This window comes from Carica papaya, chromosome 7 (genome assembly GCF_054855325.1).
Source record: "Carica papaya isolate Zhongbai chromosome 7, ASM5485532v1, whole genome shotgun sequence".
In the NCBI taxonomy this organism is placed as follows: Eukaryota; Viridiplantae; Streptophyta; class Magnoliopsida; order Brassicales; family Caricaceae; genus Carica; species Carica papaya.
Window position 1 is genome coordinate 27,665,695 of NC_142315.1, and position 128,903 is coordinate 27,794,597.

General features: G+C 34.1%; 13 protein-coding genes across 24 annotated transcripts; 4 read left to right on the plus strand and 9 right to left on the minus strand.

Moving 5' to 3' along the window:
• Positions 1–3,038: 3,038 nt before the first annotated feature.
• Positions 3,039–6,599, minus strand: LOC110812649 (MAP kinase kinase kinase, putative (DUF1644)). Of its 4 annotated transcripts, none has more exons than XR_015813419.1 (4): positions 6,431–6,599; positions 5,838–5,991; positions 3,422–4,566; positions 3,039–3,328 (listed from the first exon to the last, which is right to left on the minus strand). XR_015813419.1 is itself a non-coding variant. In XM_088207818.1 (2 exons), exon 2 carries the CDS (start codon positions 4,486–4,488, stop codon positions 3,475–3,477), a length of 1,014 nt encoding a protein of 337 aa, XP_088063944.1. In that variant the 5' UTR covers positions 4,489–4,566; positions 5,838–6,599; the 3' UTR covers positions 3,418–3,474. The 4 variants fall into 4 exon arrangements, 1 of the variants encoding a protein (XP_088063944.1); XR_015813417.1 differs by having other exon boundaries at positions 5,838–6,261; XR_015813418.1 differs by lacking the exon at positions 5,838–5,991.
• Positions 6,600–14,397: 7,798 nt separating this feature from the next.
• Positions 14,398–15,096, minus strand: LOC110812703 (plastid transcriptionally active protein). Its single transcript, XM_022039532.2, has 2 exons — positions 14,836–15,096; positions 14,398–14,746 (listed from the first exon to the last, which is right to left on the minus strand). Exons 1-2 carry the CDS (start codon positions 14,959–14,961, stop codon positions 14,555–14,557), a joined length of 318 nt encoding a protein of 105 aa, XP_021895224.1. The 5' UTR covers positions 14,962–15,096; the 3' UTR covers positions 14,398–14,554.
• Positions 15,097–45,751: 30,655 nt separating this feature from the next.
• LOC110825882 (potassium channel AKT1-like) lies at positions 45,752–51,986 on the plus strand. Its single transcript, XM_022056414.2, has 11 exons — positions 45,752–46,073; positions 47,269–47,634; positions 47,787–47,844; positions 47,937–48,254; positions 48,351–48,596; positions 48,710–48,808; positions 48,959–48,991; positions 49,091–49,276; positions 49,395–49,589; positions 49,694–49,769; positions 50,675–51,986. Exons 1-11 carry the CDS (start codon positions 45,886–45,888, stop codon positions 51,541–51,543), a joined length of 2,634 nt encoding a protein of 877 aa, XP_021912106.1. The 5' UTR covers positions 45,752–45,885; the 3' UTR covers positions 51,544–51,986.
• Positions 51,987–52,191: 205 nt separating this feature from the next.
• LOC110825881 (boron transporter 4-like) lies at positions 52,192–58,193 on the minus strand. Its single transcript, XM_088208372.1, has 14 exons — positions 57,604–58,193; positions 56,901–57,006; positions 56,689–56,771; positions 56,411–56,603; positions 56,175–56,313; positions 55,921–56,086; positions 55,677–55,843; positions 55,352–55,525; positions 55,150–55,245; positions 54,941–55,057; positions 54,072–54,391; positions 53,630–53,909; positions 53,276–53,408; positions 52,192–52,520 (listed from the first exon to the last, which is right to left on the minus strand). The coding sequence occupies exons 2-14, from the start codon at positions 57,002–57,004 to the stop codon at positions 52,477–52,479; spliced, it is 2,016 nt and encodes a 671-aa protein (XP_088064498.1). The 5' UTR covers positions 57,005–57,006; positions 57,604–58,193; the 3' UTR covers positions 52,192–52,476.
• A 372-nt stretch (positions 58,194–58,565) lies between these two features.
• Positions 58,566–63,895, minus strand: LOC110825880 (RING/FYVE/PHD zinc finger superfamily protein). 4 transcript variants are annotated; one of them, XM_022056411.2, is made up of 7 exons: positions 63,726–63,895; positions 63,235–63,540; positions 62,393–62,481; positions 62,118–62,264; positions 59,484–59,607; positions 58,995–59,281; positions 58,566–58,880 (listed from the first exon to the last, which is right to left on the minus strand). In XM_022056411.2, the coding sequence occupies exons 2-7, from the start codon at positions 63,431–63,433 to the stop codon at positions 58,788–58,790; spliced, it is 939 nt and encodes a 312-aa protein (XP_021912103.1). In that variant the 5' UTR covers positions 63,434–63,540; positions 63,726–63,895; the 3' UTR covers positions 58,566–58,787. The 4 variants fall into 4 exon arrangements, with proteins under 4 accessions (XP_021912103.1, XP_021912102.1, XP_021912104.1 ...); XM_022056410.2 differs by having other exon boundaries at positions 63,235–63,636; XM_022056412.2 differs by having other exon boundaries at positions 62,393–62,478; positions 63,235–63,636; positions 63,726–63,894.
• Positions 63,896–64,965: 1,070 nt separating this feature from the next.
• On the minus strand, positions 64,966–65,725 carry LOC110825883 (EG45-like domain containing protein). The gene is made up of 3 exons (XM_022056415.2): positions 65,565–65,725; positions 65,172–65,457; positions 64,966–65,089 (listed from the first exon to the last, which is right to left on the minus strand). The coding sequence occupies exons 1-3, from the start codon at positions 65,692–65,694 to the stop codon at positions 65,083–65,085; spliced, it is 423 nt and encodes a 140-aa protein (XP_021912107.1). The 5' UTR covers positions 65,695–65,725; the 3' UTR covers positions 64,966–65,082.
• Positions 65,726–74,803: 9,078 nt separating this feature from the next.
• LOC110825879 (26S proteasome regulatory subunit 8 homolog A) lies at positions 74,804–83,730 on the minus strand. The gene is made up of 9 exons (XM_022056409.2): positions 83,390–83,730; positions 81,234–81,331; positions 80,693–80,917; positions 80,379–80,441; positions 80,113–80,276; positions 79,453–79,609; positions 79,245–79,343; positions 77,148–77,258; positions 74,804–75,188 (listed from the first exon to the last, which is right to left on the minus strand). Exons 1-9 carry the CDS (start codon positions 83,589–83,591, stop codon positions 75,048–75,050), a joined length of 1,260 nt encoding a protein of 419 aa, XP_021912101.2. The 5' UTR covers positions 83,592–83,730; the 3' UTR covers positions 74,804–75,047.
• Positions 83,731–84,772: 1,042 nt separating this feature from the next.
• Positions 84,773–92,224, plus strand: LOC110812650 (putative histone H2A variant 3). Its single transcript, XM_088207941.1, has 2 exons — positions 84,773–85,020; positions 91,572–92,224. The coding sequence occupies exons 1-2, from the start codon at positions 84,913–84,915 to the stop codon at positions 91,866–91,868; spliced, it is 405 nt and encodes a 134-aa protein (XP_088064067.1). The 5' UTR covers positions 84,773–84,912; the 3' UTR covers positions 91,869–92,224.
• A 375-nt stretch (positions 92,225–92,599) lies between these two features.
• Positions 92,600–95,066, minus strand: KCS11 (3-ketoacyl-CoA synthase 11). The gene is made up of 2 exons (XM_022039490.2): positions 94,850–95,066; positions 92,600–94,473 (listed from the first exon to the last, which is right to left on the minus strand). The coding sequence occupies exons 1-2, from the start codon at positions 94,850–94,852 to the stop codon at positions 92,935–92,937; spliced, it is 1,542 nt and encodes a 513-aa protein (XP_021895182.1). The 5' UTR covers positions 94,853–95,066; the 3' UTR covers positions 92,600–92,934.
• A 3,902-nt stretch (positions 95,067–98,968) lies between these two features.
• On the minus strand, positions 98,969–104,541 carry HBP5 (SOUL heme-binding family protein). 4 transcript variants are annotated; one of them, XM_022039510.2, is made up of 9 exons: positions 104,042–104,541; positions 103,545–103,682; positions 103,370–103,438; positions 103,204–103,275; positions 102,633–102,715; positions 102,404–102,535; positions 102,014–102,227; positions 99,551–99,610; positions 98,969–98,987 (listed from the first exon to the last, which is right to left on the minus strand). In XM_022039510.2, the coding sequence occupies exons 1-8, from the start codon at positions 104,462–104,464 to the stop codon at positions 99,566–99,568; spliced, it is 1,176 nt and encodes a 391-aa protein (XP_021895202.2). In that variant the 5' UTR covers positions 104,465–104,541; the 3' UTR covers positions 98,969–98,987; positions 99,551–99,565. The 4 variants fall into 4 exon arrangements, with proteins under 4 accessions (XP_021895202.2, XP_021895201.2, XP_021895200.2 ...); XM_022039509.2 differs by lacking the exon at positions 98,969–98,987 and adding an exon at positions 99,142–99,222; XM_022039508.2 differs by lacking the exon at positions 98,969–98,987 and adding an exon at positions 99,305–99,455 and having other exon boundaries at positions 104,042–104,540.
• Positions 104,542–114,400: 9,859 nt separating this feature from the next.
• On the minus strand, positions 114,401–116,771 carry LOC110812728 (Pentatricopeptide repeat (PPR-like) superfamily protein). The gene has a single exon (XM_022039564.2). It carries the CDS (start codon positions 116,722–116,724, stop codon positions 114,721–114,723), a length of 2,004 nt encoding a protein of 667 aa, XP_021895256.2. The 5' UTR covers positions 116,725–116,771; the 3' UTR covers positions 114,401–114,720.
• Positions 116,772–117,249: 478 nt separating this feature from the next.
• On the plus strand, positions 117,250–118,935 carry GONST4 (golgi nucleotide sugar transporter 4). The gene has a single exon (XM_022039485.2). The coding sequence runs from the start codon at positions 117,756–117,758 to the stop codon at positions 118,806–118,808; it is 1,053 nt and encodes a 350-aa protein (XP_021895177.2). The 5' UTR covers positions 117,250–117,755; the 3' UTR covers positions 118,809–118,935.
• A 277-nt stretch (positions 118,936–119,212) lies between these two features.
• LOC110812664 (GRAS family transcription factor family protein) lies at positions 119,213–124,518 on the plus strand. Of its 3 annotated transcripts, none has more exons than XM_022039484.2 (2): positions 119,213–121,117; positions 121,223–124,518. In XM_022039484.2, the coding sequence occupies exon 2, from the start codon at positions 123,277–123,279 to the stop codon at positions 124,465–124,467; it is 1,191 nt and encodes a 396-aa protein (XP_021895176.1). In that variant the 5' UTR covers positions 119,213–121,117; positions 121,223–123,276; the 3' UTR covers positions 124,468–124,518. The 3 variants fall into 3 exon arrangements, with proteins under 3 accessions (XP_021895176.1, XP_088063497.1, XP_088063498.1); XM_088207371.1 differs by having other exon boundaries at positions 119,213–120,739; positions 120,844–124,518; XM_088207372.1 differs by having other exon boundaries at positions 119,213–120,087; positions 120,866–124,518.
• The last annotated feature ends 4,385 nt before the right edge of the window (positions 124,519–128,903 follow it).

The following is a 128,903-nucleotide window of genomic DNA, read 5'->3' on the forward strand; positions in this document are numbered from 1 at the left end:
GGTCATGTCGGATAAATATATTTAAATTTCTTAATTACTTTCTTTTTTTTTCCGTCATCTTTTTTCTATGAATTTTTGTATAATTTATTTTTATGTAAACTCTCGTACTAATTGATCTTTTTTTACCTAAGTCTTTATTTCATTAAATAAATTTAGTATCAAAAGATTGTTTTTTTTTAAGGTACGCATCGCTGTTTGATGTTCTTTTTAGTTATTCAATTAAAGCTTTTGAGAGATTTTTAATGCATGAGTATATATCTCAATGTGCTTTAAGCAAACATATTTTCTAAAATGATCAAAATACAAGCTTGGATTAACATGGTGTATCAGTGTATGTAGGTTATTGCTTGCATTCGTACTTGAATTATTCGAGTTATGATTGGCATGACATGCAGATTGCCAAGAGAAAAACCTTTTAAAAGCTTTGAGGAAAAAGAAGATGACCCAACATGATCAATTTATTTTTTTAAATTGCGTTTTGACATGTTAACTAATTCTTCAACATTAATTGTACTCTTTGAATATGCTACAGTTACCCTTAATAAACATTATATATTATTTGATAATAGGATCATGAGCTATCTTTCTTTAGAGGAACATGTTATTTATTATTGGAGTTCGTAAAATTAACTGATTCATGTTATTCATCTAAGACGGAAGTATGAGGTAATGAATTTTTTTTATATGTTTATACTGGAGTATTAGTGGGAGTTAAGTCATGTGAGACCATTATAGTGTCAACTAGTTTGACAACTACAATATAAAATAACTTCGAATATTTTTTTCTCATAGACATTAATTTATTAAATGAAATATTTTTTAGTATGATTAGCCGAATGGATGAGTGTCTTGATGTAACATAATTGTGTGAGATTCTACATTAATTACCTTTGCCAAGCTTTTGCAATCTAAGTGGGAATATCTTGTGCTCACCTTCTATCCATGAAACATTTTTATTTCGCTCATAACTCAACTAATAACTTGAAATAAGATCTCGCAAGTGTAATCGTCATCGTAATTTGAACCACCCCAGACAAGCTAGAGTTATTCGATCCATTTTCGTTAGGAGCACCAAAAGCCAACTTGGCATAATGATTGAGATTGCCCATATTGGTGTTTACAAATCAATTGGACTCGAAGAGCTCGACCCCAAGGTTGTGCTAATTATTGCTGCAATAAGAGCAATGACGCATCACTAGATCTTCCTTATTGACTTCCAAAAATTAAATAGAAAAAAATTAGGTCACATAAGTATGAAAAAATTAGAATTGAGAATTAGATATAATGGATCTAAATTACATGATTCAAGAGAGTATCACCCTAGGCTTTTAAAAATGATATAAGTATTAGTTTATTATTATTAGTAGTATTTAATCTTATAAAGAATAAATATTTTATATTAAAGTTTCTTTATTAGAATAAGAGGTTAGATAAAAAAAATAATAATAATAATATAAGGATTTAAATAAAAATATATATATTAAATAGTACAGGAGCTAAAAGAAAAAGATGACAAAAAAAAGGAACAAATTGGTGGGCTACATGGAATTCTGAATTTTTTTAATTTGACGTGATTATTACGTCATACATCACATCATCACTTATGTATCATGCTTTTGACATATTATTAGTTTTGTGTCGGTTTTTTAATAGTAATTAAGACTAAAGATTAATAGAGTAAAAATTTAAAAATATAAAATTAAAATAGATTAAAAAATAATATAAAAGTTTTTAAATGTAAAAATCAAATTTTACACGAACTTATAAAATATTTTGACCATTTTATAATAATTAATGAATTCTTTTTTCTTTTTATTACAATTTTTTTTTTTCCTTTTTGAGAGTCAATAATTACTAGTGAAGCTTGATTATCAAAAGAATCATATGCATGATTATAGGACTGTTTCATGATGTATAAAAATTTATAAAACTCAACATATTATATTAATTTTATATTTAATTAAAATTTATAAATTATAAAAATAATATATGAATATGATTAAAATTTTAACAAAAATAATATTTTTATTTATAATTCAAATGAGTTATTTTTATAATTTATTTATTGAACGTGTTAGTATATAAATTATAATTAATGTTACCTATTAAATTATTAAAAATTAAAAAACTACATATAAATAAAATATACCTGGACCAAACACACACACACACACATATATATATTTATATATGAAAGCTTATGTGTTAAAGAGCAAACTTTCTATATAATGTTATACACATTCACATGGACAGGGTGAGAATGAGATATTCACTAATTAATATCATATAATAATTAACTTAATGCAGTAATTACTGGGTCTGTAGAAAAAAAAAAAATTATTACACAATATTATTAAAATAACTTTATCGTGTCATTTCAAAAAATAATAATAAATTTATCATGTAGTTGAAGTATTGCACGAGATTGAAATTTATATTTTTACGATCCAAAATATAGAATAAAATAAAAATAAGATAATGTATTAATAACTCATACGTACGTAAATAATGTTTTGACAATTATTAATTACTCAAAGACAAATACTATATAGTAATTTAAAACTAGTAGTCATATTTTTATAATTATATTTTCGTTTTTATTTAGTTTAATGTTTAATTTTATAACTACTTTTTGAAACAATTCTATTTATTCAAACAAAAATGAAAAAAATTTCTTATTTTTTAGTTTAATGTGGATATTTTATTTTTATGTAAGTGTAAAAATTATAACTGTAAATAATTATTTAATAGATATAACAAAAATAATTAATTTATTTTAAATTAATAGCGATTATTTTTATTTTAAACCTAATTCACGTATAAAAAAAATCCTTTACTTTTCATAAAATATTTGCCAAGGAAAAAAAAAAAAAATCTCTATTGCTCCTGTATGCACGTACACACAATTTTGTACATTTAAAAAACTAAGATGTTATAAGAAAAGAATGTTGACATATATACATATATATAGTTATATAGATATATATGTATACACACATAATATACATACATGTATATATTGCTTGTGAGACTGGATCTTTTAAGTTCAAGAGAAGCCTGAACAGAACAGGGCTTTTTTCATCAATCATTAAAGAGGAACATTGAACAAATTTATTTCAAATTTGCACGTCGAGCGAGCAAATTGACACGAGGTATGACAACAAAAGCCAAGTATCATCATAAAGAGCTGCTGAAGTGAAAAATCGATATGAATTCGCTCAAAGAAACTCAGTAAATTACATTTCGCTCACCCTTGACTCTTTCCAGACCAATCAGCAACTCCAACCAAATCTGATTCATACACCAACCCACCTATCTTTTCTTTCATCTGAAAACACAAGGAAAAGCAGAAAGCAGTCAATCATATGTCTTCACCAATGATAACCCATAATCAACAAAAAGCTACAATGACACTACTCACATTTCAAAACCACCATATAAAGCAAATCAAACACGGCCAATGCAATCTACCAATCATGGTTGGTCATCAGGTGTTGTCCGTCGGCGAGTGCGCTCCCTGCGCCTCCAAGGACCTGATCCATCATCAGAAGATTCATTTTCCTCATCCCTTGAAGAGGATGCAGTATCTCCTTCATAGCTCTCGCCCCAAAGTCGTGTGGATCTTCTCCTGACACTCAGTTGGGCTCTGGCTCTGGAGGTTCCAGACCAGCTGCTGCTCCTTGGACTGGATCCTGGACGAAAAACTCGAATAAGGAAAAAGACAGTGAGCCACCCGCCATCGTCAATGGGCAAAATGCTATCTTCACCCCTTTCTTCCCCAAACGAAGATTGCAAAGTGCTGAGCAAGTCCCCAAGGTCCCTCTGGCGCTCCATCCTTCGCCAGTTACGTTGCCTTTCTGGGTCAGCCTCTGATGGTCTTGCAGTGGGGTGGTCAACCCTAGCATGCTTCCTCAGATCAGTATAAGTTCCACTGAAATTGCATGTCTCACAGGAACAGCTTCTTGATTTGGCATTCATAAAACGACGGGCAGCATCCACAACAACCCAATCTTTAATCTGCCCACGACACAGAGGGCACACTAACTTTTGCTTCAACAGGTTCTCACAAGAAACTGTATTGGGAATGGAGGGTCCTTCCTCATTTCTATCTTCTTGCAAATCATTGACTGTTGCTTCAGAAGCAACAGCAGGCGTGGCTGGAAGCCTAGTTTCTACCTGCTGGACCAGTGACGATGAAGTTTCAGTAAACGATTTGCAGAACTGGTCAAGACAATTGGAGTGACGATAGCTTGTGTCACACATGTATGGACGGCAGCCCTTTTCATGGGATGAACATATGAGGAGAACTGCATTATGAGGATGTTCCATGCAGACAGGGCAGCGAACTTCTTCCCATTCCTTCACATTTTCCTCAGTGTCTGAAGGGATCCTCGGAGAAGATCGCCGGGTATGGCTGGAGCTGCAAGGGAAAGGAGATGCCCTATACCTATCATAAGAGACAGAACGATCTCTCCTCTCCTTTGGCATCTTAAAATGTCAAAATATATCAACACAAACCCTAAAAAATGTGATGCCTCCACAAAGCAGCAACTAATTTGATTGAGACTGCAAGAGATTACAACATCGTGAGCAATGGTATACCCCTCACAAGCTAGAAATCATCCAAATCCAATTGGAAGAAAGAATATTTGAGATGTTAGTAAAGCCCAAAAAAGAAAAGATGGAAAGCACAGAAGTACTTCAGTTAAAGACATCAAATATATGTTGATAGAAATCAAGCATTCGGAGTTATGTACTGTTATCAAACAGATATTCAATCACCCCACAGAACATCAAGTATTTGTAAGTGCAAGAATGGATGAATTTGTTTTATACAACTCTTCTTTCTTCATGGTGTCAGGAGAACGCACCCTTAAGAATCCAAATTTAGAAACTCATAAAAATGATAAATGTAGCACAAACGGAAAGAAAGCACTAGACAATCAGGTTACTGGGATCTAAAAATATGGCACCACGGCCAAGTCAAAAATACAACAATCATCTGCATTTAATAAATAAAACATTAAAATTCTTAAAAGACAACCTGACTGCAACAGCATAAGGGACCACAATCTAATTTTGCCAAGGGACTATATGCAGCACCCTCTAACAAAGGATGTTAAGTAACTAATACTTTTTCAATTAAATGAGCACTTGAAGAAACTAATCAAAGCCTCATACGCCAGCTACTGGCATTTGATTGTCCACATGTTTTCCAGTTTTGTCTTTCTACGGAGCCATATGGTTAGCTAACATACAGGTCCTCATTTCTATCAAAAAACATTTATAGGTCCTCATGTATCATATCCAGGAGTTAGACCTCTTTTTATCTGACCTTTGCTTCAACCAAAACATAGCAATCTTGTGCTATTGTAATATCAAAAACCAGTTTCTCCCTAGTTGCATTCTTAGTTATACCCCATGAATAGAAAAACAACTCCAATACAAACCACTGCCAAAACAATATATTCACTCCCTTTGTTACTCGAATATCTTGCAATGACATTAAACAAGCTAGGGTGATTTATGTTCCAAAAAGTATCAAATTACAGACTCCGGCCAAACAAGATGTCTCCCAAGTCTCAGCACACTCCTAACTCCCAGGGTTGACACAAACAAACAGATAAACAAAACAACAAAGGTTATTGACAGGAAAAAACAATGTAAGACAGTTAAATATTTTCTCCGCAAGAAGCTGAGATGTACTAGGAGTGTTTTTTAAAATTCTCAAAACTAAAAGTCCTTAGATTTCTATCATAAATAACATCGAAAATCTACATCTTCCTTTTATAAACAACAGAACCTAAACTCTTTCAGTTGCCCAATTAGCTGATCACCTTGAGCCAAAGTAGAACAAGACAGCAGAAAGGAAACCAAGTCACCGTCCTCAGGCAGTACAGATATCAGTAGACCAAATCGTGAGTGGCCGTCGTATGAGATGAATCTTATCCAGGACTATGCTTAACATTCTCCAAACTGAGTGCCATTTCTCTGGGCCAAAATGAAATATTTCTTATCTCCAAACAACCAAGTACAGCAAGAACAGTACGCGCAAAATGAATTGAAATAAGAAATTGCTTCCATTTCCAACATCTAATCAATCGTCACCAAGCAAAACAATAATTCTCCCAGAAACAAACCAAACTCAGCTCCATCAGAAAACCCCTTTCGGACACATCCTAACCTAAAAAATCAAAAACTCAACTTCACACCTCGGAATCGGCGATCTCAACCAATTCAACCTCCCACGTAAAGAAATCCCTAGAGGAATAGACATCAACAAGACCAACAGAAAACAAATTAAATTCAGATCACACCAAGAACCCGATCGAAGCTATAAATGAACCCAATTAGATGAAACCGACAAGATCCAGCAAAACTCGGACTCAGAAACGGATCAAACAATTAGGATTTGAATTTCGATGATTACCAGAAACTTCGTGAAGACAAAAGAATAGTACTCTCCGATTCTGATTCGAGATTGTATCCGGAAGACCCCGAAGGGTTAAATCCGACAAACGAGAGAGAAAATGTGAAGAAGACAAGCAACTTCCTCTAGGGCTCCGTTTGAGAAAGAGAGCGTTTCGAGAGGAGAAAATAGGGCACCTTATATATAGCGCGGAGCTGAGCTGAGCTGAGCTGAGGTGGAGGAGTTGGGTTCGCTATTTTTTGTGATCCCATTTTTTTTTTTTTTTTTTTTTGTAATTTAAAATTTTTAATAATTGTTTCTCAAGTCGGCGCCGTTTTTGTAATTTTGCAGGTGGAAGGGGCGGTTAATTTTTGGTACATCCCGCGGTGGGCCCCACTGTTAATTTATTTTACTAAATAATAAATAAATACGTTTTTTTTTTAAATAAAAAAAATTACAATTTGAATACAGCTGTTGGGTGTTCGCTGATTATAGACACATACCAATTTGGACCAACTACTGTCACCCAACAAAAAGCAGAAATATTATTTAAAATATGGCGATTTATCTTTTCCTAATATTTACAACCTAATAAATATTTATATATTTAATTTGTATTTATTATATTAAAATTGGACAAATTTTTTTAATTTTACCATAAATTATCTAAATTAAAATTTGAACCTTTTAATTAGGAAACATCTATAAATATATATATATATTAATTATTTTTAATTATAATTCCTAAATTGATATCACCCAAATTCATTTACATCGATCCAAATTGCAATTAATTGTATCCACAAGAGAAAGATAAAATAAATAAATGGCCAATATGCGAAGCATTTAGGTCTTTTTATCTTTTAAATTTTATTTATAATTTTTAATTTTAAAAATATCGATTTTATTATTCATGAATAAAAAGTTATGTGAATTTATTTTTAACCAGTTGTAACTATCTTAATTAAGAAATTTTAATTATCGTAGAGCGTTTAGATTGTCAAAAGCATAATAGTTTTGTTGGGACTTTGACTAACTTAGTTACCATAATACTACTAACACACTAATAAATTTTTTCAATTTTACTGAATTAAGTATTATAAATGAATAACTACCAACACAAAATATACTTATAATGTAATGAGTTCTATATATTCAATAAAATTCGAATTTGTGAACTTTAAATAAAATATAATAATTTTAATTATTAAACAATTATACTGTAAATTTTGACCGTGCTACTTTTTTTTTTGTTACAAAGAGAGTCAAAATTTAAGAAAACTAAAAAATCGTCATGCACATCCTAAACCAAGAAACACTTATGATATCATTAGTGAGAAGTTGCTGGAAATCATCCGACACTTGAGCATATGGATGGAGACCTGTCTGAAGAGAGAAGTTAGCATCCACCAGTCAGCCAACACATTTGTTCCCTTCGCGATAGGTATGCTGAATGTAAACTTATCAATCATGTAGCAGCAAGTGCTTAATCGTACAAACGAGGGTAACATGTGCATTAACTCTGTAATCTGCCTTAGTGAGTAACTGCATTGCTAGAAAGCTAACAATTTCAAAGATGATGTCATGACACTCAGCATCACAAGTGATTTGGAGGCCATCGTAAGCTCACCAGAGTTCGGTCTGCAGAACAGAACAACTACCAATTTTTCTACTGAAGTTTCTCAGGCAAACACTATCCTCATCTCTGATAAATCTGCCACAGCAGGAGAAATTGGTTGTAACATGATAAGCACCATCAGTGTTCACCTTCAACCATCATCTGGGTGGTTTCTGCCAAGTAATAAGCTCTTCAAATCTATGCGTCATACTTAGAAGAAAAAAGAGATTCATATTAGTAGCCATAAAAGTATAATAAGTCATGAGAAAAACTTTATTAGCAAGCTCCTCGATACTGCTGTCACTCCCCTGGAAAATAAATTTATTCATATGAGTCCATAAAATCCAGCAAGTAAGGTCGAAAGTCCCTCTTCAATCTTAGAATGTCCTGCACAAGGGCCAACTATTTTTGAGGTTCAACATTAACCAATCCTGTACTGCAACACTAAAAAAGGTTGATTAGGCTTCGATGAGGATGATTTTTAACCACAGTAGCTTTGCAATGCTACATACACGGAGGACGTGATCCACATCTTCGACAGGTCGACCACACCTACTGCATTTTGCAGTAGGGGTCATGTGACATCGGTAACGCTCCCAATTCGCCAACAGCTTTCCTTTAGCAGACAGCCAAAGAAAAGTGCGTACTTGCTGAGCACCTGATCAACGCTAAATATCTCTCCAGTTCTTATCCACCAGATGCCAATGGTCGCTCTACAGAAGGGCGTAAGCCGAGCTAACTAAGAAACATCTAGAGCTTATCATACCCCAATAACATGAATTCGAGATATTATCCTCGTTAGTAATCGGCATCGCTGCCAGCTGGAGCAACATATCCATCGGCAACACCTAATGTAGGGCTTCCAATCACATTGTCTAAACGACGCCAGATAATCTCTAACACTTTTATGGATGTCCCGCTCCTTGATAGGTACAAAGGCTAGAAGCTTAAACGACACCAATAGTCTTCCCCGAATCTAACATTTTTTCCAAGAACCAATGGACTATTTGATGCCCACCCGAAGGTTAGTCCAAAGATGGTTGAGATTGCGCCAAAGATGGGAGGTCATCCTAGTGGGTTTATAGTGCTATGACAAGCCAGACTATTTGTACTTGTAGGTGAGAACTTGGACCTAAAGGAGGTTAGGTTTAGCCACCATAGCAAAACCTAATTTCATCAAGAAAGCTTGATTTTGCTTATTGATGGGTCGAAGGCAGCTCCCCCTAACGTCAAAAAGCATGCACATATCATCTCAACTGGCAATGTTAACCTTCTTGTTGCCATTAACTTGTCTCCGAACAAACTTCCTGACCACCGCTTCAATATGATCACATAAGATCTTTGGTAAGACTATTGTTTACATAACATAGACAGAGATAGTCATAAAGATGAGTTTGACCAAAGTTAAACACCCTGCAAAAGAAAGGAGGTTAGCATTTTAGCCAGACAACTTCTGGTTAATTTTATCAAGGATGTAATGGTAAGTATCTTTGTTGACCCTATCATGTAACAATGGAATCCCTAAGTATTTACTAAGGTTATTAGAGACTTAAAATCCAAAATTCTTGCTAATATAGTCGCCTCACATGTGTTAACGTTGTAATAAAAGAAGATAAGTTATTATTTGCACTCACTTTGTGACATGAACTAGCACAAAAATCATCCAAAACTATTTTAATAACTCGAACCTAGTCATTAGTGGCTTTCCTAAGGATTATAAGGTCATCAACAAAAAAAAGTGTGAAATGGCAGGACCTTTCTTGTCAAGGCAGATCGGCTTCCGCATTGCATTTCTAACCAAGCTATTGATGCAATAGGATAGTTTTTTCATGTATAGCATAAATATATAGGGTGAAAGTGGGTCCTCTTAGCGAATGCCTCTGGTAGGCTGAAATTCATGGGTGAGACAATTATTCCACAGCAATTGCATGAAATAAGAGGACATACAATGTATGATTACTCTGATAAGGTTATGAGGGAGACCAACATCAATCAAGGTATCCTCAACATACTCCTAACGAATCCAATCATATGTTTTTTCTAAGTCTACCTTAATGGTCATCCACTTGTCTTTTCTTCGCAAATTCCACATTGAGTGGACCACCTCTTGTGAAATAATAATATTATCAGTGATACTCCACCCAGTAATGAAGCTAACTTGGATAGGGCTAATCAAGAAAAGCATAAGGCTCTTAAGTCTATTCGTAATGAGTTTAGTGATAATTTTATATAGAATCTTCAATAAACTGCTCGAACGAAATTCTTTAATAGTTTTCAGTCTTGCAACTTTAGAAATGAAAGTGATAAGGGTTTTGTTGATCTCAGCAGGTAGCTGTTTGTCTTGAAAAATATCCTTAACCATCAAAAAAACCGAATCACCAAAAATCTCCCATTGGTTTTAGAAGAAGGCTGCATGGAAACCATCAACACTAGGAGCCTTCAGTGGGTACATGTTAAACAAAGCATCATGAATCTCTTAGTCCATTACCTCAGAGTCTAACTAGACAACCATAGCAGTCATTAACTTCGAAAATAAGCCCCTAACAGGTACTGAGATATAGATCCCTCATCTGCCATATACAGGTGCTCAAAAAAGGTGGCAACCATCTCTGAAGTTGTTCTTCATCGGTGCTCTAATTCTCATTCCCATCATTTAGCATACTAATTCTATTCTTTTTCCTCTTAGAGATTGTTTGAGCATGAAAGTATTTGGCAATCTTGTCCCCCAAGAATATCCAATTATAACAAGATTTTTATTTCCATAACATTTCTTTTTATAGTAACACCTCATCTAATTCCTCAGCCAGGGATCTCTCTAACTCTTGAAGCCTACCATAATGGTGTCTTTCCAAAGCTTGTTGGATCCATTAAGTCTTGCCAAGAGAATGTATTTTCTCTTGGTAATATGGCTAAATACATTTTTATTCTAATCCTGCAAAGACTCGTTGAAACTACTAATGTTATCCTGGATGGAGAAATGGTTGTGCCAATTTCTCCTAACCAAGTTAAAGAAATCAGGGTGGGACAACCACCCAGCTAAAAATTGAAAAGGCTTAGGGTCCTTATTGGGGGTATGAAAGGTGTAAGGGATGATTAAGAGAGACCTATGATCTGATTGCATTTTAGGAAGATGATGAGCAGTAGCCTCCGGGAACTGGTTACACCATCTTTGGTTGCAAATGGCTCTATCAAGGCGTTAAAATAAGGTCCTTCATCGCCAAGTGAAGTTCGACCAACATAATCAAGTTGTTATAAAGAGTTGACATCAATGAAGTGATCAAAGAGGGTGCAACCTTTAGATCGTTTAGTTACTCCTCCTTTTCAGTCAACCACCTCCAAAATGACATTAAAATCCCCAGTTAGGAGATATGGGCGATCATTATGTTGCCCAATTGCAGTGAGCTCCTCCCAAAGGTCTTTACTTCTAGGAATTCGGACTCCCATAGATGATGGAGATAGAGAAGTCCTCTCGTCCATCATTCCTGCTAACCCTGGAATGGATAAACTGATGATGATTATATTCAACATTGACCTTGATAGAATCTTTTCATATAATCCAAATGCCACCTGAAAAGTCGATCGTCTCAAATCTGTGAGAGTAATCGAACCCTAAGGTCTTAATTACTTTTTCTGTTTTTTCTCTCATAATCATAGGCTCCAAAAAGTCACCAAAGTGGGGTTGTGGATATTCACAAAGGATTTAAAGACACGCCGGAAGCCCACTTTTACTACACCCTAACAATTCCACACCACAAATGAGCAATCCATAAAATAATAAAAAGATGAAAATAAGTTAAAGCTCAAGAGGAAAACTATGTTTGCTCATTCTAAAGGGCATCAATCGTGCATGACATGAGATTTACATCCTTATTGGTAAGCTCTTGGAGCTTTGACATTAAGGGGTTGATCATAGCGGATGAAGTGGTTGTAGGTGTTTCGTCCACTTTTTTTACCTTGATTTATTTTTTAAAAGTCGTATTGACTTTTATGTCTTTGCTGATACCAAGTCTATCAGGCAGTTTATTTGCCCTCCTAGAGCAATTCCTTAAGGAGAGCGTTGGTGATACGGGGTAGGGGGAAAGACTCAATTATGTTCGTAGTTGTGGTCAGCCTTATCGTCAATTATTATTATTGTATTTCTAGAAGGTTTTAGTGTAGTAGTACCATGACTTGTCACAAGTTTCTCATTAATGGTTCTCTCTGCGACACGTGAGTCGATGCATCCCTTTGTCCCGTTATTTTCTCCAGTCATATTATTCATGGACATCACATGTCCAATGGTGGGAATTGTATTGACCGGCATGGCAAAGTCCATGGTTTCAGGGATGAAATTCATCGTACTTAGACCATTACCTCCCACCATTAGTGCCTTTTCTTTATTCCTCAGGGGATGCTTCCCTTCATTGTCTCCACCTGTTTAGGATCTCTCACCACTAGTTAATTTGGTCCTTCTAAAGCTCCCTCTATGTCAGAGAGCATACTAAACCTTGACTTGTTCTTTTTGTTACCTTTTGTAGTCTCTGTGCCATTGACAGGCAAGCTAGGGTCCTTTTTTTCTATTTTTCTTCCCCTGTATTGGACCTGCATCCAGGAACCGTAAGTCTCCTCCGATATTGCTACATTTTCCTGTTCGCTGGGAGTTGTGCTTCCACTCCTGGCTGAATTAGTCACAGTCTCAATGTTTTTTTTTGTACTAATCTTTGAGGTGCCCATAAACTCCACAGTCGAAGCAGATAGTTAGCAAATGCTCACACTCCACCCTTTGAAAGCGCCCATGAAGCATGAACTTTGAGATGAGCGGTTTTGTCAGGTTAATAACAGCCGCCAATCGAGCAAACTTATCTCGTTCAGTTGATTCTGTATTATAATCAATGCGAAACACCTTCCCTATCACCTTGGAGATAGCTCTAAGCACGCTCTTACGGTAATAGTGGATAGAGATACTAGGAAAACGCATCCAGGCCATAGCATTTATAACATATGGGTTTGCAGTAAAGAAGCTAGTGGACCAAGGTTGCACCGTGAGGTAGTGACCGTATATAACCCAAAGGCCATCAGTAAGAACATGTAGATAGTCCTCTGTTGATTGGAGTTTGACCATATAATAATCATTATCAAGGTCTATAAGGTGTAGCCAATCCGTAGGCTTTCACAGGTTGTGGAGTTTAGCTTAGAGTGCTTTGTACCCAATCGGTTTTCCAAGCAACCGAATAATTACTGTAAGTTTCATAATCTACATTATGAAATTGTGTACCTGATTAGAAAATTAATTATTGGTATTCCATTCTCCATGTCAAACTTAACATCTTCGTCCCTGATCTCGATTTCCTCCCTACTATTTGCGGCTTGAGGACTACTAATGAGTTTATCTCTAAAAAAAGTTTTCACCATCGGTGCCCCCTGTGGCAACGGAGATTTCTCTAGGTGTTGGATTCGTGGTTGCTCGGCGGCCATATAACTGGGGATCATAGTCTCCCCATTTCTTCCATAGATCCCTTCCCCTATCACAACATCAGCCGTGTGTTCATCTTCATAAGGTATTTTTTCAGCCGCCGGCCAGAATTCAGCTTGGGATTTTGATCGAGGCGCATTAGAACAAGGCAGAATTGCCTCAATTATCAACTCACCACCAACCGCCAATGCTTCCAACATCTGTTTGTCCTCAGCAACCTCAGCTTACGTCGAGTTCAGTCGGGTTGCGATTTGGGTCGCTGCTCGGATCGCACTAAAGCAGGGCACCATCGCCCCTGTTCCCGCATCTCTTTCCACCAGTGTTCCATCTCGAATGTGTTTGCTTGCTGCAGATGCATCACTTGTGGCACCAAGCTAGTCGCCTCATTATTCCTTGAGTAGCTCAGACGCTAGTCGCCATCACTTCCTCCATCATCAAATCATCACTAGGTATCATAAAGTGACTCTCCTCCAGCCGTATCTTGACTTTCTTAGTGGATCAGTGCTCTTCCGAGCAAGGCGATGCCTCCCCCTTCTCCATTAAAGCAAAGTCGAGATCCAGCATTAAGGTTTCTGTTATTTCTGTCGCGCGTGGACTTCATGCCCCAAAAAATTTCTCACTCAACATTAGGGTTTTTGTTTCTATTTTTTCCGTCGTGCTACTTTAATTGGTGGACTTTTGGTCCACGCGTAAATTAAACATACTTCCGTGACCATTGCCATTAAACCGAAATAAGATGAAAAAGAGAGAGAGAAACTCAAATTCCAAGGCCTACAATTCTCTACAAGCCATAGCCCAACCCAACCTGGCCAAATAACATCTCATGTCATTTTGATCTCTACGGTGTCAATCCAAAGCAAAATTTGGAACAAAATTTCACATCTTCGTGTGCTTCTCATCACAATAATGGAGAATTCGTTTGATTAAAGTAGTCCAATTCCCATATTAAATAATACCAATTTCAAACTAATATTTATATTCAATAAATACATAAAAATAATTTAAATTATTACAATATGACTTAAATAATTTTAATAATGATTTTTTATTATTACTGCATTCTGTCTCCTGCAGATCAATAGTATCCCCGCCCTAGACAGTTGAGGCAGCGTTGCACCCTGTTGCCATCGCAAGTAGGGCAAACACAGGGGTTGATACACACAGGATCATATAATGGCGACCACTTTATGCTCGCATTTCCTCCGCACAGCTTACATATATAAAACCCTTTTCCTCTACAAACCCCACAAGCCGACGCTGCCTTTTTCTACAAAATCCACAAAAAAAAAAAGATTTTAAAAAGAAAGTAGGCAGCTGAACAGACCAAGAGAATTACGGTGGTGATTTTCCATTTACCCGCTTTCCTTCCACCACAAACCTTAACCCACCAAGCGCCATTGAAGAAACCACGTTGAGAGTGAGTAATCCGCCGAAGATAACGGCAGCTGTCTTGCCCATCACGCGTATTGGCTTCGGTATCATCTCTTTCGACTATTAGTTTCGGAGAGGAATTTCGTCGAACAGTTAGTATGCACGTTCGTCACCTTATCAACATGCGCTGTCCTCGGTATTTCCTTTTCGCTTCTCGTTATCCTCGGACTCGTCTAGTTTTATGAAGGGAAGGTCCATTTTGATGAATGGCTGAAACATTATTGGGCCCAATATTTTATGGGCTCGTCCATTTTCACGAAAAGGCCAACAATTCATATGCTATTGATTCTAGTCCATTTTCATGACAAGCCCAATATTTTATGGGCTCCGGATCTAGTCCATTTTCATTAAAAGCCGAAAATTTTATGAGCTCTGGGTTCTATCCATTTTCATGAAAAGCTGCAAGATTGTTGGGCCCAAAGTTTTATTGGCTCTAAAAGCTGGGTTAGCTAGCCGCGCTCAGAATGACAAGTTAAAGTTTCTACCAATTGGAGAAGTGAAAAGTAAAGTTGAAAGATAAATAATTTGGTTGAGAAATTGATATGGGAATTGGATGAATTGAAGTTAATAGAAATGAAAAGATGGAAAGGAATCTGAATTGAATGAAGCCCAGTTGATGGGTATGCCACAAATGTTTAGGTAGTAATTGATGGACAGTGGAAGTTGAGGGATGGACCAATGACCAAATGGGCATGGTGGTCCAATTCTGTGTGCCCACAAAAGATCACATGGAGACCTCTCCTTTCTTATTACAATCTCTGTCAATCAATTATTTCGGCTACTTATTTTTCAACTCTGTATATCTTATTACGCCCATCCCAGCTCCTCAATTGGTGGATCATCATCTCCAATCATTTTGTTCATCTCACTTTCAGACGATCACAGCTTGGACTCACAATCAAGTGGTGGGATAGAGTTTATATCCAATGAATTTAATAATTGAGACTCTAATTTAGCATATTTAATTGAAACCTTTCCATAATTCAATGTTATTCATCAATATAAGTATATGTTTTTATATTTATATATATATATATATATAATGGAAAAATTATACAAGGGTATCATTAACATCTATTTCATTATCAAGAATTTTTGTTTCAATTTCAAAATTCTTAATTTATATAAACGTGACAAAGAAAATACACGACTACTATCTCGAATTTATTTGGAATGTAGGCGCCATTGGTCCCGAAGCATAGTTGGATGCAATTATTTTGTCCATTTGCAAGTTCTTTCCAATAACGTTTAGTTAGGTTCTATATTGAAATGTGATAAAAAAATATATATATATTTTTTAAAAAATTGTACATAACCATTATCTTAAATAAAAATAATTAATTAAATAAATAAATTGCATTCAAATTACTTTACAAATGATTTTATATAATTTTTTATGGGTGCAATATCACTTTTTATAAATTCTATAATCATACAGTAAAAAATATTATATATAAACTGTAGATACGCGTTTGATTATTATTATTTTACTTTGTTATAAATATATAATATAAATTATACATACGTCCAACTTTGTGGTTGACTTGTAAGGATATATTTGAATTAAAAAAAAAAAATGAATTGATTCAAAATTTATACATAAAAGTGGACCAACTGTCGGCTCAAGAAAATATCACATGATTTTCATGGTGGGATGTTCTTTCGAATCATTTCAATTTATTTTTTAATTTTAATTATTTCACGTGGTAAAGTTAAAACTATGAATTTGGTAAATAGGGCTAGGGTATATTTTTCTAACGGTCCAATAAAATGTTACTAATTTGGTGGTTGTAATAATCTTTAATCTACACTTAGAGAGGTATATTCTTTTTACTAGCATGTGAATTGCTTGCCATATATGTTTAGCCCTACCCGTGAATAAGTTTAGGCTAATCTAATCAAATTTATATAATAATTAAATTATTATGACCCTAATATATTAAGGCTATATACTTATAATACACCTAGATTTTTCAAACAAAAAATGATAATAATTTTGCATTAGGGTGGTAATAAAATTGGGTTTGCAAAAAAATTTAATTTAAGATAATATATTTTAAAATTTTATTGAAATTGATAATAATATGTTAATATTGTTAAGGTATAAATATAAATATAATAATTTTCCATCACGTTAAATTTTAGTAAATCAATTCCACTATATTATTAAAAAAAAAATCAATAATAATTATTTATATATGTATTATTATGCATGTGAATTATATGGGGGAGGCAGTTAAATTAGGTACTTGCAAAAACAAATTCTATACCTCAGAAGTCAAAATATATACAAATATTACATGTGTAAAATAATGTTAACTTACAAGAATGATTCTCGTGAATTAAAATATAAAATAATATTCTTCACCAAGAATTTTAGAAAAAAAGTTAGTTTAGGGAAAAATCAAGGTCAGGTGGTGGAAATTAGAAACTAAATTTGATTATTAAATAATTAATTATGTTAATCGTATTAATTAGCTTAAATTGAGAAGTTTAATTTGATTAGTCTGATACCCAATTCTGAAGACTTGAAACTCTTTTCAAACCCACTCCCTCCTCCCTCACCTGGTTGCTTCCTGAAGCCCAAAAAGTTTGACCAAAAATTAGGCAGAAGAAAAAAGGAGGAGCCAAAAAAAAAAAAAAAGGAAAAAAGAAAATATATTTTGACGTCATATTAGGACACGTGTCATGTCCCAAGAGCGTGTAAAACAAAATCCACCTTTTATTGCCAATCCTCTCGAATCTTCCCTTTTTTTAAAAAAAAACAAATCAAAAATTATATATTTATAATGAGAAGTGGATTTCCATTTATGCCCTTGGTGATGACGTGGCAAATAAAATCATATTTATGTCTGAATTTGTTCGGATAGTCCTATTATTATTATTTTTTTTTACGCACCAAGAGACAAAAAATCTGTTGCCTGCATTTTCAAAATGTTGGGCCCATGCAATCAGTTTGGGCCCCAAATAACCCCTTGAATTTACGGTTTTGCCCCTGCTTTCTTTTCCCAAAAAAATGAATTTTCACTTTGGAATCAAGTTAAATTATTAATTTAGCCTAAGAATTTTAATTTTAATTTTAATTTTAAATATATATATATTTTGTTAATTTTGAAAAAAAAAAATTCCACTAATAGTAGTTGAAGTAAATGTAAGTTTAGTAAAAAAAATTAAATTTATTCTAAACATTAACATAAAAATACTCGTAAAAAATAATAGAAGTAATTAGATTGTCAATAGAGTAATTATAATGTCTAATTAAAAATTAATTAATGATGAAATTAGGGTAAATGGGGGATTCCAACTTAAATGTACAACCTACCCCAGATAATAAAAAGTAGTGTTTAATCATGTTTAATTAAAATAAAGCATTTAATTAAGTTACTCCTTTCAACATAACGAGGCCATTCTATAAGGGGGGTCATAATGTCTTATTGTGCCTTTTTTAAATCACTCGGTGCTTAAGCTAATTTGTATACGTATTAAATATTTATATTTACTTTTTTATTTTTAAAATAAATCATTAAATTAGGGTAGCATTGTTGGAAACTTAGTTGATATAATTTGAAATTTTTAATATATACTATTTTTCATTTATTTTAAATATGTTGCTGATATTAGTTCACACTTTTAAGTTCTAATAAATATGCATTAGATCGTATTTTGGATTTATTTTTTTTTAACGGTTAATTTTTAAGTACTTTATCAGTACACTTACTTTCGATTCGTAAAAAATTTGAATAAAGATAATATTTTAATTTTTTATTAATTTATGTGTACTTTAAATTATATTATGTAATCTAATTAAGAATTAAAAATTTAAAAATACAAAATAATTAAATATGTAAACGTAAATTATCTAATTATGCATCATATATATGTATGTTATTTAATTTAATTTTTTTTCCTGAAATGATTTCTTTGTAGATTCAGATAAAACCAACAACCATCCTATAATAGCAAAAATAAAATGAAAGGGGACTGTTTCTAAAAGAGTCAAATTAGGGACCAATAGAGTCTTCCTAACTAAGACGTTGACCACCTGTATGCAAGATCTAAGAACCCAACTAATAATAAAACTATAAAATTGATGTGGAACCAAAGATCAACCAATGTGATCAAGAACTCACACAATTTCATTCAAGGCACCAAAAAAATTTGATCATATGAAAACCCTCCCTACTTAACTCTCTATCAAGAATGATAGAAATTAGCATTATTGAGAAAAGGAGAATTAAAATAAGAATGAAAAAATACCACAAGAAATTATCTTGATAAATAGATATATTCATTGCTCAACAAGAAGGATGAAGACACATCTCTTGAATAAGACTCGCAATATTATTACTTTTTAATCTTGGATGCTTGCAATGAAGACTTGATGACCTATTTATAGGGTAACCCATGTGAATAAAATAGTAATAAAAATCTCTTAATTAAAATTATAATTACATAGGAAATTAATTAAAAATAAAGTTTAAATTCCTAAATAGGTGTAATTACATAAGAAATTAATTAAAATTAAAGTCTAAATTCTTAATTATGATAGATATGATCTTTCCAATTTTCTTGACCAGTTGTTTTCTTTTCTTACCCATTTTCATCATGTGCTTAAAGGCAATTGATAAGATCATTATGCCCTTAGATTAATTGGTTGGGTAATTTATTTCGTTGGACTTCTTTAGTGGATCCAAACCCATCTTCCTCATTAATCCAAGCTTGGATAAAGAATTGGAAAGCTTGTCGTAATCCTTGGGTCTGCCTCCTTATTATGGGCCCACTTGGCATAATGATGTCTTTTCCATGTGACCCAAAATGATCCATGCTCGCATCATCTCCCTCCTTTTCAAGATGATTCGTCCTCGAATCTGGACCTACATCAAAAAAGGAAAGGTCAGCAATATTAGAGGTTGTGGAAATGCGATACATACCTGAGAGGTCTATCTTGTAAGTGTTGTCGTTGATAGGCTTCAAGATTTGGAACGGGCCGGCTCTTCTAGGGTCCAGTTTTGACTTCCTTTATTTAGAAAATCTTTCTTTCCTCATAAAGACCCATACCTAATCTCCAAGTTGAAATGTGACTTGTTTTCTCCCTTTATTGGCTCTACAGGCATATGATTCGTTCTTTTTCTCCAAGTGTTCCTCTGCCTTTTAGTGTATAGTTTTGACTAACTCTGCTCTTTGTTGTCCATCAAAATTAACAAGTTCCTATAAAGGTAAATGAGTTAAATCAAGTGGGGTTAGTGGGTTAAACCCATATACAATCTCAAAAGGAGATAAGTCGGTGAAAGAGTGAATAGTCCTGTTATAAGCAAACACCACTAAAGGTAAATACTCTTCCCATGTTTTTAAATTTTTTTCAGTTATCACCCTTAATAGGGCTCCTAGAATCCTATTAACTACTTTTATCTGTCCATCAATCTGGGGATGACATACAGTAGAAAATAACAGTTTAGTCCCCAATTTGTGCCACAAGACTCTCCAAAAGTGACTTAGGAACTTGACATCTCTACCACTAACTATGTTCCTGGGGATACCATGTAGCCGTATGACATCATTAAAAAATAGATTGGTTATATTCGTTGCATCATCTGTTCTATGACACACTATAAAGTGTGCCATTTTACTGAACCTATATATTACAATGAATGTACTATTACTTCATCGCTTAGTCCTTGGTAACCTTAACATAAAATCCATAGACACATCTATCCATGATGCTGAGGGAATGGGTAGCGGAGTGTAAAGTCCATCCGGTAAGGACTAGACTTTGCCTACCTACATGCAATACACCTCCCACACACTTGCTCTACATCCATGTGCATGTTAGGCCAGTAAAAGTGTTCCTGTAGGATACTTAGAGTCTTAGCTACCCTAAAATGTCCTATGAGTTCCCCGCTATGTGACTCACGTACTTACAGTTCCCGTTCGGAGCATACAAGTGCACACAATTTTCCATCTTTAAACAAAAACTCATTGTGCCTGTAGAACTTCTGAAAGACACATATTTTACATGTTGCATAAACATTGGCAAAGTCATTATCATTGGGAAAGAATTCCTTAATATACTCGAAGCCAAGCAATTTAGAACTAAGAGTTGTAAGTAATACATACCTACGTGACAATGCATCTGCTACAATATTATCCTTACATTTCTTGTACTTGATGATATAAGGAAATGTTTCAATGAATTCTACCCACTTACCATGTCGGCGGTCGAGCTTACCCTGTCTCTTTAGATGTTTTAATAATTCATGATTTGTGTGGATCACGAACTCTTTGGGTAAGAGATAATGCTGTCATACCTCAAGTGCTCTCATTAGTGCATATAATTTTTTTTTTCGTAGGTGGAGTAATTAAGAGGTGCACTATTGAGCTTTTTACTAAAATAGGCAATGGGGCGCCCTTCCTGTAGCAGTACTACTCCTACACTGATACCTGAAGCATCACATTCAAGCTCAAATATTTTGTCAAAAATTTGGTAATGCTAGAATATGCGCAGTACACAACTTTTCTTTAAATAAAGTAAAAGCATTTTCCTGTTTGTCAATCCATATAAATTTTATCATTCTTAATAAGTTCATTTAAAGGTACAGCTATAGAACTGAAATCCCTTATAAACCGTCGGTAGAAACTAGCTAGGTCATGGAAACTCCTCACCTCGCTTGCAGTCTTAGGCATCGGCCAATCTCTAATGGCTTTTACTTTCTCATCATCTACTTCGATATCCTCTATGCTAATAATAAAACAGAAAAAGATTAGTTTTTCACTACAAAAGATACACTTTTTGAGGTTAGCATACAACTTTTCTGTTCATAATATCTCTATGACACTTTTAATATGCTTAACATGATCTTCTAATGATTTGCTATATATTAAAATGTCATCAAAGTAAACAATTACAACTTACCAAGATATGGCCGTAAATATGATTTATTAAACGCATGAAGGTGCTAGGAGCATTAGCCAACCCAAAAGGCATAACCAACCACTCATACAAACCGTATTTCATTTTGAGGGCAGTCTTCCATTCATCTCTAGGATTCATATGGATTTGATGGTAGCCACTCTTCAAGTCAATCTTGGTGAAGATGTTTTCACCGTTTAACTCGTTGAGCATATCATCGAGTCGGGGAATGGAGTGTCTATACTTAACCATAATTTTATTCACGGCTCGACAATCCACACATGTCCTCTAAGACCTATCCTTCTTGGGTACCAACGGGACTGATACTGCACAAGGACTCAAACTTTCACGAATATATCCCTTCTCCAATAGCTCCTCTACCTGTCTCTGAAGCTCATTTATCTCCTCGGGATTGCTTTAGTAGGTGGGGCGGTTGGGAATTGATGATTCGGGGGCAAAGTCGATATGGTGTTCGATCCCTCGTATTGGTGGTAATCCATCTGGTATCTCTTTTGGAAATACATCCTCAAATTTTTGTAAAACAGACAACAAAATACTAGGCAAATAGGGGCTAAGGTCAGTTAAACTCAAATAAGCCTCATTATACTGAAGTACAATTAGACATTGTTTTTCACAATATGCTCTCCTCAACACTCTCTCCCTCACAAGTACACTTTTTTTCTATCGTTTCTCTTCTGTCACTAGGTCTTCTATTTTATTTTGGGTCTTTTACTCTTTCAGTAAGCCTTTTTTTTTGCCTCTTTATCACTCAGTAGGCCTTCTATTTTCTTTTAGGCCTCTTTTTGTTCACTCATTGGGCCTTTTTTTAGGCCTTTTTTGTTTCTTTTTCTTTTTGTGCTATTATTTCTTCCATTGATTTTTTGGTTTTAAACTGGTCTTCACATACCTCCTTAGGTGTCAATGGGATGAGAGTGTGAGTTTGTTCGTTGAAGATAAAGGCATAACAGTTCTTAAAATCGTTATAAGTAACTCGCCAGTCATATTGCCATGGTCACCCTAATAACATGTGACTAGCATGCATAGGTACAACATCACAAAGAACTTGATCATGATATCTTCCTATGGTGAAAGTTATCATTACCTGCTTGTTTACTACGATATCTCCACACTCATTCAGCCACTATAGTCGGTATGGGTTAGGGTGCTTGGTACAAGCTAATCCCAACTTCTCAATAAGTGTTGTGCTGGCTACATTGGTGCAACTACCTCCATCAATGATCATGGTGCATACTGTTCCATTCACAAGACACCTTGTATGGAATATGTTCTCTCTTTGATCATCCTCCTCCTTTATTTAGATGTTGAGGGCTCTCCTTATAACTAGGGACTCTCCTTGAACTGGATACTCATTCTCCTCATCCTTATCCTCTAGTGATGACATGCTATTGCTTTTAAAGTCGCTATCAATCTTGTTATTGTCTCTTAACAGCATCATCCTCAGATTTGGCCATTGGGAAACAATGTACTTAGATCCTAAACACCTTAAACATTTGATAGTGCTATGTTTCTGAGATGAGATAAGTGTTTTACCTTTACACTCGGGTGTGGCTGCCTTCTCCTTTTTTTGCCTCAACTCCCTTCATTTCCTCTTTCTTTGGCCATCTTGAGTTAAAGGTAGGAGTGGTATGGAATGTTCCCTCACCTTCACTTTTTAGTTGTTTCTCAATCTTCATGACCATGTGGACTATGTCTAATTCCACCATATTGGCGATGTCTCTGTTGAGATCTCCGAGGAATCTCGCCATGGTTGCTTTGGGATCTTCTTCTATACTAGCTCTTATCATAGCCATCTCTATCTCTTTATGGTAGTCCTCAATAAATATAGACCCCTGCGTTAAACACTATAACTTTTGGTGTATTTCTCTATAGTAGTAAGAGGGTGCAAACCTTTTTCACATGATTGTTTTCATCTCTCTTCAAGAGAAAATTGGTCGTTCTCCAATACGCCATTTAGTAAGGAGTAATTGATCCCACCATACGAAGGCGTAGTCAATGAACTCTACCGCTGCTAGTTTGATCTTTTTTTCTTCATGGTAATTATGGCAATCAAAGACTAGTTCTATCTTCCTTTCCCACTCCAAGTATGCTTCAACATCATTTTTACTCTTGAAATGTGGTATTCTCATCTTGATGGAATCAATATTACTATCCCTCCTTTTTTTCTCTCTTCTCCACCCTATCTTCCTCCTCATCATTATAAGGCCCAGCCTCATCGTCATGGTGTTGAGTCCTAGGTCGTCTTGTGTTTGGGTCCTTTGTCTTACCTCACTTCGGCCACCACTTAGATTATCCACTTTTTTTACTGAGCAGTGTCAATTTTGCTTGCATATCCTCCAGAAAGAGTCTTATGTCAGCAGGACTTTGGTGTTCACTTGACATTTTTAGAAAAGAGTTCCTGCAACAGAGGTTAGTAATCACAAATAAAGATTCCTCACTAATTCTCTCGTGTTTTACTCACTTGGTCTTTAACCTCTGATATTCTCAAATACTCTTCCTTTTTACCTTTCTATCTCCTACCCTCAAGTTAAGTGTCGGATAGATTTTCTTAAATCAAAGTATTCTCAAGTATTGTTTTAAGACGCTGCAAAGAGTCCTATAAAATAAATACTGCACTAATACTAGAAACAAGAGTGCAACACACAAAGGAAGAAGTAGTGTGCTATCGATTGCGTTAGGCTATAAGATGCAATTTAGATGCTTAGATGTATTAGGGAACTAAAGCTTATAACAATAAAAAAAACTAAGAGTAGAAAAAAAAAATTGACGATTTATAGAAGATGTAGGGATTCAGTATCGCCCCAAGGGAAAATCTGAAAGATATTCCTACCAATCTATTCCCGATGTACGTTGCGTTCGAAAAAAAAAAGAAGGCTTTAAGGAACTGTGTAAGTGTGGAAGCACATGATTGTAAAAAAAAATTGTAGAATAAAAGGGGCTTTTGCCTTATGAAGATGTGGTTCTTGCACCGTTTCAAAGAAGGATGATTGAGTACCAAAAGGGTAAGTACTTTCTTGAAGGGATTTCTTTTCTTTGTTTCCTTTTTTTTCTTATTTTTTTTTTCTCTTTTTTTTTTTTGCACAGGAAACAAAATTGCAAGAAAAGTAGATTAAAAAAATTGGTACTCAACAATGATTTTATCAAGCTAAGAAAGCGTCAATTGACGTTATGTCTTGCTTGGATCAATGTATGAGATAATCATTTCTTTAAGTAAATGAATAAAAAAAGACAAATAAATGGTGCAAGAATCTAAAAGTACAAAAGTAAAAGATAATAGATCTAGATGTAGCCAAAACTCTGATACTAAATGATGCAGAACCCAAGATTAACCAACGTAATCATGAACTTATACAATTTCATTCAAGACACCAAAGAACCCTCCCTACTTAACCTTTTATCAAGAATGATAGGAACTAAGATCACTGAAAAACTGATAATTAAAACAAGAATGGAAAAACACCACAAGGAATTACTTTAGTAAGTAGATCCACTCCTTACTCAACAAGAAGGATGAAGACATCTCTTTTGAATAAGACTCACAATATTCTTAGTTCTTAATCTTGCATGCTTACATATGATAGATATGGTCTTCCCCCTTTTCTTGGCCAATTGCTTCATTTTCTTATCCATTTCCATCATGTACTTGAAGACAGTTGATAAGACCATTATGCCATTGGATTAATTGATTGGGTAACTTGTTTATTTGGGCTTCTTTAGTGGATCCAAACCCATCTTCCTCATTAATCTAAGCTTGGATGAAGAGTTGAAAAGCTTGTTGTAATCCTTGGGTGGTTTAGCTCCTTGTTATGGGCCCACTTGACATGATGATGTCTCTTCCATGTGGCTCAAGATGATCTATGCTCACATAAAAAATGTTTGGTGAATTTAAAAACATCATCATTTTATAAATCAAACTCTCTTAAGTATTTACATTGTGGATTGAGTTCTCAAGATAAACTCTACACATATGTTTTCATAATTATATCCTGTATACTCCCACCTTACGACAATTACAATATGTTGTAGTGCAGCTTGTGGGACTAAACTTATTATCAATAGAACATTCTAAGTAGCAAAATACAGATTAATTAAATCAGATACCTTTGTTGGGTCATGACAATTAATATGCTGATATTGAGACAAGTTCCCTAGTTATGGAAAGAGCTACTAATCCAACCAAATATCAATACTATATACATAACCTACCATTTGTTGCAACTCATTCTTTAATAGCTAACGACCAACTAGAATATTACAGTAAGAGTAACTCAGGTGAGAGTCCAAATGTGCATTATAAAAATCCCATTGTTAAAAGCATTTAACTTGTAATAATTTTTGTAACGGCCCCAGAAAATTTAAAAGAAAATGCATATAATAATTTAAGTGCAGAAGTGAAATAAAGGTTAAGGTTAACATCCTTTACACGATAACTCAAAAATACTAACAAACATCATGGAACAAATTCTCTGAAAGAAATACGAGAAATGGAAAGAAATAAAGGAAACTATAAAGTATCTAGCATCTACTCGTAGCCTTATTGCGGATCGAGCTTGAGAACCGGGTCCTCCTGATCTGAAATGGTTAAATAAGGGGTGAGCTACACTAGTCCAGTAAGGACATCACACTATATCACCGGCACAGAAGTAAAGGTTGGTAGAAAATAAAAAATAATGGAGTACAAAATTTAAACCAATACATTCATTAACAATAAAACCATTTTCCCTTTTACTTACCATTGGGGAATATGTGGAAACAACCTATAAAGACAATAACATCATACAGATCATAACTTCATGCACAACTAATAACATAGAACATATCATAAATCTATATTTATTAACAATAACTAATCATCACTGTTTTCTCGTTTTACCAGTTTACTAGTATCCATGGGGATTCATAGGGGTGTCCCCGCTACACGTGAACCATTTTCCTTAACAATCTTAATTCCAAGGCCGTCCCCATATCCCATCCGCTATGAGCGCCAAGACATTAAACCTCAATACCCCGTTCGGTATGAGGATGAAGCGGGCCGTCCCCATACCCCGTCCGGTATGAGCGCCAAATGACCAAGTCTCCATACCCCGTCCGAATGAGACAACGTTCACGGTAGAATTTTCTATGAACCCGATCCGTCTACCATCTCCCAGGATATCTAGTGAGGCTGTCATCTTATCTGTTTATTAGATCACATCCCTTACTTGTTTATCCTTAATTTTCGTTACTAAATTAAACATGATCACATAAACAATGAACATGCACCCAGTAATACCATCATATCTTAAATCCCAAAATCACACAGTGGTCAAGTAATACAGTAATACATACATTTAAAACCATAGAATAAATAAAACAGATACCATCATGTATTTAAACTGTAAAATAAATCAACAGAAATCAATAGAAAACAATGTCCGATTTCGAACTCCATTAGCAATCTGTAATTAATTATGCATATTTATCTAACTTGTACAAAGGACCGTAGTATTATTTATTCAAACTTCACATCCATGATAGAAAATAGGGTGAGGGGTCCTTACCTGATTTGACGTCGAAAACTAAATGGTTACTGCGCCTACGGGCGGTAATTGGGTTCCCTAAATCTTCCTTCGGGAACTAAAACGCGCTTACGGTATCTACACATGTCCCAAATAACCCAAAAATTAGACACAGGGCCTACTCAGCCAATTTTGGAATTCCAGCACGGTGGCTCTGCCGTGCTCTGGTGACGTCGCCGCCGTCGCCCACAACGGCGACTCGCCTCAGGTTGGCTGTTTTCGACCGTTTTCGGCCGAATTCAACCAAACTTGCATCGGTTCCTGCGAGAAAACACACTTAGGGCCCTCGGTGGGAAAAAAAAACGAAAACAAACTGAAACCGAATGCGATTAAATAGGAAGTGAATCTGGACCGTTCATTGCGACTCAATCTGAACCATTCATCGTGATTCAATCTGGGTCGTTCGTGCGCGATCCAATTTGGGTCATCCGTGCGCGCAGGAACGGATCTCAGTCGTTCGATCGCGCGCACACGGATTGCCCACGTGGTCCCCCCCCCCCCCCCTCGCGGGCCTCCAGTGTCAGCGCCTCTGCCTCCTGGCGCGTCCTGATTGGTTGGGGTTACTGACTGGACATCTGACATTGCGTAATTTTTTTAAATTACGTTTTGACCATCGGTTTCTGATTTTTCTTTCAAAAATATCAACAGAACCTAAATTTTCATCCATTTTTTCTAAAATTATTTTCAATTAAATCTTTAACTAATTTTTCACCCTTTTTATTATTATTATTATTATTTTATTAAATCAAATTAAAATAAAATAATTTAAATTCAATTCAATTAATAAATAATTATATTTATTAAAAAATAAAAAAATAAATAAATATTGGGTGTTACAATTTCTCTAACAAAGAATATGGATATTGGAATAGTCTCGAAGACTTGTTTTACTAACATGGCCTTATTAAAGCTATGAAAATAGTGAAACCCCACACCACTTTTACTCTTGGGTTGACACATTTTTTATTAGGTTAGCAAGTAGATTTTGTTTTCACCTCATTTATTCCCCATCAAAATCTTAAAATTAATCATTTCATTTGCTGGAAAATAGACTCTAAGAGGAGGAAAATACTCATAATGTAAGTTGGAATAAGATATTTAATGGATTTTAACATGATTTCTCTTTTGGTCCTTGATAACTTTGTCATTCTCCAACCTTGAATTTTCTTTGCGATTTTGACCTCCATGGTACTAAAGCCAGTCAACAACTACAACTGTTGGAAGAACCAAATATTGGGTTTGGGCATCCACTATATTTACCTTAATGTGTGCTTAATTGATTTTCATTGGTATCGTCCAACACATTTTGGAAAGGAAATTGATTTTTTAAAATTGATAGCTTGGTTGGAGGCATCTTCATACTACTTTACGATATTTTAATAGTGCTGACCTCGTCTATATTAGTTCTTCCAAAAAAATGATACTATCATCTGCAATAGTAAATAATTAATTGTAAGAGTTTCTACGCAGATTTTGATCTGATGTATATTGTCAAGATTATCTCCCTTAGGAGAACCCTTGTAGGAGATAAAGAGTCACCTTATAGGAGACCCCTCGAAGAGAAAATAATGTCACTAGGGACTCTATTGATGGTGGTGCCTATGCCATTGATATTACACAACTTATTATTAAATATATAGCACGCTTATGAAAACAATTTTAGTAATATACTCTGTAAAAAAGACTAGTCTATCCTATCATAGACTTCATTAATGTTATGTTTTATAGTTTTTCAAAAAGTGAAGACTTTCTAGTACAATGAGAACATTATTAGCGATTAATCTAGTTAGAATAACATGTAGATTATAATTAGTGTATGATTTTTAATAGAAGAACTTTCAATCTATTAGTTGTACATTTCGTAATTAACTTTATGACAATATTACAAAGGTTCATAAGGTGATCGATTATACGAGAGAGTGGATGGACTCGGAGACTTTTGGGATGAGCCTAATGAAGGTTTAATTGACATTATCAAGAGATACATCATTAAATACATTGAAAAAAGAAATATGTAACATCATTTTTAACAACTTTTTTAAAATGTTTTTAATAAAAGACATAAAAGAATATGTAAGTATAGGTACGAGTAGTGTTTTAAGTAATTCTTTAATAAATTGACCCAAAAAAATATAACATTATTATATATTATATATTGCCGACTTTCGAGCATGTAATGGGCACAAAATTGAATTAATGGCTCCTCAACTTGAGACCTTATTGATAAATGCACCGAAAGGTCAACTCTTCTATATACTGAACATATGTTGACTTCTATAATATATATATATATATATATATTCATGGGTGTTTATCCGTATTAGTAAATAATTTGTTGGACCTTGTTTTTTTCCAATTAAAGTAAACGAAAAAAATAATCAGTAATCTTTAATGATATATTAATTATCATATTATATATTATCTATGCATCAATTGACATTCTTTAGTTTCAGGCATTTTTTATAGTTTTTTTTTATATAAAATTTTTAAATTGACTTTACTTATTTTTTATAATTTTTTTTTTGCAATACAGTTTTCATTAAAAGTATTTTTTATATTATTAAAATTAATAATGTATTTTCTATAATATATATAAAAATATTAGCAATAACAACAAGTTTCAATACTGTAGTTCAAATAAATTTGTCGTGATTTCATATTAATAAATTAAAAAATCTGCACATTTTATGATAAATTTTTTAAATTATAAATAATAATTTTTTTTTTCTATTATGATTTTCCGTCACCATAAATAAAAAGAATGAAAGAACTTCAAAAGTTACATTATAATTTAGAAGATTTATCGTAGAACATGCAATTTTCTTTCGTTATGAATTTAGATATATTTCCGATTCAGTTTCAGATCTATTTAATTTGATATGAATATGTTGGTTTTATTTATATTTAATTTTTAAATCTATTTTATTCTCTATATTAAATTAGTGCTTAAAATACAATATATAATAAATGACATATGCGAACTATTTTACATAGTTACATTTATGTTATTTTTGAGATGTATAATAGTATTAAAATTTATAAATAATTTGTATAAGTTGTAGTTTACTTGAGTTCCTTGTTAAGATTATAAATAATTTTTTTTAATATATTTTTAAGTAAAAAAAGAACACTTATTTTTAACAATACTATTTTTAGTTAAAAGTTTCAAAATAATTTATATAAGTTGTTTTATTATTTTAGAACATTGATTATCTTGTGGTAGTTGTAATGCCCAAATTTAATATAATATAAATTAAATTAATTTATAAATATAATTTTTTAATTTTTTAATTTTAATTTAGTGTAAAAATAAAGAAAATTTGATGAAGTATGAAATTGAAAACGATTTTGGAGAAAATAGATGAAAATTTGGATTATGGATATATTTTTGAAAGAAAAATCAGAAAACGAAAGTCAAAATATAATTTAGAAAACTTGTACCATGTAGAATGCCCAATCAGCAGTCCCGACGAAACAGAATGCGTCACATGGCAATGGACGTTGACGCGGTGCCGCGTGGGAGGCCACGCGGGCGATCTGCATGCACGCAATCGAATGGCCCAGATCTGTTCCTGCACACACGGACGGCCTGGATGAGTTCCCTCCCCAAATGCGATCGGACGACCAGATTTAAATGCGATCAACGGTCCAGATCTACTTCCTATTTAAATGCGATTGGATGATCCATATTAGATTACGATGGACGGTCCAGATTCACTCCCTATTTAATCGTAATTAAACGATCCAGATCAAACGTGATACACGGTCCACATTAAATTGGAACGAATATAAATAACCCTCTTCACACCAAACCCTAACCCTAGCCGCCAGACACCATCGCTGGAGAAGAAGACCCAGTCGCTGGGAAGGAGAGCTGTTGCCACCCGCCGCTGTGCCGGAGCTACTTCCGACTGCCAAAAGAGGTAAAAATTTCTCTATTTGCTTGGAATTCAATTTTAAAAACCTGTATGGCCAAATCGGAGCAAAAGGATCGGCCGATTGGCAGGAAATTGCGGGCAAAGTCCGACGACACCGTCACGAGGAATTTCACAAAACACCTATGATGAACCCCTTTCTGATTCCCGTTATGCGTAATTTTTTTACTATTGTGATCACCATTTCCTTCTCTATAGGTTGATTGGAGCAAAACACCCAACCGCAACGTGAGCTGGAGGAGCTGCCGCACTGGAGAGCCTCGTCGCCGGTGAGTTTTGGTTTTTTGTATTTTTTGACCAACTGAGGCTACTTAACGTATTTTCTCGTAGAGATTGATGCAAAATCGACCGAAAACGATCAAAGATAGCCGACTCGAGGCAGATCACAACCGCGGGCGGCAGCACTATTGCCGGAGTACGGTGGAGCTGCCGCCCTGGAATTCCAGAATTGGCCAAAAATGGGTCCTGAGACTGATTTTGGATTTTTTGGGATATTTGTAGATATTTATAGCGTGTTTTAATTTCTGAAAAAAATTCACAGAACCCAAGAATTGGCAGTAGGCGCAGTTAATAGCTTAGCTTTTTAGGTATCAAATTGAGTAAGAATCCCTCACTCTATTCTCTGTTATGGAATTGAAGTCTAAATAAATAATAATACGGTATTTTGTGTAATTTAAAAGATATTCATAATTAATTACGGGTTACTAATAGAGCCAGAACCGGAAATTATCTATTGTTGATTTTGTTGAATTATTTTACAATTAATTGCATGATAGTATTTCATTGATCAATTTTATAGTTTTGAATGCGTGTATTGTTTAATTTATGTGATTACCATTGAATTAGAAAATGAAGACTAAAGAAAAGCAAAAACTTGTGTGATTAAGTAAATGGATGAAACGAGAGGCTCACTGGATATCTTGGGAGATGGTGGACGGACTGGGTATAATAGAAAACCCTACCATGAATGTTGTCTCATACCGGACGAGGTATCGAGACTTTGTAATTTGGCGCTCATACCAAACGGGGTATGGAGACGATCCGTTTCACCCTCATACCGGATGAGGTATTGAGGTTTAGTAATTTGGCACTCATACCGGATGGAGTATGGTGACAGCCTGTTAATTGAGAATGTTAAAGGCAAGGGTTCACGCGTAGCGGAGACATTCCTATGAACCCCCATGGATACCAAGAGACTGATGTAAATGGACAGTTGTTCTTTGATTTATTGAATATAGATTTATAAGTGTGCATGTTATCGATTGCATATGAAATCATGATAAGTGGTATGTTATTGTCTTTATAGGTTGTTTTTATAAATCTCGATACGATAAGTGGACGGTAAATGATTTTATTATTAATAAATGAATTTGTTTAATTAAGTGCTTCATCAGTTGTTATGATTTTCTACCAACCTACATTTATATATCGCTGAGTAGTGTGATATTCTTACTGGGTTAGTGTAGCTTATTTCTTATTTAATCATTTTAGATCAAGAAGATCAGGATCCAGAGTCCGATCCACAAGATGGTTGCGAGTAGGATGCTAGTTTTATTTATTTTCTGCTTATTTCCTTATTTTTTTGTATTTCTTTCAAAATGGTAATTCCCGTAGTACTATTCGGTACTTTAAGTTATTGTGTAAGGGATGTAAACCTTAACCATTTATTTCGCTTCCGTGCTTAATTTATAATTTATTTTTTTTGGACATTTCGAGATCGTTACATACATATTAATAAAAAACTAGATATTTTACCAGAACTTAAAAAGAAATAAATTATAAATTGAATGCAAAAATAAAATAATAAAGTTAGAGTTTACATTCTTTATACAATAATTTAGAATACCCAATTGGGATAGGGGAATGATCTTTCTAAAAGAACAAACAAAAAATTAAAGAAATAAATAGAAAGTAAATAACTGGGCATCCTATTCGTAACCCTCTCGTGGATCAGGATATGAATTTTGGTCATCTTGATCTAAAATAGTTAATAAAAGAGTGAACTACACTAGCCCAGTAAGAATATCACACTATTCACCGATACATAAATGAAGGTTGGCAAAAATCATAAAAACAACTAATGGAGCTCTTAATTTAAGTAAATTCATTTATCATAAATAAAATCATTTATTATATACTTACCGTAGCGAGATTTTCAAACTGACCTATAAAGGTAATAACACAAACAATCATCATAATCTCATTTTCAATTAGTCATAACAATAACTTTCTCTTTTTATCTGCCTACTAGTATCTATGGAGGTCCATAAGGATGTCCCCACTACGTATGAACCCTTATTCAATATTGTCAACTAATCGACCGTCCTCATACCCCGTCCGGTATGAGCGCAAAAAATATCATCTCTCAATATCTCGTCCGGTATGAGGGTAAAATGGGTCATCTCCATACCTCGTCCGGTATGAGTGCCAAAAATATCATTCCTCAATACCATGTCCGATATGAGGGTAAAACAGGTCGTCCCCATACCCGTCCGGTATGAGTGCCAAAATACCAATCCTCGATACTCCGTTTGGTATGAGGCAATGTTCACAGTAGGGTTCCCTATGTACCTGATCCGTCCATCATCTCGCAGGATATTCAGTAAGGTTACCATTCATCCATTCACTTAATCAAACAATTTTTCGTTTATATTTAATTTTTTAGTTTTATGATTTAACTATAAATCACGCAAAACAAGTAATACATGCATAAAAGAAACACAACTGAATCATCTTACCAATTTCAGTGTATTATTATTTATTTAAAATAATAAGATCAACAATCAGTTAAAACATGACAGACAGTAATAAATAACCAGTTCCGACTCCATTAGCAACATGTAATTAATTATCAAAATTTTCTAAATTACGCAAAATATCGTATTATTTATAATTGAACTTTAATTCTATAACAGAGAATAAGGTGATGGATTCTTACTCGAATCAGTATTTGAAATATTAAACTTTCAGCTGCGCCTACTGACGGTCCTCGGGTTTCCTGAATTTTTCTGTAGAGATTAAAACACGTTTCAAGTACCTAGAAATACCCTAAAAAATTCAAAATCGATGTTAAAAATCTTTTTTGACCAATTTCGAAATTCTGGCACGGTGACACCGCCGTGCTTTGGTGATGACACCATCGTCTGTGGTGGTGGTTTACCTCGGATTGACTGTTTTTGGTCGGTTTTATACTCATCCATGCGAGAAAATACGTTAATAGGCATCAGTTGGCAGAAAAAAAGTTTTTTTTTAAAAAAACTCACCGGCGGCTGGATTTTCTAGTGCGACGGCTCTGCCGGCTTACATTCGCAGTTGGACATTTTTCTTTGGTTAACCTGTAGAAAACAGAATGGTGATTATAATAGTGAAAAAATCGCACGAAATAGGAATCAGGAAAGGGCTCATCAGAGGCAGTTTTTGGTTTTCCTTGCGGCACTGACGCTGGGATTTACCCATGATTTTCGGCTCATCCGCCGATTCTTTTATTCTAATTTGGCCATGAGGGTGTTCAAAATCAAATTTTGAGCTAATGAAATTTTTTTTTACCTTTTTTGAGGTCGGAGGTGGCCCGATGCGGCGACAGACAGTGGTCAGCTCCATTCTCCAGCGACTGGTTCTTCTTCTTTGGTGGGGGTTTGGCAGTTAGGGTTAGAGTTCGGTGTGAAGTGAGGTATTTATATCCGTCTCTCTTTAATATAGACCGTTCATCACATTTGATCTCGACCGTCCGATCTTGTTTAAAGAAAAAATAAATCTAGACCGTTCATCGCGATTTGATATGGACCATACGAATGCGTTTAAAGAGGGAACGAATTTGGGTCGTTCATCGCGTTTAATCGCGACTGTCTGATTGCACATGAGGAGGGAACAATCCGGACCATCCACGTGCGCGGGAACAAATCCGGACCGTCTGATTGTGAGCACACGGATTGCCAGCATGGACTTTCGTGTGGCACCGAGTCAGCGTGCCTTCCCACGTGGCACGCTCCGGTTCGTCGAGCTGCTGACTGGGCAGTCCTACGTGGTATATTTTTTTAAAATTACGTTTTAACCCCTAGTTTCTAATTTTTCTTTCAAAAATACAATCCGAACCCAAATTTTCTCCCATTTTTTTCAAAATTATTTTCAATTTCATCATTTACCTAGTTTTTTTAATTTTTACATTAAATAAAAATTTAAAAATTATATTTAAATATATTTATTATTATTATTATTATTTATTTATTTTTTATTAAAAAAATTAATCCCGGTCAAATAAATATTAAATTATTATTTTTCTAAATATAGTATCTCTACTTTTAATTACACTCAATTTTTAATTACCAATTTAAAAGGGTAATCTTTATTAGGATACAATTATACATCAAGCCTCTAGGAGAAAAGATGCATCAAAATATTTGCACCATCATATGTAATTGAGTCTTTACATCTATTAAAGGGATATTATTATTATTATTCATTGTATAATATCTTATAAGATTGGTGAATTTAATTTCATGGAATATCATGATTAAATTTTGAATTTTAATTATAATAATTATAAGATTTTAGTGATATTGAAGTAACTGTAAGAAAATAATTATAATTGCCTCCATTAATAGTTAGTGCAATATTAATCAATTACATTTTAAACCTATCTTTCAACATTGTCATATATTAAGAACAATGTTGTAATATCTGGGCCCAAAATTTGGTTCGAGATTAATTTTAACATTTTAAATATATAAAAAAATTTATTTTTAAATTAATTTATTTTAACTTTTGTTGAATTTATAGAAAAAAATAGGTTATGGATGAAATTGAAAATAATTTTTTTTTAAAATGTGAAAATTTGGGTTCGGGGGGGTATTTTTGAAAGAAAAATTAGAAATTAGGGATTAGAGTACAAATAAAAAAGATTTTTCGCTTAGAACCGCTCAATCAGCAACTCCAACGAACCGAAGCATGTCGTTTGGCAAGGCATGATGACGTCGGTGCCACGGGGGATGCCACACGGACAATCCGCGTGTCCTGTGATCGAATGGTCCAGGATCAATCCCGCGCGTGTGGACGACCCAGATTTATCCTCCCTTTAAACGCAATCGGATGGTTGAGATCAAGTCGTAATGAATGGTTCAGATTTATTTTCTCCTTAAACAAGATCGGACGGTCGAGATCAAATGCGATTAACGATCCAGATTTGTTTTCTCTTTATACGCGATTGAACGGTTGAGATCAAATGCGATGAACGGCCCATATTAATGCGAGATGGGTATAAATATTTCACATCACACTAAACCCAAACCCTAGTCGCCAGCCTCCTGCTAGAGAAGAAGAACCAGTCGCCGAATAAGGGAGCCAATTGCCGACTGCCGCCGCACTGGAGCCACCTCCAACCGCTAAAAAAGGTAAAAAATTATTCTACCCGCTCGGAATTCGATTTTGAGCACTTCTGTGGTCATATCGGAGCAAAACAAACGGAATGTGAGCTAAAAACTGCGGACAAAGCCTGACGGCGCCGCCGTAAGTAAAACTCGCAACCTCCTCAGATGAGCCCCTTGTTGTTTCCCGTTTCGTGCGATTTTTTCTACCATTGTGTTCACCGTTCTATTTTCTACAGATTGACAGAAGAGAAAATCTCAGCCGCGAAGGTGAGCTGACAGAGCTGCCGCACCTGAAAAACCCCACCACCGGCATGTTTCTATTTTTTGATTTTTTTCGGTCAACCGATGTCCCCTAACGTCTTTTTTTTCGTAGGGATATGTATAAGGACGGTTGAAACCAACCAAAACTGGTTGAAAATGGCCAAGACGAGGAAAACTGCCGCTGTTGGTAGCTGTGCCGTCGTTGGAGTACGACAATGCCACCGTGCCTGAACTTCAAAATTGGTCAAAAAGGATTTTTAACACTGATTTTGAATTTGTTGAGGTATTTTTAAGTACGTGAAGCGTGTTTTAATCTCCACAGAAAAATTCAGAAAACTTGTGGACCGTCAATAGGCGCAGTAGAAAATTTGGTATTTCGGACACTGATTCAAGTAAGGATCCCTCATCCTTTTATCTGTTACGATAAATTAAAGCTTAATAATTAATAATTGTGTATTTTTATGAAAAAACATAGAATCTTAAAAATAATTACAGGTCATTAGTGGAGACGGAACCGGTTAATTCACAATCGTTCAATTTCATATTTATTTTTATGTATTGCCTATATTTATTTACTAATTTACTATGCGTAACTCAATCGATGATTTTTAGGATCTTTTTAGTTATTTTGTTATTTGTTTCTCTTGCATTGCATGCCGGTATTTCGGTCATTAGTTATTTGACTGTGTTAAATTATATTGTTATTTAAGTTAACGGTGAATATAAAATGAGATATGGTTATTGCATGGTTGATTGTTATACTGATGGAAATCTGTATGAAAAAGACTTACTGGGTACCCGAGAAAGGACGGACAGGCTCGGTACATAAGGAACCCTACTGTGAACGTTACCTTAATCGGATGGGGCTGAAAAGTCCCTTACTAGTAAGGTTTTGGAGATATAGTTCACCTTTATATCAGACGGGGTATCGAGGTGGTGGAATGTTTGGCGCCCATTGGCGGATGTGGTTTGTGGACGACTGGTTAATTGTTTAATTAGATATTGGATTCACAAGTAGGAGGACATCTCTATGGACCTCCAAGAGTACCGGTAAGTAGGTAAAAATGTAAAATGATTATTTCTTATCATTTTATATGTGATAAATAATAGTGCATGAATATGAGTTTTCATAAGTTATTGTTTGGAAAGACTTGTTACACAATATGGAATAAATGACTTTCTTTATAATAAATAAATTTACATTAAATTAAGGGTTCTATTGGTTATTTTTCTGATTGTTACCAATCTTAAGTTTTTCGTATATGTGATTAGTGTGATATTCTTACTGACTAGTGTAGCTCACCCATTCATTAACTATTTTAAATCAAGAAGATCAAAATCCAAATCCCGATCAATAAGGGGGTTGTGAATAGTTCACCACTTGGACTCCCTTAAAGAGTTAGTAAAGGTCGTCTTATGATTGCTTAGTTATTTGTTTTTCGTTTATTTATTTAATTTTCGTTTGTTCTTTTAGAATGAATATTCTCATAATTCTATTGGGCATTCTAAAGTATTGTGTAAGAAATGTAAACATTAACTCTATTATTTCGTTTTCGCATTTAATTTATGACTTTATTTTTATACAAAATTTCGGATCTTTACAAATGTTGTATATTATAATCCATAAAGTAATTCTTTTATCTATTTTTTAAGAAAAGTATGATAATTTTTCTATACTATAACAAATTTAAGATAATAAATTATTAGGTTTTAATCAACTGTATGTACTTACATATGAAAAGTATCGTACATAAAAAGTTACCAAATTAATTGAGTCCGTTTAAAAATGATATGTTAAAATTAAATGAATTTTGAGCTTTAATACATCAAATAAAATGTGAACTTTTATATGCAGAGACTAAAGTATTATTTATAATTTTGTAAGAAGTTAAATTATAAATATGAAGTTATAGTTCTAAAATTATACATATAATTTTTCTATTCATACGCTCCATCACTTGAAATAAAAAGAGTGAGATAACTCCAAAGAGTTATGTAATAATTTAGAAAATTTATCGCAAGATGTGTGATTTTCTTCCGTAATAGATTCAAAATTAAATCTCTTTGATTTAATATGAGTACACTAATTATATTAAATTTAAATATATTTTTATTCCCTACACAAATTTGATTTACATTTTATATTTGCAAAATCGAAAAAGAAAATAATTTTGCAATAAAAGTCGAATTTGTAATCTTGACGGCAAGAAATTTGAGGAGGAAAAATTGGATTTTAAATATTTATTTAATTAGTCCAAAAATAAATAAATAAAATATAAATATAAGACAAGAAAATATTATGTATGCAAGTAGAGTATATATATATATATATATGTATATGTATATATCTGGGATACACTTGGGTTGAATGCAGTTCAACTCCACGTGCAAATGTCGTTATGAATTTAATTTAATTTATTTTTTCTGAAGATTCAATGTACCACCGATTTCACCATCCATGCAACGTTTAACCGACACTTCATCACATAATTATTTTTTGGTCAAGTAAAATATATATTTTTAAAAAATTATAATTTTAATATTTTAAAATATATATTTTATATAATAAATAGACAGAAAAAAATAACTATTTCACTAGTAGTCCCGTAGTTATTTCCCTCGAATATAAAGAATTTTTATGTATGTAATTAAAATTTTAATTTGTATATTTGACGTATCAAAATTTATTAAATAATGATAAAGTCAGATTAAATAAGTAACTATTATACGTTTTTCAAAAGTTTATAACTTTTTAATTCTTAATCCAAACCATACAATAATATTTTTGTCGATTTAAAGTTTAAAATATTAAAAAAAAATTAATATATGAGCATGCATATGTGATTTAATGTGTATTACTATATTAAAGCATAGTTAGTTTAATTAGTGATTTAATAAAGTTGATAATTAATTTTAAAGTATTAAATTATTATAAATTTAATGTGTAGATACTAAATTATTATTTTTAGTCTAATGATTAGCCAAATTATAAATAAAAAAATGATATGTGTTTTTAAGGAGTTATGATCTCTAATTTAAAACTGTTAATGTTTTTGTTTCTATTTTCAACAGAAAAATTTATGGACTCTAAAATTATTTTTAAATTAAAAAAGTCAAACCCTAATCATAAAGCACAATCAATTCCATAATGAATCAAACTATGTTTCTTCTAATTTCTTTTTTTTTATTCTACCGTTGAATTGAATATGGATGGTGATAAATATAATTATCAATATTATTTTTATTTTATTTTATTAAATTATTAGAGGAAAAATAGGTTAGGGACGTAATTGAAAGCAATTTTAGAAAAAAATTGGTGAAAATTTTAATTTGGGGAGTGTTTTTAAAAGCAAAATTAGAAACATGGAGTTAAACTGCAAAAAGAAAAAATTCAGTAATGTGGGACGGTCTAGTTAGCAGTTCCGACGAAGCAGAGTACGTTATGTGTCAAAATATGCTGATGTCGATGCCACGCGGAAGGCCACACAATCGATTCGCGTACCCAGCAATCCGACAGCCCAGGTTCGATCACTCAAACGTGAACGGCTTGGATTTGTTCTCTCTTTAACCGCGATCGGACAGACGAGATCAATTATAATGAACGACTCAGATTCGCCCACATAATTGGCCTAAATAGACAAAGATCGGATGACTCTTTTCGCTCCACGTCGATGCGAATGGATGATCCATATTGACGCAGGATGAGTATATAAATATCGTATCACAGGAGAACCCTAACCCTAGCTGCCCTGCCCTCGCCGGAGAAGAATGACCAACCATCGGAAAAGGAGATCGACCTCTGTCCATCGCCGCACCAGAGCTACCACCACCCACCAAAAAAAGTAAAATTCTCTTATACCTGCTCGGAATTTGATTTCGAGTCTCCTTATGACCATATCAGAGCAAAAGGGGTAGTGGATGAGCCAACAATCACGGACAAAGCTCGACGGAGCTGCCGTGACCGAAACCCAAAATTTCCTCTGATGAGTCCCTTTCTATTTTACGTTTTACGTGATTTTTTGACTATTGTGTTCATCGTCTTTTTTTATGCAGGTTAGTCGAAGAAGAAACCCCAGCTGTGAAGGAAAACCAGCGGAGTCGCTACACTCGGAGAGCCCCGTTGGTAGGTTCAGTTTTTTGTGATTTTTGGCCAACCAAGGTTCCCTAATGTGTTTTTTCATAGGGACACGTGTAAAATTAGCTAGGTTGAGGCGAACTGCCACCGTGGGCGGCAGAGTCGACACCGGAGCATGGCGGCGGCGCCGTGCCGGAACCCTAAAATTGACCGGAAAGGATTTTCGACACCCATTTGGGATTTTGGGGGTATATTTTTAGTTGTGTGACGAGTATTTTAGATCTCTGCAAGAAAAATCAGAAAACTCGGGATCCGTTAGGAGGCGTAGCAGATAGTGCGACGTCTCGAAACACCGATCTGGATAAAGATCTCTTACCCTATTCCCTGTTACGGTAAATGGAGGCTTAATAATTGATAATTGTATGTTTTTTATAAAAACTAAAAAAATTCTAATAATAATTACATATCACTAGTGGAGCTGTAAAACTGGTTAGTGTACGATTGTCCTAAACTCGTTTATGTGGCTATTTATTTTCCTGTACTGCCTAGATTGCTTATTGTTTCGCCATATAATTTAAATTATCATATTTAATTATTTTCTCGTTATTGATTGCTTGATTAAAATTCTTATTTGATTGACTTAGTTGAAAATAAAGACCCTGAGTATGTTTCTTGGTTATTAAGGTATGAAATTGTATTGTTTGTATAAATATCGTTTAATTAATCAGTGAATATGATATGAGAGGTTGGTATGTGCTTGGTGTTTGTTTTGTTGATGAAGGTCTTTATGTGAAAGGCTTACTAGGTATTTTGGAAAATGGCAGACAGACTCAATATATAGCGAACCTTACCGTGAACGTTACCTCAGTTGGATGAGGTTGAAAAGTTCTATACCATAAGGGTTTGAGAGATATGGTTCACTTTCATACCAGACGAGATATCGAGACAATGGAATATTTGATGCCTATTACTGGACGGAGTATGAGGATGATCAATTAATTGATAAATTTAAATATTTAGTTCACGCGTAAGATGACATCTCTATGGACTCCCAAGGGTACCAGTAAGCAGGCAAAAAAAAAAATTGTCGTTTCTTGTTCACTTGTGCGTGAAATTGAAAAGTTGTATGAATATTGGTCTCCATAGGTTGATTTTTGGAAAAACTCGTAATGGTAGGTTTGGAATAAACGATTTTCTTTATGATAAATGAATTTACTTAAATTAAGGGCTCCATTAGTTGTTTTGTAATTTTTACTAACATTTATTTTTCGTATAAATGATTAGTGTGATATTCTTATGAGTTAGTGTATCTCACCCTTTAATTAATCATTTCAGATCAAGAAGACTAGTATCCAGATCTCGATTAGTAAGATATTTAGTGGAAGTTAACCCCTAAGACATTTATTTATTTGTATTAAATTATTTATTTTTTATTTTTTACGAGTCACTGTAGTAGGAACATTTTCGTAACTCTATTTGACAATTTAATTTATTATGTAAGGAATGTAAACCCTAACATTATTATTCATTTCTGTATTTAAATTACAAATTTATTCAATTTAAGTTCCGGACCTTCGTAATAAATAAAATATATTGGTGTAGAAAATTAACCAAACAAATAAAAATAAAAAAGTGGGCAAAATGTTACTGCCACAAGCACTTTTTATTTGCATGTTCCTTGAATTATATGTCTAATGTTATATAATAAAGTTCTAATTTTATGATTTATGAGACTTACCTTTTTTATTGCAGGCTTCATCTTCTTACTTTCCTCCCTTCTCTTCTCTATTCCTATGTTCTTTGGGATTTTTCTAACTAAGAAGAGTGTTGGTGGCTATATATACATATATATATATATATATATATTGGGAAAGCCCAAATCTTTTATCTTTATTTATAATTAAATTCTTGATTCATTGTAAAACAATATAGAACTAGATTTTACATTATAATTGAGTATACTTGATTAATTGGTACATATGATTAATATGTCACAAACTTTTTTTTTTTTAACTTACCAGGTAAAAATAATTTAATATTAAATCATTATATTGCTGAAATTATGAAGCCTCTCAAACTTTACAATTGGAATTGTAATTATGTAATGAAACTTTACAAACTTAGTTTTTCAAATCTTATCTAAAATATAAACATTACTTATGATTTATATATTTGATACACAATTAAACTAACTTCACTTATATATCCACCTTCCCAATAATGAATTTGTATTTTCACTTGTTATGAAATAAATTATAAAAAATGCTTATCTTTGATGCACAATTAATTTTTATATAAATGTTCTTAATAATTTTCATATTTTATATATAATTAAATTAATTTCACTCGTATTTATTGTATAATATCGAATTTTTATTTCTAAACATTATAAAAGAGATTAAAGAACGCTCATATATGAATTAGACAAAATTAATTTAGAAATTGAATATTATATTTTTTTTAAAAAATTTAACACTTATTATATTTTATTCTCGATCATACTTATGGAATTGAAATTTGAATTAAATTTAATATAATAATTTAGCAAAAAAAAATGAGATAAACAATAAAAGTTACAAACTACATGAATACAACAACATTTAAAATGGGCTTTACTCATATCATTTTGGTCAATAAAATATGTTACGTAAGGAATAAATCAGATTTACAGCGAATTTAAATAAAACCACATTCTCATATTAAACCAAAGGGACGTAAAACTAAATCAAAAATGTATTTGAATCTATGATCGAAGAAAACTGCACGTCATGCGTTAAATATTCTAAATTAGTACGTAATCATTTAAAATTATCTTACTCACTCTATTTCTGGTGATGAGATATCATAATATAAAATCTTACATGTAATTTAGAAACCATAACCGCATATTTATAAACAAACCCTACATGTTATTATTTTTTTTAATTTTTAATTTGACATATCATAAAATCAAAAATAACAAATTTAGTCTCTACGTATAAAAATAAATCTCATACTTTAATTTAATGCGTCAAAATTCATTATACTCTTAACCGTATCAGATTACTTTTAACTAAAATTAATTAATTCGATATTATTTCATGTATAATAATTTACATATATAAACCTACATGACAAATTTAAAACCTGACATATATTTTCTTAATTACGTTTTAAAATTTTTATTTTTAAGCCTCAAATTCTTTTCTGTATAATTCAAAAGTACTTATAATGACATATCAAGACAAATCGATTTTTTTTTTATATACTATTTTTTTCTTATTTTCTTCAAAATTAGAAGAATGAAAAATAATTTTTACTAATTACTATTATTTTTTATTCAAATAAATAAACACGAGTTAAATATTTCATAATTCTTAATTTCCTTCCTTCACTCTTCTGAATTCAATCATAGCTTAAAAAAAAAAAAAAAAAAAACTTAGGCTCAGAAAATTGTGAACTCAACAGTTAAAAAAAAATAATACAGCTTTTAATTAACATTTTACAATTCTAAATTGGTGTATTAATTTTTTAATTTAACATAATGTTCGAAGGTGTTATCTTCATTCACAGACGTGTGCATACACATAATATTAATTATAAGAGTTCGTGCCACATTATTAATTTATTTAGAAGATCTCAAACACTTACCTCTTTTAGAATATTTTATTCAATACAAATTATTGTGTATATCGATTTTGGGTAATTAATTAGTTGTATTAGTGAGTTAATTAATAGGGTTCTGTCCGAATTTGGTATATGTTGACTGCTTAATTAATTTTATCTTGAAAATGTAAATAATTAATTTCATATAAATGACAAGTAATGGAACCCATAATTCCTAATTTGCAGAGTGATTAAGCAATTTAAGATTAGGGATATGAAGAAGCCGAGAATACCAAATTCCTAGAAGCCAAAAAATGCTTATGAGTTTGAGTGATTGACAAAACAACTTGTATGTATATGTATATGTATATGTATATGTATATGTATATGTGTATGTATATGTATTATTACTGTCCAAATTAAATGGTACAATTTAATATAAGAATTGCACATGAAGTGTGACGTTTTTATACTTGGTCATGTATTTTATATATTTTGTTATGTGTTGTTTTCTTTGTTGAATATATCAATATTATTATTATTATTATTATGATTTAATGCAATTTGATATAATTTTGAAAAATTACAATAAATATGATGTAATTATTTTGTTTTTAAATACGATGGGACTCTTGGGTGAATGAAAATACAAATTATTTTAAAAACCCATTTAAGATTAGGTTGAAAAATAAATTTTTATGTGTACTTTTGGCAAAAAAAAAAAAAAATTAAATTTTATGATTGAAATTTAATCAAATCATAATTAATTAAATGTTATCAAACTCGTAATACGTTATTAATGAACTTTGACATAGCGGTTAATCGCATTTTAATATATGATTTGAAATATAAATTTCAATTTACTTATTTAAAGTAAATAACATATTATATGATATTTAACATTTTATATATTATAGTTTTATTTGATGAGAAAGATGATAGAAGAATACACGTTCATTAACCGAGGGCAAAATGGTCAAAGTAAAAATAAAATTTTTAATAGTTTTTCGACGTGGAGAGTGATTAGAAATTAAATATTAGAATAATGAATTAATAAGGTAAGAGAAATTGTTAGATACGGGAGGGAGCACAGAAACCATAAGCAGAGAAAAAAAGAAGAAAAAAATGTCAGAGACAGCCAACCAAGGTGCAAGTATATATATATATCAGAAGGAAAGCGGAACGAGAACGCCTACCCACACAAAACAAAGACTGAAGAAGAAGAAGAAGAGAAGCTTTTGCTGTTTCTCTGCATAGCTTACGGCGCCTAACAATGGCGAGTGCAGGAAACAGAGGGATGTTTAGGGTGTCGGTTTGTGGGCAAGAAGAAATGGAGCAGCTGTCAAGAGATGGTAGCCAGTATAGTCTCACAACTGGAATACTTCCTTCTCTTGGAGCTAGAAGTAACCGAAGAGTTAAGCTCAGAAGTTTCATTATATCTCCATATGATCGCCGTTACAGGTGATGAAATTAGTTTCTTTCTTGTTTTTTGGAATCTGGGTTTGTCTTGTTTCATCCGTTCAGGAGCAAAGTTTACAGCTTTTTCTTCCTGGCGTATGCTTACAAAATATACGTATTTAATGCTGCGCTATGTTGACTTTACTGCTATTTTTGGTTTGATCAGTATTTAATTGTCTTTAGTATTGTTTTGGAATTTGGAAAGAAATTGCATTGAATCTCGTGAAGTTTCTTGAGTTAATCAAACAAGCATTACTTTTTGTTGTTTGTTTTTTAATTCATGAAATTTCATTTCTGTGCACTGTTAAGCCTTCTGTTTGATATTCCTGTCAAGTTATTCATGTCTTCTTTTGTGATTTGCTGAAATTTTTTACTTTTTTTTTTTTTCTTGTGGGTAAAGAAAAAAATTGTTTCTTTAGTTGCTTTGTGTTTCTGTAATCTCTGCACTTTATTTTTTTCTCGTATCTCAACAGAAGAATATCTGGAAAAATTTATTCATACTGATTTCATTTTAACTCAAAGTTCATTTCCTTATTTGTTTATTTATTTTTTAAGAATACTTCTTGTCTTTTTTCTTTTTTAATTTTGAAAAGAATGTGTCATTTATATTTTTATGTTTCTGGCACTATCCGGAAGCTGTATGACTATTTTCCAGAAGAAAGAATTTGTTTTTTTTTTTTTCTCAAATCTTAAATTCTGGGCCTTAGTTTTAGGATTTTTTGGTTGATTCTTTGCTAAAAAGAAGATTCAACTGAGTAGTTGAAGTGTAATCTATGTTCTTTTTCTTTCTTTTTTAATATTGCTTTATTCTTTGCATGAGTTTCAATGGTGGAATGTGAATTAAAAAAGTTAGGCATTCAGTGGCCAATTTTACTTGTTTATAGTGCTTTAATTGAATTTTCATAAGTCAAGACCAGAATGGATCCTAATAGGAAGCCTAGGAACCAAAACGTTGACTCAGTTGAAAATCATTACTGGATCTTATTTTCAAATAGAGAAAGCCACTAATGGACTACCAAAAAGTTGACTCAGGTGAAAACCACAAGTTGATCTTATTTTCAAGTTGAGAAAACCACTAATGGACTGATCTTATTTTCCAATGACTACTAATTCATTTTGAATTACCTACTCTGGTTTTAGCACTGCAATTCAAACCAATTTCTTCCATTATTAACTGGCATTAAACTGTTACGTGCAGGTTCTGGGAGACTTTTCTTATAGTTCTAGTCATCTATACTGCTTGGGTTTCGCCCTTCGAATTTGGATTCCTTACCAAACCAGAAGCACCATTAGCTATAACTGACAATGTTGTCAATGGGTTCTTTGCAATTGATATTATTCTCACCTTCTTTGTTGCTTACCTTGATAAGACTACTTACTTATTGGTTGATGATCCAAAAAAGATTGCTTGGAAGTACAGTACTTCCTGGTTGATCCTCGATGTTATATCCAGTATTCCATCTGAACTTGCTATGAAGATCTCTCCTAAACCACTCCATATATATGGCTTATTCAACATGCTTCGTCTTTGGCGTCTTCGAAGAGTTAGTGCCATGTTTGCCAGGTATATATATGTTTTTCTTCTTGTGACCATTTAAGCTTGCTTCATATGAAGCTTTTTTTTTTTCTTCTTCTCTGATTGTTTTAATTAGAGATAGTTAAGATTTTGGCACGAACTTTTGTTTCATTGTAACAGCTTGTTGGTTCTTTAAACAGACTGGAGAAAGATAGGAACTTTAACTACTTCTGGGTCCGATGTGCAAAACTTGTGTGTGTAAGTATCTAGCATAAGAACTGGACTAGTTTGACAAGATCAATGAGATTATGTAGTGCGCTTTGTTATTAAGATTTGGATGTTCTTTGTAGGTAACCATTTTCGCGGTACATTGTGCTGGATGCTTCTATTTTCTTATTGCTGCACGTTATCATGATCCCGAGAAGACATGGATTGGAGCAACCATGGAAAATTTCCTTCAACAAAGCTTATGGATCAAATATGTAACTACAATGTACTGGTCCATCACTACGCTAACGACTGTTGGCTATGGTGATCTGCATCCAGTAAACACAAGGGAAATGATCTTTGACATCTTTTACATGCTTTTCAATCTTGGATTGACGGCATACTTAATTGGTAACATGACCAATTTGGTTGTCCATGGAACCAGTCGAACTAGAAAATTTGTGAGTAGATTTATTATAATTAACATATTGTATTCTTGAAGATTCATACTTCTGATGAATGCTAACAATATTTCTTTTGGTGTATTTCGCTTTCAGAGGGATACAATACAAGCTGCCTCTAGTTTTGCTCAAAGGAACCAATTACCTCCTCGTCTGCAAGATCAGATGCTTGCTCATTTGTGTTTGAAGTTCCGTACAGACTCAGAGGGACTACAGCAGCAAGAAACCCTTGAATCTCTTCCTAAAGCGATCAGATCGAGCATCTCACATTATCTTTTCTACTCTCTGGTTGATAAGGTCTACTTGTTTCGTGGGGTGTCCAATGACTTGCTTTTCCAGCTGGTAATTCACCATTCTGGCCTTCTTAACTAGATGATTTTTCCTTCAAGTGTGAGCCTTTATCTTTCCTTCTTGCATAATACGTGTATTAAATTTTTATATGTAAAAATTTGAAGGTTTCAGAGATGAAAGCTGAATACTTCCCTCCCAAGGAAGATGTGATTTTGCAGAATGAAGCACCAACAGACTTCTACATCCTTGTTACTGGTGCTGTGGTAATAATCTAACCTGATTTCTTTCTTTTTGAGCTTTCATATACGTGGTTTAAAATTATCGACATACACCAGAAATTGATAATAAGAGAATATTTTGATGGTAGTCAGTTTTGACTAATGTTAGTCTCTAATCTTTTGATTGCCACACAGGATCTACTGGTTCTCAAAAATGGAGTTGAACAGGCAAGTTTGAAACTGTACTTCTTTCTCTTCTTCGAATTAATGCTTTCCGAACTGGGTTATTAACGTGCTACATGAGATTAACATCGGAATTTTCTGCAGGTTGTTGGAGAGGCAAAATCAGGTGATCTTTGTGGTGAGATTGGAGTACTTTGTTATAGGCCACAGCTTTTTACAGTGCGGACTAAACGACTGTGCCAACTGCTACGATTAAACCGTACAACTTTCTTGAATATCGTTCAGGCCAATGTTGGAGATGGGACTATAATCATGAATAATCTCCTTCAGGTGTGTATATAATCAAACAATCAGAACATTGTAACTTGATATTGTGATGTTCATACATTATATTCTTACATGCGAGTAGATTTTAACATGATATTTTCTTTCTTTATCTGTGGGGCAGCATTTGAAAGACCTCAAAGATCCAACCATGGAGGGAGTTTTGCTAGAGACCGAGAACATGCTAGCACATGGTAGAATGGACCTACCTCTCAATTTATGCTTCGCTGCTCTCAGGGGAGATGATTTGTTAATGCATCAGTTACTAAAACGAGGCCTTGATCCGAATGAATCAGACAGCAATGGCAGGAGGCCTCTGGTTTGTCAAATTCTCTTTCTTTTCTCTATTCTTTAGTGGTTTCTTCGGAATAATATTACTGACTTATTTTTCCTTTTCTTTGTCTTGGTTTTATGTGAATTTAGCACATTGTTGCATCCAAAGGAAGTGAGAATTGTGTACTTATCCTGCTTGACTATCATGCAGATGTTAATTGTATAGGTACTATCCGGATCTGAGACTTTACTTTTGTTTACTTGACGTCAGCTGTTTGTATATGCTTCATATATAATATGGGTCCCGCATGTATAAACTAGCCCCCCAATAATTCATACTTGATTTGGCCTTTACATATATAAAAATCTAATCTTTGGAAAGAAATGTAATTCAAAAACCTTCCTTTTCATGATGTAATTCTGATACAACAGAAAATGCCCAACAGGGTGTTCTTATTCTTTTCTTTTAAACTCTTCTGTTAATCGAGGAGTGGCAGGAATCACGACCATTTCACCGGATCTAACGCTGTCTGTTTGCACCATGTTATATCTTATGAGTTGTTTAGGTTTTTCTATCTGAAATTGAAGTCAGTTAAACCGATTAAATTTGTCTTCTCTATATTTCTTTTTAGTTGGTGAAATAGACTGTTATTCAAATATGATTTTCGATACTGACCCATGTCACTAAACTAGAAGCATGCATGTGCTATGATCTCATGCCATTCATCCATTCCATTTGTTTCTAAATTTTGTAAACTTAAAAATTGTAGAAGTCAATTCTGCAATTATTGAATTGTTCAAACTAGTAAGATTTGTTTCCAAGTTGGAGCATAATGCATGTATTTTACATATTTCGATTATCCAAATAAAATAAGTCAACAGAAAGCTTACCTTATCAAGCAGCTTCATATCTGCTGACTTTCATACTGAGAAATGTATTCTATCTACTTTATATTATCCCAAATTCTTTATCATGTGCTGGCAATATTATTTTCTTCCATGTCCGTGTCTAATGCCTTTGATTAGGATTTAATATTTAATATTCTTGAAAAACATGAGAGAAAACTATGTATTTGTATATTTGCAGAGTGGTTGAGGTGATTTATTTAATTTTTACTTGTATATGTGCAGATTCGGATGGAAATATACCATTATGGGAAGCAATGCTTGCAGGCCATGATCATGTTGTGAAGCTATTGATAGAAAATGGTGCAAATATCAAAATGGGAGATGTAGGTTACTTTGCCTGCACAGCTGCAGAGCAAAACAACTTGAATTTGCTCAAGGACATAATTCGTTATGGAGGGGATGTAACAAGTCCTAGGAACAATGGTTCTACGGCCCTACATGTTGCGGTTTGTGAAGGCAACACTGAAATAGTCCAGTTCCTCCTGGACCATGGAGCTGATGTCGATCAACCAGACATCCATGGTTGGACTCCAAGAGATCTGGCTGACCAACAAGGGCATGAAGACATAAAACTTCTATTCCAGGCAAGTAAAAAGAAGGCAAAAGCTCCCTCTGACACTGCAGTTCCTGAGCAGCAGCAGAAGCAGCAATCGCAGAGGCAGCAAGAGGAAGGTGTGAGATTTCTTGGGAGATTTACAAGTGAGCCAACTATCCAAACTGTCAGATCCTTCTCAGCCACAGATGGGTCATTTGGCCAATCCCGGCCAAGACGCAGGAGGAGCAACAATTTCCATAACTCTCTTTTTGGAATAATGTCAGCTGCTGCTGGGCAAAGAGCCTTTCCATTTACAGGTACTGAGACTGCTAATACTTACAATAACAATGGCTCCATCAGGGTAACCATTAGTTGCCCAGGAAAGGGGGAGCCAGAGGGTAAACTTGTTTTGCTTCCAGGAAGCTTTCAGGAGCTGAAGGAGTTAGGTCTCAAGAAATTTGGCATCATGCCTACTAAAATTTTAAACGAAGAGCAAGCCGAAATTGACGAAATAGAGGTGATTAGAGATGGTGACCATCTTTATTTTCATCGTTGATGCTGGATTAAAAAATACTAACAGAACAAACTCTTTATAGAACCACGAGTCTTTGTGCCTGTTTGATTTGAGCTTCAGCTTCTGCTACGAGAGTGAAAGATAAGAAAAACTTTTACTTTCTTTTTCAAAAAATGTTTATTATTTAGTAAAAATGGCCTTTTAAATCCATTTTAGAAACTTATCAACAGTCAGCTGCAGAAGTTAAGTAGAAGAAGCTAAATCATGCAGGCACTTTCTTGTAATGTACATAGTAATAGCTGAAAGTTAAGTTTTTCCATTTTGGAGTCATGTCTGTTGTAACACCACTGAAAGATCTTGATTAAGATGAGCCAAGAAGCTGACTCCATCTTTTCTGTTCATCTGCTTTGTTCAAATTCAATACAAATTTAATCAAAGCTGTAAATTACCCACTAGAATATTATCAAGCTTTGAGTTTATTATTACTTTCTTATAAATCTCAATCTATGTTTTAAACACAAATGAATCTATCTAGATGTTGTTCACCTTTCCAAATTCATAATAATGATAAATATTTATCTAAAGTTATTTTGTTAATAGAAAATGAACCAACTTAAGCCAGATTTACAGAAAAAAAAAAAAAACTAGACCTTGCAATCTATAACATATAGATAATAATTTTAATTGGTATTCCTAGTGAAAGATTTTAAGATTCATTAAACCCTCCTCGTCTTGTTAGCTCTTGTGCGTACTAATCTATTATCAAAGATATTGTAAATAAGACAATATAAAATCATGCTACTAAAAACTATAGCAAAGAATCCCCTAAGAAGAATTAGAAAAAGGAAGAAAAAATTAAATAATTCCTGTACTACTCTATTATGCTTCTCTTACTCCATTTTCTCAGTCTTTCTACGGAAGCTTGGTCTGCAATGCAGTGGCAATTTTCCATCATGAATCAATAGTCTTTTTGTCTTACACTTGGTTCCCCGGCTCAATCTCTGTTGGATGAACCTGCAGTAACACAACATACTTACATAAGACAGTGTATAACGTAGGCACAATTAATTAAGAGCACAAGACACAAAGAAAATGCATGAAAGAACAATGAATCCAAACTTCTTATTGGTTGAAGTTGTCTTAGGAGTTCAGAGCAGAACACCACCCTTTTCTCTCTTGATAAACCTTTTTTAAATGAACTTTACTATTGAAGAATCATGGACATTTCGAGCAACCTAGCGTCAAAACCAGGCAAAAGATAGTTATTTCAAAAGAAAAGGCATTTAATCCTTTTGAAAGGAAGTCAATAAAGTTTAATATAACCCTAAAATAATTTATGATATTCTGTTGTTACGTTGTATTTGCACTGTTAATGGAGAGATGTAATAGTTCTGAACTTCTGTTCTTCTCTTAAGTTTGTCATAATTTACTCCTTAAAGATTCCGAAGAGAGTAGTTTTACTGATGTCTTTTTCTCTGTTTGATTAATCTTAAGTGTCTTTTTTATGGTAATTTAAGCTACCAATTAAAAATCCCAAGGCTCTCTCTACAATCTTCTTTTTCCTTCTGAAAATACCTAAATAGTCCGAGGTTTTTGAGAACTGCTACTGAAACTGTTGGAGTTTTTCATAGAACAATAGTAGAGCTACATAAACTGAAATGTCCGAATGCTAGAATTTTGAAAAGCTCAAATTTTAGATCAGGCATAAGTACTTCTCCCTTAAAATTCTTATTTCATACGAAGAAAAGTTTGATTGAAGTAATTCTTGCCTGAGCAAGCCATTCTTCACTGAAGCTTCTGGATCTATGCTTCAGCTCTCCTCTGCTTGTTGTCAGCTCATCCAATATCTCTGAATCACACGTTTCCACCTCACTATCTTCATCCCCTATATGATTTTGCTCCATCTCCTGGTAACACAAATAAATGTAGTTAAACCTTATTTACAAGCACCACAAGCACAAGCACACCTTTACATTTCGTACTTCAAATAATAATGGAAATGCAAAATCTTGACAAGTCCTTCAAAAATGCTTTTACTTAGAAACGAAGTGCTAAAAGTACAATTTCTGACTAACTTCACGAATGAAGACTAACTATGATATGCTAGATAAGATTTGAGCTTATTTACCTTGAATCGGACGCTATGACCCCAATTTCTAGCTCCAGCAATTTCCTCATACTCAGCTGCATCCAACTCATGAAGGTAATGTGGGTGAAATAGTTTTGGGAGCAGATGCTGTCTTAGGACTATCAGAAGAAGCAATGGCAAGGGGAACAATATCCCAACAATTGGTATCCATGTCACTCCATAACAAATCAGAAAATACACCAGCTGGAAGATTGTAAAAGAAGCAATGTGTCTGAAGGGCACTGACTCCACAAAAGAAGCATGAGCTCCTGCTAAAACCCTGAACATGATTCCAGATCAAAAATAGGTTACCTTTAAGGACAGACATCACACCTAAGCGTATTACTGGATAATGATTTCAGGAGTTTAAAATGAAATACTGGTCATAAATTCTAAATAATTGCTGAACGAAATGAAAGGTCATCTAAAATCTACAACGTACTTGTAACGCCGACTGGGAGTAATGAAAAGCAGCAATGTTCTTTCCCAAAATTGGTTTCCAGGGAGGCTATCAACAGCCATGTAGGCAAAATATCCCCATAAAACCGATGTTGGTATCTTCTTGATCATGGGCATAGCAAATATTGATGCTCCCACTAGAAGTGATTGTAACATGTTGGTAAGTCTCTGCTCATTTACCCGCACAGGTAAGTAAGCATCAATATGCTTTTCGGGGTCAAAACTATCATCAGTGGTTCTTCCATCTTCATCGCGTCTCAAAACTGCATTCTTTAAATCCTTCAGCTCTTGAGCAGCAGCAGGCTAAATGAGAATCATAATGACAAAATCATTATCAGGGGTCAAGAAAAATGGGTTAGAGAAAATATTTGGGCTATTCATATGTCAGCCATCTCAAAATCATAGTGTTGAAAATCTACTTGTAGACAAATTAATTGTAAGGGTAAGATTTCCTTCAAATCAGATTCTCAAAAGAATTCATATCCCGCCCAGAGTACTTGGAAGACAACGTCTGAAGTGTTGCAGGCGAATCCAGAGCCAAAACTCTTTGAGTGCACATGCCCAGCAGCATGCGCAGAAGTATTCTGTTTTCTATTTTGAACCGGCATAATAAATGCCAGGATAAGTGTTGGCAGTGTCCAGCAGCAGAATCCTATTTTCTTTGGGATTTTCTCAAGATAATCACACATGCAGCTTTACTAAAACTGTGTCGCAAACTCAATTAGATGATCTCAAAATTTCTATTGTTTATTGCTCTTTTCTCTAATAGCTTGCCTCTATGAATCAGCGGCAGGCTGATGGCCAGAGAACATAACGCAAGCATTTGCAGAGTTATAGCAAGGGAGAACTTACAGCTGGAGTTGCATCCATTTCCACAAAAACTTCCTGCATCCTGCCATAGATTTCAGAGTTGCTAGCTTTCTGTTCCATACATTCTTTGGCACTCTTTACCATCTTCTTTCTGATCAACTGCATCCATAAATAAGAATGTCTTGAACTGTAAAGAAATTGTGTTATCAGAGAAGATAATATAAATTTCCTATTAAAATGTGTCAACCGACCTGTCTTTTGAGAACAGCAAGGCTCTTAGTGTGCATTGGGGATTGTGGTAGTACTCCATTGCATGGAGGGAGTCCAAGCAATCCACAAATCAATGTCTAAAAGATGCATTGAAAGTGGTACATAAAAATAATGTAGAATGAAGATGCAATTAAAGTTAAAAAGGTCATATATGAACCCCCAAAATTCGAGGAGAAAGTGTACCGTAATACCAAGAACAAAAATATCATAATGATAAGCTGATGGCTTCTTGAGGTTGAACTCTTTTTGTTGTGCCATTTGGGAAGCAACGCTGTGGTCAAAGAAATATAGACCGGTGAACATGATAGCTGGTAAGAAGGCAATAAATATGTATAGGGGTGGCACATTCGGCATATCCTGCAATTTAAAATGTCTAAGTGAGAATCTTCTGGCTCTATTTTCCTTGAATAGAAGAAAGAATTTGTTTATGGGATATGGCAGAAAGTCCAATCACTTTATCATCAATAATGGATATTCAAAAATCAAACAAAAGACTTCGCGGTTTTACTTTAATTACTGTCCAATGTTCCAATGAGACAGAATCCCAAGGGAGGGGACTAAAAAGCCTCCTGGGAATCTCGGAAGGAACCTTTCCAGGTATAGAAAATGCCAAAGCTGACCATGCAACAACCATCAAAGGAACACCATAATCTGCAGTAAAGCTTCTGAACCACCCTGCAACAAAGGGTGACATGTTTAGCTTCGTGGAGATTGATTTTAAAGAAGGACGGGATGGAATAGCTTCACCAAACCTGTGCCATATCGCCATGATCTTGCCGTTCTGCTCTTTAAAGCCGTGAAGAGTAATCCAAAGGTGAATATAATACCCAAGAGGCCATTCGCATATAACCATTGAAACTGATACTGTCCAGACTCTGGGTCTTCATGTTCAGGAACCTTAAATTCACTTATCATTCCCTGGGATTGAAACATTAACTTTTAGTATCAGCTAAAAACAGAAATACAGAATTCGGTTTCTGAGTTACTGCTAATAAAAAGCAGATACCTTAATGGCCTGTTGAAAGAAAAGAACTGCGATTAACATGCCAAAAAGCTCCCCTGCAATTCTTGTAAATCTTTTGATAATTGCACAAGCGTTAAATATTGCAAGAAGGGAGAGCAGCAGACATGTCCAGACACAAACCCTGCAACAATTTATTTGAAATCAATATTCTAATTAAGCAAAATATTGAGGATTATTAAATATTGTTGGAACACAGTAAAGAGGTCAACTCCTTGTACCATCCAGCCCAAGCTAAGAACATCTTCTTCCCAATATCTTTCCTTCCTTTGGCAAAAGCGAACAAATAGTTATACATAATGACCGTTGGCTCTGCAACTCCCACAATCAATAGGGGCTGTCCACCAAACAAAGAGTGTATGATCCCACAGATAGCGGTAGAAGCCAGCGTTTCCACTGCGCTCAAGCTCCCATCTGCATGGAAAAAGAAGTTATTAAAAGACACATCAATTTTGGGAGAGACACCGATAGCATCAATGAGTCACGCGACACAATAAACCTGTTTCTCTGCTGAATTGCTCGCCGAATGCAATAACGGGAAGAGCAGAAGCAAAAAAAATGTAGGTGGTTGGAGCCAGCATTCTGACATAAACGTAAGAAACAGAACTTGCATTATATTCCAATTGTAAAACGTGAAATAACATTATAACTACTAGGACCCAGCAAGGGGGAGACAGAAAAGCACGAAGAAAAAAGAAAGAGAGAAATAACCTTGGGCCATAGCAGAATGCAGCCTTCCAGTCTTCCTTGTAGCAAGCTTTCCTGCCTCGGAAGTCCTTGGAAATCCCTTTGAATGGAGACTTTATGTGCTCCATTGCTGATGATCAGTCAATCAGAAAACAAAATGATGAAACCGAGCACTATGAGATAAAAATCTAGGCAAGAAAACTAATTAAAGTGTAACTAATACGAAGTACAAGCAATGTTGAATAAAGAACATTCCTCCTCATAATAATTTTACACGTACAGGAGGCTAGACATAGGATCAGATTTCAGAGGGAAAAGAATGATCTAATCCATAAATTTTAAAGACAAGAATAACTTTGCAATGGCGATTGATCTTTAAAATTAATTTACGAATATATACCATATAGTACCTCAAATTAGCACCTAACTCGAGAAATGTTGCAGAATTCTTTTAAAATTCGTCCATATAAATATATTCAGACAAAAATAGACGTAAACACTAACAGTTTACCTCCACGGCAAACTCGAGAAATGTTGCAGAATTCTTTTAAAATTCGTCCATCTAAATATATTCAGACAAAAATAGACGTAAACACTAACAGTTTACCTCCATGGCCATGCAATCACGAAAGAAAGATATAAGCGCGACAAAGACAATCCATGTTCATCGGTGATTTTGAGCACTGAAGACGGAAGAAGATAAGAAGAAATGGAGAAGACAATGTACCTCAGGGATTTGAGGCCGAGCGCCTGGCTCCACCACGATGATCTCGGAAGGGGATACCAGAAGATCTGCTTTTGAAAATTAGTCAAGTTAAAAATGATTTTTAACACACATGAACAGAGCTGTTATACAACTAGCGGCCGCTGTATAATGTATATCGTATTTATGTGTGGAATTTGAAATGTGGAGGGAAACGACGTCGGTTTCTCTGGTTACACCGATGAGTTGGAGATGCACAGAGAAAGAAGGGGAGAGAGACAGAGAGACAGACCGTTTCTTTCTCTCGGAATTACGCGCGCGAGCTGAGCTGGTGGTGCGTCCACTGCCTACTCTCTCGCACGCGCTTTGGACTGCACGGTCTACGTGTCATCAAGCTATTGGAACGTCCGCGGCTGACTTCGTTATTTCCACCCAGAAACCGTTAAGAGGAAATGCGTGCAGGGGAAATATTCGCGTGACAGTTCCGTCAAATACAACCATTTAGATGATACCTCATTGGTTGGGAAGTGGAGGCGGCTGTCACGCTGAAATTGCTGTTACGGGTGGAGGTGCCGGTGGGTGAGACACGTGGCATGCCGTTGAGTTTGTAGGTGGACGGAAAGTTCGTCAACTAAAAATGATTCAACCGTTTGTTCCTTTGACCTCACGCTCATAGTCCACAGTGCTTATTGCTCAGAGCTTTTTACTTTCAGTGAGTACAACAATAATAATTTATTATAATTATACAGAACTTCGATTCAAAATTATCCTCGTCAAAACAAACTATACTTTAAAGTTTAACGAAACGAGATCCTTATTTTTGTTCCTATGGAACGGCAGAATAATTTCAGAAGTTGAACGAAATTATACTTTAAAAAAACTTAATTTAAAGTTCATCCAATATTTGCTCTTGTTAGCAGAGTCTTAAAGATTCTGCAACTCAAAGCAATGGCAGTAAGCAAACAGTGAAGGAACGAAATCCTGTATAACCCCACAAATTATTATGTACCCAATTCTGTTCATTCTTTGATTTAGTCCCGCAAAATTGGTTTCCCACTTCATTCGAGCAATCTAAAGAGAAAATTATGCGGTCTCTAGTTTCTCTTTAATCAGTTACAGAGTTGTCAAAAGAATACACGGCGTATCTTTTGATACGTTATTTAAGGTAAGATATTCCAACATTCACTTTCAAAACACGGTATCCTTTATTACAAAAGCTTAAGCATTTTCAAGCGTCCTTCATGTTCTGGATCCAGCTTTGGAGGGGTATAACAGCCATGGAGATCCTCCACTACGTACTCCTGCAGACATTGTTAGAAAAAAAGTACTAAGAATTTTGGAATTGGCTAATGGGAAGGATCTGAATTAGCTGACTTACATAATAGTGAGTAACAGAGTGAGTTCATAGAGATTACCTTTGTGAGCTCTCTCTTTGTGAGAATGTGATAGTGTCTCTGCCAGATCCTCTGAATAGCCATAGTGGCAGCAAGGAAACCATAAGCAATGCCAAGAATTGCAAAGATCACAATGAAAACTATCACCAGTGCGAAGCATGCCTCCATGGAAGCAGGGAAGCAATCCAAAACACCCCACCCATAACAGCAATTTTGACAGCCAGCCATCCGAGGGTCATTACCATTGAGGGAGGAACAGTGTAATATGAGCCCAAAAAATCCCAGCAGCACAAAGAAGGCCAGAACTCCTAACATTGAGCATACAAACATGAAATATCAGATGGAATCTGCATTAACTATCAGCTCAAAGTGAACTGCGTCTTCAAAGTACTTAAGATAAAGCTAAAGTACTATACTCATATATTTGTATAAAAAAGAAAAGGAAGATTTTAACATGATATTCTGGCAGAAAATGCAGAAATAAGTGGTAATCTTAAAGCTACAGCCTACCTATGCAATAATAGAAGGGTATTGGATGTTTTGACAATATACGATCCCATCCATCACTGAAAGAATTGCGGAAGGCCCCATCTTTGTCCATGAGGTATGCAAATCCTCCCATTGCAGCAATGACCTGGAAGCAGAGACATACTTTAAGGAAAAAAAAACACATGATTTTTCTCTTTTGTGCCTTAAAAAATGTTATCAGCTCCATCATAACATCAACAAGAACTCAACTTCACATTTCTTCCCAGTTTCTATAATACTTCTCTATAAGTATCTAGAATACCTGTTTTCTCTAGGTTTCAAAAGGAGTTTTCCCGACAAAGGAAAAGTTCATTGATTAATCCAACAGAATTTACTAGCCATGAAAGACCCAAGATATACACACAAGGTTAACTAAATTACAAAGAAAATGATCGTTTGCCCTGATTTTATTTTTAACTATGTGCTAGCCAACAAAATACACTAAATACAAAGGTCATCCACTTCAACACAAAATCATTGAACAATCGCAGAAAGCAGCCACCATACATGTGAGACTTACATGCATCTAGGGTCAAATATATTCTTCTCCTAATTTACTTGTTAGTAGTTTTCCTATACTAAGGAGTATTAGTATCAATATTTATATTTTCAGGTAATTCTTAGTATTTTCCTGTTCGGTAGAGTTTACTTAGGATGCGTCAGTAGGCCAAGATACTCCTGAAGAAGCTTATAAACTGAGGTTTGATTCCCCACAGCACAAAAAGAGTTACTTAGCAAGCTATTAATACCAATAAATCTCCCTTACGAGCCATGAATTATTCAATACAAGCATTCTGGAATAATATAATATATTACATATATAACAAACTAGTGAGGAGGCTAGGTTAGCCAGGGTTTCGTCCTTCAAATAATATTTAATTATTCAAAAAACATGTTTTAAATTGTCAAGTTGAAAATACTTTCCTACCGAGATTTGATTTGAGTTATTAAATGGTAAATTGAATAAACATTTTTGCAATTTCAATGGCTGTTCCTACAGGGACCAATGAATTTCTAATTGGAATTAGAGGATATTTTTAATTGATCGTTTCATCACATTATGAGATTTTACATGCTTGAATGGACCAACTTGAAAACAATTAAATGATAACAAAATTATCAAAGATTTCCATTCCTTATTTCTATTCAACAATGTACAAATAGTTCCGTAATTTTTGCTAAATGATTTTGAATCCTTTCCATGAGATCAATGGAATAAAATGGATTGATGCAATTCAGATATCAATCCTGAACCAGACGGATTATTCCTTTTTCTAATATACGAAATATGGGGTTGGGATTTCACAAAGTTGAATCTATTCCCCTAAATAACTAAAGAGATGAATATGTAACTTGTTTTTCTTTCTTTTTTTTTGGCTAAGTTGTATATACAACTTGTTTATTTTCTGAGAGATATTATCTTAAGATACATTGTTATGAATGAGAGTTAATGTTGTCTCAGAAAGTTATAGAATTTTCAAAAATATATAAAAATCAGTTCCAACGAAACCTGATTGAATTATTTTGGTTTAGTTTGGTTTTTTCTTTTTTTTGGTAAATGGTTAGCTTTAGTTTGAATGTTTTAGAAACCGATTAGTGGCTTTTTGAGGGTATCAAGCCAAACGAATTCATTTTACTACTGCTAGTTAACTACGATACCTGGCAACCCATTTTCTTGGCCGTGATATCTAAAAAATCCTAAATACAGGACCAAAGTTTACCCCAATTCCCTAATTGGGAAATTAATCCTAATTTTTGCTACCTCATTCGACAAGCAATGAAATTTGACTATCCATTTCCCAATATCGTGAGAACGATTCTACAATCATTCGCCACCTTTTCCTTTTCAATTTTCCGCGTGAAATAGAAGAAGGAAACCAGCAACAAATGGGAAATAAATTAATAAAATGCATGGTATGAAGATTTGAATAGAGGTTATAAACAGAGAATCAATTTCACTGTTGACTGCCAATAATAGATAACAAATATGGTGGCACAATAATAATCCTAGCTACCTTGTAGAACTGCATGTTTGTCTCAACTACTTTTAACCTTTAAAATCTAAGAACTCTTGCTCCCAAGAGTATCTACTTCAATTGCGGCCTATAAATACCTCAATTTAAGAATGAGGCTTCAGCCCATTTTTTTTCAATTCTACTGGCCTTTTTTAAGCTACAAATTTTGATATGAAGTCCTTCACTTCTTTTGTAGTAACAAAAAAGCACTGTCATTAGCAAGATGAATACACCTAATAGAGAAAGGTATCGTACAAAAAAAAGATGTGTTCAATACACCTCCAGAACAATTTGACATCAGGAACTAAGAATTTTCCACACTTAGTTCTCGCAGAACAAGGAAAAAAGGGATGGAAAAAGAAATCCCAAAACATGAAGTAGCTTTTCACATGGACAATGCAAAAAGAAAAAAATAAAACTGATGATAAATGAATCACAGGATATGACAGAAATTTATTCGCCACATGGGAAATTAACGTAATTCCCAATGTTAGTGTGACACCTAAACAAAAGAAAAGACCATAGAAGTGAACATTGGAAAGGACGATTCATAAGGATGTGTATAACTCTTATCAATGGACAGAGGAAAAAGTAAACTCACAGTTTGTACAGCCAAGAATACAAGCAGGACATCCCTAGCCACAAAAATTCTGAACTTTGCTTTCTGCCATGAGTTGTCCTCAAACAATGCAACTTGAAGGTGAAATTGGGCTTTACAAGTTGTGCAATGTGAGAATGCAAATCCTTCCTATATATAACAAGGGAAATTTAAAAACTTCATTGCCAAATTGAATTCCTGGAAGCAACCATCTGAAACAACAAAGGTTATCTAACATTCTCATCTAGCCAGTAAGACAGGCTAACAGAGAAACACACCTTCACCGAACGCCAATGATCGAGACATGAACGATGAACAAACTGCTGGGTCCCTTTGCACATACATGGAGATATTAATTCATCACCTACTAAAATCAAGCAAGCATCAGCCTCAGCACATTTAGAACCATAAGAAACAATAACATAAGAAAATTTCACTCGAACACCATTAAAGATAAAACATAAAATGGAAAGAGCAGAAAGGAAAAAAAGATGCTAAACTTTTCTTAATTATTCATTAAAAGTATATTGCCTTAATGACCGGTAACATCTGAAAATAAAAGGTGAAAACAGTTCAAAACAAACAACAAAAGGAAAGCCAATAAACCCGTCCACCTTAAAAGGTCACAAGGTTAATGTAAAAAATCTACCACCATAATCAATCAACATTAATACTTGGATATCCTGAGTAAGCATTCATAATACACTAATATATTAGTAAGCCATTATAGTTCTGGAAATAAATAAATAAATAAAGCTTCTTTGTGCCCTTGCCTTTCATTAGGTTCCAACCAAACCTGCCATAATAGCTTAAACCAAATGCATGTATAACTGCAATCATTTCAATTTTTACTCAAATGTATCAACTCCTCAAGTTCTCTCATTAACCACTTTTAGTCCCGAATGATCAATTTCTTCACCCCCTTTTATGTCTATCTTTCTTCCCCGATTAGAATTTGTAATTTCTAATGCACAAAAAGCAGACCGTCCACTTGGAAAAGCATATCAATTATGACAAATCATCGCGGAAATTCTACACACAACAACTCCAGAACTTGGAATCCAAAGAAAAGGAGCAAATCAATCAAATTTCAACACCAAATAAAGAATTCGATAATCACCAAATTCGCTGTCGCTCTCGAGGCAAATGCGGCAACATGGAGCAGAACCGTTCTCCACATCTTCATCCCTAATCTCACTCGAACTTTCCGGCGACCCCGACAACGGCGACGACAAGGAATCAGGTTGGTTCTCAAGCAGAGGAGCAGAATCGCTAGGGCTCTCCGCAACTGCTGGCTCAAGCTGTACTTCCCCTTTCATTGATGACCTAAAACCGTCTTCTTCTTTTTCTCCGACTTTTTAGTAACGAATATAAACAAAGCCTACAGCACAAGGAACAATCGGAAACCCTAGGCGAGCACGAAGAGCTGCATAGAATAAAAAGAGAAAGATCGTCGAATTCTCTTCCCCTTTCCAGTTTGAATTTCTTTAACAACAAGTCAAGACGGCATAGAGTGAAGATTCTGGAGGAAATTTTGGAATCATCGGATGACAAATCAATAATTGATTATAGGTTTAGATCACATAATTATTAGGAACATATTTCAAGTACCTAGAAAGTTGCAGAGAATTCCCGAGGAAAAGAGTCAGCGGCTTTTATCTTCGGAGGACGGTGATGACTAAACACGAAAGAGGACAATTGGATAATCCTGAATCCCGAATTCTGACACAGCCAACTCCATTTTTTTAGTTCTTGTTTTTGTCGGGTCGCGTTGTTCTTACGGGTTCATCTACCTCTCACCTTCAGAATTCTTTTATGGGCTTTTATTCTTGAAGCCCAAAATAAATAAAATAATATAATTTTAAAAAAAATAACAAAAAGCCTTGTGATTCTGTGTTGTACATAAAGATACAAGATATGATGATGACTGGTCCTGATACCGTCAAATACGTTGATCCTGTTGACACGGGGTTGACTTTGGTAGTCACCCATTTACCCATTATCGTTGGCTAGTTTTTAGTGGAGTCTACTTTTTAGTACGTATTAATTTTCTCTTTTAAGTTTCATGCTGACGTATCAATTTTTATCAAGCTGGATTTGAGTTTGGGGTCCCTCCTTCGAAATGGGCCGATCTGGTTCAATCCGGCCGGTCCATTTGTTAATTTTCAAATCATATATACATGCATATGACTAAAAGCAATAAATACATATATGTATGTATATATATATATCTACATGTTTCATTCCCACATGCCCATAATATTAAAAAGGCTCTTCTTACAATGTCATAAATTATATTTACTTTATAAAGGTATTTTGAATAAAAAATCAGATTGAATATTGTTTCGATTCGATTCCATTTCGTAATTCAATCTTGTTTTTTAATCCAAATCGGATAATGCTCACTTTATTTTCACGTATTAAATGGAGTGATAGAAGAGAGTTTTCCCATGTATTATTTTTCTTAGGGCATTATATTCTTCTGACTATATACATATGTATATATAGATTTTAATATAATTAATATTGAGTATAGACTTTAATAAGCCATAAACAATACGCCCACGACGTCTATGAAAAATTAATATCAAATACGTATGTCCCAATGAGCAAATACTGTATAAGTTTGAGAATTCAACCAGTGTGATTTAAAAAATTTCCTATTTTGGTCACTCATTCAACTGTATTTTATTTCTAGAGTAAGTACAAATTTTTTAATAATTTTGCGGCTTTAAATTACTTATATTAAAAATTATGTTATTATTGGAATATATGTAATTTTTAACTAATAAATTATTTGAAGAATATGAATGTGATTTTTTCTTGTTTGAAAGAGAAAAAAAGAATGGAATTAAACACAAGAAGCTTCTTCTAACAAGAAGAAGAATACATTTACAGGTTACAATGATCTGACTCATCTCCATCCTGCACACGATATAATCACAATACCAAGTCCATATCATAATCATTATACCCTGCAATTGTGTAGAAGAACGATCAGATTTCAAATTAGATAAAAAAAAATCCAAGTGACAGATAGAGAAAAAATTAAATTACTGTTGAAATTCGACGTTGAGGACACCGGTAGCAGAGCCGGCGATGGCGCCGAAGGCAGTTTCCGACAAAACAATCGTCGTTCCAGAAAAGGTAGAAGGCGCAATATCAACGATCTTCACCTGAATAGTCGTCGAAGTATCACAAATACTCGGCGCCGTCGCACTTACACATCTCACCAAGTACTGTCGCCCGCAGGAAGCGCCATTGTCCCAAACACCGTCTCCGGCGGCAGCGAAAAAATTATTCGGCGGAAATTGCGAGGCATCGTTGGCGAAACACTCCGTCGCTAAATTACATGAACCAAAACAGATCAAATCCAAGTAAAAAACGCGATAAATGATGATGACGATGATTGGAATTGAGGCTTCAATTGTGTATGTTGATGTAACTTACGTAAATACGGTGGACTATATTGCTTGGCGGTGCCGACGTCGGCTTGACAGAAGAAGAAGAAATCGGAGAAGATGAAGAAATACAGGGGAAGTAGAAGACATTGAAGGAGCAGACGAAGAGTCTTGATCATTCTTCAGCAATTATTTGAGTGGTTTGTTTTTGACGCGTAAATTAGGCGCTCATATATATTTTAGTTTTCCAAAAAGTCAACTATTTATTTAATAATATATTTTTTATTAAAAATATTAAATAATATTTGGTACCAATTTTCTTTTTTCTTAAAATAAATATAAAATTTCTTTTATAACACCTTATAATTTTCATTTTCAAAAATAGATTAATTATAAAATAAATAGCTATTTACTTTGTTCGTTAAAAACAATAATAAAATTGACATTAAATTAATTTATTTCTTATGATTATAAAATTAAATATTGTTGGACGGAATTCCTTATGTGTTGGTTGTGGTACAAAATTTTAGACGGCCGTTAGATTCTCACTCCTTTTTATTTATTTATTTTTTTTATAAAATGAGCCGCGATTAACTTATTTTAAATTTTAATAATTTTCATGGATCTCGAGAAAATAATTAAATTGAATTATAAAATTTAATATTTTTATAATTAATTCGTATGTTATGGTAAAATATTTTTTTAGGAGATTTTTTGTTGTTGAATTAATTCATTTATATTACTAGTTTTTTGTAACCATAAATTTACATTAAAGAAAAAAATTACAAACAAGTAAATTGATTTTGATATAAACTGTAACGCCCCGGGGTGTTCTGTAACTCCAAATTTCACTTGTATTCCATCTTTCTATATTCATGATTTCATTCAAATTCAATTAAGCAATATACATGCGATTCATCCTATTAATTTCACTTTACAACTAATAGTTTGAGTGACAAATGATTTAACAAGAAAAAATAATGTGTATATATTATAAGAAAGTAAACTGGTATAGATATCTAGTGTAAATGCTAATGTCGAGTTAAATTGATTTTCTCTACTTATTGTTCCACCGTCTAGGGTTCTAGCTCTAAATCATGTCTTACTGTATCTGCAATTAACATACAGTGAGCATACTCTAACCCAGTAAAATAAAATTAGAATTTCAAACAAAGCATGAAAATATATTTAAATCCCTAACCTAACACTACCTCCTATACCCACAACCTGCTATTACCCTCATCGTCCCTTATGACCATTTAACAACACTTATCCGAAAAAACCACCATACTGATACTCCCAATATACCTCATTTACCCTCGGCCCGCCTATACATTAGCCTAAAACTCATACAACACTGCCTCACTTCTTCTCCACAGCAGGACTACACATACATAGTCTCCTTCAATCCAATACATAACCTTAACCCCACTACTCATGTGACAAGTTCCTACCTCAGCCCTACATACATGTGTTACCATTCCACCAGTAAGCACACACACGCCAGGCCCTACCTCGGCTTCACCTGCATATATCAACACACCACCAGCAAACACACATATACGTCGGCCCTATCTTAGCCATACATACATGTGTTACCACTCCACCAGTAAGCACACACACACGCCAGGCCCTACCTTGGCTTCACCTGCATATATCAACACACCACCAGCAAACACACATATACGTCGGCCCTACCTCAGCCATCCATACATGTATCACACACTCACCTAATCAGAACCAAACCACATACCACCAGCTATCCATGAACATGTCTCATATACACACACACTGACCTCAGTTCAGTCACACATACACTCCTCACGTCAGCCTCTAGTTGGCCACACACACGACACCACATCGCACCGGCCTCTGTTCGGCCACACACTCACTTATCACACTAGCCCCTGTTCAGCCACACATACATCAAACCGCACCGACCTCGGTCGGCCACACACGCACTCACCACACTGCACCAGTCTCTGTTGGCCACACATGTAACACCCAAAATAATTTTTTCTATTTTATTTTTTTTGATGTAATTTAATTTAAATTAATTTTTGTGAATATAAAAATATTAATAATGATAAAATTGGGTAAAAATATTATTTGGATTTAATTGAAATTGATTTTGGAAAAAAGGGGTGAAAATTTGGATTATGTGAGTATTTTTAAAAAGAAATTCGGAAACCGGGGGTCAAAATACAATTTAAAAAAATTGTGCCCCGTCAGCGGCCCAGTCAGCAGCCCTGGCCAACCAGGACCTGCCGCGTGGCAAGGCCACGCCGACCCGGGAACGGGCCACGTGGATGATCCGCGTGCGCGCGATTAGACGGCCCAGATGTGTCCCCGCGCGCACGAACGACCCAGATCAAGCATGCGCACGGACGGCCCAGATGCACGCGCACGGATGACCCAGATTCAATCAAGATGGACTGCTGTGATTAAAAGGCAAATGGTATAAATAAACCTCCCACACCTGACCACAAAAACCCTAGCCGCCAGCCCTCGCCGGAGAAGACGAACCAGACGCCGGAGGAGCCGGCCGCAGCCACCCGCCGCCGCATCGGGGAGTTTTTCGACCGCCGATCGAGGTAAATTTCATACCCCCGGCTCGTTTTTCAATGCTGAGTTCCTCTGTGGCCAAATCGGAGTCAAACGGCGGGAAAACACGGCCGAAACCCAGCGGCGCCGCCGCGCCCCTCCTCAGTTTTTGCCTCCGATGAGGCCCTTCCCGGCCTCCGTTTGATACAATTTTTATATCACCGTGATCACCATTCTTTTCTCTACAGGTTGATCGGAGCCAAATCACCAAAACACGAACCACGCCGGAGAGCCGCCGCACCCGAGAGCACCGCCGCCGGTAAGCTTCAGTTTTTCGTAATTTTTTGGCCCCCCGAGGGCCCTAGGGTTGTTTTATCGCAGGGATCGATGCAAGTGTGGCCGAATTCGGCCAGAAATGGTCGAAAACGGCCAACTCGAGGCGAATCGCTGCCGCTTGCGGCGGCGCCGTCACCGGAGCACGGCGGAGCCGCCGTGCCGGAATTGCGATATTGGCTGAAAGGGGCCCTGAGTCTAATTTGGAATTTTTTGGGACACGTGCAGGTACTAGTAGTGCGTTTCAGCTCCCCGGAAAAAATTCAAGAAAAACTAGGGATAGCCTGTAGGCGCACTGTAAAGCCGTATTCAGACCCCGAAACAAGTAAGGACCCCTCACCCTATTTCCTATCACGGTATTAAAGTTCAATAAATGCTAAAACGGTATTTCATGAATCAATAGATGTGTGAGATTGTTTAAGGTCACTAATGGAGCCCGAGTCTGGTGTGTTTGTCGGTCAGCTGTTGTTTGTCATATTTTATAGTTTTAAATGCGGTATGAGGTCTGATGTTTTCATTTCATAGTTTCATGTGCATATTTCACTGTTTTATTGATTATGGATTGAATGACTGAGAACCCGATGTTATGTGTTGTCTTGTTTGGCTTAAATTACTGGTTTGCCTGTTTGTGTGTGATTTGATGATGCTGACTGAGGAAAAATGGAATAAAAGGTTACGTAAATTGATAATTGGATGATGTAGTCAGCTTGACTAGATATCCTGGGAGATGGTGGACGGACCGGGTCCGTAGGGAACCCTACCGGGATTGTGGTCTCTCATACCGGACGGGGTATGGAGACCTTATGTGTTTTGGCGCCCATACCGGACGGGGTATGGGGACGGCCCGTTTCACCCTCATACCGGACAGGGTATGGGAACGGCCCTGGAATCTGATTACAAGTGTTAAGGGTTCACGGGTAGCGGGACCCCTATGGATCCCCATGGATACTAGTAGGCTGGTAAATGAGGAAAATATGTTGTGTAATGATTGAAATGCAAAGGCGTGGTAAGTATTATGTTATACAGTTCATATGATTTCATGATGATGATAATGTTATTATTTTCGTATGTTGTTTTATGAACTTCACCGAGGTAAGTGGACAGTAAATGATTTTATTATTGATAAAAGAATTTGTTATAAATTATGCTCTATTGGTCTTTTTGTGTTTTCTACCCACCTTTACCTCCGTGACGGTGAGATAGTGTGATGTCTTTACTGGGCTGGTGTAGCTCATTCCTTATTTAACCATTTCAGATCAGGAAGACATTGTTCCCGAGCCCGTTCCGCAGGAAGACGGCGAAGGGGACGCCTGAAGACTCCGTAGTTATATTTATAGCTTTTATTTTCAAGTTTCCCTTTTAGTTAGTTTGTTCTTTTATACTTTGAGCACGTTTTTAGTTTTAGTGTAAGGGATATTAATCAAAATTTTTATTACGCTTCCGTACTTGACCTTTTTAATACACATATTTCATTTTAAAATTTCGGGGCCGTTACAACACACGCACTCACCACACCGCACCGACTGATCACTACTACTACCTTATACTCTGTTTGACTGAGATGTTAAAGTCTCAATCTCTACCTTTAAGTGCCGGGATCTAATTCTGCTATTGTATTCTCCTTTTGATTGTCTAGTGAAGCAGACTCATTCAATATCACATTTCTGCTGATAATAAACTCTGGAGACTTTGAATCATTGCACCACAACTTGTAACCTTTCACTCTAGAAGCATACCTTATAAATATGCATTTCTTTACCCTCGACTCAAATTTACCATCCCTTACATGAGCATAATCAGCAGGTAAAACAGAGCATACCTAAAAAAGAATTTTGCACTCAATAGTTGTGGATGGAAATTTATTAACTAAGAAACAAACGGTATTCACAACTTCTGCCCAAAATTTATGTCCTAAGCTCTGAATGAGACAACATACTTCATGTTTTATCATAAAGCATTCTATTCATGTGTTATGCAATACCATTCTATTGCGGTGTCCCAATACAAATGCGGTGTCTCACTATTCCTTCTGTATTGCAGAATTTTAATCCATTGTTAGTCCTAAGACACTTGACATTTTTTTTTCTCTACTTCTCAATTATAGTCTTTTATTTGACAAAAGTTAAAAATGCATATTCCTTAGAATTCAAAAAGTATACCCCAACTATCCGAGAATAATCATAAGTCAGAATCATAAAATACCTGACACCATTTTTGGATCGAGTTTTATATGGATGCTACAAGTCAAAATGGATATAATCCAACTTATCTTTGGACTTATGCGTTGCCTGTTTGTTGAACTTCACCCTGGTTTATTTTTCAAACACACAATGTTCATAGAAATCCATAACTTCTTCCTTATAACCGTTGAATAAATTATATTTGTTCAACACGGAAAGTCCCTTGTCACTTGTATGACTTAGATGCATATGCCACAACTTAGTCTGATTTTGATCACTGTTCTTTGATGCTACAACAGCTTCTCTTAAAACTGTATTGCCCCTAAAGAGTATATAATTTAGATTCCAAACTGTCTTTCATGAATACCATTGAGCCCTTGCACACTTTAAGAATACAATTCTCTGCATGAATCTATATTCTTGAGAATCCAGAGTAGAAAGAGAAATCAAGTTCCTCTTCATCTGAGGAACATGCCAACACTCGATGGTTCTAATAGCTCCATCAAACATTCTTAATCTGATGTCACCAATTCTGTCTACGGTCAATGAATTATTATTACCCATGTACATAGTACCATTCATCTATTTGTATGTAGCAAATCAATGCTTGTGTGGACATATATAGAATGTAACACCAGTATCAAGAATCTAAGAATTCTTTTCATGATCAGAACTCATAGATAAGACATCTCCAACACTATTGCTATCACTATTATCAAAATTGTTATTGTCAACTAAATTACAATAGTTCTTTTTCTTCTTTCCTTTTTTCTCTTTCAACTTGGGATAATCTCTCTTAAAGTAACCTTGCTCCTCGCATTCACAACAGTTTGCATTCTTCGCTCTAGATTTTGATATACCCCTTAACTTATTTCTTCTTTGTGTCCTTCCTATATTCACCAAACTCTCTCATTATGTTTTATACTTTCAGAAGTTATTTTTTAACTCATTTGATTTTAATGCATTACTGACATCATCTAGTGAAATACTATCCTTCCCATATAACAGTGTCAATAAAAGTCTCATATGATGGTGGTAGTGAACACAATACGATTAGGGTCTGATTCTCATTATTAATCTTGATATATATACTATTCAAATCCATAATGATAGAACTAAATACATCAAGATGTTATTGAATGAGCATACATTCACTCATTTTCAGATTGTACAACTATTTCTTTAGATAAATACGATCCATCAGCAATCTTGCATAATATAATTCTTTTAATTTCTTCACGCAGTTGAAGGTGAAACTTGCCAAGTAATTTTTCGCAAAACATTATCTATTACACTCATGAAATTGCACATACGGCTTTATCTTGCAGATCTATCTTTTCTGGCTCCTCATACCATCTAGAAATCTTTCCTCAATTGCCTTCCATAAATCCTGTTGTACTAATGATGATCTCATTCTAATTTTTATAAACTAAAACTCGTTTTACCATCAAATTTTTCTAACATAAACTTCGTGGATATCATCTCTAATTTTTAGACTGTACACCAAAAATAAACAAATGGAGACAAATAATATTGTCAGAAAAATAAAAAACAAACACGCATAGGGAGTCACTACTGCACAGAAAACTATTACATGTAACCAACTGAGCACCGCACACGTCGCCACGTGCCTCCATGCACCGCCACATGCGCTGTCACACGTGCGACCATTGAAGCTTCACGCGCCACTATCAGCCACTACTCGTCGCCGTTGGAGATCACCTAAAAAAACACAGAACTATGCGACTCGACTAATCTGGCACGAATATGGTGAAGACACGCCAAAAACACGTCAAGAACGCCACAAATTGAGCCTCACATGAGCCTGGTGCCGCCATGCTAGTTCGTCTTTTTCGACACGTTTTTTCCCTCTCTGGCTCTAGTTTCGCGCACAAACAAGACTGAAAAACCTTCCATTCCCTTCGATCACGCAGAACAGAAAGGAAATAGAGCCGGTCGTGCAATTTTCTTTTCTTCCTTTTCTGGCCAGCCACGACTTTTTTGTCGTTGGGCTTCGTGCGACCATGCTTGGATAGATCTAACTGTGCCGTTGTTCTGGTTTCACCGGTCGCTGCACGTCGTCGTCGAACTGAGCTCCCGCCACCACTGTCGCTGGTCTGTGGGGAAGAAAACAAAATAAAAGGTGAGGTTGCTAATCTATTTTCTCATTTTTTTTTTAATTTCTCAATTTGTTTTTGTTACTTTCGCAACAAATCAGCTTTCTCTCCCTAACCTAGCTGAAACCGGAGCTCTGGTACCTTTTGTTGGGAAAAATAATCCCTAAAACATGCACAATCAATACAAAATAAAAGCTTAAAAAAAATAACACAAAATTTTACGTGGTTCGACAGTGTGTCTAAATTTACAGATAAGAACAGTAAGAAAAATATTTCACTATGATCAAAAGATAATACAACACTAATAGGTTAGCAAACTTATATATAGAGAGAGACTTCTAGAGTTTTTTTATGTCTTCAGAATACCATAATATTAATTTCTATGATAATTATAAAAATATCCTAATGATTAAAACTATCAGAATTTAAGTCATATCAACACATATATATGGGGAGATTATAAAACAATTTATTTTAAACATAGTGCAAAAATAAAATTATTTTCTACAATTTTTTTATAATATGGTGAAAAAGTTTTCAAAATTATTAAAAAAAAAAAAAGAAGAGTATTCAAAGCACGTTTAAATATTAGAAGCAGTTCTTTTGGCAATATAATCAACCTTGAAGTATATAGTTGCTTATATTGATATTAAGACTCTTTCAGAGAGAGAGAGAGAGAGAGATATATATATATATATATACATACGTATGTTAAAGAGTATAATCATCAAGTAAAATATTTAAGAAATAGAGGAGATTGCAAGTAGGATGTGGGGAGCACGAATGGGTCTCCCGTTTACTTGTTTCCATTTAAAACATGTCTAAATCTGTTTTATCTACTTTTTTTTTTCTTTTTTTAATATTTACCGTACAAAATAAAATGTTTGTTCTTAATGTTCTTACGAGCACTTTTTTGTTTTATGTACACAAAATAAAATTTTATGTTTAAAGCATTTACTTTATGTATATGTATAAAATGTCAATAATCTTATATAATTTATCTTACTTTAATCATTTTAATTACACATTAAAATTAAGTTATTCATCGAAGAATTTATTATATATATATATATATATCGACCGCCATCCAAGACGTACAGTAGGAATTCTTTTATGTTCGAGATTGAATTTGGAGAATTGAAAAAATCAAGGTGGGGAATTAATAGGGTGACTTTGTATTTTAAAATGTTTTTTAGTTTCCCATTTCAGTATTTAATGGCGATGACAAATATTAGAACCTCTGTGAACTGCCAAATCGTGACAGCTCTCTTCCTAATAATGTATGTTGAACAAATTCAGAAGTGACTGCTCTGAACCCTTTTTCACAAAACAATAATAAATGTTGAAATAATAAAAATTACGAATTAATAATTTAAATTACTGTTGAATGGTTGTTTAGATTTAATTATTTGATTTTAAAAATAAAATTATTTAATTATCTATAAGTAAATACAAATTTTCGTCCTTTATCCAATCTGATTAGGATTTTCTTTAAAAAAAAAAAAAAAAAAACAAGAAGATGCCAAATGAATTCATATTTATCCACAAGAGTAGTTGTCCATCATGATCAAAGATTAAAAACCCAAGAGAAAACTGCTAAATACTTTGAAAATTCCCATTCACATGACTGCAACTTTGCATACCAATAATTAAAAAATATATATATATATTTTCAATGACTTCCTAAATAGCAGCAGCATACCATTTGGGACACCCTTTAAATTAAGTCTGCTGACAAATAATTGCATCCACCATGCAGCTAACTTTTTTTAGTTAGACCAGTCTCCATCTAACAATCAAGAGATGAAATTCGGTGTGAGTGTCATTTTCATGAGTTGGCAGCCTGCACTGCACTGCGGGTGTGAATACCATAACCAAAACGATAGTCAACAAAAGCAACCTAGCCGTGTGAATGATGGTTTGATTTGGCATGTGATAGACGACTCAGTAAATAGCTAACCTAATTGAGTTTAGTGAACTTCGGCACCCGTGACTGACTGACTCACCAAAGAAAACACAAATGAAAAAAAAAAGAAAAAAAAATGGAATGATCAGGATAAAATCTACGGTGTAAAGTAAACCACCTTTAGTAGCAACATGATTGTAACTAAAAATGAAGAAAACAACGCCGAATTTTCATGAAAATACATATAATAGATTCTTTGAATCACAGATTTCAAAGATGGGCAACTTGCAACCTCTTGTCAAAAACAGACCAAAAGGGCCTGTTGGTCTAATAAAAAGAGAAGACAGTTTCTTTGGTATCCAAATTATCCAGCTTCATAAAAATACACAGGTTTGCATGTCCATTCTGTTTGATCCCAAAACAAGGGGGAGAAAACATACATTACCCCAGATTTACTTCCAAAGCTTCCTTAGTGACATGTTCTTCTCTGTCTCCTTCTTCATCACCTTTGCGACTGCCATCTCAAAATCTTCCTGAGTTACATGTACCCTCCGCTCCCTTAGAGCAAACATCCCTGCTTCCGTGCATACCGCCTGCAATCACAGCAAAAAAAAAAAAAAAAAAAAGTGTTTGTACATCCAGATGTATTCCTAATACTGCAAGAAATGATGAACCACAACTAGGATGGATATAAGAAAAACAAGTAGTTAACTAGATCTAGGTTTTTTTTTATGAATTACTGATTCCCAATATTTTTGTTTTTAGGCCAATGTATTCTCAAGAATTGTTTCTAGAAGCTCAACAAGATTACTGTTCAAATGTACAGAGTTCTGAGTCATCTGAAAACACGATAAATATTAGCTTTGTTTTTTTATCTTTGTTATCTAATATTTCTAGATTTCTATTCTTATTTCCCCAATTCATACATGTTTACACATAAAGACAAATTGTGGTGGTTGAAAGCAAAAACAATATCTAGAAAACTTAAGAGCCAATAAAGTCATTGTTTTTAATATTTTCTAAAGATATTTCCATTTGGACTTAGAGTACCACACAAACAGACACATTGTTTTTATGAATATATAAAATAAAAATTAAAAAATACTGTGATACACCCAATTGAGTTTTTGCCTTCCTCATCTATTTGGCAATAGACTTGTGGTTTATAAGAAATGTGACTCAAGAAAATTTAATCCTCATACTCCGTGAGAAAGGACATTTTGGTGGAAACTAAAACTTACACAATTTTATTAGGCAAACCACCTATATTTCTCAGCTCCTGGAATTTGTAATTATTACACTACATTTGGACAAATGAATTCCACAAAAGGTAATGTTTTGGTGCAAGAAGAGAACAAAACATGATAGAATAGAACAGAACTAAACAGGAGTGAACCAAAAAAATGATGCACTTGGTGAATATAAACTTGGATAAAACCACCTATTACAGTAATGTTTAATGTTCTACTTTGTAATTTTCAATTATTTACATCTGATTTGTAAAACTAATCTTTTTCTTTTTCAAATAAGAAATGGAAAAAATCAAAACTATTAAAAATAAAAAATAACAAAAAATACCATACGAAAATCTAGTTAAAAATTGATATCATCAATGGTACTGAACCTATCAATATTTAAAGAGAGAATCTTAATTTCATAAGGATCATGCATGTGCCACTCAATCAAAAACAGAACTTTTAAAGGTGCAAAATTTAAAAACAATATGATTAGATGGAAGAAGAGAGAGAAGAGGAATTTGAAGAAAATGTAGTTTGTCTCCGAAAGAAAAAAATCTGTTCCAAAATTTAGGAAATAAATCGTTCCATTAGTTGACACTTCTTTGCTGTTCAGTACTTTGCCACCACACATCTACACGCCTTTTGTTTTGTTCAGTCCTAAAAGTTTCCCCACAATTCGATACAAATTGCCAAATGAAGTCCCATAAGATTCCTACCAGTTCCAATTGATGCAAAATGGAGTAACTATAGATTTCCTAAATAGTTTAGAAATCATGATCCTATTAAACATAGAACCACTATATCAAATATTATAATCTATTATTATGCTTTTAGTAACTTTTCAGATTTTATTCTTAGGTGTCAGTTGTATTTCATATGTTATTAAAAGTAACATTCCTAATCTTATTTGTATTAGTTTCCTATCTTATTAGGAGTAATATCTAATTTTGTTAGCTTTAGTATTAGTTAATTTAATTTTATTTCGTAAAGGTTACTCATCAAGCATTATAAATATCCCTATAATTTCACTTCTCAAGACAGAATTTAACTATTCAATAATTTCAATGATACTTAAGGCTTTTAGATGTGATGTCTTACAAACTCTAAATATGATATCTATGTTTTTATCCTCAAATCCGTAAATAAACAAAACCCTCCTGCATTACCAATGTTCAATCCGCATGGAACAAGCAGACATGATGCACAGATAAAAAAATTTGACGGATACTTTAAGGCCAATAGAGTTAGAGGAGCAGAGTCTTTAATATAAAAAATAATAGCCAGGAAGATGCCCACTGATGATAAAACACATACCTTGAGCTCTGCACCTGAGGCACCATTCATCTTTTCTGCTATCTTCTTCAAATCAATTCCTCGCATTAAATTCATTCTTCTTGAGTGTATTTTTAAGATATCGAAACGAGACTGCATCAATTGAACAAACATAATACATTTCAAAATAAATCGAACAAACATTATATGAACCCATTAATTTTTTAAGGAACACTTCCAAATAGACAGGACGACAAAGTGCACATCAATATACATGCATACATTGTATAGATGTTAGAGTTTCTCTTTTAGGCAGGTCAACACAGAAGATCTAATTCTAGATAATTACCTCCTAGTTAACAACTCATCCACCTCTTTCTAGAGAAGGCCTAAAAGCATACAAATGAAGTCCTGTGGAAAAGCCAACATATTATCTCCATCGACAACTCTGATGGCTAAGTCGCACACTGCAAATATATGTGTCTGTGTGCACATATATATAAATATTTGTTCCTTCAACTACCAATAGATTTTTTAAAAAGTTCACCCACTGTCATGCGAATCTGTGAAGGAAAAGTGAGCCTCTCTATGTAAGGGAACATAGAGGTCATTAGGATTGGCTCCTCCCTACCCTCTTTTTCAGAATTTATTATTACTTTTTAGAATAAAAAGTGCGGTATAATTCACTGATCAACAAACACTAGGAGGGTGCTAACCTACGTATAAAAAAATATTTACATGTCACTCAAAATGTCAATGAGGTCCCCTAAATACTTGATTGTATAAAGAGTAAGAACCATAACCAAAAAACCCGGGATTTGGAACCATCTATCTCTAATTCTATCAAAATTCGTCTTTCATCCCCTCAAAAGCTTTCTTGTTCCTCTCTTTCCACAACACCCAAAAGATACCAAGAGGAATGAGACTCACACGTCTCTTCCCTCCACTAATACCCCTCCAAGCCCAAATCTCTTCCCTTATCAAACAAGCCATCGTTTAACTGATTCCCGGTCACCCATAAGCCATTGCTTATATGCAAGCAGGCACCAAAGAAAGATGTGATTACAAGACTCTTTCTTCCTCTTGCATAAATAACAACCATTCACCAAATCTTTCCCCTTCTCATCAGCTTATTAATAGTAAGGATACACTTACAACCTGCTTCCCACGCAAGGAAAACAACTCTAGATGGAAAATTAAATAATTATAAAAAGACTTGAACGAGAAAAACCTTCCAGTATTGAGACTCCAGATTGATCGGTCATTACTCTTGTTAATTGATGCAGAAGAGACTGTATTTAAGAGAGTTTCTTTTTCCGAATTTATATAACTCCTAATCCCAGTGAGCTTTAATTAGCTCATGGGGTCTAAGCGTAACCAGTGTTTAGAAACTGACTTTTTTCATTGACTTTTAAACTCTAAAAAACTGTCCAGTATTTGGAGGTAGATTAGGAGCATTAATGGCCAAGAAGAACCATTACTTACTCTTTTTATTAAAAATTAGCTAAGTATATCTTATACCAAAAATACTTCAAAAATAATCTCAAATAAAGGTTACCAACATAAAATTTAATTTTTTTCATTGTTAAATTTTACTACTAAGATATTTTATTGATTTTTGTATAACATTATTACTGTTTATTAGTCAGAAAATAATTGAAGTATTAAGTGAGAATAGTGATAAGTTTTTTTAGAATAAATAATAATAATATTAATGGCCGAAAATAATGGTCATATGGGCTAAAAACACTTGGTTTAAAGCTCTCCCGAAAAAAGCTGGTCCCAGGAGGTCCTTAATTGGGACTAAAAGCTTAGGAGATTTTAGCTTTTATATTAATCCAAACACTAAGGCTTCCTTTCTATTGCCCACTTCTCCCCCCCCCCTCTCCCCGGAAAAGAAAAAAAAAATCAGTCCAAACACCACAAAGTCCACAATCAAGACAATTATTTTTTTGGTAACAAATAATCACAAAGGCAACAATGGTACATAATAAGGAATGCAATTAAGCACAATCAAAGATTTAATTTTATATAATAAAACAGATATTCTGTTTAAACATAGGAAAGCAGCAAATTGATATTTGGAGCCTTTCCAATTCTTTTTGAGTAGAAATACACTATAAAGATAATCTGCATTACCTCTTCATTGGGATTTGGAAATTCAATCTTCCTGTCGATTCGTCCTGGCCTGAGAAGAGCTTGATCCAAAATATCAATTCGATTTGTGGCCATCAAAACCTGCAAGTGCATGTTAAAAATGAAATATGATGATGTAAAGAACCATAGCAAAAACAAAGTCGTTCTTTCCCAATTTACTATACTTCCAATGTAGAGCAGTATACAGTACCTTGATCTTATTTGATGCTTCAAATCCATCAAGTTGATTCAGAAGCTCTAACATAGTTCTTTGCACTTCACTGTCACCATTACCACTTCCAGACTCCATTCTAGCAGATCCAATGCTATCAATTTCATCCATGAAAATTATAGATGGTGCGTGCTCCCTGAAAGCAAGAATTATATGAGTTGAAATTCAAAGAGAAATAGACTAGCTAGGAATATTCTAGAAACAATTCCATGCAGGAAAAAGAAAAGTTGGGCTACTTAGTTAACAACTAGACTCCTTGCCAAACCAAAGTTGTAATGTTATTTTAAGCGGAAATATTTGGTCATGAAATAAAAATTTTGCCAATTGTTTCAGTTGATGGATGAAGCTTCATCCAAAGTCGCACATTCATGACTAATTATAACAAAATATAAGAAACCATCATCCTCTACTCCTTCACATTACTTTGGTTTCTACTACCACATTTTTTTTGGTAGAGAACTACTCTTTTCTTAAGGCTGGAATGGGAGAACGGCACAACGAGAAAACTCTAATACAGATAATGTAAATCACAAAGCCAAAAATAATAAAATCCTAAACCTAGTTTTAAAATGAAGCAAAGAAACATTAGGTGCAGCTGATTGGTAGTGATGCCAGTAAAGGGGGGAACTGAAGACAAACCTTGCCATAACAAACAATTCTCTAACCATTCTAGAGCCTTCACCAATATATTTCTGAACTAACTCAGAACCAGAAACCCTGATAAAAGTACAATCAGTATGATGGGCCACAGCCCTAGCCAACAGTGTCTTTCCTGTACCAGGCGGGCCATATAGCAAGACACCCTGTCATTAACAGGAATAAAGAGATTTACTTTACCAATAAAGAGATCAATCCTCCTTAATACTTGAATTATTTGAGGTATAGATTGGAAAAGACAACTGTACCTTTGGCTGAGCTATACCGAGAGACTCAAATAGTTCAGGATGCTTTATCGGAAGCTCAATAACCTAAAATTAAAAAATCATACACAAGTTATTGAACAAATTAACAATGCAAAGAATATGTAAATAAAGGAATCAAAATCAATAAACTCATTTAGAAATTAAGAACCATGACAAACAAAGAAGCTTCATTAAGAAACTTAAAACCAAAATGAATTAAAAGTTCCACCAAGAAACTAAAAACCCATAACTGATTAAAAGAGCTCCTTTCAGAAACCAAACATAAGCACATAAAGTAAGCTGTGTTCAAGAAATACCTCCTTTATTTCCTTGATTTGCTGATCAAGACCACCAATCATGTCATACGTGGAATCTGGAACTTTTTCAACCTTCATAAGGTTAACCAGGGGATCTACTTTGCTTGGCAAGATCAGATGGAGTACATAACTGTCATTACGGAGTGCAACTCTCGTCGATGGAGTGATCTTTGTGATATCAATATTTTTATCAATATCAACTACATATTTTCCTTCTGGATGAACCTGCAACAAAAAGAACATCAATGACATCTTTGAAAGTACCACTCCAGGTTTAACATGTTTCATGCAGAATATTACAGGATAACTTTCTTTTTTTGAGATAAATTACAGGTTATAACTTTCATTGCCTTGTGAGCTAAAATTACTTATTTTAAACAGAATACAAAGCATCCATATCAAGTACTGCATCAGATAAGCCATATAGTCACCTCTTTTTTTAATAGGAATTCTTACAGTCACCTCCTATACTAAAGTACTCAGATTTTATCTGCAGCACAATAGAAGCAAAAGCTGAACCAACTAGAATTTGTCCATGTACCTTAACCAGAACCTTGTTTTTTCCCATGACTTTGACAACTTCACCAACATATGAACCAGGTTCCTGAAGCAGTTGCAGTTCTTCTCTAAGCATTCTCACTGCCCGAATTGCATAAAAAAACATAATTATTGACCAAATCAACAGACAAAATTTAACTTCCTGGAGAAAAAAGAAAAAGAGGGTAACAATGGGGGAAGAGGATGCTATCCTGACATTTGATAAAATTCCCAACTACATGATCCTTACACTTTTCAAATAATACGCACATCACTAATCGGTATTTCTTATGGAATTTTCTCTTCTTGAGACCAGGCATAAGCCAGAAAGCAGTGAATAAAAATCTTTTAACTAGCAACTTTTTTAGGTGGAAAATTAATGTTAACATAAGAATAGAGTAAAATACATGGTTAAACTAGTAATAATTAATTTCTGAAGTGATTGTTAGAGAATTCATTATTCTGAAAATCCAAGAAAAAATATACATGTCCCTCTTCCTTCTTCCTCTTATTAAACTCGTTAATTGTTCAAAGATGGAGATAATTAACATTACTATTACCCGCTTTGTCATCAAATATGCATCATTGTTATACTGAATTCTCTTTCTTCAACCATGCTAGTATCAGTGGCTGTATTAATTTTGATCAATTCAATCTAAGCTACTCCACAAAGAAAGTGCCATAACAACAGAAATTTATATTAGAGTCTGTTAGGGTGCAATTAAGATGTAAGTAATAAGGATAATATTTTCTGAAAAACTGTGAGGATATTCTGTTTTATTTTTCTGTATTTTATTTTGTAGTAACATTAATCAGGAATATTAGGTGAAGTATGGGTGGTTAAAAGTAGGAAATTAAAAGGACTAGACAAGGTAATTACTAAATTCTGGAAATAACTTCCAGATAATTACCCTCTCATTGTATTAAAACCAGATCTGCTGTCCTTAAGACAGATTATATATGAAGAAGAATTTAAAAGCAGAGTACTTTCTTACTCTGGAGATTTTAGGTTTCTCTCTTCCTAATGAACCCTTAATTTCATTCTAAAAATAGGTAAAGTATTTTATTTTTCTGTATTTTATTCCGTAAGAATATTACGCAGGATATTATGTAAAGTATAAGAGTTAATAGTAAGAAATTAAAAAGATTAGAAGAGGTAGTTACTAAATCTGGAAATAACTTCCAGATAACTATCCTCTCATTGTATTAAAACCAGATTTGCTGTCCTTGAGACAGATTATGTATGAAGAAGAATCTTAAAGCATAGTACTTTCTTACTCGAGATATTATAAGGTTCTCTCTTCCTAATGAACCCTTAATTTTTATCTAAAAATAGGTGAAGGCAGAAAACTAAAGAAGCTTTTTTCTTCGTACTGATTTATGCGTTAATTGTCCCATAACTAGATCAATTAGTCAGGACCATAACAGAGTCATGAAGGGGACAACCATTTCCAACCCTCATCCACATGGTCCCCTTCAACTATAATGTAAACCTTTGTGTTCCCTACATGACATCCATTAGTTGTTAACTCCCACCTCAAAGTGCAACAACCAGAAATAGCAACCCAAACTGTAAGGTTCCTACAGTGCCAAAATGCTCTGAGATTGTCCCCTGTTGAAGACACAAGGCTTCACAGTGCCTATTCTAACATTTCTTTCATACATATTATCAATGCCTAGCATTAAGATATTATCAATTTGGCGAGCCCTGATGGCCACATCAATTACCCCTGTTGAAAATATTTATGTCAATAAATGCATACTCTAAACTACCTGACCCATTCACAAAAGAATAAAGAGATTCGCTATTTCCAATTGTAGCTTTTCAGATTAATTTTCCTCTGTGATTAAATCCGAAAGAACCTTCCATTCAAATCGAACCAACCAACATCATTTCTAAATTCCACGAGCGAAAGAAATATAAATAAATTGCTACAAACCCTAAGAAACAAGCATCTCAAACTTTTTAAACGCTCAACAAAAGTCCAACAACAACAACGGCGCCTACTTAAAACGAGACAAGGAAGAACCTAAATCCCAATATAATAAAGACCTAAAAGTATCCCATACCTAGAAATGAAAAAACAAAACAAACAAATGCCTCAAAAGAATTGCTAAGTCGAGAGAACTAGGGTTTGGGATGCAAGAAAACCAACGTACCTCTAGAATTGAGCTCATTACGTTGCGCTTCAAGGCGATTGAGGTTGTGCGTCTTTTGTCTAACCTGTCGCTGGAGCTCCAGGATGTGCTGCAGATAGTACTGCCTCAGCCCTTCTCCTTGCTTCACGGCCCCTTTCGCGGAGCAAGTCTCCTCCGGCACTGCCAATTCCGGCTGCTTCATCTCGATGCCAACGGCCGCCATTGGTACGAGTTCCGATCAGGAATACAGGAATTAACCGCTAGGTTGAGCAGAATATGATGAGACTTGAGAGAAAGAAAGAGAGAGAGAGTTTTCTTTGGGATCAAGCTAGCAAGTTCCGGGCTTCGGGAAGGAGATGCGAGTGACTGATTTTGCGGTTTAGTTCTGCCGCTTTTCCTTTATATAACAATTGGGCCGGGCCTGCATTTCGTGATTAATCGGCCCACTTATAATGGGCTTGGGTTTCCGGATCGGGTTCCGTTACCTTCCCTCTTTTTTTTTTTTCCATAAAAAACCATATTTAAGAGCCAGATACAGATAATAAACTAAATTTTATTTATTAAACAAAAATTTTGACATATTTTAACAGATTTATCTCAATTTTTTAATTAATAATAATATCATACTTTTTAAAAAAATAATATTTTTTATTTTATCATTTACATAATTAAAATATTAACATGAGTATAATTTTAATTTATATATTTTTTAATTTTTATAACTTCAATTTATATATTTTAGTTTTCACGTATTAACTATTAACATGGTCAAAACGTAATATTTTGTACGTATTAATAATATTTTTCTTTTAAAATGTTAATATGTAAGAATTGTAATTATAAATAAACCCTAAACAAGTATAGGATCAAATGAATATAAATAGTTGAATTTTTTAATCTATTTTTTTAACATAAAATTTTTAAAATTTGATTGGATTAAATTAAATTTAACATTAAGATATCGTTAAATTATATTGGAGAGTTCGAGATTATATGCTTAAAACATGTTTGATTTTACTTGTTTATATTTAATATATTTAAAATAATTATGAATAAAATTTTAATTTATTAGATATTGTATATTATTATAGTAGGCGATTATAAAATAAAAAATAAAAAAGGATAATTAAGTAATAAATGATAATAAAATTAAAAAATGAAATGAGATAGAGTGGAGTTAGTGAAAGTTATTAAAAAAAAAAAGATAACAAAAAATACTGGACTGATCTGAAAAGAATTGTTATTAAACGTGGTCCGAATATAATATGTTACTATTTATATTCCATTTCTAAATGGGGCTGAGTGAGAAACAAAAGTTCAAAATGGGGTGAATTTGTAAATTTGGAAAAGTAAGGGCGGTTAATTTACCAAAGAAGAAATCCCCGACACGTAACTTTTCGAGAATCGGCTTGCTCAATTTCTTTCTCTCTCTCTCTCTCTCTCTCTCTCTCTCTCTCTCTCTCTGGTTGGTTCACCCCCGTCCTCTGCCTCATCTGTGTTCCAATTCTCTCTGCTTGTTTCGGGTCTTCTTTGGCGGGAAAAAGATGTCAGGAAAAGGCGCGAAAGGCTTGATTATGGGCAAAGCCTCTGGAAGCAACAAGGACAAAGACAAGAAAAAGCCTATCTCTCGTTCTTCTCGTGCTGGCCTTCAGGTTCATTTCTTCTTTAGATCTCTGCTTCCCTGGTTGTTTTCTTTCTCACCTGGTTTTGTCGACCTAATGTTCTTCCTCTTGGTTGTTTCGTTGTCGCCCATTTTTCTCCTACTGAGCTGTTTTAACTTTTTTTTTTTTTTTGAAATAATGTTATAACCTCTATTTTGCTGTTCAGAGAATGAGGATTATGAGGCTCTAGAAATATTTGAGTTTTCCTGTATTCATCACGTTAATAGCTTTGTTTTGAAGAACTGAGATTTTCAACGCTTCAGGACATTGGGTTTTATTTGTTCATCACCTTATAGCTTTGTTTTGTTTCTATTTAGAAGTTATGCGAAAATGAAAATCGACCTTGGTTGCTATATCGGGAACGCTTGCAGATTGAACTTGTTATATTCTTCATCTTTATCGAGATAGCATAAAAAGAAAGGTTTATTCGAGGAGGGTTTTGTTAATTTGAGAAACCAGCATGCGTTAACGACTGCAGTGCGTGGAGTATCATTTTATTCATTTAGTACTTCAATTTCAATTTGTGTTGTCGAATTGATAACTGAGTAGATTACTTCATTGAGTTGTTCGATAAGCGAGCTAAAGGTGGAGGGATGTCGAGTGGGAGTTTGTTCTGGTAAAGATGATATTTTTTTTTCAGAGTTTTAGTGAAGATGATATTGGTTGCTGCCACTACACCTCTATGTCGAAGTTTCATAGGTATTATGGATTTTTGGACAACTAGTGCGGGTAAAAAAAGAAGACGAGGATGATTCGAAGTTGTTATGGTGTAGGACAAGAGAACAAATTGAAGAAGAGACTAGAGGAAGATCGAGTAAGTAGAGGAAGATCAAGTAGAGGAAGTAGCAATTTTAATAACCTTTGAGTCAAAAAAAATAAAATAAAAGGAAGGCAGAGGAAATAGCAAGGTTGGAGGGAAAAGAGACTAGAACACTAGATTACAATGGTACAGTTGAAAATAATTAGAAATGGTATATTAGAGAAGTGTTTAATTCACCATAATCTAACACATGAATACCGTTCAAAAGTTATGAATCACAACCTGAAATTGGCAATAATGGCAATAACAAAAGCTTTCAAATCCTAAATCAGATTGAACTCGAATCTCCTAGGAAGTGTTGAAAGTAAATTTCCCTGGTGAACCAAAATTCCTATTGTGAATCCTTAGATGGTTATGCATTGCTTGCTCATCTAAGAAGAACTGGACTTTTGATAATTGATAACATGAATAACTTTCTAGGAGCCTGGGGCTGAGAACTAAGTAAAGGCTCAAAAATATTTTGGTAAGATGGTAAATCCTTTACTCCAAAAATAAGATCAACATCCATGTAGGTAGTCCTATCAGTATGATATGCATTAGCACTATGTTTTGAAGGATATCAAATGGATCAATCAGGGAAGAAAGCAAAGAATTTGGGGAAATGGGAATAATCACAATGTCTCTAACATTAAATGGATCATCAAGAAAAGAGATACTAGACTTATGGGTATAGGTTCATGAGGTGCAGTAGGCAAGGCTAGTAATGTTTGCAACTTGCATTTCAAGGGACTCCTTTGAAACACTTGTCGGTTGACTAGAGAAGTGATAAGAGAGTTGAATGGAGGAGTTTTTCTATCAGCTGGCACATTGGGGACAACGAATGACAATGTGATCCTTTACATGGAAATTGGGGTAGTAAATTTAGGGACCACAAGACTTGTTGTGAAGACCACCAAGATCAGTGAAAGCCTTAAATATTGGAGAGAGAAGAGCTTTAGCTAAGACAATTGAGTGAGAAGAAGGCTTGGATTTATTGGACAATAGTAAAAGAGTGAGATTGATGAGTAGCATGGAACTTGACATGCTTTTCTGTTTTAAACGCTCTTTTGTAGGTTTCCTGTAAAGAATTTATCTCTTGATTTGCTTTTCAACCATTGCAAAACTGACTAAAAACAACAGCTGGTTCATCCTTAAGCTCACACCTCAACATTAGCTCTTCTAATGGAGCTAAATAATCAGCCACGCTATTTGTTAAACGCTTCACATTCAAATAAACATTCTAGCAAATTATTCCAATAGTGGGTAGTAGGTATTATCTTTTACATTTTGTTCATTACATCCGCTAATTGATAAGTGGCTCAACTAAATGATCTACATTTTTTTTGGAACACAATGCCGATCTTTTTAGCAGTATCAATTAGTTTCATTATAGTAATCCTTATAGCCCTACATCAGGCATATCTTACCAATCAAAATTATCCTCTAGTACATTAGTCCAATTGAACAAGTAGAGGAAGACCTTGACAATCCCTCATTAATCATTATCCAAAGGTTTGTTTCTAAAGAAAGGATTTTATTCTACAGATTTTGTTTATAGTTCCTACAAGTTATTCGCTTAGTTGGCCAATGACAAAAGTGACCTCACTAAGATAGTGTCAGAAAAGTTTAATATTTCCATTTAGGCATTTTCCTTGTTGTTTTAGGATTTGAGCAAATTGGTTTGTAACATGACCATATCCTACCTCTAAAGTAGTTAATATGATGTTTATGTTATGTAGTTTTTAGTTATTGGGAGAGATGAAAGAGGTATCACTATCTTGATCAGGCATTATGTATGGGAAAAAAATTAACAAATTTTGATATAGCTTGCTGATAACATATCAATCAAGAATCGAACATATAATTTATACCTAATTAACGCACAAGAACCTTAAAACAAAAACAAGAAAAAAAAAATCTAAATCCTTCCCTAAATTTGTTTCATATTGGCTTCAAACAACTTGACTAAAATGGTTAAATTCGCAGCTTGCTTGTAGCATTTTTTTAATATAAAAAGATATGACTTAAAAAGACTCTCTCTTAAGTGTTTTTTTATTTTGGAAATAAGCAAAGCATTTTGTCATTAACATCGGCATCAAGGGGTACGGAACTCCTATGCACACTATTTACTTATTCACCAATAAGCCAATAAGGTTCTTTAATCCTCCATAGAGTACAGAGAATTACTCAATAACAAAAATTCAATGGTTTGGAATTATCTATTCATAATTAAGCCAAAACCATTATCGTCATTTACCCATTCAAAAGTTTTTATATCTCTCTCCTTCCAAGCCACTTCAAAAACGGTGATTGGAATAAGGTCCGCATCTTTCCTCCACCTGTTGATACCCTTCCATGCCCATAATTCATCTCTAACCGAATCCGCCGTCATCCACTTCACACCTAAGAAACTATAGATTATAGTTCATAACTTGTACACCTCCAGGCACCATAGAAGTAAATGGTTGCAAGTCTCCGCAGCATTTTTATAGAAATAGCATCCATTCACCATAATATTACCCCGTCTCATCAACTTGTCAATAGTCAGAGTGTAATCTACTGGCCTCCCAAGCAAGAAAAGACAGCTTTGAGAGGGACTTTAACCTTCCATATTTGTTTAACTGGAAATTTGCTACCATTGTCTTCTTGCTTGGCCAAATGCTTGTAGAAGGATTGATCGAAAAAGCCTATTTGTAAAGATATGGGGATATTTGATCTCTTAGAGTTCCATCTTTCAGCTACAGGTCCTGCCACAAGATAATTATGTCACCCTTGCCGCTTTCCATCTGATGCATGTCTGAAATTTGTCACGATCCATTCCAATTTTTTTTTTTTCATAACCCTTTCCCATGCGGTCTCGCCATAAATCTAGTGTATCAACTGCTCTCAACTGTTCCAAATTCCACTTCGACCACCCTTCTTCATAATGCTCCTTCTTCATTCATAAACCTCCATAATCATTTATCCTGTAATGCAACATTCATCTCTACAAGAGATCGTAACCCTAACCCTCATTTGGTAGTTAGGTGAATTGGTGGTGAGCACAGATGAGTCGTCATCTGATGATCATGGTGACTTTTCGGATTGGGTGAGAGAAAAAATGTGAAATTGCACAAGCTGATTGGGGTGGATTTTGAAAAGGGTATGAAGATAGATTTATAAACTGTCTAGGGCCATTGAGGCTAGGAGGCAGGAAAAAAATATGTTAGTGAGCTTCTGGAGAGTCATGTTGATAGTGGAATTTTCTCTCAACTGTGATAAGAAGATGGGTTGATCAAACCACCAGTAGGGAGGAGGTTATGACCCCACTTGCTATTCCCAACAATTAGTTGCATGGTCTCTTGAAACTCGAGGGCTCTTAACAATCAAAGCAAGAAAGTTAATGGTTTTTTTTTGGAAGAACCGAAGCTTCAGGAGACAAAGATTGACGAGATGAGCACTAATGTGGTTAATAGTTTATGGTATGGCAGGGAGGTGAGCTGTTGTGATCTCCCTGCAATGAGAGCTTTGGAAAGTATTTTTATTTATGTGAACTTCTGGTTATCTTAATTCGATAGCGAACAGGTTTGACCTCATTGATCTTCCTCTTGTGGGTGTCAAGAAAAGATTCGAGGTTCTCCAAAATCGGTAGATTCTCGTGTCTCTAGTTTTGAAGTCCTATAATTGAACTTAGTCCAAAAGATCTTGCCATGGTCACCTCAGATCATCATGCTATTTGCCTTGATCTCCATGGTATAAATTGGCCCCCCATCCCATTCAAGATTGAGAACAAGCGGCTTTTTTTTTTAGATAAAAGGAGAACAAGTGGCTTAGGATGGCAGGATTCAACAATTTAGTCTGCTCTTGGCGAGAGGATTTGGATTTATAGCATTAGGCTTCGCAAGCTTTTTACCTTTGTTAAGGAAAACTTAAATGTAGTATGGGATGTTGGGGGCAAGGAGGCAGAAAGGAAAAAGGTTACCCATGATTTTGAGGAGCTTGCTGGGAAAGAGTCTAGTTTGGTCTCTTGGAGGTAGGAAAGGAGAGAAGAGCTAAGTTAGATGTTTCCTCTGGAATGATTTTGGAGGTTTTATGTTAATCAGAAATCATATCTTTGATGTACTTGTGCTGGTAGCTGATCAATAGGGATGAAGATGGATCCTTTGAATGCAATGGCAGCTAGGGTCTATGCAATTGTATATGTTTTTCAAAGCACTGGAAATTCACACGGGAAATGAAAACAGAACTAGGCTTTGGTGCCAAATTGATGTAGACAAGAGAGCAATAAAAAGAGATGATAGGAACTGAAGAGGAAACAAGAGAGGGAGATCAAGTAGAGGAAGTAGCAGGGGGCTAAGGAAAAAAAACTAGAACAACAGAATAGACTTACAAAGAAGATCTGAAATACTCTGTCAAGGAGTAATTAGCTTATTATAGCTTGACATAGATTATGTAGGTATCAGTCACAACCAAATGGCTGGTAATAAAAGGTTTCAAATTTTAAAGTTAATTGACTCAAATCTCTTATGAAGTATTAGAGTTGAGTTTCTAATCGAACTAGAATTCCTAGAGTTAATCCTGAGACAGTTCAGCATTATGTTCAGCAGCCTATTTAGCTCGTTAGAAAGATCATCTACTCTGATTTTTAAGTTTGCTGCTTATTCAGCTAGCACATGTTCCATCTGGATCATCTTTAGGTTTTTTTTTAAATTACTTTATGTTGACTTAGAGATCAATGATTTAGGGCCCCTATCTTGCTCCTGGGTAGTGGCCATGGTGGGGGCTCCTCTGATATCTTGCTCCTGGGTAGTGGGCCATGGTGGAGGCTAGTCATATGCTTTTGTATGTTTTGGTGTTCTTTAGATTTTAACTGTGTTAAAGTAAAATAATGCTGAAACTTCCATCTTTTCTTTCCTTCATATTTTGTGACGTACCATTGGCAAGAGAAATAGGAGTTGGTGAGAGAGAACTGCCACACTACTGCCACTTATGGTGTATATTTCTCTTTTCAGTTGTAGTTCTGAAGTTTCTTGTTCGTTGCTGTTAGTTTCTGTTCCTCAGGTTTTTGGGCAGAGAGACCATTGTTTTCAATCTTCAATGCATATATTTTTGGATGAGGAATTAGGTTGATGAATTGGCTGTTATTTCATGTTTCATAGATCAAGTTTAAGTTTGACTGGAAAATCTAAAGTCTGTTGAGGGATAGTTTATGCTATCCTAGTCTTTTATGTTGCTGAGAATTGATTGCGGTGGGGATTCTTTTTTTTTTAAACCAACTAAATGGATTGTGCTTAAATAATTGTGACTCATGCACCACGGCTTTCAGAGCTATAATTGATGATTTCAATTACCTATGGTATGTGAGAAACTTATTCTTGATGACAAAATACACCAGTAAAAGCCATGTGATTTCATGCAGTAAATCACTAAAATGCTAATAATCTCAAAGAGCATTGATATTTTGACTTGAAAGGAAGATTTAATCAAAAGGTGGTGATTTGCTGATGTTCTTTAAATGCATGTAAGAATGGATACAGAAGTTAACTTTTGATTAGATTTTCCATTTCCTTGGTGGGCTTGAAACTTTTTCCCTGACATTAGAAAACAAGTTAAATTTTCTTGAATATTTTCTTAGGATTTGGTTTATAATGAGATGTGATTCTAGCGAAACTTGTTCTGTCGACCATTATAAGATGTGATTGGAGGCTGGGATTTACCTGTTTACTTCTGTCATTTGCTTTATGATTTTTTTAATAACCTGCAGTTCCCAGTGGGTAGGATTCACCGTCTACTTAAGTCAAGGACAACATCTCATGGGAGAGTAGGAGCCACTGCTGCTGTATATTCTGCTGCTATCCTGGAGTATTTGACTGCGGAAGTGTTGGAATTGGCTGGAAATGCAAGCAAGGATCTTAAGGTCAAACGAATCACTCCCAGGCATTTGCAGCTAGCCATCCGTGGTGATGAAGAGCTCGATACGCTGATCAAAGGAACCATTGCTGGTGGAGGTGTGATTCCTCATATCCACAAGTCTCTTATCAACAAATCATCCAAGGAATAGTTTCCAAACTGAGCGACAAGTCTTGTGTTGATATAGACCCTCTTTCCTATAACCAGAACCATGGATTTGCTCCTCTTTGCTGCTGTAAAAGTAGGTCTCGGGTCTGGCATGTCTGTGTTTGTTCTGTTGGCACTTCTGCTTTATTTTCTTTTTTATTTGCTGGACTTGTGAACGCTTGAATCAGTAAATGTTGTGGATAACTGGATTTTTTCACAGAGAACAGTATTTGGTTCGCTTACCAGATTTAATTAGTCATAGGGGGGTTATATGTATTATGCATGGTGATCTAGAGACACTTTGCCTTGTTTGTAGGACAGATTTTTCCTTTACAAAAAATGTTAAATTAGATTTCATCCTCTTGGATCTGACTCAGTTAAAGTAAGTCTGGAATCTTTATCATTTCATTATTAGATTGTCATATGGAAACCTTGTGGTATATCATCACAACTAGATGAAAAAATTCAATAAATTAACTGTTGAGGTTTTTTCATATTTGATCTAAAATATCTAATGTCTTATATATTGTTAAAATTAGGTATGAAATTTTCAATAAATAGATTTTGAAAATGAAGAGGAATAATACCATTTTGTTGAGAGAATGAGTCTGTGAAATCTTCTATAATTCAAGCTTTAAGAGAAGATTAGAAAGACTAAATCATGTTATTTTTTTATGAGTGTTTTAGATTACTGTTTTGAGAAGTTCTCACAAGGATATTCATGACAAAGATGAATGATGACTCTCAACTCATAAAACTTCATTAGAATAGGAAGCTCCATAATCTAGTCTACATTTCAAATGAGAGTTATCTTCCCTCAAAAGCAACTGTCACTTGACATAAGCAAATCCTTCCCCCAAGACTAAACCAATTAAATCCCGTCCAAGTTTTCGAGAGCCAAACACGCCCCTTACCCACCAAAAGATTAAACAAGATATCTAGCCCATCCAGACATCACTCATACACAGATAAAAATTCCTACAATCTGAACAATGCAAAGTCATGTTGATTCTAAACCTGACTTATGAAAGAATTTTGCCAGTTAATGACGTGGCGATTGATTTGAAAGTCTAAATTCTTGATACCTTAGGAACATCAACTGGGAACTGATCGATCTCATCCATCCATGGGTTCTTCTCCTTTTCTGGGTTTATGGTCCTTACAGCTTTCCACACTGCACTGTTACACTTGAAACCTGAACCAAAAGCTATTTGCCAAATCCTATCGCCCCTCTTCATCCTTCCCTTCGCTTCTGCATAGGCCAATTCATACCATAGAGAACTGCTAGAGGTGTTTCCAAACCGGTAGAGTGTCATCCTTGACGGCTCCATGTGCCAATCTGACAACTGCAAGTTCTTCTCCAATTCATCCAAAACAGCTCTTCCCCCGGCGTGAATGCAGAAATGCTCAAAAGCTAGTTTGAAATCTGGGATGTAAGGCTTGACCTTCATCTTAAAAAGCTTCTTTCCAACCAATGTACCAAAGAATAGAAGCTGTTCGGACATTGGCAGCACCAAAGGTCCCAAGGTGGTGATGTTGGTTTTCAAAGCATCACCTGCAACAGCCATGAGGTCCTTTGAGAGAGTTACACCGATCTTCCCAGTGGAGTCCTCCTCTTGGGTGACACAGCCGAAGCATTTGTCATCAGCTCCCTTGTGTGTGCGGACAGTGTGGACCAATTGGTATTTGGATCTTCTTCTGTCAGACCATTTGTTCGACAGCAATACTGCAGCGCCTCCCATTCTAAAGAGACAATTAGAAACAAGCTTTGATCTATCATTGCCAAAGTACCAATTTAATGTGATATTCTCCATGCTGATAACCAATGCATATGTGTTTGGTTGAACCTGTAGAAGATTTCTGGCAAGATCAATTGAAATGAGACCTGCACTGCAACCCATTCCTCCCAAATTATAGCTAAGTATATTTCCTCTGAGCTTGTAATGGTTAACAACCATGGCAGAAAGAGATGGGGTTGGATTGAACAAACTACAATTGACAACTAAAATCCCAATATCTTTTGGTTTCACACCAGTCTTAGCCAAAAGCTCATCTATGGCACCATACATTACCGCCTCAGCTTCTTTTCGAGCTTCTTTCATTGATGGGTTAGGAGGGATATTGAGGACAGCCTCTGGGAGATAAGTTGATTCTCCGAGTCCAGATCGTTCAAGAATCTTACGCTGAAACTCTAGATTCTCCTCTGTAAATGTACCAGTCATCCGGGATTGATCCATAAAGACCTTTTTGGTACATTTTCGAGATTCTTCAGGCTTGTAGCATGAAAAGTTAACAAGGTACACAGCACGAGGGCGAGTAAGAAAGTATAGGGTCACTAGAAAAACAAGGAGCGTTGAGCAGATAATAACCGAAATTAGGTTGTATTGGAGATGCTCCCAAAGATTGTAGAGATCTTGGAGAGAAAAAGTTGAAATCTGAGCAGCAATCACAACTACAAGGGGGGAAAGGAATAGAAACATTCCATGGGTTATGAGGTAATGATATCCAAGCTTCACATACTTTAGCTTCACAGACTTCTTGAAATCAGGTAGGCTTCTTGTTGGTGTTTGGATCAAGGGTTTGTTAATCTTCTCTTCAGCCATTTTTCCCTGTCAAACATGCAATTGGCAAATTAGATCAAAATAATAACAGTCATAATAACTATTTACCTCATAATTCAGAAACTTATAAGGAAATTAAAAAAAAAAAAAAAAACTTGATTTTTAAGAATACAACGATTGACTATGAGAAAGGAATAAAATCCTTAAAGCGGCTTCTAGAAAAGGGAGACTTTTAAACCTCTCTCTTATTTTCCTCCCCAGAGAACTTATGCAACTATTCAGTAATGAAATTTAACAGCTTTAACTCTATCAGAAATTACAGCTACAGATGATTTACAGCAGCATGAAAAAGGATGAAACTTCATGACAACCCACGTCATAAAAAATTATAATAAACTCGTGAAATAAAAATTTCATTCTTAACCATAATTCAGCAGACCCAGATCAGAATTTCACATCAAAACACCGGCTAACAGCAGAAAAACTACGGTGCGATAGAAGCCAGATCAGCATTCCCATTAAAAAGCTTAATTGACCAAGACAAGGAAATTTAACGAGAACCCAGATCGAAGTTCGCAAAAACAAGTGCGGATTACAGATACATTAAAGTATAAATGCGATTTATAGTAGAAAAACCATTAGGAAAATCAAAAGACAAAGGGGAGAAAAAAGGAGAGGAGCTAACCTCGAAAGAGACGGCCAAGACTAGAAGGTCGCTTCAATCTATCCGGAGAAAGCCAGAGAGAGAGAGAGAGAGAGAGAGAGAGGAGAAGGAAGAGAATGAAAAGGAAAAGTATTTATGAGACGGAGAGAAGAGGAAATTACAGAGAGAGGCAGAGAGCAAAACAAATCAACGGATACAAAATAATCTCAACTCTCCAAGTGTATTCAACTTTAGATTATAAATAATTATTTATTCTATTAAAAAATAAATAATAATTAGATTTAATATTTATTAATGACATTTTGGGGACATTAGTTTATTAAATTAATTTAATTAACAAGATTTAAAAATGTATTAATTCATCTTATAAATAACAATTTAAAATGTGTTATTTTGATTTCATGTTAATACAAATTAACACCTTAAAATTTAAGTTTATCATTAAATCATTTGAGAACAAATATATAGATTTGGGCTTAATAAATCAATCATATATCAAATTTTTTTATGACATAAGAAAGATAAAATTAAATTAATTATATTTTTGTACTTTTTAATTTTAAAATAATAATTTTTACATTCCTACTTATTAAAAAATAATCACAAAAGTACGTAATTTAAATGATAAAATTATAATGCATTTTTAAAAAAAAATAAAATTTGAGCTTTTTTTTTCAAATATAGCTCTAAAAAATTTAAATATAAAATCATAATGTATTTTACAACAAGAATTTTTTTAATAATTAAAAAATAAATTTCAAATTTCCTCAATTTTGATTAGAATTTAGAATAAACTTTTAAACGTTTGAGTTTAATTTATATTTATAAATATAAATATATGAAATAAATTATAAGGTAACCCCAAAATAAAAATTAAAAATTCTTATTCTTCAAAAAAACGAAAAAGAAATTAAAATTTTAAAATAAATTGACGCGTTTTTTAGGAGGCGGCATGGTCATGCTCGGTACTGCATTTAATTTGATTTTCAAAGAGTTTGACTTTTATTTCACTTCTGGTAAATCGGACGGCTGTGATTCGCTGAAGCGGTTGGCAATTCCCATTTGGGCACTACCGTGTGATGTTTGTAGGTAGACAAACCCCCCCGGTCCCCCACCCGCCTCGCTGTCACGTTGCTCGCAAGTAATTTCGTGCTCCAACCCAAAAAAAAAAAGGGTATAACAGACATTTCCTTATTTTTTATAAATTAAATTAATAATCTCGTGATTATTAATTATTAATTAGTGGTTTAAAATCATGATTAATTAAATTTTAAATGTCTAACAATCTATTATATCTCAATTACTTTTTGATAAGATACATTGAAAATTAATGTATTTAGTTGAAAAAATAATTTAAATTTATTAAAATAAGTATTTTTATGTAATTAAAGTTTTCACACGTAACTTCAAGAATATTTATTTAAAAATATGAAAAAATTTGACATTTAGATATTGGGTCGTCGCCACCTAAAACTGTGGCATGTCCACACGTTTAACCAAACATTTTTTTAAATAAAATAAAATAAAATAGTGCATTTTTAATATATATAATAGTTATTAATAATAATTGAAAAATAAAAATAATTAAAATAAATAGTGTATTACATTATTTAACCAAACAGGGTGTGACATTGTTAGAAATATTATAATATGTATATACATATAATTCAATGTATGGAGGGAGGGTAAAATTAAGGGTGAACCCAGATCCCAAATATTTATAATTAATGTCTAAAGGAGGGAATCATCATTAATCATAGAATTAAATGATTACTTAAACATCTTTTTAAGGCACGAGTTAGCAGCTGCTAATTAATTTGTTTAAAAATTGAAAATAATTAATTTACTAACATTTATCTATTTATGGTGTTGTGGAAAATCCACAAGTTGTTAACAAGAAAGGAAATAAAGTAAATTATACTCTGAGCAAAACAATAGTAGTAATTAAATTAATAAATTATTAATTGAATAATTAATACAATTTTATATTTCTCTATAATTTTTAATAAAAAATTATACTGGAATGTATTAATAAATATATATATATATAATTTTGTTATGAAAATATAAATTAAAAAGGGTTTACAGTGTAAAGTATATGCATGAGGGCCCGTGACATGTTGGGGTGTCACATGGGTAACTCACATGCACAAATATGAATTTCCAACTTTCAACAATAAAAAAGACAAAAGACTTTTTTTTTCTCAAATTAAAATGAAAATGCAGATGCATGCATAGAGTATTAATTACAATGCATGTATAGCCAAAGCAAATACCATAGATATACATATATATATATATATATATGAACAGAGTCATTATTTTATGTAATGACGATATGATGATGTTACAAATTTGACAGACTATTTTATATTTTTGAATAATTAAAAAATATGAGGTAAAAATATGTACACATACATGTATACATACATATGGGTATAAGAAAAAAGACAATTTCTGATATTTATTTAATATAATTAATTATAGTAGAAATAGAAAGAATGAAAATGGATGTGAGAAAGTTGACAGGTGAGGGAAAATAATAAGATATTTTACAGGGGAAGTGTGGCTGAGATTGAGGACATGTGCGTGCATGGGCCAAATTATTCGAGTTCCGCTCTCTGCTTATTTCTGAACTAGTCTGTCCTTTGGAACTCTACACTGCCATAAATTTTGACTATATATATATATATATGTATGTATGTATGTATGTATGCATGTATTATGGGCATTTATTAAGAGAATGTAAGTGAATATAAATAAAATAATAATGATGTAATTGGAATTTTGTGAATACTATAGTTTTATAAATAACATTGTATGAATTATAATGTGGTGCATAAAATTGTAATCCGGTCGGTTTGGGACAGGGTCGTAAGCCATTTTATTGTACTACGCAGGTTTCAAGTTACACTTGCCCTACCCCACCCTGCCCCATAGAATGTATGCACATATAACATTTCCAAGTTATATGTACATACACAAGCGTACATAGAATATATGCACTCAAATATTCACACTAAGATATATGAGATTAGCTAGGGATGTTAATAAGGTAGGTTCTGAAAGAATTTTATGAAATTCAAATTCATTCCGAGTGCATAATATATTGTCTAAAATCGCTCCGATTTTAAGATAGTTTTATAAAAAAAAATAATCTTTTTTTTTTCGTGCATGCAGGTTTCAAATGAACAAATGCTATCTCAATCTATTGAAACAAATTATCGTTAAAAATTTTTAGTCTATAGTGAGATAAAGATGAAGAAATTTAAAGATGAAGAAGAAAAAGAAGAAATTTGGAGATGAAGATAGAGGCAATGAATGAAGAAGGTAGGAGGTTGCAGCTGTAAATGAGAGTGGGGTGTATATTATTTAGGTTTTAGGGTTCTTTCTTATATAGTTTTATTTTTTTAACATTTTGTAATTAAAGCATAAAAAATATAATATTTTATAAGATATATATGCTCGTTAATTTAAACAAAATTTTAAATTTTAAATTTGAACTCGTCTCATCACTAATTAAGTAAATTAATAAATTCAATTTGACCCGACTCAACTCTGTTTGAAATTAGTTAAAATTCACAATAATTTTTAATAGAAATAACCGGTTTAGCATATCACAAATTTTTTTGACATTTCTAAAATTAGTACACAGAAAAAATTACTTTAAAGTAAGAAATGGAAACAAGAAAAGATAGATAAACTATAAAGACAAACAAAAAAAAGAACCTTAGAAAATTTTGATCGAGCATAACATCTAGGAGAGAACCAGATGCCAGCGGCTGTGCGAAGAAGAAGAGAGTCTCGACATCAAGAACAGTACTTGAAGATGATGGGAGGATGATTGTGGTGTGCTAGGTGGCTTGAAGGAGAGGAAGAAACTTGAGCAAAGAGCTAACTGTATAATTAAATTTTTCTCTAAGTATAATTGATGTAGGATTAAGTGCATCCTGTACACAAATATAAAGATTATATCTTTTACTCCAAATCAATTTAAGTTTTCTATGATTACTTAAAATTCTATTATTTTGTATTTATGAAAGGTAAATGTATAGAGTACTTCAGCTTGTGTATTTGATTCTAAATCACTCAAAGTACTTCACAGCACAAATAACGCCCTTCAAAAGCAGAATCTGTAAAAGACAAAACTCAAAGGGAATTCTGCCGGACAAAGGGAAAAAGACACGCACTATTGCTATTCCCCAGAACAGAAGCTTTCAGATCATAATTGAAGTTTATAATTAAGACTTTACAACTAGCAATGTCCACCTAGAGAAGCACTTTAACACCCAATTAAAGCATATATCTTTACAACTTTGCATCTAAAAATCTTTCACTGACCATACATATCACTTCTTTTGTTGAACTGCGATGCATTTATACTATCCTTGATCAGTACAATAAAATGAAATTATCATGTCAATTGAGGACAAGAAACAGTGAGCAGAGGAAAAGGATTACCGTAATACAGCATTGTTAATCCAATGTGAAATCCTCCAGCCATATTAGCACTTCATTCCTCTTCAATAGGGTCGATGTCAAAGATATAAATATAGAGAAAGAAAGAATGTCAACTGCTAAAATAAACAAAAGCAGAACTAAAATATATTACTATCAAATATAGGGTGCAGGAGTAAGGTTTGGTACACTAATTACATGTAACTGAGACATAGTAAGCTTAACTGTCAAGCTTAGCAACTACATGGTTATCTATCATAAATAAGAGTATATTCTAAGCACCAAAACGAACGAAACAAATCTCTAGCAAAAATGGACTAAAGTGATTACATTACAGCAGATTCTAAGTGGAAAAGAGGAAAAATGAAGTCCAGCTCATTACAGATTATAGAAAGACAAAGAAAAATTTTATGTACTATGTGGATTACTGCCTAAACAAAGAGATCTAGAGTTTCAGTTGAAGATCATATATTTGAGTAGCGTTACCATCAATTCAAAACTGCAGGGAAAGAAGGCATTCAAGACTTCTTATATCTTTTGTTTTACATTTTAATTTGTTGGCTGACGAACTATGTGTGAGGCACCTCTTTGGATGTGTTTGTTCAATGTTATTATGAGTAGTTATTTTCTCAAGTTTGTGTTTATCAAAAAGTTCCACCTGGTTGAAGACATATACAAAAAGCCTGATTGTCTCAGTCAAAAGATTCTCCTAGCCTACAGCATCCAAAAAACTATTTCACTTCAAGTTATTTAATCTAATTGCAGGTTAATCACTGTGGCTTTTTTGAACAGCCTAGTACCTTTGGTTTGGTTGTTTATCACTATAAATTCATTATTTTTTTAGGATACTATTTTGTAATTTTTTGAGTCTTTCTTTTCTATTTTGGGAACCTTAAACTTTTGCATGATCTTGTTTCAAAGTTCAAATATTCTTTAAGAATTAACAAATTTATCCAAAATATATATTTTTTAAAACAAACCACAAAGTAGTAACCTGTTACAAAAAATAATAGCGGTTGAACTACTATTAGGCTGAATCAGAGGGATGAATTTGTACTTTAACACCATTTACGCTTTAAGTGTTTAGATTTTTAAGTTTATCATGAGTATACATGTTCAAGGTGCATTTGCAAAGCTTTTAATTGCCTATCTGATTAACAGTCAGGTACTATTTTACAGAATTCCAAAGTTTATGAAACCTTATATTTAGGTGTCATTTTCTTGAGTGTCCAAGAGGTACTTGTGTTCCATCTTCCTAAACTACTTCACAACTCAAGAATGAGACAAAATGAGGTAAAACTCACTTTTTGAGAGGCTGATTAAGAGAACCATAGGATTTTGAAGAGTTTTCTCGAAGTTCTGCTAATTTGCTGCCAGTTGGTGCTTAAGAGACTTAAGACTTGGCCTCTGAATTTCAGTGGTAAATAATCATAGCATAATTGGCATCATACTTTTATGTTATTTATTCCTCCTAGTTTTTTCGTACTTCCTCACCTATTTGTTTCTTCATATTTTCAGCATGTCAGTTTTAATAGTTTAGCAACTTAAACAGAGTTTACACAAATCATCTAGCATTTCCTATTTGTTATCCCTATATTTTTTGCCATGTTATCAAAAGATTGATTTGTTCAATTAGTATTGTCAAGCTCCAGCATTTGCCAATTGATGATTTTAGTTTTTTTTTTTTTTTTTTTTTTGTGTTTAAACATATCTTTTCTCTTGTATTGCTTAATTATTTAATTTAAATCAAAGAAACTAAAATATCAATTGTTCAATACTGGAGGCTGGAGCCTTACAATATTAATTAAACAAATAAATCTTTTGATAATGAAGCTAAAAATATAAGGGAAATAAATAGGAAATGCTAGAAAATTATATAAACTTTGTATAAGTTGTTAAATCGTTAAAACTAACATGCTGGAATATGAAGGAACAAATAGGCAAGAGGAAGTACCAACAAGCAAGTAGAAGGAAAAAGAACACACAGATATAGATGCAAATCATACTACAGCAAGTTATTTACCATTAAATTTTATATCTCGGAAAAAAAATTACCACTCAAATTTAGAAAGTAGAGAGTTTTCAGTCTCTTAAACGCCAAGACAGCAACAAATTAGCAAAACCTTGAGAGAACAATTCAAAATCTCCCAATGCTCTTATATGCCCCTTTCAAAAATGAGTTTTACCTCATTTTCTCTCATTATTGAGTTGTTAAGCAGCTCATGAAAAGGACTAGAACACTAAGCACCTCTTCGACTTTCAAGAAAGTGAAACCTAACAATTAGGTCCCATAAGCTTTGAAATTTAACAAAACAGCCCGCAGCCACAATTTAATCAGATAGATAACCAACTATTAGATGTAAAACATTTGCAAGTACCTCATAAATGTATAGTTACAGTAAAATTCAAAATCTTAATGCTTAAACAACTCACAACATGAGCCTTCTGAGAAAAATTATATTATACCATGGTGAAGCTCCATGTTCTGCCTGGATCATTATAGCGAGCAAGTAAGCAACCCTTCAGAGGTCTAAGACCATCTCTGATGAGATTAGCACGCAATACTTTCTCTTTCTCACGGACAATATCTTCAGAAGGTTTTCCACTGAACTTCAGTGCTGCAGCAATGCCTCCTTCTACTTTTCTCAAGTTTATTTTTTCTTGGTTAGGGCCAGGAAAGCTGGTTAAAATTGAGAACCATATTTATTGATAGGTTATATCATGAATGGAACTCATTGAAGTATGAAAATATGAATTCTCAATCTGGAGTTCTCCTTTATTAAATTGACACGTATGTTTTTGAAAATATCATCTCTTTATATAACATGAAGTTTTAGAAAAACTGATGAGCCTAACCTTTCTAGGTCTCTCTCTGAAGGAAGGACTATTTGAATGGATACTTGGGACAATTCATTATCAGATGCCTGAGTGAAGACAGGAGCAGTCATTGGTATTTTCTCCATTGAGGAGTTCTTTCCAAATATATACCTGTGCAAAAAATGTTTCTTTATATGAGTAAAAGTATAGTAAGTGTTGCTGAAACCATTACTGAAAAGATAGTAATGATCACAGAAAGAAGACTCACCCAGCAATATCATTAAAACCAGTTGACCCAGACAGCTTGTCTCCAGTTGTTTCAACCACTATGAATGGGGTATACTTCCGAATCTGTTGAATTATTTTAAAGTCAAGTCATCCACCTTCCAGATAATCTGACATTCAAACATATCTTCCAACACAATGATGATAAGAAACAATTTCATCGGATTTGTAAGAAAAACTGAAGGACACATGACCGCTTCAAAAGTGTCAAAGAACTTAAAAGTTTATAGATTGAATGGTAAGATTTAAAGATAAGAGACAAAAATTCATCAGAAGACCCCAAGAAATGTGCCAATATTCTTCATACTGTTGGGTTCAGCAAAGGCATACAAAACTCACCAGCAGGATTACCAGATAAATATCCTCTGTGCAAATGAGTTTGACAAGACCTTTTGATATCATATACAGTATCCAATGAATTGATATAGGAATTCATTTGCAAATATCTGAGCTCATTTGAGAATAATTTTCATTTTTAACCATGGTCCAGTAGTTTAATATATGTCACAATGTCTTAACAAATAACAATATACCCAAGGAAGAGGAAGAGCAACCTCATAATTTGCAGTCCTTTTTAGTATCTGATATTTTGGCGTTTCCAAGTCAGGAGTCTTATAAAATCGTAACTGCAAACAATTAAATCCGTAATAAGATGGATACTAATATGCGCCTATGAAAATACAAACATTTAACATCAATTGAGAAAAAAAGATACATTACCTGCTTAAGTACTTCCAATAAACCTTCTAATGAAAAGTAGTCATTCTTCTCTATAGAATCCCAAAAGTCCTACATGTTAAAATAGCTGCAAGAGGTTACTGCCTAATAATTTCAATTAACTATCCTTCCATTTAAAAAGAAAGGAACAGAACTTTTAAGAGATTATCAACCATACCACATGACTGCAAAACTTTCCCGTCTCTGGATTAACACCCATCACAGATGTTCCTGTAAAGACCAACTCTGGTTTCCACGGCAGAAGAATAAACTTCATTACCATAGTCCACCTTGTAGTTATCTCATAAAGTCCTGTCTATAACAACTATATCAGTCAAAGATTACGCAAACGTGTTACATTGTTCTAAAGATGAATCTAGGGTTTTAGAGATCCTGATGTTCAATTTATGAGCTTCAATCATCTTTCAGCATCAAATTCTACGAATATGATAAAAAAAAATTTCTAATCAACGAGATTAGGAAATTTGCGTTAGTTCTTTTCCTTAATCTGTTGGCTTCACATTCCTCTGATTCCTTGTTAAAACAGGATTAAACATCTTAATTAGTATATTTAGCAATTTAAACACATAGAAAATCGCTAATGACTGTTTATTCTCAAAAGAAAATTCACTAATTCGTCTTTCAACTAATTAATCCAAAAACAATGAGTCAAACCTGCTTGACCCAGTGCAGCTGAAACAGTGGCCTGAAGAGAGCCCTCAACAGATCAATGTTGAATAGATAACCACTTATCGTATCATGCTTGGTAATCGGGTCCCTGAACTTCACCTTCTCATCGTACGCCGTCCGATCAATCCCCTGCTCATCAAACAGATGCGGCAGATCATCATACAAGAAATCCACTAACTTATCCATGTCGACGGTCGACTTCGGCGGGCTTTGCTCCACCAGGCTTAGTCTGAGAGTCCACTTCGAGCTCCGCTCAGTTTTAACGGCCAAGCTCCCGGTCTTTAAACTTCTAGGGGGAGAGAGAAAAGGAAGGCTATAGGCACCGGTGGTTCCTTTTAGTCGCCGGGAAGTGACATTACCGGCGGTGGAAATTGGCGGGAAAACCTGGACGGAAATCGCGGTGGCCATTGTTCCGCTCCAAATTTGAAATGATTAGATCTTTTGGTCATCAGCTTCTTCTTCCTTCTTTTTGTTGAGCCGTGGGAAAATCTTAGCCAAGGAAAATAATTGGCTAGCGCGTTTCCTTTTATTTATTAAAATAAAATAAAATAAAATAAAATAAATTTTGAAAATATTACCGTTATTTTATGAAACTAAAATATCCTTTTTAAATTGTATTAAAATTTAAGAAATCTAAATCTGAGCTGCTGACAAAAAGAGATTAAGCAAATGGATTGGTCAGACCCGACCCGGTCAATCTGGGCCAATCGAAAGAATTTTGCCTCAAAGGGCACGGTCCACGGATGCCCGGAATCTATTTTCTTATTTTTTATTTTGTAATTACTTTCAAACTAAGTTTCACTATTGTCTAAATATATTTTGATTATTTTGTTATTGATTATATTTTAATTGCATGAATTTCAAAACTAGATTTAAAATTTAAATAATTAAATTCGTGTCAAATCAAAATATTAAATTTGTAACGAAAGCGTACCTGAATTCATAAAGAAACAAACGTGCATGTCCTGCTGTAAATATTTTTAATTGACATATAACTTTTTGAATTCTCACATTTTCTTTATTTTTTATGATAAGATATCATAATAAAAAAATTTGACGTGTAATTTAAGGAGCATAACCGCCTATTTATAGGTAAATTCTGTTTATATATTTTCTATAATTTTAATTTGATTCATCACAAAATTTAAAAAAAAAAAAATTACGAATTTAATCTCTACACAAAAATAAAATTTACATGTTAATTTGATGCATTAATGTCCAATATACCATTAATCGTATCAGATCACTTTTAATTGAATCTTAATTAATTTTAAAACTTTTTACATACAGTCATTTATATATATATAAATTCGCATAATAAATTTAAAACGCAACATTAATTACAATAATCATCATTAAATTTTAAAAAAGTTTATCAAAACTAACATATATGAGCTTAAATCGGACTTGAATTGGGCCGTAATGAAATAATTTTATAGCCCAATTTTATTCGGATATTTGATAATTGTAAACCCATTTACTTAATATATATATTTATATATATATGTATGTATGTATGTATGTATAAAGATTTTGTGTAGATTTCATGCACACATATGTCTAACAGACATCCCACTTTATGTTTTCCACTATACGAGAATAAAGGTCACGAGTAGCTTTAATTAATTTTTAGCTAATTCCGCACCATATAAACCCACGTTTATTTGCCACCTAGGCATCCACGTGGCACGTTTTGTCACGTGCCGCCCTCATCCCACATGCATCCATGCATTTGCTTCCACGAGCCTTACCTTGCCCTAGAGTATGCTTTGCTTTCTTATCTCACTTCTTCCTATTTTCCTCCATCTTAATTATTTGAATAAAAATAAAAATAAAAATTACTTTAATTTAAAGAAAAAAAAAATTTAATTCAAAAATATCCCTACAACCAAGTTAAAAAAAAAAATTACTAAAATTTCAAAAATTAATGTTATACGTATCCATGTTAATTGTGCGTATTAATCTTTTATTTATTGAATTAATACTTTTTATTGTACTTATTTCTAAAAAAAAATGTAATATTACATTGTTAAAATATTATATGATAAGAAGATTTATATACATCTTATTTATATTTATGTATTTTAAATTTATCTGATAAAATTTTAAGAAATTATGTATATTAAAAAAATATATAATTAAAGCTTCAACAATATTAAAAAAAATATATAATTTTTATAATTTCCGATACATATAATTAATAAATATATTTTTATAATTAGAATAAAGAACCTTTAACACTGATATTATATAATTATACTAAAAATTTGTTGTGTATTGATGTCTAATCTTTGATAGCTACCATACAATGAGTTCATTCTCTATATAATCTCATCCCTCCAACTCTGTTTAGCATCAAACTCTCTCTCTTTTTTTATATCACACCTCTCTCCACTCTTGCAACTGATCTATAGCCATCTTTCTTTGATATTATATATTTGCAGGAAGTAACCCAGATAAGAAAATATATAACTATGTTCCCAACTGCAATGATGTTGTTTATATCACAGTATTTCTTGGTGCATGGTGATGGTGATTATGGGTATATTAACTACTCTTATAACCCGTCACTAAAAGATGATGATGAGGATCCGGCTGCATCCCGGGGAGATGGAGACGACGATGATGATGACGATGATGGAGGTTATGATTATGCTCCTGCTGCTTAAGAGATGCATCGGAACCAAACCCTAGCCCTAGATCCTTTAGTATAGATATAGTCTTCTTCTTGTCCTTTTCACCCTAGAAAGGCATCTATATAGAGTATTACATATATGAGATCTCTTACCAATCAGCTGATAATTACATACACCCTAGATCTAGTTTTATAAAGTATGTATAATCTCATGCATCGGTGATGGGTACTGTAATGTTATCTATATTTATATAATTATAGAACTTTAATATATATATATGTATACACATAATTCCAGCTACAAGAGCTTGTAAGGCGAGTCGATTATCAATATGAGCAAGGAAAATAAATTAAACGTCGACGTTTAATCATCCATAACAGATGGTATGAGTTTTGGTGTTCTTGTTGTCTTCTACCTTGAGGGTTTCACTGTTAATTACTTTTTGTCAATACATTCAAAGTTTGCTGAATGAGCGACGTCGTATTGTTGTTTTTGTTTCAGTTCTTGTAAATTAGTTTGGTTTTGTTTGTACGATAGGATCTAATCAAGCTTTGTCAGCGTTCAATTTCAATAGATTTAGAACATCATATCTATATATATATATATATATATATAAAAAGATATTAATGTAAATTATTAATTTATTCTTCGATTTATAGGCATACTTCGTAATTTAGACTTAATTTTTTGTATTATAATTTAATTTGAATTTATTAGTTATAATTAAATGAGGTAGGATTCTTTTATCTAAAAATTCTATAATGTCTGTTAATTATCTGTAAAATTAAATAATTAATTATCAATTTATTAGTTGTTAATATTTTTTAAAAACATAGTTATTTTAGCTTTTAAACTAATTATAAAATTAAATAACGATAAAATAGACAAATTCTGTGATTTTTTTTCAAAATTTTTGTAATTGTATTATACAATATCATAAATATGTAATTTTGTTTTATGAATCTATGGACTGGTATGTAAAAATAATATAAACTTTATGTTATAACATAATAAGTAATTTTAATTAAAATAAAAAATTTCTATCGATATGAATTTATATTTTTAATTGTGTCAATAATATTTTTATTGTCTGTCTATGTATATTTTTAATTACATCCCATGCATTTAATTAATTAATTAATAATAATAATAATAATAATAAAACATCACTTTTATTGTTTCAATCTTTATAAGTTGAACTCAAATTTATATGTAATGTAAAGTAAACAAGCATGTATATATTTTAAAATTACTTACTTTATAATTATTTATAATTATACTTATGACTTGTGTGATTATAATTTTATTAAAAAAAAATTACATGTAATGGTTTTATTATACTTACCTATTGTGTTTTGGTTTTTTTGTTTGCTTAGACTCTTGTTGTGTCTTTCAACGTGATTGAAATGAGGTTTAGTAAATATTAATTTAATTTTTTTTTTTCATAAAATAGATACATACTGTTAAAAGTAATTTAGTTATTTGTTGAAAATATTTTATTTTTTAAAAATTTTTATGGTTAATATATGGTTCCTAAGTTTTAATATTTCAATTTATGTTAGTGAGATTATTGCTTCCTATTTTATAAAAATTATATGTTAGTTGTTCACTAATTGTAATGCCTATTTATAAGTTAATTTGCTATCAATTTAGATAAGCTTTCAAGTTCAGTTTCTGTCTTTTTACTCTATCAGTCTCAATTATAATGAACCCGGAAATTCAAAAAAAAATATATAATAATTTAAGTGCATAAGCGAAATAAAAGGTTAATGTTTACATTCCTTACACAATAATTTAAAAGTACTAAACAGCATACGGAATTAATTCTCTGAAAAAAACACGAAAAATAAGAAAAGCAGTGGAAAATAGAAAATATCTAGCATCTACTCGTAATCTTCTTGCGGATCGGGCTCTGGAACCAGGTTCTCTTGATCTGAAATTGTTAAATAAATGATTAGCTACACTATCCCAGTAAGGATATCACACTATATTACCGGCACAGAAGTAAAAGTTTGTATGAAATTAAAAACTACTAATGGAGCATTAAATTTAGTAAATTCATTTATCAATCATAAAATCATTTCTCGTTCACTTACCATAGTGGAATTTATGAAAATAACTTATAAAAACAATAATATCATACAGATCATAGGGATGTCCCCGCTACACGTGAACTATTTTCTTTAACAATCTCAATTACAGGGTCGTTCCCATACCCCCTCCGGTATGAGCAACAAATCATTAAAGTTCAATACCTCGTCCGGTATGAGGGTGAAGCGGGTCGTCCCCATACCCCGTCCGGTATGGGAGCCAAATTATCATGTCTCCATACCTCGTCCGATATGAGACAGCGTTCACGATAGGGTTCTCTATGTAACCGGTCCGTCCACAATATCTCAGAATATCTAGTAAAACTGTCGTTTTATATATTCATTTAAATCACACAATTTCCTTACCATTTAATATTTTTTTTTTCCTGATTCAGCAGTAAACACATCAATTAAACATACATGCGTTCAATACCATAAAATAAATCAGATATTATTATGCATATAAAATGTAAAATCAATCAACAAACAGCAGTAGATAATTTCTGATTCCGACTCCATTAGCAATCCGTAATTAATTATGCATATTTACTGAAATCACAAGAAATACCATATTATTATTTACTTAAACTTCAACTCTATGATAGGGAATAGGATGAAGGATCTTTACTCGATTTAACGCCGAAGAGCTAAATGGTTTACTGCACCTACGAGCAGTCCCTAGGTTCCCTGAATTTCTCTTCGAAAACTAAAACGCTCTTATAATACCTATAAATGTTCTAAATAAACCCACAATTAGTCCCAGGTCCCACTTGGCTAATTTCAAAAATCCAGCACGGTGGCTCTGCCGTGCTCCGGCGACGGCGCCGCCGCCTGTGGTGGCAGTCCGTCTCGAGTCGACCGTTTTTGGTCGAATTTGGCCGATTTTGCATTGATTCATGCGAGCAAACACGCTAAAGGGTTTCGGTTGGTCGAAAAAATATGAAAAACTGAAACTCACCGGTGGCGGGGCTCTCCGATGCGGCGGCTCCTCTAGCTCACGTTGCGGTTGGGTGTTTCGCTTCAGTTAACCTGTAGAGAAGAAAACGGTAATCACAACGGTAGAAAAATTACGCGAAACAGGAATCAGGAAGGGTCTCATCGGAGGCGGTTTGTGAAATTCCCCGCGGCGGCGTTGCCGGACTTCGTCAGTGTTTTTCAGCCAATTAGCTGATCTTTTCACTCCAATTTGGTCATGTGTGAGTTTAAAATTGAATTTCATGCAAAAGGGAAAGTTTTTACCTTCTTTGTCGGTCGAAAAAGATTCTGGTACGACAGCGGGTGGTGACGGTTGGCTCTCCGACGGCTGGGTCGTCTTCTCCGAGGAGCGGTTCTGTGGCTAGGGTTAGGGTTTGGTGCGGATTTGGATTATTTATACCCGTCCGCTTTTGATCTGGGCCGTCTATCGTGTTTAATCTGAACCGTCCGATCGTGATTAAATAGAGAGTGAATCTGGACCGTTCATCGCGATCCGATCTGAGCCGTTCATTGCGATTCACTCTGAGCCGTCCAATTGCTTTTGAATCTGGCCGTTCGATTTCGTTCGAAAGGGAGTGCATCCAGGTCATCCGTGCGCGCGAGAACGAACCTCAGCCGTTCGATCGCGCATATGTGGATCGCCCACGTGATCCGCGTGGCCTCCCGCGTCAACGCTTCTGCCACTTGGCATGTCCTGGTTGGTCAGGGCTGGTGACTAAGCGTCTGACGTGGGAAAACTTTTTAAAATTGCGTTTTGGTCCATGTTTTCTGACTTTTCTTTTAAAAATATTCTGTGAACTCAAATTTTTATCTTTTTTTTCCTAAATTATTTCAATTAGATCCTCCTTACATTTTATTCTATTTTTTTTGCTCTAAATTAAATAAAACAAAATACAATAAGACAAAATAAAATAGTAAAATAATGAAAATTTATATTTATTAATTTTTAATCCCAAAAAAAAAATTGTCGGTGTTACATCAGTTCTGTAATCTATTAAAATTTAGTCAATAATGGTATCAGAGCCATAAGTTTCATATTCGTACAAGAAAAATAGTAGCTTCATTTTGCTGAAATTATTATTATCATAACATCTTATTATTTTGTATAATCTATAATTTCTCGTTTTTATTGTCACTATGATTATTGGAACATGTTGATAGAAAATTTTCTCACATATAAAGAGTATTGACAAGTTGTTTCAGAACCAACAATTGTAACATCTATGTCTAATATGCAAAGAGCATAAATTGAGGGAATGAAGTTGAAGGACTTCAAAGCAAAAATTACTTATTTCAAGCTATTAATTGTTTATCTTAGAGACCATCTTATTCAAAAATACCTTCAAATAAATTTAAAATTTAATAAAATAAAATAAAATATCTTCAGCAAATAATTAAGTTACTATTAACACGTAGTTATGTAGGTGTGTATAGGTATATATAATTACCACGACTCAGTGCCTGTGTTCCGAAGGATGTAATATCTATGCATAAAGATATATATAATCTATTTATACATAGACATATACTAATATTAATGTATATATAAAACTTGATTTTTAATAAGTACACATTTCTTAAGTTTTCACTTAAGTATTTATATATAAATATATTTCACGCATGTAAAAATTAAATAAATAAAAATAATTAAATTAACACGCTCAGGAGAAAATTAATAGAATTAAAAAATAAAGTTTCGGTGCATATATTAAATCCATATATACATATATACATATATTATAGACAGATAGAAAAAATATTGTTTCAATAAAAAAATGATATAATATTTATATAATTATTTAATAAATATTCATAGTTATTATTTGCGGTAACATCCAACTAATTGTATAGGTTAATAAATTAATATTAGACGGTATTATCATTAAGACCCAATAATATTATATTAATCTCTCAAATAATTGTTGTTATCATCATCGACACTAATGGTAGGTAGTAATTCATATTGAAATATGATCACATTATCATTATGTACAGTATAAGTACCGTACGTACAAGAAATTTATTGACCCTCGTGTATATATGTATGTATGTATGTAATGTGTGTGTGTGTGTATATATATATATATAAACATATAAGCTGGCCTATGATGACACCAAAAGTCGAGATAAAAGTCGAAGCATGTGTCCAGCCAGGAATCTTCCAACTTGTTGCGTTACCATCAACCAATTACTATTGCCGCACCAAATCATGCACGATGACATGGTGTTGCCACTGCCACAACTTGCCTACTTTCTCAAGCTGCTACATATATATATATATATATACAATATATATAGTCCATCATATATATATATATATACATATTAATTAAGATCTTTTTTTTTAAAAAAAAAAGGTTCTTTCCTTCAAAAAGAGAGATTTTTTTTATATATAAAAGTTTTGAAGAATCAAATCAATGTCTGCAGCCGCATCTTGGTTACTTCTGCTGCTGAAGTGTAGCTTGACTACATCATCCATGTGTGTCGCACGCACTTGACTCATCACTCCACACTCTCCTGCGTGGATTGTCTTCTCCCTTCACTTCTCTCCCCCTCTATATATAACACTCCCAATCTCCTTCCTTTCCATTCAACACAAACCATACATCTTTTAGTTTCCCTTTTCTTCCTCCGGCCTAGTCTTTCACTACCCATCTCACATAAACCCTACTTTCATTCTTTCTTAACCCAGAAGACGAAAATGTCTCCAATTTCCAAGGTTATGAATGCTTCATGGAGCAAGAAGAAGCATGCTGATGGAGATGATGATGGAGATGACGGATATGACTATGCTCCCGCAGCATTGATACACAGCAATGGGGATCATGATGATGATGATGATGGTGATGATGATGATGATGGTGATTATGATTGTGCTCCTGCAGCGTCGAGGGAGGGTAATGACGATGATGATGACGATGACAGCTATGATTATGCTCCGGCTGCATGAATGGACAATCAACCTAGTAGGTTAATCAGAAAATGACTTCAAAAGCTAGCATATATAATATTTGTTCTTCTGCTAGAGTGTTTTCGGGAAGCTTCCTTCATAGCCCTAATCACTGAACTTCTTAAACAACCAAGTTTTGTAGTTCATGAATATTATAAGACTGCATAATCTTTAGCTGTGATGACCAACTTTAGCACATCTATTATATATATATATATATATATATATATTCTCTTTAGGGGTAGTAATATGTATGTTACGCCATGTGGATGGATAATCATGCAACCACTGACGTAAATCCTACTTACTACATATATTTTCGTCAGGAGTATTAGCTAGTGGATTAGGATAAATAATGGTTTTGTAAGTTTATGGTCTTGGAATATAATTGTTGTGTTCTTTAGCACAATGCTGTTTCTGATGAGGGAACTCTTCACTCTCATTATCAATTATTTTATTTGTGCTACATAACGGATAGTTTTAAGTCCAGGAATAATCTGATCAAAGCAAAATCAAATAGCATCATCATAACCATTAACTTATTTTGAAAGGCTTCTTGTCATGCAACTTGAAATTGTGTAAGGGAACGTAATCGAGGCCAGCCTGCTAACATAAATTTCATATCGAGACTCGAATGAATTGTTACTATCTCTTACTTGGATTACTATTTAAACTAGCTTTGTAATCTCAAAGCAACATTTCTAGAGGACATTAATCTTGACTCAGGTTGTGACAGTAAGATACCCCTGAAGTTTGGTAATTCAGCCTTGAAAATGAGAAAAATATTGAATCTATTGAAAATTAGGGTGTCAAAATTCAATCGGATTAAACATGGGGCAACTGGGAATTTGAGGTAAAAGTTCTTTTCTTAGTCTGGGAATGTCATTCCCCCAGTAATTGAGAATTTGAGATCATTCAGCATAATGATTGTTGCAAACTAAAAATTATAAACATCAAGTGTTAAATAAGTTATAAATCTGAATAATCAATACACAGAATCAGGTGATTGTTGATTTGTATTCATCAAGTTAGCTAGGAGACATCTCCAAATTGTAAAATGGAGCATGCATCAGCAGGAAGAAAATACCTCACTATGGATAGCACCATGATCAGAAGAAGGCTGTACAGACTAACAACTGTAAGGATATTCCTGCAAAGAAACAAGCAAAAGATAAATAGGCTCTCTTATTACTGTATTTCTTTACAGAATTTGTGAAGCTTTTACCACAAAGTGCTCAATGCAGACATGTGTTTTCTTGTTTAAGTTTGTAGTTTTAAGTTTAAGTTCAGTCAAATATGAGGGCTGTCACTTTGGCATCAGAGATAATGAAAATGGTAAGCTACCAAGGATTAAAATACTACTTAAGGACCTACTAAGCATTTTGATTAGGAACCAAAGGGTGTTCAAGAAAATAACAACCTTCTTATACAACAAGAATCATGTTTTAAATCAAAATATTTTATATTATTGGTAAAAGGGCTGTAGCAAACGTTAGAATAATATTTATCCAGAACAGGTAGCTGAATTTTATTTGCAGATATCTAAACTTCTACATATTGGTTTTTTTGAAGATCATTTGAAAAATGAACAATCTTGCTAAAAGGTTTCATACAAAGCTTAGAGAGTCTAACCTGAAAAAGTAAACCAATTCTGTTCACTACTTAGCATATGCATGTTTTTCGAAAAATTGCAAGTTCGTAATACTTGTTTCCTTGATCACAAATCACAGAGTTACTGGGAATCGGTAAATCATCTCTAGCAACCATCTCAGCGACATTTGTCTTGCCATTTGAGCACCAAAATTACCCAAATAGCAGGCAGAACTCTCTCGCCGGCCACTTTGCTGAAGTTTGTGTAAAGTGGCTAGATCTCATATGAGCAACTTTCTTGGAGATCAACCATGTTCTTCACTGGATATGCAATTCATAAACATTAAGCAGCCTGCAATTTTTTTTCCCAAAATTCTAAATCCCTCAATTACAAGTAGGCCGTAAGTACAGATGGCTGCTTTGTTATGAAAAATCTATTGCAACCAGGCTTTTACCATCCACTTCTTTTAGTTGTAAACCCAATAATGGGTTAATCATTCTACCCAACATAGAATATATTTCTTCAACTTCTGGATGGGACGGATCTCCAGCAATAAACTCGTGGACAACGCCATTAATCTCTATTGAACTGCAACCAGGCACCTTTTTGACCCCAAGATCTTTCATTTTCCTTCTCACTTTAGTTACATCCTGCCATCGGTCAGCGGAGGCATAAATATTGGCAAGAAGTGTATGAATGCTTGAATCTCCTGCTTCAATTTTCTCCAATTGTTGAGCCACTCGTTCACCAATCTTGATATTGCCATAAATTCGGCAAGCACTAAGCAAAGCACCATAAAGTGGAACTGTAATATCTGTATTTTCCTTGGGTATCTTTTCTGTCAACTCCTCAGCTTCATCTAATAGTCCAGCTCGACCAAGTAAATCAATCAAGCACCCATAATGCTCCAACTTTGGCTGAATTTGATACACCTTATTCATGGAATCAAAGAAGTTCCGTCCTTCCTCAACCAAACCTCCATGACTACAAGCACTTAAAACACCAATAAAGGTGATATCATCAGGTCTAACCCCTGCTTGTTTCATCTCTGAGAACATTTCAAGAGCCTTGCTCGTCATACCATTCATAGCAAGCCCACATATAACTGAAGTCCAGGAGGCTGTGTCTTTTCTCCTTAGCTCATAAAAAATATCTAAAGCTTTCTCTATCCACCCACATTTGGCGTACATTTCTACAAGAGCAGTGCCAACAACTGCATCAACTGTAATCCTGTTTTCATCGATATATCCATGAATCCATTTCCCTTGTTCTAGAGCTCCCAGATGAGCACAGCCCGTCAAGAGCGCAACCACGATGAATTTATCCGGTTTGATTTTCTGGATTTGCATTTCCCGAAACAATGACACTGCATCATCAAAACGGTTAAACTGCACATACCCATTAATCATAGCTGTCCAGAGAACAGTATCCCTAACCGGACTTCTGTCAAACAAATATCTAGCTTCCTCCAGATTACCGCAGTTGACATACCCAACAACCATACTTGTCCAACAAATCACATTTTTACCCGGCATCTCGTCAAAAATTTTCCGAGCCATGTTCAGAGACCCACACTTAGAATACATGTCCAACAATGCATTGCCCATTATAGTAGTAAATTCAAGTTCCTCACTGATATATCGGTGAATTTCTTTGCCAAGGTCCAAATTCTTCAATGCCGTACAAGCCGAAAGAGTGCTCACAACCGTAGCTTCATCAGGCCGTAAGTCGCTGTTCCGTCGCATACGCTCAAACGTGTCTATAGCTTCTTCAAACTTCCTACTCCTCACGTACCCAGAAATCAACACATTCCAAGAAACAACATCTCTCTCAGGCATTTCATCGAACAACTTTCTGGTGAAATCGATCATACCAAATTCAGCATACATGTCCATGACCGAGTTGCAGATATAAGGATCGAACTCAAGCCCAGTTTTCACAACATGACCATGAATCTTTTCCCCTTCGTAAACATTTCCCGAACACCCAATGGCCTTGAAAACAAACGGGTACGTGAAATTATCGGGACACAAGCGATCTTCTCTCAGCTTACCAAAGAGCAAGAAGGCTTTCTCAAAACTACCCTTCTTCGTAAACGCTTTAATCATCACATTGTAGATGAACAAATGTGGGTGTTGTATGTAACTGAATATTGTTTCGGCGTAATGCAGGTTCCCACGAGATGGGTCGGTGCAAAAGATCATGAGCTTGTTTAGAGTGTTTTTGCTGCTTTGATGGAGCCCAAACCGGAATATCTGGGCGAGAATCTGCTTGAGATGAGTGATGGATTCGCAATTTCTGAGAAGAGGGATGCATGATTTCTCTGTTAGTCTTGTGATGTTGGAGAAGGCTGAGAATAAGCACCGAGTAGAAATGAAGTGGCGCGAAATGAGGTCAAGAAAACGAAGCCTACGGTTGGCGAGCATGTGAACAATCGACGATTGGTTTTGTTTCCGAACGAAAATTAAACTTGTTTCCCCAGCGCCGCATACGACAAAAAACTTACGGACCGCTCTAGTCCGGTTTTTGTGAACTTGGACCGGAACGGTTAAAAAATCAAAGAATGCTTTTCAGGATTATCCGGTTCAGTGAATTAATTTAACCGTTGAGAAGAACTAAAATTTTTTTTACGAGATTGTACCCGGCACATCAAATGAATAGGAACAAATTAGTGGGCAACCCGACCCAGTACCTACATTTAATCTGACCGTCATTAATGAATACTCCAAAAAGATTTTAATTTGGTCGGGTCGGGGTCGGGTCGGATTCCCAACAAAACGTCATTCACGAGACCGCACAGTCCGTAGTACTTTGGGCTGAAAAAGCTGATGCAATTGAAAGGCCCGTGCAACCTGGTTGGTCTGTCTAATGCTATTAAATTCACGTATCCACTTCTAAAACGCAGTCGTTTTGGCATTGTAAAGCCTGAACCGGGAAACCCCCGGTCTGCGACTCTGTCCAGCAACGAGCCAGCTTGCTGCGTGGAAAATTCATCTCCCTCGCTCTTTCCTTGTACCCAATCAATCAAAATGCCCGGTCCCCTTCCAACCCTCTCCATTTCCCTACCCTGTTCATTTTCTCCTCGTAGCAGCAAAAGGCGCCAAAGAGTAATTATCGTCTCTGATCTCTTTTTTCCTTTATAAAAAATAGGGCCCTGCCCATCTCTGTTCATTTCATTTCAAGATCTGAGTTTATTTTATTTTGTCGGTGATCTCTCTATCTCTTAATCTATATCTATCTTGCTCTCCCCTCACATTATAATATTTTCTCGGATTTGAGTTGTTTGTTCTGCACTTCGTAATTGATTTGATTGCCATATCCTTTTACCAGAATGAAGTCATTTTCTAGTTTAAATCCTAATGCTTCCTCAAATCTCCAATTCCTCCTTGTTTCTCTCTAAATCCGCTTATATTCTTCTGATTAGTAGCAGTTTTGTGTGTTCGAATCAAAGCGAAGAATGTATTCTGTTAGATTTGATGCTAGCAAGCAGTATTATGCTACGAGCAGTCTCGTAGTGGGTTATGCTCTCTGTTCAAGCTTACTTGCTGTGATAAACAAGTTCGCCATCACCAAATTTAACTATCCGGGTCTGTTAACTGCCTTGCAGTATCTGACCTCTGCTTTAGGTGTCTGGATTTTGGGCAAACTTGGTTTCTTGCATCACGATCCTTTCACGTTCGAGAATGCCAAGAAATTCTTGCCGGCTGCTACTGTTTTTTACCTTGCCATCTTCACCAACACCAATCTTTTGCGCCACGCAAATGTAGATACGTTTATAGTGTTCAGATCCTTGACGCCACTATTGGTAGCTATTGCTGATACAGCGTTTAGGAGACAGCCTTTCCCATCCAAGCTCACTTTCATATCGTTGTTGATTATTTTGGGCGGTGCTGTTGGGTATGTTGCGACGGATTCCGCATTCACTCTGACTGCCTATTCCTGGGCATTTGCTTATTTGGTTACTATTACTACTGAGATGGTTTACATCAAACATATGGTGACAAATCTTGGGTTGAACACTTGGGGTTTCGTCTTTTATAACAATTTGTTGTCGTTGATGATGGCACCGCTCTTTTGGTTTTTGACAGGGGAGTATGCGGAGGTGCTTTCTGCTTTGGCAGAAAATGCGTGGAACTGGTTTGAACCAGTGGCTTTCTCTGCAGTGGCTTTGTCCTGTGTGTTTGGTTTGCTTATTAGTTTTTTTGGATTCGCAGCCCGGAAGGCAATCTCTGCAACGGCATTCACTGTTACTGGTGTTGTTAACAAGTTCCTCACCGTTGTGATCAATGTACTAATTTGGGATAAGCACGCGAGTCCATTTGGTTTGGTTTGCCTCTTGCTCACGATTGCAGGAGGGGTTCTGTATCAGCAATCTGTTACAAAACTTACGAATGCTCCTTCAATGCGAGACCCGGCAGAGGCTAAGCTTAGAGATATTGAGAATGATGGTGATGATGCTATGGAAGATAATCAAGGCAAAGCCATTATGGGTAAACTAGCTTCAGTATGAGAATTGATAGTATTCTTCGTTTGTTTACTTGTTGAACTCTTGAACAGGCTGTAGAGTGTACGAACTCTAGTATTAGTGACTTGATAAGGTCAAATATTATTTATATATGAGATCTTTATATTTGCTATTCCCAGTATTTGAATTCTGTAAGCATGGTATTTTGGCACTTTTTTTTTGTTGATTATTTCCTCATTTTCTGGGTTATTTTTGTTCCCACGGTTGGTATTGTAATGAAGTCAAGATGTTTCTTTTGGCTTTTGGGTGGCTGCAAACAGTTTAACAAAATGAGAAAGTTTTGCTTGCATGTCGATATACATGTGCATATATATGAAGCTGCCTTATTGTTTTAATAAAATTTGGAGATTGGTAACTGAATGAAAGTAATTCTGCTGTCGTTTGGCGGTCTCAGGCATCATGCTCCTTGGGTGCTAAATCATTGAGGTAAATAAACGAAATTTTGACCATTAAAGAATTAAGGGTCTGAATTTCATTTTTATGATTTAGGGATTTAAGCTTGGGATGCTCGGTAGCTCTGCCTCTCAAGCATAAAATAGCATTGGGTGCTTGTTTAACTACTACCAAATGTTCCGTGCTTTTTATTTATTTGAAATATAAACAGTATTCTATATTAATAAGGTACGAAGGGGTGTCGCCCATTTACCAATTTACAAACTAGATGTTCCATGCTGAGATTGATTATCTTAAGCCTTTATAGAAAATGCAGAAGCCTGCCACTTCCTTTGAGTTTCTTAGCCTTTATATAAATGCATTGGCCTATGGGAATGATTTTTTTCCAGAAAATAATATGGGAACAATTTTTTCAAGCCTCAGTTTGGAATCTTTTCATGCTTGTGGGGCTATGAGAATTTGAGATATGTTTAGAATTATGAAATTATTTATTGATCGATTCTACTACCTCTTGATGGAGAAAGAATCTATTGAAGGATGCAAGCTGTATGTCTCGTCTGATTCACTACTCCATCCTTGAACAAGGCTGCAGTATGCTGGAACTATTTATGTTGTGAATTGTTTAACAAGTTCTGCCACTTCTTGAGCATTTAACAGTTTGATGCAAAGACGAGGAAATTTCTATCTTACTCTACGCTGGTTCGTTCAGTGGGCTTACTTCGGTTTCTTGGAAATATTGAACAAATTTAGATTGGACATAGTATTGTTGGCATGGTTAGTTTGAACTGTCAATTGCTACCTTCAGTGATCCCAGATCTAATATCTAGCTTGCTACTCAAGTTGGAGTTCGGTGAGGAAATTTAACAACCTGGTAATCTTCTCAGCCTATTGTGGTACATTGACACCGTGCACTCTGCAAATAATACTTCTGCTGTTTGATTTTGACATTCCATATCAAATTAAACCCTTTGTTATGTTTTGGATGCACTAACTTTTGGGGTGTGTCTCATGCTTGGGAAATATTCTTCCTGTAAAAACGATAATCAAGGTGGAACTGGCAGAATTTGTTTCACTATGTAAGGATGCGTTTTTTTCCTATTCATTAAATGGCAATATTCCTTTGATGTGAGTGCTACAAATGAATGCAAAGATCATTCTCTCCAGTTTGTCTCTCTAATTATTCGAGTAAAATAGCTGTTGCCGAAGTTTGTAATGGATGAAAATGCACAGCCCATGCATGCCCCCCTCCACAAAATACTTATAGTTTAATACAAATTTACCTCTTGGATTTAGTCCAAAACTGAAAATGGTCTTTCTTTCTTTCTGTCTCTGATTAGATTTCAATAGCACCATTGTTGTATTGTTTACTAGTTCCACAAATTTTTTTTTCTGGTGCAATTTCTTTTCTCTTCACTCTTTTCTATTTCATTCTAGTTTGGTGGGATTAGCAATAGATGAAATATTTCTATCCCTCACAATTGACTTATAGTATGGCCATCAGATGGTATTTGTGCAACTGAGAGGTATTTTATTTACATCATCAGAAATCCTTGCATGAACAAGATCCATTCTTAAAATGGTGAAATATTTCTATCCCTCACAATTATTTCCCTGTTATAAACTTCAGAGATCATTTTTGTTGCTCGCAGTCCTTGCAAACACAAAGATTCTTAACAATTCGACTTGGGACCCCATGATATGTACTCATGAGTCCAAGTGCGATTGCCAGCTTCCCGCTGTGGACGCTAAGTGCGGTCACTTTTTCCTCTTCATCCATATCAAGTAGCATCTCTGAATACCCAGTCTTCTTTATTCGAATCAACATGTCACAGATCACTTTTCGTAAATTCATGAACAACTCCATCAACCTCAATCAAGCTGCAAATCTGGGGCTTCTTTATGTTTGTTTCTCTCATCAATTTCCTAATTCTTTAAGCATTGTTCCAGTTTCCTAATGATTGGTATATATATATTTGATGAAATAACATAAGTGCTGGCATTTTCAGGGTAAACCTCAAGAAGTTGTTGAGCTGCTCCTCAAGATTCCGATGGATTCTTTCTGCCACTAGCATGTTCTCTGCTTCAGGTATGCCACCAGTTCTGCTAATATATGGAAACAACCATAATGCTAATGCTAGTTTGGACTCCATCTTTGTCGGACATAGAGTCAAAAGCATGCAATTCCTTCACGCACTAGGCTAGCATGACTACACACACATGCTAAACCTACGTGTATGGTTTCCCCTGTTTCTCTGCATCTCCTGGAAAAATTCCAGTGTGCGTTCTCATTGCCTTCACATTGGGAGACCAAAAATCATGACTGTCCAGATCATATCATCTTTCTCAAGCAACTCTTCAAATTCCCCTGAAGCCTACATGTCTATACGTGACGTTCCTAGTTCAACATCCTCCTCGATTTTCTCCTTCTCAATGTAGACATGCAGCCATTTAGCAAGCTCAATAAACCAAAATGGGTGGAAGCCAGCAACAAACTTGCCATTGTCACCTTATCTCCCCGACACTCGACTTGCATTTCCTGGAAGAGAAGTAAAGGAGCCTCGTAATCCCTATCCTCTACATACCTGTTAATCATAATGTTCCAGCAAAACAATTAATTCTCAGGATCGGGTTGAGTAAATCTCTAGCAGCCTAGAGGCATCCACACTTGAATAAACATCCATGAGAGCCGTATTGAGCATTAGATGAGACCCGAAAGCATTGTCATTGAGGGATTTGTGTACATGCTGTAAGGTCCCCAGGTCTCTCGCCCTTGAATATGCTGCCAGAACATTAACATTAATCAGAGTAACCTCATTAACCTCCATTTTCTCCATCTCCATCCGGTCAAACACCTTAGTAGCCCGTTCTGGCTGTTCCCATTGCATCTAGGTGCCAATCATGGTAGCCTGGGTCACAAAACTCTTCTCCTCTACTTTGTCAAACACCTTTCGAGCAGAAACCAGACACTCAGCAACTGGAAAACATATTCATCAAAGTGTTTATGCGCAAAAGAATCCAACGAGAACCAAACTTAGTAGAGTGAGAATGCAGCTGTTCCCCCCTTGCCCCCAAAAGCAGACCTTTCAGGATCATTTCCTGATAGAAATCAAGCGCACAAGTGTGCGAATTCTTGTTGGTTTAGCCTCGAATAATCAAGTTTGGGAGCAAAATAACAATTGACCAAAACAATGTGTGAAGGGTGGCCTTAGGAATATTAGATTAAAAAAAGTATAGAAAGTATTTCTATAACTTAATCTTCTCAATTACAAAACAAATTATACTTTCATTTTCTATAGTAATAAGATTCTCTTCCCGGATAGGATTTCCAACATCATCCATTGCTTTCAAAATTTCTCGAGTACAAAAATTGGCCTTTTGTTTTAGGCCTCTAAAGATGTTGCCTTATCATTTTGTCTCCTAAAGTACTCAACGCACTATCCTACAAACTATTCCTGTTGTGCCCCATCCTCTGTTTTAAATGCTTCTTTTACACAATTCTTTTTTAGAGTAAGCAGGTCTTAGTCTCGGATTAACTTAGTTGCAGACATAACCTAAATCTGTAACTTATCTTGAAGATGAGACAAACTGAAATTAATTTGGAGGCTTCTTTCGTCACACACACCCCGCATGGCTCATGACTCGACACTCCCTCCCCCCCTGAATTAATTAATCATCATCTCGCTTTCTTCGTTCGTGTTTATCAGTTATCACCACCACTAATCCCATTTTTAATTTAATAATTTTTCTCCCCTCACACTTCACTTATGATTAAATTAATACGTCAACTTTATCAAACCAAATAATCAAAAGGCCAAGTTCACCATCTCCACCGTCCCTTCTCCGACCATGACGAAACACCTACATAGGATTTGTCCCCCTACAAATTGTTCTCTTCCTAATTGCTTCTACGTATCATGCCACTTTTAACACACCATTTTTTAACTTAATTAACTTCCTTAGAAAACAACGTGGCCACCCGCTATTTATATTATGATCGTTGGATTGCCACCCCAATAATTTCAACATCTGATACAAGAAAAGAAAAGGAAAGGGTTCTGACATGGATGATTGTCGGAACTCGACGATCAATGTTGTCGGATTTTGCCTTCTCCCCTGCGAGCTCATACAAAATATCCTCCTCTACCTTACTTTACCAGAAATCATCCACATGAAATTAGTCAACAAATCAATCTTCTGTACCATATCCGAACAGAATTTTGTTCGAGAATATAATCTCAGATCAAAATCCGCCACGTGGCTCTTCCTCTACATGAAACGGTGGCGCCGCGATGCCGTTCTGCGCGGCTTCTCCGATGAATCTCGCCGGTGGTTCAAGATTTCTGTAACGGAGATGCTGAAACAAGTAGTCAGTCCTGGTGAGGATGTTTATTTCTTGAAGGCTTCTGGTAATTTCTTTTTGTTTGCTTCTAATACTAGCCAGGTAGTTATTGCCGTTAATTTTGTCAGCAAGACGGTTAAAAAGATTCCACCGTGTCCGTTGGGTCCACGTGGCACCTCCTCGTGGAGACGGTCCGGGATGAAGGTGGTTGCCTGCCCCGACGAATCCGGGTCGGATCATTTTCGGTTTTTGTTTGCAGAGTTGGTGGAGAACCGTCCGGTTTTGTTCGAGTACCGGTCGGATTCCAACACGTGGAAGTCTAGACAGGCGAGAGAAAGCGTGGAGGGTCGGGATTGGTCGCGTGTTGGGAGTGATTGGGTGTTTCTGAATGTATCGAATGGACCTTACGGGAGCGTGGTGGTTGCGGTTGGATCGGACGAGGAACTGGTTGTTCTACGGCCGAGATTCGACGGAGGGAGGAGGAGGCGGCGAGCTGTGGGTTTCACGCGGGTTAACGCAATGGATTGGTTACACGTGTACGGTGATGGGTATATGGCGTTAGTAAGATCGTGCGGTGCGAGCGAGATGAAGAGAAAGGTGAGTGGCGTGGAATTGTGGGGGATGTGCCGTAATGGGAGGCGGTGGGAGTTTGTGAGTGAAGTTCCGAGTGAGATAATGGAGAAGATAAGTAAGGGTTATGGGGTTATGATGGGGTGCGTAGAGGAACGAGATGGGATTATCAGAGTGGCTTTAATTTCTAATTCTGAGGGAGTTTGGGATATTGTGTGGTTATCTTATGATATGATCAGAGGTGGGGGCCAGTGGAGTTGGGTCCCACTCCCCGATTGTAAGATGATCAACGGCTCAAATATGGCCGGGATCACTTTCTCCTCTGGACTCACCTTGTCCTGATCACAACAACCCATTATAAATTTAAAACAAAAAGTCCTTTTTTAAAAAGCAGTCTATTTTTGCAAATTAAAATAAGATTCAAGGCTTTGGAGTCTACAAGGCCCAATTTTAATTTTAATTCTTCCAACATTTTAACTTCAAAAAACATTATGTTATCAATAATTATTATTTATATAAATTAAATTAAAACCCATTAAGGAACATATTTTATATAATTTATAAACTCAGGTTGTGAAGTTACAAAATTCTGATCCCTTAAAACTTTGAACTCAAACCAAATGATAACACTTATCATCATGATTAACATTTAATGAGTAATCGACACCATGATTAACGCACATTAAGTGTAATTATACGAAATCAATTATTAAAAAAAAAACAAAGTTTGTAGTAATAATTAAGTAATTAAACCGATCAAAATCCAATCATTTACATTGTTTTGGATGTGTTGAGAGTGAAGAAAAAGATGAATAGAAATTAGAAATATTCAAAATAAAATAGAGTTGTTAAAAAATGGAGGAAGATAACGTGAAGGTGTCAGCTGAAAGAACGGAGTGGACACAGAAGACGGGTGTCTGTCCCGAACACAACATGTTCTCTTTACCAAATGCTGGTCCCCAATCCAACCATTTCCCACTCTCTACTTCTTTTTCAATTTTTTTTTTACTTTTTCTACCCACATATATATATATATGTGTGTGTGTGTGTGTATATATATATATATATATTACACATACTCACATAAATAAATTGAATATAATAGAATACCCCCCCATGCACATTATTATTCTTGATTTCTTGTATGGTCAATTTTGGTTTTAGAGGGGAAAAAAAAAAAAAAGTTATCAAGAGTGAAACTTGCATTTTCTTTACTCTTAAATTCGTGCTTTTTGGGTTTTGCAATGGTCCCAATCTCATCATCTTTTATCTCCTACATCCATCTCTCTTCAATCATACCATATTATACGATATATATATATATATATATATTATACTATATACATAGAGTCAACTTATGTGAGAAAACCTAATGGGTAGGAGTTGAATACCAAATCAAATTAGGTCATGCTATTCTGCCCATGATAAGTTGATATTACATATGTACAAATCCACACACACTTAAAACATGTATAAATATATAAATACAAATATACACCCAAATTAAAATGTATAAATACGTACATACCATGTACATAAATACCCACATCTACACTACTTTCGTGCTTCTTTACTTATAGCTCGATTTAGCTCCAATTTTAAAGCCAATCTCATTGGATATGTAATGTTTGCTCGATTGTGTATGTATTAATTAGCCAATTCTTTTTAGAACTATATAATTTTGGTTTGAAACATAACATGTCAGAGCTAGATTTTGATTTTTGTTTACGAGAAGAGATATTTTGTTTGTGCCCCTATAACCATTTATTAAAATTAATAAAAGAAAAAAAAAGTATAGTTTAATTTAATATGATATGATAGTAAGAGACGTGCATCGGTTATAATTGAATTGAAACTTTATAATATAATTTTATTATTCACAATAATTATTGAAAGGACAATTGAAAAACTCTAAGAAAATGGCAGCGAAATACTTAAAATTAAGCATGTGGTTATATATTTTATCTAATTAATATATGATTAATCAAAATCCATAAATCAATATCATATTAATTAAAAGATTAATGTTTAATTATTAAATAATTATATATCCCCCCCAAAAAAAAAGGAAAAGGCTTTCTATTTTAACATAGCAGCAACAATGAGACATGGAACACCACTTTCGAATTATATAACTATTGCTATATATATATATATTTTTATAATTATAAATCATAGAACCAAACTCATACAACAGTAATTTATATATTTAGTTTATTATAAATATAATAATTATAAAAATAAATTTTATACCTAGAATTTTTTTTATTATATTATTCCGTCGTCAGAAATAAAAAATGTGTGAGAATTTTAAAAAACTATGTATTAATTTAAAAAATTTACTGCGAGATGTATAGATTTCTTTCATTATGAATTCAATTACGTTTCTGTTTTCATATCTAATCTCAATGTTTTATATTTAATTTTAGTTTTTTTGAAATTCTTACGTAAAAAATATTATAAAATTGTGATAAATATTTACCAAAATTTCAATAATATACATAAAAATTATAAATTTCCACCGATTTTTTTTATTTTATTAAATAAAAAGAATAAATGAGTTGTTAGTGTTCTAGAAGTCTCAAAAAATAAATAAATAAATAAATAAAAAGGAGCCTCTCATATTCCAGCTCACCTAACTTTTACAAATATAAATTGAAAATTAAAAAGAGAAAAAGTATGTGGGGGCATCCACCTCGTCACCCCACTAATTTTTGAATAAAATTTTGTCTTAATTTATGTACTTACCTCCCTCTATAAATATAATATATATATATATACATATAAACCAATTTTTGAATCTAATCACAAATTATGAACAGAAAGGCGGTGAATTTTTACTAGTTAATTTAATGATATAGGTAAATTAATACGAATCTTAGTGCTAAAATAATATGACAAGATATTTATTTATTTTTTACATAGAGAACGATATTTAATTGTTGACGCTATTGGTTATTTTTATTTTTTTTAAATGTCAATATTCATGTCTTAAAATTTAAATTTGGTTATAATTTAACTTAACATATACGAGAGAATATTACTTTTTCAGATGTTATTAGAGTTTTAAGTAATTTTCACACTGTAAAATTTAAATTTATTTATAATTTAACTAAACGTACGTGAGATATTAGTAATATGCTATTTTCGAAAGTAATTTTTTATTTATTTATAAGTTTGTCAAAAATCATATTTTTTTTACAAAGAATTTATTTTTTATAAATTTACAAAGAATCGTATCCTTTTTATAAATAGTGTTGTAAACATTTCTAATTTTATGCAACAAATGAAATCAAAAATTTAATTCACTAATCCATATATATTATTTGAAGCTCTATTTTAAGTATCTCTCTCCTTATATATATATATATATATGTGAGTACTTATAAATTACATCAAAATAATTGCTAATTTTATATATCATAACTTTTTAGACTTCCTACTATATGGGATGAGAGAGGATGCATTATTTGTCATTAAATTGCCTAAATCACGCATGAATTAGTGAGCACCATTTTATTTATTTATATACCACTAATGTGATACATGATTATATCTAATATAATAATAATCTAGCGTAGAGAAGAAACATATATACAATGCCTATGTATAGGTATGCACATGACACTTTAGAAAATGTGTATATATAGGAGTTTACCATTCTCATAAATTAGGAACATTATTTGGTACCATCCAACTTTCTAGTTTGGACCCAAAAAAAAAAATTAATTTTTTTATTTTTACATAATCATAATATTAATAAATTTTTCAGTCTAATTTATAACGATTATGATGTAAAATAATTTATACAAAACTCAAATCGTTCTTCCACGAGGCATTCAAAAAATTTTATTAACGAATATTAAGTCTATAGTTTTAGACTTTTATGTAATCTTTCTAAAAGTTTCTGTAATCAGTAATTTATATCTCCGTTCTCACTAATTTATATAAAAAATAATATTTTGTATGTATTATTAACTTTCTAAATTTCACTTATCAAGTATTTACTTTCTTTAAATTTTATTTACTAATTTAATCGTTATAAAATTTTTATTAGAAAAATAACTAAATATCTTACTAACTTTAGTGAGTAAGAATGATATATATATATATATATATATGTGTGCGCTATAATATTTATTAAAATATACTAGTTGTTTTACACTGCAAAAGATTTAATATTCGAATCGTATTATTTTTTATTATTAAAATTATTTAAACTATATCTATTTATCTATTGAATTCAATAAATCGAATCGTAATATTTATTAAAAATACGAGAGTTATAAAGTCTATATATTAATGTATTAGTTACCCTATTACTAATTATTATACTTTATTATAAATTTATAATGAAATATAAAACATGATAGTTATGTACTGTAAGTAGTACAAATTAATTGAAGAGAGTAATCAAACTGCCGAGACACGAAGACATTTTCGGCCTTTGATTTAATTAGGATCTTTTATGATAACAATATGGTCAAACAACGTGTGGAAGCTGTTCTTGGTCATTTAATGCTACATATAATACATAATATATAATATGTATATATATAATCTTTTTATAGAAACATCATGAACCCAAAGAAAAATATTGGAAGCTCAATTTAATTAAATTAATTCCTCATTAGAAGAAACAAATTAAAAAAAAAAAAAAAAAGCCCAAGAGGATTTCATACTTTTGTCTCTTTTGACTTTTGTGATTTGAAGTTATATGTTTGAAAAAATCAATTATAAATTAATTTTAAATGGGAATTATATATGTTTTTAAATTT

Excerpts from the sequence above, each read along its gene's own strand:
- LOC110825879 (XM_022056409.2), bottom strand. The coding sequence starts at position 83,591 with ATGGCGGCCGTTGGCATCGAGATGAAGCAGCCGGAATTGGCAGTGCCG. Across the intron at positions 79,344-79,452 it reads AAGCATCAAATAAGATCAAG|GTTTTGATGGCCACAAATCG; the intron begins GTACTGTATACT and ends ATGCACTTGCAG. Across the intron at positions 77,259-79,244 it reads TTCCAAATCCCAATGAAGAG|TCTCGTTTCGATATCTTAAA; the intron begins GTAATGCAGATT and ends CAATTGATGCAG.
- LOC110812649 (XM_088207818.1), bottom strand. The coding sequence starts at position 4,488 with ATGCCAAAGGAGAGGAGAGATCGTTCTGTCTCTTATGATAGGTATAGG.
- LOC110812650 (XM_088207941.1), top strand. The coding sequence starts at position 84,913 with ATGTCAGGAAAAGGCGCGAAAGGCTTGATTATGGGCAAAGCCTCTGGA. Across the intron at positions 85,021-91,571 it reads CTTCTCGTGCTGGCCTTCAG|TTCCCAGTGGGTAGGATTCA; the intron begins GTTCATTTCTTC and ends AATAACCTGCAG.
- LOC110812703 (XM_022039532.2), bottom strand. The coding sequence starts at position 14,961 with ATGATACCGAAGCCAATACGCGTGATGGGCAAGACAGCTGCCGTTATC. Across the intron at positions 14,747-14,835 it reads TTGTGGTGGAAGGAAAGCGG|AAAAAGGCAGCGTCGGCTTG; the intron begins GTAAATGGAAAA and ends TGGATTTTGTAG.
- GONST4 (XM_022039485.2), top strand. The coding sequence starts at position 117,756 with ATGTATTCTGTTAGATTTGATGCTAGCAAGCAGTATTATGCTACGAGC.
- LOC110812728 (XM_022039564.2), bottom strand. The coding sequence starts at position 116,724 with ATGCTCGCCAACCGTAGGCTTCGTTTTCTTGACCTCATTTCGCGCCAC.
- LOC110825880 (XM_022056411.2), bottom strand. The coding sequence starts at position 63,433 with ATGAAAGGGGAAGTACAGCTTGAGCCAGCAGTTGCGGAGAGCCCTAGC. Across the intron at positions 62,482-63,234 it reads CGAGAGCGACAGCGAATTTG|TAGGTGATGAATTAATATCT; the intron begins GTGATTATCGAA and ends GCTTGATTTTAG. Across the intron at positions 59,282-59,483 it reads ACCCTTCTATTATTGCATAG|GAGTTCTGGCCTTCTTTGTG; the intron begins GTAGGCTGTAGC and ends GCTCAATGTTAG.
- LOC110825883 (XM_022056415.2), bottom strand. The coding sequence starts at position 65,694 with ATGATCAAGACTCTTCGTCTGCTCCTTCAATGTCTTCTACTTCCCCTG. Across the intron at positions 65,458-65,564 it reads ATATAGTCCACCGTATTTAC|CGACGGAGTGTTTCGCCAAC; the intron begins GTAAGTTACATC and ends CATGTAATTTAG.
- LOC110825881 (XM_088208372.1), bottom strand. The coding sequence starts at position 57,004 with ATGGAGCACATAAAGTCTCCATTCAAAGGGATTTCCAAGGACTTCCGA. Across the intron at positions 53,910-54,071 it reads ACTCCCAGTCGGCGTTACAA|GGTTTTAGCAGGAGCTCATG; the intron begins GTACGTTGTAGA and ends AATCATGTTCAG. Across the intron at positions 53,409-53,629 it reads GTCATAGCGTCCGATTCAAG|GAGATGGAGCAAAATCATAT; the intron begins GTAAATAAGCTC and ends TTGTGTTACCAG.
- LOC110825882 (XM_022056414.2), top strand. The coding sequence starts at position 45,886 with ATGGCGAGTGCAGGAAACAGAGGGATGTTTAGGGTGTCGGTTTGTGGG. Across the intron at positions 48,255-48,350 it reads CCAGTCGAACTAGAAAATTT|AGGGATACAATACAAGCTGC; the intron begins GTGAGTAGATTT and ends TTTCGCTTTCAG. Across the intron at positions 48,597-48,709 it reads ATGACTTGCTTTTCCAGCTG|GTTTCAGAGATGAAAGCTGA; the intron begins GTAATTCACCAT and ends AAAAATTTGAAG.
- LOC110812664 (XM_022039484.2), top strand. The coding sequence starts at position 123,277 with ATGGATGATTGTCGGAACTCGACGATCAATGTTGTCGGATTTTGCCTT.
- HBP5 (XM_022039510.2), bottom strand. The coding sequence starts at position 104,464 with ATGGCCACCGCGATTTCCGTCCAGGTTTTCCCGCCAATTTCCACCGCC. Across the intron at positions 103,276-103,369 it reads TATTGGAAGTACTTAAGCAG|TTACGATTTTATAAGACTCC; the intron begins GTAATGTATCTT and ends AATTGTTTGCAG. Across the intron at positions 99,611-102,013 it reads GAACATGGAGCTTCACCATG|AGGAATGAAGTGCTAATATG; the intron begins GTATAATATAAT and ends ACCCTATTGAAG.